We start from the raw sequence: 144,179 nt of genomic DNA, 5'->3' as shown, positions 1-144,179 counted from the left end.
ATAATGAAACGTTACTTAAATAAAGTCACACAAAACGGGAATTCCATGACATATGTTTGTAATTTCTGGATAAAAAAATAGGTCATTGAAAATACATACAATTGAACAATAGTAATGTGTGCTGAAAATAAGTCGCATGTATTTCTTATTTTTTTGTTTGAGCAGGAACTCGGGAATCCAAGGATTATTCTTAGTAAGTCAACTTAACAATGTTCTTTAGTTATCATTTTACATTTTGAACAGTTCGTATTTCATTCGGTATTCCTTATTCCTTGTGATATTTTCACTGAACGTTACACCATTCAAGGTCTTAGTACAAGCCTAAAACAGTTGTATGATATACACCTGGAAGTCATCCAAAATTGAAGTCATCAGTGACGCAAAAAGAATGTCTGAATCAATTCCCTATTTTGACTACGACGTGTTCCCCTTCTTTATACCTCTACTGTGGTGGTTAGTATACTTGGAAATTTGGGTACGAATTATTAACAAATGACATATATTTTAGTTATTCAAAATGTTTTTATGTGCTTCTTTCAAAAAGGCTGAGTGATGCTACTGTTCATCCTCTCATGTTGGGACTCACAGAGACAATATCTTGATTTGTCCGTTTATTTGGCAAACTGCTGGAAATATGATTTCTATAAACTATCTAATTTACATGTTATATATATTCAGGTATTGACAACACCAGTCATACTGCATGTGACTGTAAATGCAGTTGGACGTTCAGAGAAAGATATATTGTGTTCATGTAAGTGGAACATATCATTCATCCATACATGACTTAATGATAAGACATTCTTCTTCAAAATATATTTTTATTGCATGCGTTTTAGTTCTTGACGTTGAGAAAGCATGCAGTTGGCCTCAACTGACAGGCTTTCTGTCAAGCCAGGGATATGAGTTCAGCGTCACATCCCTCTACCACTGCAGTGACTTCGCCAAGGAGCTTGGTCTCAACCTGCCCAACGACATGTGGGCATCATCGTTCGGGAATGATGACCTAATCATGGACAAGGTGATATTCCCCGTGAAAGGTAAATACTACATTCCAGACGAAGGGCAAGATGATTAACCAGCTTGATAGAGTATCACCTTGAGGTTATCTGCATGGTGTCAGTGTTGCTGAAAAAAGTGTAATCGGAGAATCAAGGATATATTACAACATGGTCGTGAGCAAATAACCTCTTTAAGGTCGATCCTAATAACAAATTAACAACTGAAATGCATGGTTCTGAATATGAAGGACCGAAGAGATGTTGCAATATTCAGATTTATATGATTGATAAGTTCTGCAGTGGTAATTAACAGCTTATTGACCGATATATTAGTGAATGTACACACCAAAAGGACTTACTACGTATTCGGTGTCAATTTCGTTGTTTGTCACAGAGGTTAAAAGTACAAAAAAGTAGTAATAGTCCGAATGGTGACAGATGTGAAGCAATCTATTCTAAATTTAAATAATCGGAAACGAATGTCGAATACCAGACTGAGTTCTGAATGTGCAAAGTACAAAAAGTAGAACAAATATGTCCCAACCTATTACTATGTATATCTAACAAAACTTGAAACTTCATCCCTTCTAAAATGTAGTGATGCATAACACAATTGGACCATGCACATACACATACTGTGTAACACCCTTTCCATAAATAAATATGAAGAAGAAGCCACAAGAATTTACAATTGAAATATTATTTCAAGTGAAACAAAATTATCACATGATGGTGTGAAAAAATAAAATCGGCATTGGCCAAACTTGGTTGTGGCTATTGTGATTTTAAGTTGCATCAAGTGCTATTGAATGAAACCAAAAGAATATATTTACACATTTTTCTGAAAATTTACTAACGTAGACAGAAATATCCCAATTCTTCATTACTGCTGAATTGCTGCTGTGTTCCCCACACAGGGTGATGGAACGTCCTAGTGAATAAGGCGTCGGATCGCCACGCCGAAGACCAGGGTTCTATTCCCCACATGGATACAATGTGGGAAGCCCATTTTCCAGCTTCGCCCGTCGTGATATTGCTGGAATACTTATGAATTGTTCACCACACCTTGTTATTAAATGTTACAAAATTTCTTCTGAGCGCAGAGTCCATTCTGAGATTCTTACTACATCATAAGCGTGTGTTTGTGAATCCCTATTAAATAATGATAAGAAAACCAAGAAAACTTTCAATCAATAAACTAACGAAATATTTCAATAGTCTTTAACCAATCATGAATTACCTCATCAACCATCATGTCCATTCCAGACTTATCAACACTTGAGTACAATGAAAAGCTGAAGTGGATATTCGAGGAAGATTTAGCCCTTCATAAAAACGGTCAGCCAGCGGTATGTTTCAAAACTCTCGCAGAGTTTCCGGTTGAGGTAATTATAAGAATCTTCGTTGCAAATTTCTTTGTTATGGTGTCTTACTTTCTCTCCAAGGAACTTCAAAAATATACAAATGTGACATATCAATGGATAATTAACGCTCTCAGTTGTTATTCTGTTCTCTTAATTATTTATTTATTAGAATAACTACCACGAACAAGGGTCTTCACTATCTCAGAACTCAGAACTTTAACAACTGTATTATCGTTTCATGTTATGGGATTTTAGTATATTTTTAAAAGATAATGTGACAGTGGCATGCATTGTAGAACGTGATAAGTTGTCTCACAGCAGGGTAAGGAAGTTACGTAGAACGTATTCGATAGAAATTTGACGAATCACATTGACGTCATGCTTATTCTGGTTTGGCAAAGGACTACAGGTTATCTCCACAACAATATATGTATTGATGTTTATTGCAGTAAACAAAATGTTCATAGTTTATTAGTAATGATCACATTTCAAATCATTTCAGCTGGTGTACTTCGCCCCGGTGAAACAGAGCAAGTCAGAAGCAATTGTAGGCGCATTGCATGGACCTAATAACTTTCACAATGAAGTCACACGCATAGAAAACCTTGATTATTACACAGGAGTGTGCCAAGGAGACTAAAGTGATGTGAAAACTGTTACTGAACAGATGTTTTAAACACTGTTTAGAACACATGTCTACGATGAAGATGCGCAACTAACGCATTGTATTTTACTGAATAAAAATATTCATGTCTTCTGTGTCAGGATGATGCATCAAATTTGGACAAGCATTCAAATAACAAATAGTTTGTTTGAGTTCGTTTCCGTTTGAGCTGGAGCACATGGTGATGACACATGGTGATTTACTTGACCGTGACGCAACAGTACGGGAAATCAGCAAGTGTCATTACCGGATAAGATCCACACCTTCGTATCCTATTCTTGTTGCCAAGTAGCAGTCATGTAACTGTAACAATACTGAGTGTGACAACAAACAACAAACATCTTGTCGTTGTATGATTTATACGTTTCATAATCTTGCATTCACTCACAGACAGTCAACCAATTTAATTACAGATGATATATCACCGTTTGTATGGCCATCATATGATGAGCGATTTGGGTTTAACTCCGCTTTTAAGATTATTCCAGTTACATGTCAGCTGGATTGGGGTTGAAATTCCGACGTGATGCAGGTTATAGGCGTTCAGGAACAGGTGTTCCTTTTGCCCAACACACCACTTCGACCCTTACTTAACCTAGGCGGTCGGTAGAATTGGCCCGTTTCTATCATTGTTTGGTTGGTTGGTTTGTTGTTTAACGCCGCACTCAGCAATATTCCAACTATATGACGGCGGTCTGTAAATAATCGAGTCTGGGCCAATGATTGATATCATGAGCATCAATCCACGCATTTGGGATTGATGACATGCATAAACCAAGTCAGCGAGCCTGACCACCCGATCCCGTTAGTCGCCTTTTACCTTTGTGCAGCAGCTTGTTTTTTACAAATTCAAAGATAAGAAACGGTAATTTATGGTCAATAGTCGTTAGTCGCCTTTTACGACAAGCATAGTCACCTTTTACGGCAAGCATGGGTTGCTGAAGACCTATTGTACCCCGGAATCTTCACGGGTCTCCGTTTCTAACAATCGGCTGGTCACGCCATGCCCTGTGCATGGAATACTTGAATGGAATAATTTCGAAATATATCAAACTATTTCCGATCAAGATATATAATTACTTGACTGTGTTTATTTCAACTTTGCCTAGAGTCCTATGCCAGAAGGTGGTGGCTCATGGGCCAATCTGGTTGTATGGACCGCTGAATTCTGTGTTTTTATTGGAAAATGCCATGGACCGAACCAGCCTGACATTTCTCTTTTAATAACATCAGCTATTCACGTCTATATTTCTGGAGTATAACATTCCTGTAACCCTGATGTCGCAGACTGGTTTCCATTGCAACATCGTCCTTGTTGACACTCGATGGCGGGTGGGGAGCAGAAATGCTGAACAATCTTCTCATATCATGGCTACCAACACACCCACTGGTTCATCGAAAGCTAATAAAAGAAGGCACCTTTCTTCGTCATCTGATGAGGAATTATCTCCAATAATTTTAGAATCTTGGCCACGATTTTTAGTCATTTCAAACATAGATGATAGTCCTTTAAAACTAAACCCGTTTGCGATCTCCAAGGGTATCCAAAGTGCCTGTGGGGAGGTTAAGAACGTCACACGTCACCGTGGTGGATCCTTGTGGAATGTGCACAGAGACAGCAATCCGTCAATCTGTTGGGCCTCCAGCAGTTTGTCAATACACGGGTTCTTGTCTCAGTGCACAAGACACTGAACTCTTGTAGGGGCATCGTTCGAGATCGAGCTCGCTGTCTGTCAGATATGACAGAAGAAGAGATCACAACTGAATTAAAACCTCAAGGTGTCACCGCAGTTAAGCAGTTTACTCGAAAATTATCAAAATCCAAACTTACCTTTTCACTTTTGCTCTCACAGCCAAATTCCATAAAAGCAGGTTACTTTAACATTGGAGTCGAGGTCTATATGTTCCAAATCCACTCCGATGTTACAAGTGTCAAAAATTTGGTCACGGTGCCAAAACTGACACTAACAAGGCAAGGTGCTTGCGTTGCAGTGAAGCTCATGAGAGTTCAGACAGCACAAATGAGATCCGGTGTGCCAACTGCAACGGGGTGCAAATGGAAGTAAGCGTTTGCATTGAGAAATCACGCAGTGTTAACTGTCGCCGACATATTAGTGTCTGAGGTGATCTGTAGATTTGGATGTCCTGAGCAGATTCACACCGATCAGGGGAGAGAGTTCGAGTCCCATTTATTCAAAGAAGTGTGCCATTTGGTAGGGATTGATAAAACAAGAACTACCCCTTATAGATCTCAATCAGACGGGTTAGTTGAACGCTTCAATAGGACCTTAAAACAGATGCTCAGCATTTACCCTGATCAAGAACCCTTAGATTGGGACGACCATCTACCATACTTACTTATGGCGTAAAGAGCCTCCGAGCACAAGAGCACTCACTGCTCACCCAACCTAATGATGTTGGGTCGAGAAGTGAGTCTACCTATAGATCTCATGGTGGGGACCCCGCCTGCAACTGATTGTGACCGTTGCCCCAGTGAATATGTGAAATGGTTGAGGGAGACCACGCAAGGCATATTTCAGTTTGCAAATGACCAGCTAGGTAGAGCCGCTCAATTACAAAAAAGAAACTATGACCACAAGTTGAAGGTTAGATCTTATGAAGGAGGCTCCTTTGTTTGGCGATGGTATACGCCTAAGGCCAATCAGAGGTTAGGGTTAAGATGGGATGGGCCCTATTTGGTAGTAGGCCAGCTGTCCCCTACAACATATCGAATCCAGAGGAGTCAGGGAAACCAGTTATCAACGTCCATGTTGATCAACTAAAACCATTTGTAGGTTCTCCATGTCCCTGGAATTGGTTGAATCAACCAGAGGATGACCCCACTGCTGCGGAGGTCCAAGACCTCACATTTGCGGATATGGAGGGATCCTATTCAGAGGGGGGAGTAAGGACACCAGTCGCTGTGAGAACTCGTGCGGGGGGGAATTTGAAACCGGGGATAAGGTTTAGTCCCAGTTAGATGGGAGGGGGGTGGTATTCAGTGATATGTAAATAGTTCCATTGTTGTTTGATCGTGTTATTTGTTGCTGTTTTGGTGGGGGGTTTTGTTGTTTGTTTTTTTTTTTGGGGGGGGGGGGGGGTCCTGATGGGCAAACTTTACCACTTTATTTTTCACTGGGAATCGATCTGCTTTTCAAGTTCTGCTTTCAGATGGAACTGCAAATAAACGTCAGCTAGGCTGAAATGGCCGATTTTACGGAACAAGAACGGCCTATCTGGCCGGACGAGGGCAAGATTTGTGCCGTGGAGGGGTGTGATACGATACACTTTACGAAATACTTGGCAGATGGTGGACCATTGGGTCCGGGCACACCGCCCAAAGCATAATCTCAGGGAGTGCACCATCTGCCGAAAGGTATTCCAACGCATGCCAGAGGCGGAAAGGCATGCAAAGACCCATTCACTGCCACTATAGTCCAGAGGAGGAACCGCCAGTTCCATGACCCTTGAGACTGCCTACTTCCTCGGAGAGACCCTGTTTCAGGGTCTAGAAGTGTAGAACGGGATCAGGCTGCCCAATCACGATCGGCACAACCCAAACGACGCCTGAGCCTGGCGGCTCAGAAGGTAGAAAACAAGGAGACACTGGCAAACTTCTCAAGTGATTGAGAAATCCATGTATCGCATTATTGTCGCATTTCTTCGCATTTTGTTGATACTGTTTGTGCCTAAATCCTGTTATTTATTTTTAATTTTTATTATTTTTGATATACTCCACGGGTTTTTCTATTTATTTACACTAGATGATTTATTTAGATTTGTTTTGTTTTGTTTTTGTATTTTTGAAGGGGGTCGACCGGGGGTTATTGTGGATAAATATATATATTTAAGAACGTAGTGGGTGGGTTAGTTTAAGGGTGAGTTGAACGGCTGACGTAGTACCTATCTTTGTAGTCCTTGCGTAGAAGCTTATGCCACACGGGCGTAGTGGCTGGGAAGACGTGACGATGCCACGCTTCTTGCATGCTGGGCTAGGCGGAAGGCATGATTGAGAGAGCCGAGATGTAAGGAGCGTGTTCATTGGTTGTGTCCGTTTTCCTGGTCACATGGTCCACGTGTTCGCTTTATAAGCCTACCCTGGGTGGGGAATCGTCAGTCGTCACTCACCAGTATCTGGTAAGCACGGTCGACACCCGCGTCCTGAACCAGGATCATTCATTATTATTTTAGGGCTTTCGTTGAGGTATTAGATTAAAATGTATGGGTGGGGGAAAAAGTAGAGTAGGGATTGAATAGGTTTATTTTATAGACGCTTTACTTTTGGGAGTTCAGTTAGAGGGGTGGTTAAGAGTACAAGTTTAAGTTATAAGGTTGAATAGGTTTAGGTTTACGTAGGTAGGGAAGGGGGAAAATTAAGTAGGGTATAGATAAGAGAAGGATTTTGCCCCTGTTGTTTTTTTTCCTGTTAAATAAACATTAAATCCAACGTCATTCTTTGTGTTTTGTTTAGAATTAGAATTGGTTACCCGGTCAGGAGCCTCCTAGAACGTAGAGACAAAAGAATACTGCACAGGGAGAGGAGAACACAACGCAAAATACCACAGTATAACATCTGACCTTTTTGTCAACTATCTCTATAAGTCTACTGTCACTGGGTGCCTTTTACAGGCTTTAGAGGGCGCCTATTACATATATTTGTCTTCTGTTATTGTTTTCAGTTGCTATTATAAAGAGCCTTCCACCCCTATGGGAAGGTGAACACATTTTCTCATATATGGAGTGTCCTGCTCACTCAACAAAACGTTGCACCTCAAAGAGTTCCATCTTAAACCGGTCATGGTAGAATGGCTACGCGTTCGGTTTCAAATTCAATTTAGCGCGGTTAAATCTACAGGTAACGTAGCTCTACATTGAAAACACAGTAGGTTTATCTCCTAATTCCACCACACAGCTCACACAACAAAAGACGTTCACTCCTGACCCAAGCAATCTTACATAACACCTCTAAAGCTCACAGCTTACATACAGTCCAACCACACTCTTACACATACAATCAAACCAACTTCAGAGAAATATATACACTGTGATCTTTACAGTCATATAATGTCATTCTTCAATTCTGTGCTCGAAACATCTCTTCCCATCTCACAATTATTACCTAAACATCGAAGTTTTCCTTGAATGTGCGCATTTAGATATAATACGTCAGAAGGTAAGGGATGTGTCAGTGGACAGTAACAACAGTCTTTTAGTTTCAACTCAAACCTGTTTCTAAAACAGTGGCATAACTGCATATATGCTTGCCTTTCACCGCAATCCATCGATCCGTCTCGTATAGTAACTGCCCTTTATAATTATAAAAGGGAAACTAATCTAACCCTTGTCTATGAGACGTTTCATTTCTTGCCAGACTGATTGTCCTGTCATAACGTCAGGAAGTGTAGTCAGATGTTAGCACAGCGGACACAGTTCGGGTATATTTCGGCCACACCAACTGTTTTAATTTGTAAAAAGTCCCAACCCGCAGATCCAGCCTCGCTGGCGTGCTCGCTAAATTGTTTCGAAATCTTTTCTCTCCAAAGTTGCTAAAACTTGAAAAATGCCTTAGCTTTGTCACAGTTAAACATTGAGTTTCAGTATATTTGTCTTTTCTTTTGGTAAGGATAGCAATTATCAAAATAGTTTCTCTTAATTCCCGATGTTTAACTCTGACTTCATCGCCGAATGGCAACGGAGACGCCATGTTTGTTTGTAAGCGCTGAAGTTAGTCCCAACTTGATTTTTGATTTTTGCATCTCTAACTGCATATGACCCTAACGGATATCTTTTTATCTGTTTGCTTTTTTCTGCCTAGATAACTACCCATTATAAAAATAAATTATTAACACTTGAAGCATATGTTAGACGAACAGAAATTATTAGGTCACTGAACATCTTAGCTTTCACATTGAAAGAGAATAAACGCCATTCCTAATTCCTGAAAGAGTACTAATTCCTTGTCGATAAATGAGGACTGCAATTGTGACATTTTAGAAAGTGATTTTCCAAATACTTTTGAACATTTCATTATTCGTATGATTTACAAAAATTGGTACGTGACTGGTCCGTTGATGCTAGAAAATGACAATTATGATCCAAATACTAGTTCCTGTGATGAGTTTGCCAATAACATGTAGAACCGCCACGTATCTGGGCGACCACCTAAAACCTCCGCTTGCTGCCTCCTGAGAAACTACTTGGGTGCACTGACGACAATTGATGTGGATAACACATTAATTACAAACGATTACAAGAAAATGAGCTGTCTTACTGACTGTCTGTCTGATTGTAATACCCTTTACAGTGCGTGTAAATAAGAACTGAACGTCAGTTTGGATGGGTTCATTGAAGTGTGAACGATTTAAAAGCGCTGATTAAACTGTATGAACCTCCGAGCTTGCGATCATCATCGTCGACTGCGTTTACAAAGCCGCATACAACGTGTACGCTGGGTACATAATAAGTGAAGACAAGTGGTGTTTTCAGACGAATCTCGGTTTCGAACGCTCCGATCTGATGGACGTATTCGAGTGTACAAACGTCATGGTGAACGTAATGCCAATACCCGTGTCATGGTTGAAGTTCGGTCTTGTGGGGGAATAACAGCAACACAGAAATCACATTTGGGTTTTATTGTCGGGAATCTGAATGCCCCGCGTTACAGAGATGAGATAATCCATTCTGTGGTGCTGTTGTTTCTTCACAAACACGTCCCCAGTATGATCTCACAGGAACACAACGTCAGACCACACGTGGCAACATCCTGTACAGAATAATGTCAATGTTCTACCCTGACCTGCTTGCTCTCCCGATCTTACCCTGATTGAATATGGGACGAGATGGAGCAACGTTTTGGGTCACTTATCCCATGCACCGAATTCATTGCAGAAGTTGCGGAACGCACTTGTTTTTTTCTGGAATTCCATTCTATTGGAGTTTATGCGACGTGAGGTGCATTCATGTTCATATAGGGGCCACACAGCCAGTAGTGATTATAGTGACACCTCTGGTTTTTCATCTTTGCGTGGTCAGTGTGTGTGTGTGTGTGTGTGTGTGTGTGTGTGTGTGTGTGTGTGTGTGTGTGTGTGTGTGTGTGTGTGTGTGTGTGTGTGTGTGTGTGTGTGTGTGTGTGTGTGTGTTTGTGACGTATATGCGAAAGATCCTTCATATTCATGAAATGGTGTGTGCCTAGCAAGTAACAGATGCAGATGTTATCAAACACCTTTATTGGTCACCGTGCGCGATTCGATTCTGACGATAGTTCCATTAGGTCATATATTTCATTTTACAACATTATTAATGGTGATGTGGGGTGATCAGCGTGTATTTTAACTTCATATTTGCATCCTTGACGTGTATATATAAGCACGTAGACTTCCATGCATATATACCTGCCAACAGAAATCATCCAACACTGCCACAGACTGAAAAAGGTAATTTACATTGCTATTTATTGATCAATTATTTCATCTTTTTTTGGTGAATAGAGGCAATAAGCCATGTGTACATGAATAGAGATCGTATATGTATTTAACATTCGAGGATACGAGGATTACTATATTAGTCTCCCAAACCCTACAGAATAAATGACACGATTCAAGAAATTTCATCAAATTAGAGCCTTGCAGATTTGGTTAGTCCTTGAAACTAAGCACTGTTATGGGAACCATCCTTTGCTGTAGATATATATTTTCAAAGAAGATAACATTATTTATGGGAATGAATGTTAGTCTAATCGTATCTGTGATGTAATGGATAGAGTGTCTGCCTGGGGAGCATAAGGCCGGTGGTTCTGTCTTATGGTCGCGTCATGCTACATGACTTTAAAATATGGTACTTAATCTTACCCTGCCTGGCACTCTGCATGAAGGGGAAAAATAAGACTGGCTTGCTCGGATTCAGTGTACCGTGTGGGATATGCATATCTGCATATAAACTCTGCAGCATGGCACCTCAGTGGGGCAGAACAATAAAACCTCATACGTCCGGACTAGCACAAGCAGCATTGTCGCAAAGACCTAACATTTTACGTGTGTATTTTACATTTTGTAGAAATATATGGCTCAGACATTAGAAGTAGATGCAGCCCATACGTTATGTTCCATATTGCTTAAAACATAAGAATGAGAAATTACCCAAATGGTGTTATTTGATATCCAGGTATTTGCATTTCACTGCCACATGAACTCACCAAGGCGTATCTTTTCCCTATGGTTACATTCATTCAAACCCAAAGGGATGAATAACGTTTCGTAATGAAAACCTCCTCAGCTTACAATGCTAGAATATCAAAAGATTTCGACCATTTCAATCTGTTTTGAACCTTGCTTTTTTCGTTCACAAAGCTGAAATATATTGTTTATTTCAAGACACATTGTGAGGCATCATGTTAAATAAACGGATATACTATCATGCACCAAATTGACACCTTCAGTCTTAGCCTAGGAAACTGATTACGATCAATAACTTTTTGTTATGATGCTCAATTTGTCTGTCACAATCTCAGCAGTTTCATGCTCAGTCAGAGGGTGAATTTCTTTTGATATTGATTATTTTAGAATAATATGATGTCGTTTTTACTGTCAATGTTATTTATTAATATAGCATATATATAGCACCACTTCGGAAACCCTTTGGTTAATATTGCGTTTGTGCAATTGGACTCTCCAAAAATTAAGCGCTCATTGCTATTATGGCTTTGGTGTTCTGGCCCCAAATCTCCTGAAAAAGTAATTATTCATTGTCTATAAATGAGGACAACAATTGTGACATTTTAGAAAGTGGTATTCGAAAATATTGTTTGAACATTTCATTATGCGTATCATCTACAAAATTAGCACGTGACTGGTCCGTTGATGCTAGGAAATGACAATTCTGATCAGAACATGAGTTCCTGTGACGAGATTGTGAAAGGGCAATTATCACTTATAATTATTCCAGTTTGCCTCACCGCTTAACTCACGGAATCCTTAGACAGTATATAACAACTTGCTGTAAATAACAATGCTCCTGCTGGTCGCTGGTGTGATCACCATGATGTGTCTCCCCCTGTCCGTTCTTGGCGCTTCCGGTTATAGAGATGCTCTTATATACAAAGTGGAAATCGTCCTTCCGCCCAAGGAGGGAAGGGACGAGACTGCGGACATACAGCAGATTAAGGAGACGGTGAAGCATCTAAATGACATTGATGTTCTCTTTTCATTTAAGGTCTGTACAATTGTGTTACTAACAAGACATGTACACATTCGTTAAAAATGCACAGCACATCATCGATCACCCAGCTCTCATAATTATGTATCCCTTATATAACTAGAAATACCAAGGACAGCACCATCTATATCTACATCTCTGTTAGGAGATCTGCAAACTGACACTAAAAATTAAGTGGTTTTGATAGGACGAATAATTAAAGGGTTGTATAATTTGAATCGAAGAACCCTGTTAACAGATAGGTCCACGGCACTAATTATTAAATCATGAAGATATAATTTACTGGATCATTAAGTTGTGAATAGCCATACATATTGCATATACATGTCTATATGAAATAATGATACGTTACTTAGATAAAGTCGCACAAAACGTGAATTCCATGACATATGTTTGTAATTTCTGGATAAAAAAATAGGTCATTGAAAGTACATACAATTGAACAATAGTAGTATGTGCTGAAAATAAGTCGCATGTATTTCTTTTTTCTTTTGTTTTGAGCAGGAACTCGGGAATCCAAGGATTATTCTTAGTAAGTCAACTTAACAATGTTCTTTAGATATCATTTTACATTTTGAACAGTTCGTATTTCATTCGGTATTCCTTATTCCTTGGGACATTTGCCACTGAACGTTACACCATTCAAGGTCTTAGAACAAGCCTAAAACAGTTGTATGATATACACCTGGAGGACATCCAAAATTGAAGTCATCAGTGACGCAAAAAGAATGTCTGAATTAATTCCCTATTTTGACTAAGATGTGTTCCCCTTCTTTATACCTCTTCTGTGGTGGTTAGTATACTTGGAAATTTGGGTACGAATTATTAACAAATGACATATATTTAAGTTATTCAATATGTTTTTATGTGCTTCTTTCAAAAAGGCTGAGGGATGCTACTGGTCATCCTCTCATGTTGGGACTCACAGAGACAATATCTTGATTTGTCCTTTTATTTGGCAAACTGCTGGAAATATGATTTCCATAAACTACATGTAGTTTACTTACATGTTATATGTATTCGGGTATTGACATGACCAATCATCCTGCATGTGACTGTAAATGCACTTGGACGTTCAGAGAAAGATATATTGTGTTCATGTAAGTGGAACATTTAATTCATCCATACAGGACTTAATGCAAAGACATTCTTCTTCAAAATATATTTTTATTGCATGCGTTTTAGTTCTTGACGTTGAGAAAGCATGCAGTTGGCCTCAACTGACAGGCTTTCTGTCAAGCCAGGGATTTGAGTTCAGCGTCACATCCCTCTACCACTGCAGTGACTTCGCCAAGGAGCTTGGTCTCAACCTGCCCAACGACATGTGGGTATCATCGTACGGGAATGATGACCTTCTCATGGAAAAGCAGATATTTCCTGTGAAAGGTAAATACTACATTCCAGACGAAGCGCCAGAGGGTTATCAAGCGTAATAGAGTATCACCTTGAGGTTATCTGCATGGTGTCAGTGTTGATGCAAATAGTGTAATCGGAGAATCAAGAATATATAACAACATGGTTTTGAGCAAATACACTCCGAATGTTGACAGATGTGAAGCAATCTATTGTAAATGTAAATAATCTCAAACGAAAGTCGGATACCAGTGGTGAATACGCAAGGTACTAAAAGTAAAACAAATATGTCCCAACCTATTCTTTGTATATCTAACAAAACATGAAACTTCATCCCTTCTGAAATGTGGTGATGCATCCATGAATGTTGGATGAAAGGGAAGCTGATACTGGTAACACAATTCGACCACGCACATGCACATACTGTGTAACACCCTTTCGATAAATAAATAAGAAGAAGCCACAAGAATTTATAAATGTAATATCATTTCACGTGAAACAAAACTATTACATGATGGTGTGAAGAAATAAAATCGGCACTGGCCAAGTTTGGTTGTGGCTATTGTGTTTTTAAGTTGAATGGATTGAATGAAAGTAAAATAATATATAAACACATTTTTCTCACATGATAGATACTACGTAGGCATACATATCCTAATCCTTCATTACTGCTGAAGTGCTGTTGTGTTCACCACACGGGGTGGTGGGGTAGTTTGGTGAATAAAGCGTCGGCTCGTCACGCCGAAGACCAGGGTTCGATTCCCCACATGGATACAATGTGGGAAGCGCATTTTCCGGTGTCGGCCATCGTGATATTGCTGGAATATATGCTTAAAGTGGCATAAAACCGTACTCACTCAAATATGAACTGTTCACCACACCTTGTTATTAAATCCATTCTGAGATTCCTACTACATCATAAGCGTGTGTTTATGAATCCCTATCAAATGGTTATAAGAAAACCAAGAAAACTTTCAATCAATAAACGAACGAACTATTTCTATAGTCTTTAACCTATAGTCTCATGAATTACCTCATCAACCATCATGTCCATTCCAGACTTGTCAACACTTGAGTACATAGAAAAGCTGAAGTGGACATTCGAGAAAGATTTAGCCATTATTAAAAACGGTCAGCCAGCGGAATGTTTCAAAACTCTCGCAGAGTTTCCGGTTGAGGTAATTATGATAATCTTCTTTACAAATTTCTTTGTTTTAGTGTCTTACTTTCTCTCTATAGAACTTGTAGCCTTCAGAAATATGCAAATGTGACATATCAATAGATAATTAATGTTGACTCAGTTGTTAATCTGTTGTCTTAATTATTTATTTATTAGAATAACAACCACGAACATGCATCTTTACTATCTCAGAACCCCAATACTTTAACAACGGTATTATCGTTTCATGTTATGGGATTTCAGTATATTTTAAAAAGATTATGTGACAGTGGCATGCATTATAGAACGTGATATGTTGTGTCACAGCAGGGCAAGGCAGTTACATAGAACGTAATCCATAGAAATTGGACGAATCACTGTGACGTCATGCTTATTCTCGGTTGTCTCCACAACAATATATGTATTGATGTTTATCGCAGTAAACAAAATGTTCATTGTTTATTAGTAATGATCATATTTCAAATCATTTCAGCTGGTGTACTTCGGCCCAGCTAGTCAAAGTAAGATGGAAGCAGAAGAAGACCTATTGCACGGACCTAATACCTTTCACAATGAAGTCTCACGCATAGAAAAACTTGATGATTACACAGGAGTGTGCCAAGGAGACTAAACGGATGTGACAACTGTATAACTGAACAGATATTTATACAATATTTAGAACACAGAAATCCTGATGAAGATTCGCAACAAACGCATTGTATTTTACTGACAAACATTCAAATAACAAATAGTTTGAGTTCGTTTCCGTGTGAGCTGGAGCACCTGGAGATGACACATAGTGTCATAGAGCTGTGTCACGTTGATAAGTATTGCACATTTTGGAAATTTCACATGAGGGATTACTTGAATGTATAACATTCGGTTGTAGGCCAAGCACTACATGTACTATTGATGTCTTCTGACCACCACAAAATGCAGCGTCTGATTTTCTTAGTTGCAGCATTACTGCTTACATGTATATCACGGGGATCTGTTCCTTGCACCTTGCAAACCACTACAGGCAGCCAACCACAAGAATGACTTGACAGTGACGCAGCAGGTGGGGAAATCAGCAAGTGTCATTACCGGATAAGATCGACACGTTCGTATCCTATTCTGGTTGCAACCTTTCCGTCATGTAGCTGTAACATTACTGAGTGTAGCCTGAAACAACAAACATCTTGTCGCTGTATGACCAAGACATTTAATAATGTTGCATTCACTCACTGATAGTCAACCAATCGTTGACGAATTTTATTTTAGATAATATATCCCCGATCATATGGCCATCACATGATTGGTGAGTTTGGTATAACGCCATTTTTAACATTATTCCAGTCATATGTCAGCTGGATGTTGGATGGAATCCTGACGTGATGCAGGCTGTAGACGTTTAGACGCAAACGTATTGTGCTGAAAAACCAAGAAACATAATTGGGGCAAACCAGGATTCGAACCAACAATCTTAGCATTCTGTCTTGCCGATGGGCCGCTACTCTGCCCCCCCCCCCCCCCCCCCCCCCCCCCCCACACACACACCACCACTCCACACACACACAAACACACACACACACACACACACACACACACACATACATACTCCACACACACACCTCCCCGATCATATGATGATGACAACTAAAACGTCAACGTTAGAGAATAATAAGGTTATATTATCTGCCAAAACCGAATCCAAACTCAAAATAATGATAGAAATAATATGGAAATGTCTGCCACGCGTTTACCATCAATACTTATGTTCTGTGGTGACTGTATGAAAGAGAATAAACACTAGCTGACAATGATACATCCATGTTTTACAATAACCTCAAAGATTATCTTGATGTGGTAGGATTTGTAAAGATACCTGCAAGTAGGAGGTTTTGGGTCAGTCATGCCACAGAAACTAACAATCATGAAGCCATGTTTTACAAAATTATGAATGTTGACAGTACCCTTGACTTATTTTCACCAACATCTGTACCCGCATACTAAAGGTATATATTGTCTAGTTTGATGAAAAACGTATTTAGAAACGTTTTGAGAAAGTGTCCACTAGAAGAATCAGGTGGTCAGACACCAGAAATACGCTTCACACATTGTACCCATGTCGGGAATCGAACCCGGGATCCAGACATGAATATCTTCAGGCTGCCATGGTGAAGTGGGAGTGAATAAGATATACTAAGAAGTAGTATAGGTAATGGGGGTTCTGGCTCACTTCCACTGGAGCCGGATTCATATACCTATACTGCTACTACAGATGGAATTTTTTATGTCAAAATGATTATGCGATTTAACGATAGTCATGAGATTCAGCTAAATTGGCTCCAGCTCATCAATACCTGGAGTCAATGATATAAATTTTTATAGGTAATGATGGTTCTGGCTCACTTCCACCGGAGCTGGATTTATATTAAACGAAATATCAATATTAATTAATAATGGATAAAATTTACTATAGCCCACGAGGATATTGGAAAGGTGTAGGAGCAATAAAAAAATTAGCCACCGCGGCTAAGGTATCTAAAAATGTGGCCAAGGATTGGTTAAAGAAACAAGCGATGTGGCAAATATATTTACCGGCACCGCGTTATATACCGAGGAAGAAGTTTGATATTTTTACAACTAATGAAGTTCATCAGGCTGACCTCTTGTTTCTTCCCCACGATAAGGTAAAACGCAAAACGTATAAATACGCTTTAACGGTAGTGGATGTGGCTAGTCGATACAAAGAGGCTGAGCCATTAACATCGAAAGAATCAACAGAGGTAGCTAATGCACTGAGTCGCATATATAAACGCGGACCGCTAAAATGGCCTAAGCTATTTCAAGTAGATCCCGGTCGCGAGTTTATGGGATTGGTAACTAAACTGTTAAAAAAGAACGATGTCAAAATCGTCCTTGGTGAAAGAGAGGCCCACCGCAGTCAAGCTATCGTCGAAAGATTTAACCGGACATTAGCGGAACGTTTGTTTGGCTATCAGTATGGGATCGAAATGAAATCCGAACGATTGAGATCAACCGAATGGGTGACACGATTATCAGCCGTTATATCAGCGCTGAATAATGAAGTAACGAGATTAATAGGGAAGAAACCATCCGATGCTATTAAAATGAAATCAGTGACTTCCGAATCTTCAGCACCGAGGAGAGGCAAAGAACGAAAACTTCCGGATAGAGTAAGGGCAAGATATTTATACCAGGCCGGTGAACTCGAAGGAGGCCTACGTCGCGCAACCGATCCCATATGGTCCCTTAAGACGTATAACATTAGTCGATTGGTTACGAAAGAAGGAGAGCCTATTCTTTATTATCTTCAAGATGGACCGGGTAGGGCATTTGTACGAGAAGAGTTGTTCATAGTTCCCGACGGTACGGTATTACCACCATAACCATAAGCATAGGTATTTACACCATCATTATCAATCCATCTCTTTGTATCTAAGGGGGATAATGATGTCTTGTTCATTCTTAATCCATATATCCTATGATTGTAACTTCTTAAAGAGTTCATCTCGTGTTTGAACGTTCTACGGTTGAATAATGATTCTTTATACTGTTCGTGTTTGATATGCTTTTTTACAACATACTTCTTAACACCCTTAGCTTTTCTTATCTCTCCATTATCGGACTTCTTTATAGAATACATCTTAGGTCTTAATCCCACATACTCCGCTATAGGGGTCCCAGCACATTCATCCTTCATCTTACCTAACACCTTTTTATTTACAATGCTGTGCAGTGGATTATCTTTTGGGTAATCGCTCGTGTCGTACATATCTATTTTTTCTGCCATATCTTTATACACATCCTCGGTTTGTATTTCCATCAACAAAGAATCTGTGTCGGTATATAACACCTCGCATCTATCGCCGTATTGCTTCTTAAGTTCGTTGTAATAAAAGTCATACATTAAGTGTTTTGACAAGTCGAGAATACTCATACCGACGTACACCGGTCTGTTGAATTTTATATTACTCTTCTGCATATGCAACGCGGCTAAGTCGTTATCGAATATCTTGCTTCTGTTAAAAGCCGGACTGGCTATAAGTTTCCTGAGTCTTTCTTCCTCATTAGATCTGACTAATTTAACATCAACACGCTTCCTTAGATTCTCCATAGTTTTACCAAATACCGAGTTATTCATGAGCTTATATAGATTCTTTTCGAAATCGCTGGTAGCTATCTTTCTTAAATCTGTGTTCAACCTTATATAGGGCTCCATCCAAGGGCTTTGATCGAACTTTAGAACTCTGTGTATTTTCTTAAGTTTCATACCTAACGATAGATACAACTGGAGATTTCTGTAGTGAACTATATATTTTGTCTTATCCATCAAATTTGGTACGAGTTTTTCTACGTTAGCTAACCTACTATTACCCATCAAGGAGCGTTGATATTCCGACATCCAATCTTTATTAACCATTAATCTTTCGGGAGCTAGCGGATAACTGTTATGATCTTTATGTAACAAACTTGGATATTCCAAGTCAACTTCTAGTATGTACCCTTTATTCACTTCGATATCATTATTATGGATATTATGGATATCATTCACTTCGATATCATTGACCCATTCAAAACCACCCGTGGGTAAAGGTTGACTCATAGCCCATCCGTACAAATTGTTAGCGTCGAGATATAATATGTGCGTGTCGGGTTTACTGGGATCGTATCCTTCCACTAATTTATTATTAGCCTTAGAATACCTTTTAGCTGCCATCGATATACCACCTCTTAATCCTTTCTCAATAAACAAGTGCATATCGTAATCTGTGAGTAGTTTTAGTTCTACGCCGGTCTTCTTCAACAATGCATCCCACGATAGTCCGGGACTGGAATAGTACCATGCGGGGTCCAAGCCATATTGTTTGAAACATGTCTTTCTAAATATCTCGAATATATCGGCGAGTAACAGTACATCGGTTTTTAAGTACAGATCGTGATAATCGCCTAAATTCTTTCAACCTAATTTATCCCACACCGTCAGAGCGTGTTCATAATCGGCATCTGTTATTCTAGATTCTGTTAAGTTACTATAGAATGATTCGAAGCATGGTAATTCAGTTTCTTCGAATCTAGACCAATCATCCATATATTCGTAAGGATATACACCTTTTCTCAGCAACAAATGACGAGTTATCTTATCGGTATATTTATTTGTTATCGCGAAGTCATCGGGATTGTTCGCATTAGCTAAATTGTCCAGGGAAGATAACAGAAACTGTACGGAGTCTATGAATCTAAGCCCATTACTTTGCTTTGTTCTAGATTTCCCATCCTTGTCCCTATAATGTATAGGTTTAGTCAACGAGAACGATATGTATTTTTCCATATTATTAGGAATGCACGTTAAACCGCCGTCGGTCTTCGAGGTAGCTTGCATAATGAGATGTGAATCGTATCCCCTAAGGTTATGAAACACAACGGGGATGGGTATTGTTTGAGAGTTCATTTTTAGTTTCAAGTTACACTCGTTATGAGCGGCTCCCCGATAATTACCCGTGACGTGACAATGATCTCTTACGGAATCCCCATCCAGGGGTTTATTACAAACGTAACAACTCGTTGACTTCTTATGGGCCCTCCAATCATCCCTCGTCATACGCATGGGTTTCTTACACGATAATTTTTCCCTGATTATTCTCTCTTCATTTTGTAGATATTCTAGGAACTTTCCCGCTGCATCGGGTCCTCTGTAAATCACGGGAGTGTTTGTTTTCCCATCATACCTTACAACTATATATCCAAACCCACAAGGAATATGTTCTTGAGTTTTGTACGTAAAACTACTATCAGTATTGCTATGGTTGGTATTTTCTATGGGTTTGATAAGCGCTTCGAAGTCGGCGTAAATTACGTACGGTACTGGCATTTGATTACAATAATGTTCAAATTTTAATATATTTATTCCCTCTTTAGGCATATCGATCCTAATAGCATTCTGTCCAACACCTCTACAGTCTTCTTTATGCGCTTCTAATAGATCTTGTCTGCTGTACCCATGCAGGCATCTTTCACAGAAATATTTCTTTTCTTTATGTTTTGTTTGATCGTATAGTAGCCTGTTTAAACTCTTTATCCACGTATAATGATATTTACCATCTTTTTCGATCAGAAATGAATTGATTCTGGGGATATTTTCCGGAGCGGAGCTTATCCTGTGAACAACAATTCCTTTAGAATGTCCGAAAACATTTATAGCTAAATTATTTTGCTTTTCCACCTTATCAATTTGCGATATTGGTGTAGGTTCGTCTATACCATCGAAGTTGAGTCCATCATTTTGGGGATAGCTAGAAGGTCTATCCGGATTTTTGTCTACGGGGAACAATGCAGATCTTATCATCATTCTTAAACAGTCATCGCATTTATTTTTTACGTTAATTATGGCTTTTTTCTTCTTATAATACGGGGGTAAATCTATATAAGATCCACCTTTCAAAGGCATATAATTCGCTATATCTAAATATAAACTATCGATTTTATCCACACCCCAACCCGAACCTCTATTAGTCCAGCGTTCTAAAGTTTCCTGTATCCTCTGAATTGATGTATCTAATGATGAGTTTATAGTATCGGATTCGGTTATAACTTCTTGATTGCTACAGAAATATGGTTCGGTATATTCGGTGCTATCGTCTGTGTTACTTTTACTCAATGTCATTTTAATCGTCAGCTGGTATTTTATACTATGTAAATCATCTTATTCCTCGTTAATTTTACTCGATATGATGGGCTTAATATCGTTAACATCCATGTTGGAATTAATATCCATCTTCCAACCTCTTAGATATTTACCAACGCCGGCTGATGTGGGTACAAATATTAATTCTTGATGTTGATTATCATTATCATTATTATGTTGATTATCAACATTATCATCATTATCAATATCAACAATATCATTAGGTTGATTATTATCTAGTAAAGCGATCAATTCAGCTCTTCTCATTCGAGAATAACCTCTAAGCCCACCGTTTCTCGCTAGAGCTTTGAGTTCTCTAACAGTCTGGGGTCTGTTGTATTCCAAACCGAGTTAATCCATCAATTCAGCTTTTCTCATACGAGAATATCCACGCAGTCCACTTTGCTTTGCCATAGCTTTTAATTCTCTGACAAAAACCATTGTGGTTGAATGGTATATGCAAAATGAGACAAATGTCTAATTGGTTGTTTTCATATATCTAAATACGTATTCTCCCCAACCTATTCCTCTCATTGATGTAATCTCTCTTCCTAGCATAAATAATCTGGTTCCTGACCCTATCAGCACCGTGTTCCTTACATAAACAATAACGACCTTTAACCCCTATCCCGCATACAGAACACGTATAGTTAATGTTTCCGCGCCGGATGTAATAATTGTGTATTCCGCAGTAAATATCAACACAGCGTCGGTTACATAGAGTAGTCTTTCCCATGAGTGTAAACTTGCAGTTATTCATGGTATATACATCTATCATATCATTTGTCTAAATGCAAATCACAGCTACACTGTGAGATATTGATTATGCTATTTATAGATCATGGTTTATGCATAGCCACAGCTGTCACTCTGACTTATGCATGGTATAGCTGAAAATCAATAGAGAAGTCAATCCAATAATAATAAATGTGACCTCTCGGTTCTTTTGTTCCTCTGACGGTGTATAAAACTGACTCATTGTTGGTCTCGGTATTGGGTCTAGTTTTTTCCCATAAACGAGGAAGTATTCGTGCATGGCAGATTCGACATCCTTAAATGTTTGAATTGAATGTCCTTCCTTAATCAGTTGTTCATGAATAAAGTCTAATCTCTTCATTCTCTGCTGTGTATATTGTAACTGGGCTGCTTGGTATTGTTCTAAAGCTTCGTTATGTCGTTTACGCTCCTCTTCAACTTCTTTAGCGTTTGATTCCCTCATACTGGAAAATAAATAATTACTCCCCGAAAAAGCTAGAGCATTAACAACAGCTCCACCGACCATCATCGCAATTGTTGCCATATTCAAATCTTTATATGAATATAAATATTCAAATGTTTAATTACTTCATTATGTCTTCCGGGATAAGTCCTTGTTTGATGAGCATATCCTTCGTTGCCATAGCTAATCCAATATCCAGAACCATCATTGGTATGTCATATCCATTAAAATCTAGCTTGGGAGGTGTGGCTTTAGTAATCATTTTAGCCATACGGGCATAGCCAATGGCCAAGCCGGTGACCACCGCTGAATGATACGTCGCGTTTACCAACATTTTACCGTCTGTAGCTGGAGTAGTCATGCTTCTTATAGCATTATATGAGGACTAACCTCTAATTGAACTTGTTGTTGCGGCGGGGGTGACGTTTTCTCTTCTCCGGTCTTATAAAAGAACCATACAGCCGCTATACCAGCAACTCCTACTAGTGCCCATGTTTTAATCGGATTAATATTTGAATTATTTATTAATTTTGCTTTGCGCGCCAGCCCTCCCTTTCTTCCTGCAGCTATTTTCAAAGGATTCTTTGTCACTCTGGGTTGTTTTTTTGTTTTCTCATTCACATGTGGTGCATCCTCATTCACTGGTGGTGGTTCCTCATTCACTTGTTGTTGTGTGTTCACAATCTGTGGTTCCTCGTTCACAATCTGTGGTGTCACCTGTTGTGATTGTGTTTCCGCAATCTGTTGTGTCTCCATTTATATTATTAAGTGGGCACGTATGTTTAAATTGACAATACCTAGCCGTTATTAAAGCTGTGGTGAACGGAGCTAAGAACATTCCGAATCTATGATAAAACTCACAGCTCACTGCGCTTATAGCGTGTTCGATGAATGGGTCTTTCTCGAGAGATTCGCATAAATACATGCGATGTTCTGCCGGGATGGGGAGAAACGTACTAGCTACGGCTGTGTATAGTTGTAATATAGAAGACCCTATCGTTTTAGTCATGGTAGCTCCCAGTCTAGACTCGTTACGCGCGTACAGTTTTTTAATTTCTTCGTCTGTCATGTTATCAATTTTTTCGATGGTATAATTTTCTCCCAAATATTGGGAACATTTTCCACCGGCTACCAAAGCGGCGAGTCTTTCTCTATGTTTATCTAAAGATTTATCTAAAGATTTATCAGCATGTTGATCTGCATCAGATTCTTTGAGCATTTGTTCGATGAGTTCGTCGCATTCCATAATGTAATACCTAAGGAGATATTTAAGTCTAACATAATATAATATGACATATCCAATACATCCCGTAATAATGAACTGTTGTGAAAGAATGAGGATTTCGAACCACATTTTATGTAATATTAACCGCTAATGTTCAATTTGCTACATTTTTGCTACATTTTTGCTACATTTTGCTATAATTTTGCTACATTTTGCTGTAATTTTGCTATAATTTGCTAAGCAATTGCATAAGCAGCTGGTTGATCGGTTTTTAATACGAGTTTACAGTGCTTCGTTGCCGCTAACACTTTTCTGACTTTATCTCGTTCACCCTTGGTATAAATGACATCATTTTCGCGTAAACATTCCTCGAATGAATCTCGATCTTTGCAATGAAAAAGCACTACCCATTTGGTCTGCTCTCTGAGATCTTTCAGTACAGAGTTGTATTTTTGAGTAAGTACCCAAACGCTATGTTGAGTATGACGTCCGGAGAATGCTAAATAGGAAAGCATATCTTTCTTTTTTGTGAGTTCTTTACTCGCGCTGCAGTCGTCTATTACGAAAAGGGTCGATTCTCCTTTGTATTTCTCGTGACATACTCGGAGGCAGTCTTGTAAACGATCACCCGGATCGACTCTGTGTACCCCGTCGTCATTCATCACCCAATCTCTCGATAGGTAGGTTTTATTAACGCTTATAGTCGGGCACAGAATAATAATATGATCGAAAACGTCCCGATAATGACTTTCTAAAATATCTAGAATAAAAGCTGTTTTTCCGCAGCCCGTTTGCCCGCATATGATAGCGCAGTGCGGATCTTGAGGTTAAAGATTATCAATAGATTGCTTGCACGAATCTCTCATTCTGTATATTAAGTTGCGCATCCATAATCACGTACAAATATATGTTTAATTTACCAGCCGCTTCCTGAAGCTTCGTTATCTGTATTGTGGCACCCTCGCTAGCATTTTCTATTCTCCTCCCACTGCCGTGTAATTGGTCATCGTCCGTTGTTCGCATGTCGAGCCATAGCGCGTACTTCGTGGTGAGGTATTCACCCATCGATACACTCCCGAGAGACAGATCTTTCACGACCGCGTTAACTTCCGGAGAACGTTTTATAGAAGGAAGTTTTTTAATCTCATCCCACTGGTGATACGCTAGCATTCCTTGGCTATATAGTTGATTAGGAACGCCTTCGATAGTCAATTCTACTTTTGTAATCTTGGGATTGTAAAACTTCTCGGTATTTCTTTTAAACGCATCGGAGGGGTCCTCGAACAACATTAAAATACCCTTCAACGACCTCGTGGGGACGTTTAGATTGATATTCCACATCGTATCTTTTTTGTCCCTCGTGATCTTTCGGTGTCGCAGCACGCGATCGTACAAAATGGCTAAACTTCCCGTATACTGGTTACGAATTTGTCTGGCTAATTCGGGATCCGTTATCATATCGTACTCCAGCGATATATTGTCAATAGAATAGCTAGCATCTTCATTAGCAGATCTGATTACTCTACCGTAGTCATTAAAAGTGAGTTCGTATTCTAACCTATCGCCTAGGGATGCTTGATAAAAGGGCATGTGGGAATCTAGTAATTCAAAGTCTAGGGCGAACATAGAATCTGTTACCTAATGCGTCGGCAACGGCCTTATCTTTTTCGTTGGTATCAACACCATTTTCAGCACCCACGCGCAGTCTCAATGTGTTCTTATTACAAATACCTTGGTACTGTAAGTTTTCCCGCTCTTTATCCGTTCTCCAGAGATCCATGTAACAATAGTATACATCGCTATCGTCGATACTCAAAACCTCATTACCGCTAATTTTAATCGCGATTTTCTTAACGATAGCACGACCTATGTTCTGAACGGGCTCCCTGTTAACGTCTGTAGAAGTCAAACTAATCGTAAATGCTAGTCGGACAGTTCCCGGAACTAACACATCGTGTGCGCCGAGATTAGGAAAGCGAACCAGAAGCGTTTGATTCTGATCGATGGTACTAGGGTTATTAGTTATAGTTACAGACTGACGAATTGCCTTGACCCCTAATGGATCTCGAAGTCTACGTTGTGGGTTTAACTTGCGTCCGTATTGTGAAGACATTGTTTATATTGAAATTATGTACCCTATGTTTAATATAAAAATGACTGATTTTGATATTAATGACTTTGATCTAAGTACCTTTGATGATCCGAATCCAATCGAAGAGGGTACTGATGAAACCAGGTTTAGTAGTCTTAACGATGAACTTTTACAATCGTCCGTCAATGATTATTACGATGCATTAAAAGATGATAAAAATTATGTTATCCCAATAGGCCGTGACTATTCAAAGTTTATGCTAGATAGTAAAGGAATATTACGACTGCGTGACTCTCCGCATATTGATCTTATGCATTATAGTACTCGTAAGCCCCTAGCCTTGTCTACTATAGCTGGTAAACATAGCCGCGAGTTTGTTCGTGATAAATTAGGTTTTGTAGAATACGGACGACTTCCCGCGAAGACTACTAAGGTTCTTCAAACCGTGCGTACTGAACTTGTTAATACAGATAATTTGGAAGAAGCCTCTAACGTGGCCTCGAACGGACTCGGAGAAATCTTAGATACCTATTACGATAATTCCACGGTCAGTGTATCACCATATTCAGAGTTCAGTATTAGGGAATTACGAGGTCTTGACAAGGCAATGCGAACAATGCGGGGAGAACTCATCAATAATATAGCCAAGATATCCGAAATCGACAAGCATATAGCTAAAGAGAAAACAAAACTCGAACAGGCGGGCGATGAGTTCAGTAGACGCCGCGTAGCAGAAAGATTGCGTAACTTAGAAGACGAAAGATCGGCCCGCCTCGAAGCAGCTTCCAGTAATAGAAAGGCACTTCGTTCGCAAATCAGTCGTATTCGAGAAACTATCGATCAAGTCCTCAACGATGACACTACACTGGCCGATAAAATCAAAACATTGTTCAGAGAACAGGGAATAACAATTGCCAGTATTTTAACCGCGTTGGGTTTTATTATATCGACTTTGACTCTCTCGTTAACAGGTGGCAGTACAGGTGGAGGTACACCGCCTAGCGATAAAAATGGTATAAAAGAGTGGATAAAAAAGCATTTAAAAGCATTAGGTTCAGCACTGGGAAAGCTCGCTGAGAAAGCCGCGTCTGCACTTCCCGGTATAATAGGGAGTGTAGTTTCCTGGCTATTGAATTTATTAGCTAAGACCACCACTTGGCTTAGTCAAAACTTGTGGGGGCTGATCGTAGCAATTGCAGGGCTGTTGTACTTGTTCGCTAAGAACTATTTAACCACCAAATCATGAGTAAACCAACTGAGACTCCACCCACTACAAGCGCTGTTTTTTCATCGATATGTTGTTGATTTTTAGCCTCAATATGTGGTGGTACTTGTGCGTGTGCATTAAAAGATGGTTGAGCGATAGTTGGTGTTTGCGGCTTGACTATTCCCTTTTCGCCCGTGATCGTTTGCGTTATTAATTCAACGTTAATATCTGAATTTATACCTGGTTTTTGTTGATCGGTAGCGATAACAATTTTATTATTATAGCCTATCACTTGACCGATCTTAAGTTCCATATTACTCGGAGACATGTATAGTCCCGGCGCATAAACGAAGTCCACTTTGGATTGAGCGTACTGTAATGCATCTTGAAAACGCTTTATAGACGATGGTATGTCAACTGGTGAATTAATGGCGTCCTCCACGTTTGCGACAAACTGTTTTTGTGCATCGAGCGCCGTCCCAGAACCGATAATGGACGTTCGTGTTTGCGATTGTGCTCCGAGAATTGCCCATACATAAGTTCTTATCGATTCATTAAATCTTACAAATCCTGGGTTAGTAAAATTATTTTCCGTTTTATCATTAAGAAATTCATTCAAAAAGCGTTTGTGGTATCGTTCATTTGTATAAATTTTGTAACAATATAAATTAAACCACTCTTAAAACTCATAATATCCCCTCTCCAATCGTTACTCGAAAGTTCCCAGTCTTTATACCAATGATGAGTTTTTAGAAAATAATCATACATTCTTATGTAAAGTTTGCTGGTATGCAACAACTTAAACGCATTAAATGGACCTTTGTTAACTTCTTTGAATAAATCATCGCTTTCTTCTTTGACGGTTATTTCCCCTGTGTAAGGAACACCTAGACCATGGTTTGCTCCTTTAATACGCCAATCTTTACTCGTAGAAATATTAAATTCCTGACAAATACGCTCATACGCGGACCTATTGTACGGATTATTTGTGGAATTCCACGCTCCATCCTGCGGTAATGGAGCACTAATTTCTTTAAGTATACGTCTAATCTGATAGTACACGTGAAATAATAAAACAGACTTATTTAGCATAAATCCTGGGGCATTAACAGATACGCCACATCCCGTTGTGGCACACCATATGGCAAAGTTTAACTGATTCTTCCAAAATTGCATCGGATTGTGAAACCAATCGTGCACCATTTTATCGCTAGTTGCCGTGACCCTGTACTTTTCAAAGATATCGGGGAATTTAACGAAAAATTCAGCACCAGAGGCAGTTACTATAATCGATTGTTTAGTAATGTATCTCGATTTCATATTTAAGTTATGATATAGTATCATTGTATATTTAATATGTATGTTACACTCCCGGGAATAACAAATGGTCAGTCTATTGAACTGCTTCATACTATCGATAACTCGGATGGACAACTCGAAGTAGCTCTATGCGATGTAACGTATTACCCACTGTGGACCAATATAAGTGCTGCGAAAGATAATAATAGGATAGATATAATAGGTGAAAACAATGGTATTGAAAAATTCATTACTATACCTGATGGGTATTACAGCGTATGCTCACTCAATGATGAAATTTTTAAGCCTAATGGAGCTAGTCTAACACAAAATGAGTCGAATGGGACAGTGAAAATCGACTCTGGAGAAAACGCTGTAGTTCTTATCCCATACTTAGAAGTTACACTTGGATTTCATCATAGAATAGGAATTATAAATTCTAACAAACCACGACAGGGAATTAAATTACCTGATTTAGTTCCCTATAAAGAGTTGTTCATCCATCTTGATCAAATAAGCACGACGGATAATATTCAACTAGAAAGTCCTTCAACTCTACTCAGATCTATTCCAGTGAAAAATGAAAAATACAATAGCGGTAGAACGGAATCTTTCTCGTCATTACAATATAAAAAATTGAAGCGTGGTATTATTTCAGACCTCAAAATTTCTATATTAGATGTAAAACACCAACCTGTACATATAGGATACTTAAGCGTAACACTCCATATTATAAATAATGGTTGATTCATCAGGCCCTGGAACAGTAAGACAATGTAATACAATTGCGCTTTCCGATCTCGGAGACACGGAAGGATTCGGTAAACCCGGTACCGATGGTAAGTTATACGCTTTACACTTACACGATAATGTATACAATCGGAAAGAAGTTACATTCACGGGTAATCTAGGAGATATAAGCGATGTTGATGTTAGTAGACTCCTTAAAAACACTTCGTACAATATTACTCGCAACGACGATAATAAATGGACTATGATCGAAGCAAACATCGAGTGGCTACTGAATATCGTCATTACCCCACCTTATGTGATGATGGGTAAGGGACATAATTTAACTAAGATAATAAATAGTGGCATCGTAGTCGCGGCTTATATCCCGTCAAAACGAAAAAGTGTGTTAGTTACCCCCCTGCCAGAAAACCCAGGTCATATGTTATATAGTCGTTCGGCCTTAAAAAATGTTACTTTAAATTTGGTTACTGAATTCGAAGATATTAAACAGAACTTGAGTGCAATACCTAATCTTTCTACACTTATTATTGAAGTCTTGTTCGGAGATGCACCGGAAGATGCCTTTGAAATATTACCAGGTCTATCGATTAAATGGCTAAAGAAACACCAACGTCAACGTTGCAGTATTATTCATATCGGAGCATCGCCTGTTGCAACCCTCGAAGGGGTCCAAATTATTAAAAGTGACAGTATTTCTCTTTCTAAGATATTCTTGCCGTACAATATACATTTGATAAGATTGATGTATAGTCTCAAAACATTTAAGCAAGACCAATTAAAGACTATTATATGATCGTTATATACACTATGAGTTTATATTCGACGCTCGGTGAAGCATTTGAAAAGATGGAAACTGTTGATGGATTTCGATTACATCAAATAAGCGACATAAAACATCGAATAGGGAAGGAGAGGGAGTTGAGACTTGGATTGTATAAAAAGTATCGCAGAGCCGTGAATGCTCTGGACGGAGTTGACACCGTGCTTTTAGTATCTGGCATGGGACTCGGTGTAGCGGGTATCGGTTTACTATCAACTATAATCGCCGCGCCTATCGTGCTTGGCATGGAAATAACCGCTGGAGTCTCGGGACTGGCAGGAATAGCGATAAAATTCATTTCTCGTAGGTTACAAAAGAAAGCATTAAAACACGATAGTATTCGGATACTGGCCGAATGCAAAGTTGAACAGCATTGAGGATCATATTTCGACAGCAATGGCCGATTGTAAGATATCCGAGGATGAGTTTCGTTTAGTGCTGTCGGAGCTCACCAAATACAACGAAATGAAGCAGGAGATTCGATCAAAATCTCATAAGACCAGTGGTATTAGCGAGGATGAGAAAAAAAAGTTCATAGAACAGGGGAGGCAACAAGCGCGTCAATTATTCCGTGCCAAAACCAAAGAACTGGTTGGAGATTAAAAATAGATTGCTCACTATCGTTTGATCACATTTAGACAAATGCTTACATAAATATATAATAATGGAGAAAGCTATTAAATGGAGAGAATTACCACAAGGTTTTTATTATATCAGTGATGTCAAACCAACCAAATACGATTATCAATTGTTTCTTATCAATTTACAAAAAGAGTGTAGTTATATAGTCTGGTCTCCTAGTAAAATGAACGAAGAACTTAATAAAAATGTTGAATATCACTTTATCGATAAAAATAATGAAGAATATTTTTATTACCATTTAGGCTCATCTAAAGCAATGATTGGCCCCAGGTATTGGTGAGCTAGAGCCAATTTAACTTAATCTTATGACTATCGTTAAATCGCATAATCATTTTGACATAAAAAATTCCATCTGTAGTAGCAGTATAGGTATATGAATCCGGCTCCAGTGGAAGTGAGCCAGAACCCCCATTACCTATACTAGTTAAGATGACGAATCTGTGTATGACCCTACATTATAGTTATCCATACAGTGATGGAGACAGGTGACATGCAATACGTGGAAAACACACGGTATAGGAACCATTGTGTTATTAAAAGGTAACATTGTGGAGGATATATAAGTCATAAACACCATCTGTTACAAATTATTCTCATGTGGCACGCCACACATTTCTGTTTTCACTGATCTGTTTCACATTACATAAACTCTCAAACAAAGAGGAAACAGATACGTGGTACAGCTGCCTGTACCCTGAAGATGAAGCCATTATCATCCATCTTTATTTGTCGCATTGCACACGATTCCGATGATCGTCACATTTGTTTATTTGTTTCATTTTACACAAGTTTGATTATTGATATGTCGTCTCCACAGTGATGATTAACTTCATATTTGAATAATAAACATATATAAAAGCACCGGTGGAGCAGGACACACTCACCTTTTTCGCGGTCACCACAACATCTTCACATGCTCATGATAGAGTCGGAATCGTACAATCGACTCTTATGCATGTGGATAGGATTTCATCGCATTTATGGTCATACTTATCCGTAAAGGATCATAATCTTGTTGAATTACAACTTATCAGCACTGGCTTTGATAATGCGACTGATCAAAACCTCGATCTTTGACGAAGTCAAGACATTATTTATTTTATACGAACACGGTTTTATCAGGGAAAATAGTAAATGGGTTCTGTTACAAATATTCATGGTGATTGTGTTAACCTTGGAGTATATTCTTTAAACCTCGCCTAAAAGTGATCGTAGGTGTAATGAATAAATAAATATATTCACGACTGCCCACTTTAATATTGAACACGCTGAATGGCATCATGCTGAATATCGCAATTCGCGTGGATGGCTGACCATATTTACCAAATTACTAATCTTGGTGGGTTTTTTTTGCTTAACGCCGCACTCAGCAATGCTCCAGCAATATGACGGTGATCTGTAAAAAATCGAGCCTGGACCAGACAATCCTGTGATTGATATCATGAGCATCGTTCGAAGCAATTAGGACAAGAGTAGTCTCCTTTTACAACACGTATACGTTGCTGAAGACCCGGATCTTCACGGGTCCTAATCTTTGTGTAATGTAAGAGCAATATCCGTAAATGAAAACACGAAAGGTAAATATGGTTGTCCACAGTCGTGAACGTCTTCTCTTCAGAAACCAATGAAGCTGAAACTGCACGTCCTTTTTCCCACCAATGATTACATCCAAATTCCATTGTCTGTAATCCGAGTTTCGATATCACCACCAATAAATGACAATATCGCAGCCATTTTTGTTCAAAGTGTAATGACAGACTGCGTTGATGCATGTGTAGTCAGTAGTAGGGCTCAACAGACATTCCGTTCTTTTTCTTGCAATATACATTTACTTTTGCACTTTGACCATGCTCCTAATTCTATTAAGATGCACACCTGGCTCTGTACACGTCTTCGCCTCTGAAATTGCCAGTCGGAGCTGAACTTCAGCGTTTGTGCTTCTCGTTCAGATGACGTCATATGTTGTTACAGTGTTAGTTTTGAGTCCTCGGTGTTTGTGCAAAAACTATTAAACAACTGCCTATCCAGGTGAGCTACAATGCATGTCGTAAGAGGCGACTAACGGGATCGGATGTAATCGTATCCCAATTTCGTAGATCGATGCTCATGATGTCTATCACTGGATTGTCTGGTCCAGATTCGATTTATTTTCTTGGACAGGTTTTACCTTTCTCGGGAAATATCGCTCTGTCCATCAAGGTCATAATTCCCGAAAGATGATGCCCACATATCCTCGGTCATGTTGACACCGAGCTCCTGGGCAAAATCACTGACGTGAAAGAGGGATATGACGCGGAACTCATATCCCTTGCTTGATAGAAAGCCTGTCAGCTGAGGCCAACTGCATGCTTTTTAAGCAATTGCTTTTATTACTTTAGTGACACTTGTGCATTTTCCATTTTGATTGAATATATTTTTCCAGACCAAATTGTCCGTTATACCTTCAGCTTGCAAATTGGTAACATACAACAAAGAAAATATGGCTGTGGGTGAAAATGGCAGAGTTTATTAAATGCGAGGTGGTGGCGACACCCAAGGAGGGAGGGGTCCCTAACTGCCTGAGCACCATGGTGATGGGCACATCAGACTGAGGAAAGCTAACTTAAGAGGGTAACCATGCATAAGCAGCTACCTTTTAAACCATTAACCTAGGTGCCCATTACATAACGTAGGGATTGGTCTTATCAGGGTAACCATCAATAAGCCCCAACCCTAACTAGCACATTAAACCAGGGGTTCAAACTGCAAGGGTAACCATAGCAATGAACTCCCCATACTGAATAATACATGCCCAAGAGGGTAACCATACTGGGCCTTATTTGTAATCTAACTAACCTAAAGTCCCTCCCTCCGAGTATGCCGCCTTTACATAACTGTACCGAAATAAAAATGTATATAACGTACAGAAATAAAATCCTGGATACTTTACCACTAGTGAAGAAAACGCGGTCACACATATCTGCATTCACAGTGCTCCTACTTGTCCATCTTGTATATTGCAACAGTCCGCACACAGCTTGAGTTCAAGATTCAGTCACTGGTGCGGTGTAGTTGCCTAGTTGACACCGAATGAATATACACATGATTTCACAGAATCTGTCTAGAACACACCAAGTAGTACAGTTCATTTGTGCCAACTGAGATGTCAAAAGATGGACAGCTGTGGAGCACTGCAACATAAAAGAAAAAAACCGGCGAACAAGTATAATTGATACTAGAAATACCATGTGCAATAATGAAAACATCACATTAACATGTCTAACATTAATAATAAATGAAGAAAGTATGTATTAAAATATTACATCATAATAGTAAATGAGCCAAAGGGAGGGCTGGGTGGGAATTTGAAACGTGTTGCTTGGTCGGCTGTTGGTTCGGAAAGGCCGAAACTACCAAAACTGGCATGCTCGCAGAATTGCGATTGCGCCACTTACATAATTACCTCCCTTTGACCGCAGACTTGATACTGAATGATGGAACAGCAAATAGCTATGTTTGCTGCAAAGCTATAAATGAATTTTATTTTATACATGTATAATAAAATTAATTATACCTTCAGCTTGCAAATTGGTAACATACAACAAAGAAAATATGGCTGTGGGTGAAAATGGCACAGTTTATTAAATGCGAGTTGGTGGCAACACCCAAGGAGGGAGGGGTCCCTAACTGCCTGAGCACCATGGTGATGGGCACATCAGACTGAGGAAAGCTAACTCAAGAGGGTGTACCATGCATTAGCAGCTACCTTTTAAACCATTAACCTAGGTGCCAATTACATAACGTAGGGATTGGTCTTATCAGGGTAACCATCAATAAGCCCCAACCCTAACTAGCACATTAAACCAGGGGTTCAAACTGCAAGGGTAACCATAGCAATGAACTCCTCATACTGAATAATACATGCCCAAGAGGGTAACCATATTGGGCCTTATTTGAAATCTAACTAACCTAAAGTCCCTCCCTCCGAGTATGCCGCCACAGATCGTGTACCTACACGGTCATCGCCACCAAGTTGCACTGGTTAAAGTGCAGCAGAAGGAATAGCCTGACAAAGTGCTTCTTGTAATTCATGAACGAAAATAGAATTGCCAATCTCTGACAGATGAATGTCATCCTCCCTATACAAACCAGAATCTCTAGCCACAATATCATGTCTGACAAAAAGCCCCTTAAGCTTTGTTACTGTCTCAATTGCTTTCCTGTTTACCCGCTTCCTCTTCCTCTCAATTGCCGCAAGTGATTCTGCACCTCTCCATGCTCTCCGAGGAAACATCTCTGACCAAATTAACTGCACATTTGGTAACAAGTCTGTGATTGTGTGCATGTCCTGCTCTATGTCTCTACCAAGATCAATGCTTCTCATAGTGACTAAATCATTGGATCCTAGATGTATTACCAATGTATCTGGTGATTGGAGGTATTGTAATTTTTTCTTAAGCAATGGAAGCAAGCCTGACCAATGCATACCTCTGATGCCAAACCATGTGATATTAGCAGAATCTAACCGCAGGTTCTTTCCAAGGTGTAGTTTGAGTGCCTGTCGGTGTGACCAGTAGACGTAAGAGGATCCAATAATCCATACCTATGAAATAACTTAGATGAGGTTAGAGAAAGCATGCGTATGAAAGATACTATTGACTATTAGTTTATTAAGCCTATTCTTATGTAAGTTCTGTATGCCATTGACTTCCACCTACCCCATTCCTGTATGATTTGGTAGGGGATACCATTCACTGCTGCAGATGTAGCTGCTCCTATTCTAAATGAATGAGATTTGTAGGATGAGCAAGATAGGTTTATGAATGACAGTGCTCTTGTAAGTACTGCCTTAAACTGGTACTTTGAAACTGGTTTGCTATCTATATGGATAAACAGACTGGTGTCAGGGGAAGTTGAAGGCCTTGCTATCAAATACTGATGGAGTGTCACTGCTGGACAATCAAACTTGTCAGGATGTGGAGGTATCCTCAAACAGCACTTGGCTCCAAGCTGATCAGTCTTTGACAGGCGAATACACACAACAAGCTGATCCTTGGTGAGTCGTATGTCAGATAGTAATAATCCCTTAGATTTACCTGGATCAACCTCGGTGCAAACTAATTCGCTGACCCGGAGAAAAGCGTGAAACGCCATAGCTCTTGAAAAGCTTGCTTTCATATACAGATGAACACACATAGTCCAATGCTCTAAGAAGATTTCTCAGGACAGGAAGTGTTATTGGGTGACGTATGTCCTGCCGTGGATTAGAATTCTTCATTCCGGTAAGTATTTTCTTGATAATGAAGTTGTCTGTTGTATCCAACATTGCATTCAGTTTATGCTGCCTACTGATTGCTGCTATATGTTGCAAAGCTGTTGCTGGTGATATCTTATTTAAAGACAGATAACCAATATACTGTACAAGGTGTCCAAAAGGTACTGGCCAGATGTCTCGTAGAAGATGCAAATGACGGAAGTTTTCAAAAGACTTTAAAGACACTTGGTAGGCTCTTATTGTGTTAGTTTCCAAGGACAATTCTAACAGTCTCTTAGCTTCTTGTCCAAAGTCTCCCATAAAGTGGCTGGAATCTCTGTAGGATGTGGGTCTGCATGCGGTGCCATGCGCCTGAAATGCTGCAAATGTATGCGAGATAGAGCGTCGGCAAGCTTGTTATTGCAACCTGGTATAAATGTGGCTTTAATCATCAGATTGAGGTGTAAGCACTTTAAGGTTAACCATCTGACCAAGACCATGACTCCCTTAGATTTTGATGACATCTTATTTAGTATTGCAACTACTGCTTGGTTGTCAGAATTAAAAATCACCTTTTTGTTTGCTGATAAGGCTCCCCATATGCAAAATGACACCAGTATAGGAAAATACTCTAAAAATGTAATGTCCCTCGTTATTCCTGATTTTAACCATTTTATCCATTCCTCCGGCCAGATTCCATATGTCCACTTCCCTCCAAAGTAAGCCCCAAAACCTCTGCCTTCACCGCCGGCACTGTCGGTGAACAACCGTAGTTGATTGTTGCCAATCCAAAATTGCTCTGGAAATATAGCCACTCCATTATGGTCAGACAGGAATGATAACCATGTACACAAATCTTCCTTTATCCCTTTCGTCAGGCGTAACCGGTAATTACCTCTTGATAGCCCACTTATAGAATCTATGAGTCTGCGAATAAAAGGACGACCAATTGGAATGGCTCTGCAAATAAAATTAAGTAGGCCAATGAGTGACTGCATTTTTTTAACTGTTGTTTTTCTGAGAGACAAAAGTTCAGTAATTGTTGATATACAATGGTCAATCTTGTCCTTTGGTATTCTGGCCTGTTGTAGTACTGTGTCAGTTTCTATACCAAGGAATGCTAAGCATGTGCAAGGCCACACCGTCTTCTCTTCTGCCGTTGGTATTCCCAGGGTTTTACAAATGTGTAGGAATGCATCCAAAGCTTTTTTACAGTAATTTGTATTTGTTGGGCCCCCAAACAAAAAATCATCTAGATAATGAAGCATGTTACCACATTGAAGTCTTTGTTCCACCGCCCATTGCAGAAATGTGGCAAATTTTTCAAACAATGCACAACTGATCTTACAACCCATAGGTAGACACTTATCTATGTAAAATTTTCCATCAAAATGTATACCTAAAAGATTAAATTCGCTTTTTGCAATTGGACAGAGACGGAATGCATTCCTAATGTCTGCCTTAGCTAGGAGAGCTCAAGGTCCTAACACTTGGACCATGTTGACGGCATCGTCAAATGAGCTGTATGAAACTGATGACAAATTGTCATTGATGAAATCATTAACTGATGTACCCTGAGGGTGAGATAAATGTTGAATCATTCTGAAGTCACCTGATTCCTTTTTGGGTACTAAGCCTATAGGGGACATTTTCAGGTTTGATATAGGTGGAAAATTAAAAGGCCCATCTATCCGACCCAATGTGATTTCTTTCTGTAGCTTATCTTGCACGATCTAAGGATGGTCATAACAAGAGCGCAAATTTTGACAATAGGCAGACTGTTTGGGTCCTGTATACTGTAGCGTGAAACCAAAGGTGAATCCATCAAGAAGTTCTTTTCGGGCGTTTACATCTGGGTAGCTTGCTAATAATTCAGTGAGAGGTTGCAAATTGATGGGAGTTGGCCCTAATTCTGGCAAAATAACCTCCTGTAGGCTTTTTGCTGCCGGTCCCCCTGGTTCTGACTCTGCAGGCATTTTGCACAACTTGGCAGGGTGAGATTTTCCACAATTGATACATGAATGCATATACTTGCACTGGGTTCTCTTACAATTTCCATCATTGTAGTCGAAACATGGTGGTCTGTTGTAATTGGGTCGCCTTGCAAATGAAGAGCTGGTTGTTGTTGAATATGTTGGTGTTGGTGTTGGCATAGTTGACGGCATGACAAACATAAGCCAGAGCTCACTGTTTATTTCACCCCAGTTAGTGAGCGGAAACTTCGCCATACGTAGGCGAAACTGACGGTCATATGCTTTCCATCCCAATCCCTTAAATCGTGATGCTGCCATACGAATTATGCTGATGTACTTGAGCAACTGCTGGTATTTTGTAAAAAACTTCTCCAGATATATGCTTGCAAAAATTAGAAATTCATCTGTCCAGGCTGAGATTGAATCAATACTCTGTAATCCTCGTTTGATAACCCGAATGGCTCCTTGATCATTAATTCCTAGAGGTGTGGGTCCAGCTGTATCCTCATTTGTAGCAGATCCCTTCAGTAAAATGCACATTTCAACAAATTCATGCCTCCAAATCCTATCTTTGACACACTGCTGTACGGTTATTCCTAGCGTGTCTTGTGCCAGTGTAATGGGTTCTACCCCATCATGTGTGATAGGCTGAATACTCCCCAATGGTTGAATACTGCCGACAGGTTGACCTAATTCAGAAGCGGGTGTAACCAGAATCTGAGAATGCATAGTGGGTGCAGATATATTAGGTCTTTTACCCTGTGTGACGTGTGCTGTAGTGTTTATGCCTACCATGTCTACATTACTATGAAACAAGTCAATTGTAGGAATGTGCTCACCGTGTCTAATGGTCCCACTGTCAGACGTACTTGGTCCAGGAGCCCCGCTGGGGTTTCCCGCCGTTGGCGCCATGCTGTCTGACGGCCCGACGATAGGCCTAATGTCCTCAGACTGTTTGCTGTGTTTTGCCGTTAGGTCTGCCCGTTCCTCCACACGTCGCCTCTTCCTACCCGCTCCCCTAGTCTTCATAGTCTTGGAACGAACTGTTACTGGACTACCACCCCTTTTAGTCTTGCGCGGCATGCTAGAATCTTCTAAATAGTTCTCTCTCAATTTGAAACGTGTTGCTTGGTCGGCTGTTGGTTCGGAAAGGCCGAAACTACCAAAACTGGCATGCTCGCAGAATTGCGATTGCGCCACTTACATAATTACCTCCCTTTGACCGCAGACTCGATACTGAATGATGGAACAGCAAATAGCTATGTTTGCTGCAAAGCTATAAATGAATTTTATTTTATACATGTATAATAAAATTAATTAGTTGTCTTTGCAATTGAAGGGTATATTATTAGTTATGGTGTCTTTAGTTGCCGTATACAATGTCACATTAGGTTAGCAGAAAAATATAGAGCGAGGCGTCAGCCGAGCCCAATATTTTACTGCTAACCTAATATGACACCATAACGAATTTCTTATTCACACTATTTGGTATCTTTGTCGCACATGTCATGTCAAAAATTAAAACACAAAACTGTGTCGAATACCGAATGAGCAAATATGGGAAGGATGACACACAAAGAGTCACATCCCCGAATCTGACCACCTGATTTTTCTATTGGACACAAAAAGAAAATGTTTTTTATCAAACTAGACCTTCTTTATTATGAGGATCAATGTCTTGATGAAAATAAGTCAAGGGTAATGTCTATATTCATGATTTTGTAAAACATGGCTTAATCATTGTCAGTTTCTGATGAGTGGTTATCAGTACTTACAAAATCGCAATTTGCTAAGCCGTGTTGCGGCTCTTGGGCAGGACAGAAAGCTTTGATTGGTGCTTCGAATCCCGGTTTGCCCCGATTATGTTTCTAGGTTTTTCAGCACAATACGTGTGCGTCTGAACGTCTATAACATGCATCACTTCGGGATTTCTATCTGGACTCATGTTAAAAGCGGAGTTAAACCCAAATCGCTCATCATATGAACGGTGATATATTATCTAAAATTAAATCCATCAACGAGTGGTTGACTATCAGTGTGTGAGGTGAGGTGAAATTGGGTTTAACATCACGTCCAAGATTATTGCACTTATATAGCGACGTGCATGCACGTGTGTGCGTGGCTGCTTGAACTGGGCCGGACTGCTGCTGATTTATAGTGCTAGCTCATTGAGATACCATGCCGCAGTTTAACATGAATACCCCATTCAGACACAGTATACTGACTCCGAGCCGACCAGTCCTTGTTTTTGCCCCTTAATGCCGAGCGCCAGACAGGGTAACAACAAGTACCACCTTTTAACGTCTTTTGGACGCGGCCGAGGATCGAAACCCACGGACCTTGCCCTCTCCGGGCGGACGCTCTACCACTAGACCACGAAGGCGGTCTATCAGTGAGTGAATGCAAGATTATTAAATGTATAAGTCATACAGCGACAAGATGTTTGTTGTTTGTTGTTTCACGCCACACTCGGTAATGTTGCAGCTACATGACTGCTATTTGGCAACAGGAATAGGATACGAACGTGTGGATCTTATCCGGTAATGACACTTGATGATTTACCCTCCTGCTGCGTCACTGTCAAGTAGTTCATGTGGTTGGCTGCCTGTTGTGGTTTGCCAGGTGCAAGGAACATATTCTCAGGATATACAAACCCTGTATTTCGTGGTGGTCAGAAGACATCAAAAGTACGTGTAGTGATTGGCCTACAACCGAATGTTATACATTCAAGTAATCCCTCATGTGAAATTTTAACACAGATGACATGAATATTTTTATTCAGTAAAATACAATGCGTTTGCTGCGCATCTTCATCTTACGCATGTGTTCTAAATATTGTTTAAAATATCTGTTCAGTTATACAGTCTGACATCAGTTTAGTCTCCTTGGCACACTCCTGTGTAATAATCAAGGTTTTCAAGGCGCGTGATTTCATTGTGAAAGGTATTAGGTCCATGCAATAGGTCTTGAATTGCTTCAATCTTACTTTGGCTCACCGGGGCGAAGAACACCAGCTGAAATGATTTGAAATATATTTTACTATTATAAACATCAATACATACTTGTATATTGTTGTGGAGAAAACCTGTAGTCCTTTGCCATACGAGGATAAGCATAACGTCACAGTGATTCGTCCCATTTCTATCGATTACGTTCTATGTAACTGCCTTGCCCTGCTGTGATACAACATATCACGTTCTACAATGCACGCCACTGTCACTTTATCTGTTTAAAATATACTAAAATCCCATAACATGAAAAGACAATACAGTTGTTAAAGTATTGACAGTGTGCATGGTACTTATTCTAATAAGTAAATACTTTAGACAACAGAATAACAAATGCGTCAACATTAATTATCCATTGATATGTCACATTTGCATATTTCGGAACGATACAAGTTCTGTAGAGAGAAAGTAAGACACTAAAACAAAGACAGTTGTAACGAAGAAACTTATAATTACCTCAACCGGAAACTCTGCGAGAGTTTTGAAACATACCGCTGGCTGACCGTTTTTAATAATGGCTAAATCTTCCTCGAATGTCCACTTCAGCTTTTCATTGTACTCAAGTGTTGACAAGTCTGGAATGGACATGATGGTTGATGAGGTAATTCATGATTGGTTAAAGACTATAGAAATATTTCGTTCGTTTATTGATTGACATTTTCTTTGGTTTTCTTATCATTATTTGATAGGGATTCACAAACACACGCTTATGATGTAGTAAGAATATCAGAAGGGACTCTGCGTTGAAAAGAAATTTTGTAACATGTAATAACAAGGTGTGGTGAACAGTTCATAAGTGAGTGAGTACGGTTTTATGCCACTTTTAGCATATATCCCCGCAATATCACACTGGAAAATGGGCTTGTATCCATGTGGGGAATTAAACCCTGGTCTTCGGCATGACGAGCCGACGCTTTATTTACCAGGCTACCCCGCCACCCCGTGTGGTGAACACAACAGCACTTCAGCAGTAATGAAGGATTAGGATATTTTTGTCTATGTAAGAAAATCATCATGTAAGAAAAATGTGTTAATATATTCTTTTGGTTTCATTCAATATCAATGATATTTCCTTTATAAATTCGTGTGGCTTCGTATTTATTAATGGAAAGGGTGTTACACAGTATGTGTATGTGCGTGGTCCAATTATATTACAAGTATCATCTTCCCTTGCATCCAACATTCATGGATGCATCACTACATTTAAGAAGGGATGAAGTTTCAGGTTTTGTTCGGTATACATAGTGATAGGTTGGGACATATTTGTTCTACTTTTTGTACCTTGCGTATTCACCACTGGTATCCGACTTTCGTTTGAGATTATTTAACTTTAGAATAGATTGCTTCACATCTGTCACCATTTGGACTTTAACTACTTTGTTGTACATTTAACCTCTTTGACAAACAACGAAATTGACACAGAATACGTAGTAAGTCCTTTTGGTAGGTACATTCACAAATATATCGGTCAATGAATCTGAATATTTCAACATCTCTTCGTTCCTTCATATTCAGGATCAGGCACTTCAGTTTTTAATTTGTTATTAGGATCGACCTTAAAAGTATTTGCCCATGACCATGTTGTTCTATATCCTTGATTCTCCGATTGCACTGTTTCCAGCAACACTGACACCATGTGGATAACCTCAAGGTGATACTCCATTATGCTAGATAATCCTCTGGCGCCTCGTCTGGAATGTAGTATTTACCTTTCACGGGGAATATCTTCTTGTCCATGAGTAGGTCATCATTCCCGAACGATGATGCCCACATGTCGTTGGGCAGGTTGAGACCAAGCTCCTTGGCGAAGTCACTGCAGTGGTAGAGGGATGTGACGCTGAACTCAAATCCCTGGCTTGACAGAAAGCCTGTCAGTTGAGGCCAACTGCATGCTTTCTCAACGTCAAGAACTAAAACGCATGCAATAAAAAATATATTTTGAAGAATATATCATATCATTAAGTCCTGTATGGATGAATTATATGTTCCACTTACATGCAATCAATATATCTTTCTCTGAACGTCCAACTGCATTCACAGTCACATGCAGTATGACTTGTTATTTCAATACCCGACTACATATAACATGTAAGTAAACTACAGTCCGATGAATTGCACTTTTTTAACATAGTTTTGAACTTCCCTTCTGTTATCCCAACTGCACTTGCAGTTCGTAAACGATACTTTTTCAAAGTATATTGTGGTCTACCTCTTTCACATTCTTTTTTAAAAAATTGACGTTGCAAATAATTGACTTCGCGTCGAGTGATGTTCTCATTGTTTCAGGTATAGCAATTATGAGACAAACCATCAGAGTTGGTCTGTCCAATTTATGTCGCTGTGCACATTTTGGTTTTGTTGCAATTATTAGATTTTGAGTTAGTGAGCAAATCATCAGTCTCAGATGGAATCAAACGGACTGTACATGTAGTTTATTGAAATCATATTTCCAGCAGTTTGCCAAATAAAAGGACAAATCAACATATTGTCGCTGTACTTCCCAACATGACAGGATGACCAGTAGCATCCCTCAGCCTTTTTGAAAGAAGCAAATAAAAACATATTGAATTACTAAAATATATGTCATTTGTTAATAATTTGTACCCAAATTTCCAAGTATAATAACTACCACATTAGTATATATATCATAATAAATATTTCCTGAAAGGCAAGGTCATTGTTCACCTGCACAAATAGGGGAACACATCAGAGTCAAATTAAGGAATTGATTCAGACAATATTTTTGCGTCACTGATGACTTCAATTTTGGATGTCTTTCATGTGTATATCATACAACTGTTTTAGGCTTGCACTAAGACCTTGAATGGTGTAACGTTCAGTGACAAATGTCCCAAGGAATAAGGAAAAAAGTTTTTCCTTATGTGTGTTGTGAGGGAATATGTTTGGCAAGATCAAATGTTTGACATAAGTAGTGACCTTCGGTTTTTTTAATGAGATTTCAACATATAAAGCAAATCCTCTGAGTTTTGATAATCCAATGGTATCAACAAACATACTGGCCTTCTATATGGCGTGTATATATATATATATATATATATATATATATATATATATATATATATATATTATGGTCATGTTATTATCGGAATTGTCAGTGGCAACAACTACACACCTTTCAAAATGTAAAATGATAAATAAAGTACATTGTTAAGTTGACTTACCAAGAATAATCCTTGGGTTCCCCAGTTCCTGCTCAAACAAAAAATAAGAAATATATGACACTTATTTTCAGCACATACTGCTAATGTTCAAATTATACAACCCTTTATTAATCGTCCCATCAAAACCACTTAATTTTTAGTGTCGGTTTGCAGATCTCCAGAGATGTAGATATAGATGGTGCTGTCCTTGGTATTTCTAGTTATATAAGGGATACATATTAATGAGAACTGGGTGGTCGATGATGTGCTATTTTTAACGAATGTGTGCATGTCTTGTTAGTAACACAAATGTACAGACCTTAAATGAAAAGAGAACATCAATGTCATTTAGATGTTTCACCGTCTCCTTAATCTGCTGTATGTCCGCAGTCTCGTCCCTTCCCTCTTTGTGGGGAAGGAAGATTTCCACTCTGTATATCAGAGCATCTCTATCATCGGAAGCGCCGAGAACGGACAGGGGGAGACACACCATGGTGATCACACCAGCGACGAATAGGAGCATTGTTATTTACAGCAAGTGGTTCTATACTGTCTCAGGATTCTGTGAAACTGGAATAATTATAAGTGATAATTGGCCTTTCACAATCTCGTCACAGGAACTCATGTTCTGATCAGAATTGTCATTTTCTAGCATCAACGGACCAGTCACGTTCTAATTTTGTAGATGATACGCAGAATGAAATGTTCAAACAATATTTCGAATACCACTTTCTAAAATGTCACAATTGTTGTCCTCTTTTATCAACAATGAATTATTACTCTTCCAGGGGATTTGGGGCCAGAACACCACAGCCATAATAGCAATGAGCGCTTAATTTTTCGAGATTCCATTTGCGCAAAAGCAACATTATCCCAAGGATTTCCTTGTGCAAGTGGTGCTATATAAATAAATAATATTGTAAGCAAAATGACATAATATTATTTTAAAATAATCAATACCAAAAGAGATTCACCCTCTGAATGAACATCAAATTGGTGAGATTGTGACAGACAAATCGAGCAACATAACAAAAAGTTATTGTTTGTAATGAGTGCCCTAGGCTAAGAGTGAAGGTGTTAATTTTGTGCATATGATAGCATATGCGTTTATTTGCCACGATGCCTCACAATGTTTCTTGATTTTAACAACATACTTCAGCTTTGTGAACACAATATATAGCAAGGCTCAAAACTAACCCACAAAGACAACATGTAATGGAATATATTTGCTGTTTCTCGATCACATTCGCTGATGAGTTTGTATATTGTAGTATCAGTAAATGACATCATAATGAGAAAGCTTTTCGTCTTGATTGGAAAACTGATCTCTTGATAGTTTGCATATCTTTCATCATCTTCGTATGTGTGACAATAACAAAATATGAAACATAAACATCAACGCCAACATCAACATCAATCGGAAGAAACAGATAGTGCGTAAAAGGCAAAATAGTGGTACAAATATATGAATATGAATGGGTCACTAGAAATCAGTGTACAAAGTTGGCTTCTGGTATTAAGTACCTGGGATTGTATTTTTGTAACAGACTGAAATGGTCGAAATCCTTTGATAATTTAGCGTTGTAAGCATTTTCACACTAAACTTTTGTGAAATCCCTCTATTGCCTCTATAAGGTCAGAAGATTTTGGGTTTTAATGAATCTAAACATGGGGAATAGGTACGCCTTGGTGATTGCATGTGGTAGTTGAATGCAAATACCTGAGTATCAAATAATACCATATAGGCTAAATGCTGTAAGGTTCTTATTCATATTTGTAAGCAAAATGGTACATAACGTATCAGCTGCATCTACTTCTAACACTGCAAAAAAAAATCCATGTATACAAGCTTGTATATGCTTTGGAATGATGATATTTCCAAAGCATATACAAGATTGGATTGATGTTACATACAAAAATATACAAGTTTGTATATACGACATATACAAAAAAATACAAATTTGTATATATGGTGTATCCAAATTTGTTTCTTTGTATATATTGGTAAAGGGAGATAATTGTTATGTATTTGTGTATAATTATTATATATGTGCAAATTGAAGTGTTTTAAGTTGAGCACTGTGTTTCTTTGTATATGTTGGTAAAGGAGGATAATTGCTATGCATTGTTCTATAATTGTTTTGTATGTGCAATATAGTATCAGCAAGTTACAAAAAACTGATATAGTGGCGTGTAACATCACTGGAATGTTTAATTAGTACTCCACACTGTTAGCGGGAGTACATACTCTCCTTGCAATGATATTGGCGGGTAAGCGATTGAGGCGTCTGTACCTTTCCTGGCGCGGTGCTTGGTATGTGAGTAGACTTTATGGTCAAATGCACAGAGAGGATAAGCTGTCGGGGGTGATTGCATTGGCGGTGACTTCTGTATTGAAAGTGTTGAAATCGATTTGTGCTGAGCTTGGATTCGTTTGATTCGCGATGTGATTTGTAACATGCTCTCGTGCACATGGCAGATTAGCCAACAGAGTGGATTGCACAGAGGATGAAACTATTTTATTATTAATTTAAAGTGTTGAATTTGGTTTGTTCTGAGCTATCGGTTTAATTGTAGGGTATACATTGTTATAATGTCAAATCTCGGAGGAACGCGGAAAATCGCGTTTTTTAAAACGGCAGTCCTTGGAAAAATCCTCAAAATGTTTTTTAAAAATACTCCGAAAATATCGAGTTGCCGGACAACCGTGACGGATTGTCCTGTTTTCGATCAGAGCTTTCAGCATCAAACATGCCTTTATTATTATTCATAACACAATCATGGGATCTTAAGTTTCCGGACATCATACGTTTTCTATCATGAATACTTGCACTATAACGGGGGGGGGGGGGGGGGGGGGGGGGCTCACACAGAAATTGTTAATACTTCGATAATGACTTTTTTTGATAAAGTTGTCTTTTATAAGTGAATGAGATGTTTTACAGTTGTTCATGTGAAAAAACTATGATTGTGTATTCAGCGTCCGAAAACCCATAACACGGGGATATATGTTGATTTAATGTCTAATGTTTTACAAAAGATATGTAAGTACACAGGTAAGCTTTTCTCAATATGTTTCAACATGGGAAAAGGGACATTGCACGTTTGTGGCAGTATTGCTCCCAGGTGGCGGCGGCGTCCACTAATGCCTACATCCCCTAATGCCAAATAAACAATCTGTCTGCCTACAGTCTAAAATAAACAAAGTCATGCACCAGTGATTTTCAGCTACACCTGCTATCAGTGCTACCCATCCTCTAACTGGACAAGTCCACTTTAGTGGAATAATGCCCATAGGCGACAAAAGACAGAAAATTGTATGAAGTCACTTTTTATTTCACATTGCCATAACACTAACAGTAATAATTTATTTCTGCATCATTGCATTAGTTCTTAAAGTATACACCAGCAGATATTTGCTTATTCCAAAGAGTCCATTCTTAGCATGGGTATGTTGTTTTCATTGTGTAGACATTATTCCACACTGCTTTATTTTTTTTGTAGGCAATAGTAACTGTAGGCAAAGTGGACGTAGGCATTAGTGGCTGGAACCCGGGTGGCCGGGTGCGCGGAAGCTATTCCCGAATTTTTAAAAGTACTGATTTAACTCCGAAATTTTAATGCATCCGCCATCTTTGTTTATTTGACTTTTGCCACTGTTACATTTGTTGGTATGAATATTGTCCAAACGGCACAAAATTGCTTAAAATGCAATCAAATTTTTAAAACATTTCTGCGGGCTCAGCCTAATATCGTTAGCAAAGTCAACAAACTACGACCATAAATGTAATGTACAACAGGCGCAAGAAAATTCAAAAGATTTCTTACAAATACAAATGATAAGAAGTCGAATATGAATACTTTTACCTGTATTTTTTAGAACAAGAAATTGACACATTGACGTAATCAGATTAAATTGATATGTTCTTTACTTATGTAAATGCAAATGATAAGAAAAATAATTAACAGTGAGATACTCTGGCTATTGTGCAAAGAATCCAGTCCCAATGAAAGTGAACAGCATGCCGATGTTATACAAAGCAATAATATAATAAATCGCAACTGATAGTTCTTAACAATCAGGCAATCAACATAATGACGGTATCAGTGGGCACATCGTGGTATTTGAAGATAGAAAATGATAACACATGTCAGCAGTCTAGGAAGTTATACACGGCATCTTGACAATGAACAAAAAGAAGAAGAAGAAGAGTAGTTTATTAAAGTGTCACTATTTAAACAACCACACCACACCACGGGATTCCATACTCGGTATTGACCCATGACAGATCCTTCTTCATGTCAGGGAATGGGTTTTTGGATGGTGGTCAACGGACACGTCTTGCCTTAGGGAAAGCTGCTGTACTGTCCAGCTTCTTCATGTATGTCTCATCTGCGAGCCTCTTCGCCATCTGCAGTTCCGTCGACTCGCAGTTCTTTGGTCGTACTGTAAAAAATATTTATGCCGTCTTCGTCATAGTTACTTTCCTCGGAGGGCATCAACTGAGCTATCTTTAATGCGTCCTCGTACCTCTGTTGCTTCTGAACGGGCAGGTTGCGATGGCGTATCCCGAGGACTCGATTACGACTCTTCTGAAGAAAAACAACAACTTTATTTACAATTGCATTTCAAATTTATAATGCATATGCATGTATATCCATGTATATGCTCATGAGCAAAGGATGAAAATATGTGAAAATCAAATTCAAATTTATTCCGATAACCCTTAAACAACGTGCCAGTATTATAGCTTGATGTATTAGAACAACACTATTTGTGAATGCCAGGTGCTACCGGTAGTGTTGGGTATGCTTACCCTTTTTGAAGATTCACTCTTTGTAATTCGACATCAAACGGATTACATCACACTCTAAGTAAACAATCTCATTTAACCCTTAATTAGTTAATTAATCTAGTTAACCTGCAGTATACTGTATCACTAAGTACTGCCTTAACGAGGATTAATCCCTTGTCAGTTGTTGATGAGTGATCAGTTAATGTCTGGAGAAAGGGTTAGCCTTACTCACAATAAATTAACATTTCATTCTGCAACACAAGAGATTATCGATCATTATGCCTTTATAAGAAAGCGAGAAAGATAAAGATTGAATGATACATAACGGGCCGTCCCTGCATTATATAGCCTGCAAGAATCGTCACTGTAAACTAATAGAGGATTAACTTCAATTTTACAGAATATTCAACTGCTAAGTATATGATCAAGGTATACACTCCCTGGGACACAAATATTGTTTACTAGCATTGTATTGTGAGCAGCCGGATGCGTAAATAATATGTAATATATTTCCGTATTATATTTTATAGTACTTGTTGTTTTAATATTGTTAACAACAGAGAGAACGAAGTTTTTTTTGAAAAACCACAACAGCATGCATATGTTCTAGCAAAAGGAAACTTGATAAATATTCATTTTGCTTAATTTCTACTTTGGAAAACTTAGTTGGCGCTCTGAAAGCTTGACGCTGTATAATTTGGCACGCGCATGGTTGGATGCAAACCAAATGTTTAATTTTCGCAAATTAAGACACCAGCGGCGGTATAGGAGCATACATCTAATGTCATTCAATACAGAATAATACATCAAGATGGCAGTTTCAATGTTAAGATTAAGTATTTCTAAAGATATGGAAATTAATAACTTGATAACTTTTTTTAATCTTTGATCTTTTGGGAAAATAATAGTGGAACTGGTTGAGTGACTGACGTATTCTACATTAAAAGTGACAGGTACGTGATTTACATCATTAAAATTTAAAGTGATACAGTGATACAATTATAAGTGAGGGTTGTGATTTATTTAGGAACGAAGTCAGTATTTGGGGATTTAACTTGCGCTTTCCGACATTATGCGTATTTCGCACACGATTAAGAAAAAAATGTAATTCATTTATTTAAACGAAGTACAAATGCATCAATCCTAAATCACCGGATTAAGTACATAGTTTGTTGAATGTTATTTCGTGAATACACAAATTGCATAACACATTCCCTGAGGACAAACCCAAATGGCCCGTCCCTTTGTGACAGGTGTTAATTAGAGAATGTTTTGCCACCACATTATGTCCCGGCACTTTTATGACATGTAATGAACCTAGTCAGTCCCTGGGTCTGTGACAACAACATTGGTCTTATAAAATCAAAGTAACATAAATGTTACGTAATTCGTATTAAAAAATTGACTGAAAAAACATAACATGAATATAATTGCACTTTTGGGGATAATATAATATTGGGAAAATATACTTAAAAGTACATGATTAAAGAATTTCAGAATCAACTGTTTCTTGTATTTATGACCGACTTCACACAAACTGAATAATTAAACATATGTTTATATAGCTATAATTACATGAATGACACCTACATTATCATGAAATAATAATGTTGGTCATGCGTGTTCATTTGTACATTTCGTTGTTATTGGTATCCTGAGGATGTTGTAATTATACACGTGTTCTGATCTTATTTGACGTAGAATACATGAACTGGTTGAGTGACTTTCTTCCATCAGTGTGAAAGGATTTCCCACACATAAACCCTAAATCCTTTGACAAACAGAAAGAAGTCATATAGATATCATATCTAACTGGTACTAAAAGTTCACTATCAATCTCCTCTGATAACAAGCTGTTACATTTAATATCCCCAAGCACCAATACCCAGTATGCTCATGGAGTAATTATCAGAAACCCGAATAATATCCTGTCTACATGGTCACACCCGGTGATTGTTAAGACATTCAGACAATATGGCAGTCTGTATTCATTTCTTATATCCCAAAAGTCCCCACCAAGCTTCCTATATACAAATTGTATTAAATAATACATATATACATTAAAACAGAACAAAAACGATTGGTCAACAGTTTTGTGCGGTCGATGGAAAGGTGTTCAATTACTGAGAAAAGCTATTTAACTGTTTAATACTTAATACGTGTCTTAAAATATGAATTAATTCTGAAGTTATTACATTGTGCAAATTCACCCGAATGTAGGATGTACATGGACTGATTTCAAAATTGCTAAATTGACAAATTGTTTCCCATAAACCACTGAATATAAACTCAATTAACCTTAGAATAGAAAGGCGAATCGTTTCTTAATATATTGTCTTTTAAGCCGATTAGCCGAAGTTTAAATCACTAAAACCGAGTCCGAGGCGATAAAGGATTATGTGACAAAATCTGGTATCATGGCTTGACTGTATATAAGTAACACTGTCCAAGTTTTATAATCCTCTATATCAGATGACTATTCCAATTATTAATGGTATCAGGTAGGAATGACTTGGCATAGCATTCTGTTCTACAACATATAGCCTGTATATTGGTTCGATTTCTATAAATGTAATTACTAACAGCAAAGATGTTTTCCATCTTGTAAAAGGGTGTAATGGCTGTGTTAGTATCTCTATAAATTTTCGCGTGGCCTGTACCCCTTATCGCCCTACAAATAGTCCGTATTGAGTGAGTGAGTTTAAATTTAACATCTCATCGGCATTATTTCAGTGTCCGAAATTAATCTTAGTGTAAACATTCTAGGATCAATTCTTGTTCTTGGTACAATTATCCAAAATATGGGCATTATATGCTTGTTCATAACTTCTAACGATTCATGTGAAAGGAGTTATTTAACTGAGTGAGTGAGTATGGTTCACGGCGGTGGACACCAGAAAGGTATCTAAGACTTCTAAGGCAATTAATCATAGGGCTTTCCTTTTTAACTCTATCGTCAATATCAGAATCTGACTGAAATATTATTCCCAAAGTCATAAATATTAATTCCTTTCATTTTAATATTAGGTTTTGCACTTGGGAAGACTTTAATTTAACGTGAAATAGTTTTCTCTGGATTCAATTTTACTTGCTTTCATCCATTTGGTAATTGTCTCCAAATCGGCATTAATATTTTACGCAGTAGTATTTGGAATAGTCCATTTGGGGAATTGTCTGGACCCCACCGCAAACACAGTAAACAGAAATTCCAATGTGAATAATATGTACAATAGTTTGTTGGCTCGACATGCAAGACTCCATAATTTTAGTTATAATGTAAAAGTCATTGTAATATTAAATTATATTTTTTAAAAATCATTAATGTATTTGACATGGAAGACGAAGCGACACACATTGTATTTTATAATAATGCACAATTTTGAATGCTTTAAACCTGTTGCATTAAACAAATACTGGATTTGATGTTGTTATATAGTGAATCAATATGTGTCTAGTCTTCCAAATGTTCTATTGCTAACACATATAGTGTCAGCGCTCATGATCGCCATATCTATGAATGAATTAAAATATCATCATTAATAAACTCACCTGAGCTCACTGTGGATTCTGAAGACAAATGGCTGTAAGGCACCCTGCACGGCTTCGTTCACGTTCACCCTCAAATGTACGATAGAAATCTGCGATTGTTCGTGGTCAATGTTCGAATGCATTTTTGCGACAAGCGTTCGTTTATTTATTAAAATTCCACTAATTCATAAATCACATTGAGTTGCTCGCCTCTTCTCCAGTTGCTCACACTCTCAACTGATGTAGCTGCCTTGATTAACTGGAGTCTGGATGTAACTCATTACAAACTCTGTTCTAATTATGCTAATCGTGGAAGTGCATTATACTGGATGACAAACTTAGTAATTCTTTCACACTAATGATCCTTGTTTACAATGAACGCATGTCAATTGACTAAACAAACATCCTTAAGTAGAAGTATCACAATGGACGGTGTATACAACTGTTTGTCAAACAATATCAACCAATATTTTATATTTAGAATCACCATTACATGAAATCACAGAAACATATATATTAAATTTTACTTTGAAAAATCCAGAACTAATGTCGTGAACGTAATATAATAGGAATTTATTCCAACAAAGTGTTTCCCATACATATGTTTCCTTGTACAATTTTAAATTAATGGATTTTTTATCTATTATTTTGCAATGATCGTGACAATCGCGAAAAGGCTACTCTCTTGCTATTCCGTTTATTGGTTATTCTAGTTTAGACAGCAATAGCCTCTCGTTATACAAACAGTACTTTTCTAACCCCGATTTAGTTAAGACAGCGTCAGTCTTTCGCTATACAAACATTACTTTTCTAACCCCGATTACGTTAAGACAGCGGCAGCCTTTCGCTATACAAACAGTGCTTTTCTAACCCCGATCTAGTTAAACCAGCGTCAGTCTTTCGCTATACAAACAATGTTTTTTTCTAACCGCGATATAGTTAAACCAGCGTCAGTCTTTCGTTATACAAACAGTGCTTTTTCTAACCGCGATCTAGTTAAGACAGCGGTATAATTTATATTATTGATCTGTTACTAAAATCTGCACAAATGTTTTATTTCTTATGTAAAACGCTGTCAACATAAACAAATACAAATTATTTCATAACACTCCAAATATAGTTGCCATAATGAAAATAGTATTAACGTATTATTGTCACGTCCTTTGGGAGACTAGTATGGTAATCCTCTAATTCCCAAATTTTAAATATATATACGATCTACATTGATGTATAGAGGGCTTATTGCCCCTATGCACCGAAAAAAGAAGAAATAATTGATAGATAAATAACAATGTAAATTACCTTTTCAGTCTGTGGCAGTGTTGGATGATTTCTGTTGGCAGGTATATATGCATGGAAGTCTAAGTGCTTATATATACACATCGAGTATGCAAATATGAAGTTAAAATACACTCTGATCATCTCATAACAACATTAAAAACAGTTGTAAAATTAAATACATGATCTAATGGAACTATCGTCAAAATCGAATCGTGCACGGCGACCAATAAAGGTGATAACATCTCAACCTGTTACTGAAAAGACACTGACACCATTTCATAAATATGAAGGATCTTTCTCAAATAAGTCACTCACACACATTCACTCACGTACATGCGTAGCATATGTTACAGATATTGAAAGACTCGATTCTTTACAATCCGTTGTTGTTTGTTTGTTGTTTAACGCCGCACGATATGACGGCGGTCTGTAAATAATGGAGTCTGGACCGCCGTTGAATGGCAGAGTACTGCTGTGCAGTGATAGTCTACAAAAAACACACACTTTTTCTGTGCAAATCGTGTGACTAGCGGATGCTACCGGATGGGCAGGACATTTTCGCTCTGTTCTCGAACACCTGGTGTCATAACTTATTTTCAGTGACACATTCATATCATGTTCACCGCTAATTTGTTTGGCTTTTACACCCAATAGAATCTGTATTGGCAATTATCAACAGTAATCATAACCGATTATTCACATTGATCACATTCTATATATTCACAGAAAGTATTTGAGACAGATGGAATTATTACCATGTAGATTCTCCAAAACTCAAAGGATTTGCTTGGAGTTTTTGAAATCTCAGAAAAAGAGCAAAGTCCAAACATTTGATCTTGCACACCGCTATACCTCATAACAAACTTAAGAGAACTTTATTCCTTGATCCAAAGGAGATTTACTTAACATGGTAACCGCAGATATAGTTACATATCTATGTACAGAGGTTCAGGACAATTCGTTAAAAAGGAAAGCAAATACCATCTGAAGTTAACCGTGAAAACAATATGTGAAAATGCTGGATATCCTCACGCATATCACCTGTCTGACACTTGGAGGTATAACATTTCACGCATGAATTAGGCATCTCCATGGACACCCAATGTGTTCCCCTTTTTGCTGATCTGTTTCTTTATGCATGTTAATTGGAATATGTGCTCGTATTGGCGTATGAGTCACAGCAAGGTTTTTTTAATCTTATCGTTTAATGTATCGTTCAATAACCACCAAAGAGCCAATTCCGTTCCACCGATCTACCCACCTGAACCAGATATACAAGATAGCACAGCAACAAAAGAAACTGGCGTGTTTTATGATAATATCAAAGTAAATGCATGTCACGAGGCAATGAAGACATTATTGATACGGACGAGCCGGAGACATGATACACAAATGAAAAGTTTTAATTGGAAGCAGCATAACCAGTCGATTCACAATGACGTCGCAAAGATGAAGATCCAGATGTTTCACTGGTCACTACAGGCTGTGGCCCCCATGAGCTTGAATGTTCCTCACATTGTGTGCGTTCCGCACCTTCTGCAATGAATCAGGTGCATGGGATAAGTGTCCAAAACTTTGCTCCATCTCGTGCCATGCTCGATCGGGGTAAGAACGGGAGAGCAAGCAGGTCAGGGTAGAACATTAACATTATTCTGTACATGACTTTGCTGTACAAGCCGTGCCCGATGTGGTCTGACGTTGTGTAGCTGTGAGGTCACACTGAGGCCATGTTGGTGGAGAAACGGCAGCACCACAGAATGGATTATCTCATCTCTGTAACTTTCTAAGAGCTGTGAATTCAATGTACGCCTCAACGTGGTCTAGAGTCAGTGTCAATAATAGGTACACAAACCTATTTCCAGTCTACTCTGGTGTGCGCCAAGGGTGTGTGCTTTCCCCTACACTCTTTTCTGTGTATATCAACGATCTTGTGGATGAAATCAACTGTCTGAATTGTGGGATTAATATAAGTAATTATCAACTAAGTGTTCTGTTGTATGCAGACGACATTGCCTTAATTGCACCCGACGAAAGTTGTCTACAGAAGATGTTAAATTGTGTAAATACCTGGTGTACTAAATGGCGTATGTCTGTTAATTTGAAGAAAACACAAGTTGTCCATTTCCGGTCAAGAGGTTCCAGTATATCAGGTGTTACTTTCACTATCGGTGAAAATGAAGTGTGTTATACTCATGCATATAAATATCTTGGTGTTTGGTTTCATGAACACCTAGATCTTAATTTTACAGCCAAGGAAATAGCCAAGTCTGCTCATCGTGCCTTAGGTGTGATTGTGTGTAAATTCAAAGCCAGTGGAGGAATGGCTTACGGTGTATTTAATAAGTTATATGAAAACCTTGTGCAACCGATTCTCTCATACGGAGCTGCTGTGTGGGGCACCCGTCAGTTCAGTTGTATCAATGCTGTACAAAATCGAGCATGTAGATTCTTTCTCGGAGTGGGCTGTAAGTCACCAAACTTGTCAGTTCGAGGGGATATGGGTTGGACTTCGCCTTATACCAAGCAAAAGTTAGAAATGTTACAACTATGGTATCGTCTACAAAACTGTGACAACATTCGAGTGAGTAGTAAAGTCCATCTATGGTCACGTAATTATCGTAAATCATGGACTAATAAGGTTTTTACACTTATCAAGTCGTGGCAACTACCTATTTTAGATATATTTAATTTAACACCCCCTGACATGGACTACATAAAGACTTGGCTTATATCCAATGATTACCACGACTGGCTACGTCAGCTGTGGAACGATCGAGGGCTTATAAACGGTAACAAACTTAGAACATATAGACGCTTTAAGGGCTCGCTTAACACTGAACCATATGTTCAACTTATAATGGACCGATCTTATCGAAGTACACTCGCCAAAATACGTACAGGAACTTTACCTCTTGAAATAGAGACCGGTAGATTTTCACGACCGACTGTCCCCTTGGAAGAAAGGATATGTAAAATGTGTGACTCTAAAGCAATCGAAGATGAAATCCACTTTCTAACTGAATGTAACTTTTATTCTGATCTAAGATATGATTTATGGAATTATATTGCCTCCTTGGAGCCCTCCTTCCCGACCTTTTCTCTACTGCAACAGACCTGCTATCTAATGAATACTACATGTATAAGTAAATCCCTAGCCTCCCTTGTCTACAGAATGTACAGGCGCCGTAAACTTTATATAAACGGTTAGCTTTTATTTTTAATTACTTTTTATCCCATCCATAATGTTATGCATTGTCTTATATATGCACGTAGGTGTGTAGGCGGGTGTGTTTATGTACGTTAGTACACAGTGCCTCTCATTTATATCATCTGTTGTATTTAATGTATGTTCATACTGTATTCAGTACGACACTTGTATGGTTGTATGTGTATATGTATATGTATATATGGACTGAGGTGTGAATGGATGGATATAGGTATGGTTGTATGTGTATATGTATATGTATATATGGACTGAGGTGTGAATGGATGGATATAGGTATGGTTGTATGTGTGTATGTATATATGGATCGATATGTGTATGGATGAATATAGGTATGGATGTATGGTTGCATATGTGTTAGTATATTTGGATTGAGGTGTGTTTAAACGGACATAGGTATGGATGGACCTGTGTATGTATAATAAGGATTGATTTATGTTTGATGAATATAGGTATGTATATAGGTTGGTATGTTAGTATGTATGCTAGTTATACATGTAGGTTAGTATACACGATTGATGTACAAAGTTGTGTGTATATGGACGCATATGTGTATAAATGTATGACATGTATGAGAATGCCGTGAGTGTTTTGTATGAGATTGCTGCGAGTGTTCTGAATGAGATTGTTGTGAGTGTTCTGTATGAAATTGTTGTGAGTGTTCTGAATGAGATTGCTGTGAGTGTTCTGTATGAAACTGCTGTGAGTGTCCTGTATGAGATTGCTGTGAGCGTCCTGTATGCTTACCTGTTTGTATGCTTACCTGTTTGAATGCTTTGAGCGGGATTTTAATGCGGATGTGTGTGTGGGTGTATCGGTGTGAGTGTGGGTGTAGTAATATACAAAGTTGCAACTAATTTTCCCTTTTTTTTCTTCTTCTTTTTTTAATTTTTATTTTTTTTTATTTTTATTTTTTTTTTTTTTTATTTTTTTTTTTTTTTTATTTTTTTTTTTAAATATTTTAAATGTACCATTATGTAATTAGTGTCTCGTAGGCCAACTGGCCGGGTGCTGTTTTTTAATGAAATGTTTATATGTCCATATATTTAGTACTGCAGCATGTGACACTTTAATAAAACAATTTTCTTCTTTCTTCTTCTTTCTTCTGTAACGCGGGGCATTCAGATTCCCGACAATAAAACCCAACTGTGATTTCTGTGTTGCTGTTATACCCCGACATGACCGATCTTCAACCATGACACGGGTATTGGCATTACGTTCGCCATGACGTCTGTACACTCGGCTACATCCATCAGATCGGAGCAGGCGAAACCGAGATTTGTCTGAAAACACCACCTGTCTTCACTTAATGGCAACCCAGCTTAAACGTTGTTTGCGCCGCTGTAAACGGAGTCGACAATGTTTATTACTTGCTGGTCTCTCGGCGACGATGTCATAACGTCGCAAACGGCGTTGAACTGTCTGTGCTGATATCCTACGGAAACTTGGATAGTGACTAACAGCATTAGGTTGGAACCGTTGAAGTAGGGGGGTGGTTCGCAACCACCTGTCCCATCTGATGGTAGTTACAGGTGATCTACCTCAGGTGGTCGACTCCTTACTTTTGTTGTTGCCAATGTTGCCAAAGGTTCCAGATTCCATTACTGTGACAGTTCAACTGTCGTGCCAAGAGACGTCGAGACCTTTCCGATTCCATTATAACAATAGTTCCATCATAACATATAATATGTACACTATGATGCTACACTCTTAATGGATTGCAGGTATATGTGATAAGTACATGTAAACGCATCTAAATATTCCTGCTATTGTAATGCTGTCATTCAATATTCTTTTTGACATGAATATTTAATTAATGATCAACTTGCATTGTGCTTCCTGTTTTGTACAAATCTACATGTCTACATTTATATACTAGCATATACTTATGTAGTGGATTGATAAATACCACTTTGACACTGGTTATGTCCCAGTTGATGTATGTACATGTACGTGGTTATGAAACACATACAATGTATGGAGGGGCGTCCTGATAAGCGTGGCCACACAGTTAACTCATAACAAAATGAAGTGCATTACATGAACTCCTACAAAACTTATTATTATATACGCATTTGCATTAGACATATATACTTCAATTCCCATGTTATTTAAATTAAAACCAACTATCACACATGGATCTTTCTGTGTGTAACATATACAAAGTGTCATTTTGCTATGTTCATTCAAACAATCTTACACGTACTGTACTGGGTATTACAATCAGACAGACAGTCAGTAAGACAGCTAATTAAATTGTATGAGTTTGTAATTAATGTGTTATGAACATCAATTGTCGTCAGTGCATCGAAGTAGTTTCCTACACCTTGACATAATCATCTTGTTCACTGTTTGTTTGGTCACGTGTGCCAACCAACAATATTTGTTATAACTGACGACTTAGCTACCTGTATCATGTATGCAAATACATCTTTCATGAGTTTCCATATTTTGCCCTGTGCGGTATGATACAAGGGTCAGGTTATTATACTCAGTCGCTGATATCACATGACATGTTTCACACATTGTCTATGAAAAATTGAGTGAATATTGGGGACACGAAATCAACTTATAAATGCATTGCCACTTTTGATGTCCACACACACAAAAACATATATATATATATTGAGCTAACACTTTTACCAGTGGGCTACCCGACCTCCCTGATATGTAATAACAGTGTAACTGCTGAGATATGGTTTCATCATGTAATTACCATACAATTCCCAAGTAGTTATAATATATACATCGGTGTTACCTACTTTATATATGGAGAATAAACCCCACAGTATATAGTCGTTGTTTGGTAGAATTGTATGCAATTTCAAACAACTCAGTAATAACATAAATGTTGGCTGTACCACATACATCGCGTAGGTGGAAAAATATGAAATATATATCCTTGGCTGTCATCGAATTTTAAAAACCATTGTTCGCATCTCTCACTTATTGAACGTACTGTGTGTTATGTGTTGCCTTCACTGTATGAACAGTTATGATACAGATCCATACATGGACATTAGATCTCCATAAGTTAGTGTTGATAAATCCTGTAGTCAGCAATATTTCAGCCATGCCACGACAGCATGTAAATAACCGAGTGTGGGCAAGGAAACCAGTCAATTAAAGAGTGAGAAACTATCCATGACAATTTGGTGCGAAGACACAAGCTTAGTCAGGTCACTGAGGCTGACTACATGATTCATTTAAGTCAACAAACATGGGATACTGGAAACACATTATCTCAAACGAAAGTTATGTTTTTATAACAACAATCCACCAATCCATCCATCCATCCATCCATCCATCCATCCAGCCAGCCAGCCAGCCAGCCACCCATCCATCCATACATACATACATACATACATACATACATACATACATACATACATACATACATACATACATACATACATACATACATACATTAGTCAGTTTTGTTTATGATTTTGTCTGTGTGAATATCCCATGATACTGATAGATCATATGTTCTGAAACATCCCTGGCTGTCCAGTTTTGTCAATGGCTTCATCTCTCTCGAAAATCACTTTCAACATTTTGTTGAACTTCTGTGTTGTAAAATATGTTAAGTGTTATTATGTACTGAAGTATTGTCAAAATTGTACATACTAATTATTAAATTATCATGAATGGTTTAGTTACATAGACTCAAATTCTTACCAATGGGGTAATGGGTAAAATCATCTGTGAATTTATTCATCATAAATCATCTATTAACAAAATGTCAACAGAAGACAACCTTGCCTGTCTTCATGTCTTTATATCATTTGTGACGGGTGTTACCGGTAAGGCTTGGAAAGCGTGCCCTTTTCGCGAACACAAATGTGTCATCACTGATATTCAGCGATCGATTCATATATTTTTCCTCGTTGTTTTGCCTTTGTCGGCGAATTATCGAGACTTGTTCTCTGGCATTTACGTTTTATATATACACTGTTACGAGTCGATTACGGAATTAAAACAAGATGTCAACACAGAAATCTGTACGTAAAGGATTTTTATACAATCAACACATGTATTGCAAAATTCACAAGGTTTACAAATTAATACAAATTACTGCACAGCTATTACAATGGCAGGACACAATGGGGTGGTCAGCAATGACAGTGGTCAGTATACAAAACTACGGTGGTGATAGCGAAAGAGAGTGACAATAGTATATTCACCCAGCGGCGACAGCAGTCTAGCCTTGTCATCACCCTTGGGTGATGAGTGATCTTCCCAAGAAAGCTGGTCGTGATGTAATGAAATGTTTGAGTGAGATACGAGATGCACGCTCTTGTCCTCTTATATACAGTCAAACCCACTGAAAATTTCAACACAATGTCATCACAACATTGAATATTCCACATGTGTCTAGAACACCCAATCACAGTCTCCGGTATTTCAGAAGTTTACAGATGACACTAGCATATAAATGTAGTAACTTCCTCAAAAATGCAGCTTTCATTAAATAGTACAACATTCCTGACTAATCACTGCCCAAACACAATGCAATGAGCGTCTTCCGAATCTCAACAGAAATATTGTTACACAGTTACAATCATTGTTCAACAATAAAATATACTGCCAAAAACAGCACAACGAAAAGTGTTAAGCACCCCCCCGTGTATTTAACAATGACTGGTCCTACGAGACACAAATCATCAAAAGCGGGAAAACTTGCCAGGTGCCCGAACGAAAGCTTCCGGCTCATCTCTCCAGTAAGTCGTCTGATCTGTTGAATGTCCAACTGCAGCCATTCCCGATAAAGAGCTGCCTCCAGAGTCTGTACCAGTGGGTCCAGTGCCTGTACTCAACGCCCCAAGATGTCCACAATATGCTCCAGCGGGTTCAGGTCAGGACTCATGGTAAGCCACTGCAATGTAGCCACAGCGTCATTCTGGAGAAAAGCTGTTACTTCCCGGGAACGATCTGGTTCTAGCATTGACATCTATGTTCACCGTTCGGTAAGTGAGCGGGTGGTTGTCGAAATGTGGCACAACTGGTTGCAGGACTTTTCGGATGTATGATCACCATTGACGTTTCCTTGGATGGTAACAAGATCCAGTTTACAATCGTGTTTACAGGAAACCCTAAACCATCACCGAACTTCCACCATACTGGGTCGTAGGTCTTTTGTTCCTGGGTTCTATTTTTATGCTTCCAAACCCTCAATCGGCCATCCGTGACATGGAGCAGGAACCTGCTCTCATCGGACAAATGGACTCTTCACCAAGTCCTCAGATTACATGCTCTCCGGGTCAAACACTATGCTAAACGAATTCTACGATGATGATGGACAAGAAAAGGATGCTTGATTGCCCTTCTGGAATTCATTCCCACTGATTTCAGTCGATTCATTACTGATCTGGTTGACATCCGTCTATTTGGTAACCACTGGCGCTTCAGAACAGATGTTGCAAATGGTTGACGACGTACAAGCTAAAGCAGGGTCATGTCCTCACGCACCGACGTCATGCAAGGTCTTCCTGACTGAGGGAGATCCTTACAGCATTGGTTCGCCAAAGGTCATGTACCAGTCTGCCGAGTACGATATAATGATACCCAAGTTGAAGTCATTATACATTTGTTGACCATGCCCCTCGAAAGCATACCAATAATACGCCACCTTTGTGCCTTCCTGTCATGTACACAGATAAGGCTTCAACAATTAGTCAAAGACGTTAAACACTCACAATTGCGGTAAACAGATACTGCATTTTGAAAATGCATGGGTGGCAAGTCGTGCTGCGATGTGACGTCACAGTTACACTTGTACTGTCCTCTCATTCGACGGAACACCATTCGTGACATAATATTTTTCATCACAAAATTTACAGTTGCTGTGAATGGGTACTTTACAGTATTAATTATTTCGAGCGGTGCTAAACTTATTTTCGTGTATATATTTAAAAGAATGAATTTTGTTTTACCAAGGTTAACTTTTAATTGCCAATTATTACAACATTGCCCTGATTTATTCATATACTACTGTAAGTTTACATCTTATTCTGAAATGGGGAATGACGTTATTGCAAATAAAAATTATACATCATTGCTTGTGAACCATTCCTGCGGCTGGGCTGCCATCAGGCTGCAATAAAAGCGATCGAGATCTGCTAAAAGCTGTCCGTTGTACATGGGCAAGTGTTTATGAATCACTATCAAATAGTGATGGACGCGATACTACTACTGGGTTTGGTTACCTTTCACAGGAACCGGCTTCAGCATGAGAAGTTCTTCATTCCCAAAAGATGATGGCCACATGTCAATGAGCATGCTGACACCGAGCTCCTGGCTGAAGTCAGGTAGCGGAATGTGACGCTGAACTCAGATCCTTTGCTTGACATAAAACCTGTCAACTGGAGCCATGTGCAAATTTTCCCAACGTCAAGAACTGAAGCCTGTACGTTCACAAACTATACAAATGTCCCCTCATCAAGTTTAGTGTAGATGAATTAAATGTCCTATGTACAAGGAAGGCAATGGTACACTCTTTTCGAAAATGCCTGATCCCACTGCTATTATCATGTCTGAAAATCTTTCGTATTTTCCTATGAGCGTATGACACCTATAACTAACAAGTTTACGTGTCTCACATTCACGGGTAAATCAAGATGATGCATTCATGTGTCATACCATGTCATAGGGTGACCAATAGCTTTCATGCTCTTCTCGTGTATTTTCAAAGAAGCAAACATAACATTTTTGTTGGCAAAAGATAAAAAAGAATTATGATAAAAGCTTAAATAGATATGCAAGTATATAATTTAGTATTATAAACCGCCATATCATCACAGCAGTTATGGTATATATTTTAAATTTATTTCAATTTATACCTTAAGGGCAACGATAAATAAAGTGCACAGTTGAGAGGTCTTTCTAAGAATAATCTTTATAATTTATTTTATTATTTATATTGTTTATACATATACATCCTACTAGCACAAGAAATAATTACAATACATGTACAATTTTCACAGCAGTCACAGTAACGTGATCTATGTTCACTGCAGTGAAAATAAACCTTCGCCGGGACTACCGGTAATGCAGTTACCGGCACATGCGCCTGTCATATGCGGCAGAAGCGGGGCTTCGGAAAGTTAGGTACATTTACATGTTGACAATGAAATGGTTTTTACATCTAGTTGAAGATTTACTGGATAACAGTTCTTATCATGTGATATCTGTTTGAAACAATTTATCAGTTATGCTTCAAATGAATTGATGAGCGATCGCGCTTTTTGGTTTCATTCGTCGCCATGTTTGTCTAGAATTTGATATTTTAGTGATCTATAAGTTAGATAAAATACCTCAAACAGAAAATGTCCACTCATTAATTCAGAAGGTATGAAATAAAATATCAACAATATGTAAATTACAATGAATAATTTAATTATTTTATCATAAATTTTGTTATATGAATATAATTAGCACTTATCTGGTGTGTGTGCAGGGAGCTGTGTCTGAAAAGTCAGTGTGTGTACATTTTGCGAATCACTATATGGGAGATGCATCAAATTTCACTAGACACATGGAATATATCCTCATTATAATACACAGTTGAGCGAACGTATGGTGTGTATTATGAACTCTGTTTTTAACATTTTGCAAACCTTAAACGAAAACAGAGTTTTGATGTCTCCACAGTCTCGTCCTTGCCCTCCTCAGGGGGACATGGAGATGTCAAGTCTGTTCAGGTGGGCGTCTCTATCAGCAGCAGCATCAAAAATCCATAGGCGTAGGCAAGACAAATGGATGAAAGAAGAGCCGAACAGGATCATTTTTGCGTTAAGTCTTTACGCACTTCTCATTACAGGTCGAAATGTCCTACAGTTGTCACTCTTGTATTTTCATATGGCAGCTTGGATACACATCTCTGTGTTGAAGTAAGATTTCATATTTGATATGAAAATTTCATATACCCATAAACACAAACATCACAGCCGATAAATTAGATAGTGTATGAAACATGTTGCTCTCATAATCAGCGAGATATTGTCATGCGTGTGTTGACAGGCTGATTAATGATAGCAGTAAAATTTAACCATTTACAGTCACCCATTTTTACATGAGCTACTAATATCCATAATTGACCTGAATGCATTTTAAATTTCCAAAAGTAAGTACGTATTGCCTGATGCTGCACAGCCGTACTCCTGTCATGCGATCTCAGCCTGTAAACATTCTTTGGTTAACATTCCTTCAAGGAACCGAATCGCCTGAAATGTTTAAACAACATTGTTTTGATAACCGTATTTAAAAGGATATTCAAGAAGGCTGCGCTTAACTGTGAGCCCACTGTGAGAGTCGGTCATACGTGATACACCTGAAAAAAGTTCCCCGAGCCATTCGCACTGCACCTCGCACTTTTAACGACCCGGGCTAAGAAATGCATGTCCTGGGGCTAGTTTACAACTCATACAGGACCAATTTGAGCACATTTATCAATCACCTGAATAATCCTTGCCCATGTTGATTGGCTTATTATGAGCAAAACAGATCACGATAAGAGAAATCTCATATCTGTTCGGTTCTTTGAATGAAAAGCTACCTAATCACACGTTCGTACAATGAACAGAATACCATTAAGCTTTCTGCATAAAACATATTTCAGCATTCAAAAACGGGAATACATAGTATAAATCAAAATGGGGAAATCCAACTGACACAATTTTTCTTACCCAAGCTTCAAATTTGGAAATGCCATCCACATGTACTACTGATGTCTTCTGTACAAAGCAGGATGTGATGCTTAGTTGCTGTATTATCGCTATACCATCATCATAAGCATCATTTGGTGAAGACAACCATATATACAAAACGTCATCGCTGGAGAAAAGTCAGCCTCGATTATCTGCAGAAAAAAACAGATTCCAGTGAGTTTTGAAAGGCAAAAGGTGATAATAATGTAATGGATGGATCAGTGATAGTCAGTGATGACACCAGGTGTTCTCGAATAGGTGAAGCATGACCTGCTCTATCGGTAGCATATAGCGACGTTTTGATGTAGGTTCTTACACCTTGACTACGACCAAATAATGTGAGGTACATCATATGTTGTGACAAGCAGCAGATAACAGTAGCAACAGCTCATGAGTAGTGCACACATGATTCTAGAAAGCGTGATGTACAGCGAGAGTAACAAATAGTCCACAGGTAATGAAGCAAGATGTACAGTAAGGATTAACCCTTTGAAACAAGCTGTTTGGATACTAATTAAAATGAGTCTTTTGCTTGAATATATCTTCATAGGCAGACAGGGTGTAATACCTTTGATCTCTGTTGTTCAATTTGTGACATTGGATTTCTATGTCTTGAGAGATTATTCTTTTTGTCAAGTCCTGGTGCTTGGCCTAGAGGGTTTGGACTTTGGGGAACAGAATTTGATGCCTATGGAAGGTTTGCTATTGACAAGCTTAACTGCAAGTAAAAGTGAGCATTTGCGTGATATTTCAATTCTGTGTACATGCACTAAATTCCCAAAGCAACTGGAAAATGTTGACGCTCGTGATGTGTATCACTGGACTGTCTGGTCCAGATTCGACTATTTACAGACAGCCATTATATAGCTGGAATATTGCTGAGTGCTGCGTTAAACCACAAACAAACAAACAAACAAATTTAGCTTGCTATCATTTTTAATTTCCATGCATAAATCCATCTGCATATCTGTGCATAACTACATCCATCGATTCTCAAAAAGGTATTCCATATTCATGTCATATGTGTCCTTATGTAGTTTCATCATATTCGTATGGTGATGATATTCTTCCTTACGATTGGTAATTGAACCAAAACACAAAGAGTTGTTAATAGCTCGATGTAAGAAGAATGCTGAAAAAATGCAAGTTATTATTATAGAGATTGTTTTTATACAGTCGAAGTAAGGATAAGATTTATGAATGAATAACTTCTTTATTACAAGAACTTCTAAATACCTATCAAAGAAATTTAATCAGTCTATTAGGGCATGAAATCAAGTACTAAACTCATGATTTTGTTGGTGAGTTCTACCTGTATACCAGGACATGCTTACCCTTTTGGCGATTTTCATCGGTTTTCAATGATCCCTTAATTCATGTTCACCAGTAATTTACCTGTTGGAGACAATGAAATCTGTTTGAGCGGGTAATGGAGGATGAATTTATCTGGCGTTGATGTTTTATATTAACAGTTTAGTAATCATCAGTATGTATATAAATAGATGTAAATATACACGCCCACTGTGATTATATGTCAGTTATAGTAATGCTTACTGTTTAATTTTGACCCGGGGTAGAATAGGTCTTCAGCAACCCATGCTTGCCGTAAAAGGCGACTAACGAGATCGGGTGGTAAGGCTCGCTGACTTGGTTGATGCATGTCATCGTATCCCAATTTCGTGGATCGATGCTCATGATATTAATCATCGGATTGTCTGGTCCAGACTCGATTATTTTACAGACCGCCGTCATATAGCTGGAATATTGCTGAGTGCGACGTTAAACAACAAACAAACAAAATACTGTTTAATTTTGATTTTTAAGGAATTGACCATAAATTACCGTTTCTTATCTTGGAATTTGTGAAAAAACAAGTTGCTGCACAAAGGGAAATAAAATACTTCTTATTTCCTTCTTCGAAAATGCACAAAATAAGGGATTGCATTACTGGTGATCCCCAAATCATGTTGGGATTCATGACAACAACATCCACGTTGAGAGATGGAGATTATGTAGAGTTTATCACGCTTGTGTGTTTGGGGATGGTAAATAACCTCTTTGTCATATATTGTCATTCTTCAATTCTGTGCTCGACAAATCTCTTCCCATCTCTTACAAACATGACCTGAACATCGCAAGTTTTCCTTGAATGTTACGTCAGAAGGTAAGTGATGTGTCAGTCGGACAGTGACAATAGTCTCTATAGTTCCAACTCAAACTTGTTTCTAAAACAGTGGCGTAACTGCATATATGCTTGCCTTTCACGGCAATCCATCGGTCCGACCCGTTGAGTGAGTGTCCTTTGTAAAAGGGAAGTTAATCTAACCCTTGTCTATGAGACGTTACATTTCTTGCCAGACTGATTGTCCTATCATAACGTTAGAAAGTGCAGTCAGATGTTCACACAACGACAAAACGAAAAAAGAAACAGTTCGGATATATTTCGGCCACACCAACTGTTTTAATTTGGGAAAAAGGTTCAAAGCCGCAGAGGTCTACAAGCGCAGATATGGAAACTGAACTGAATATGAATTGAATATGATCATCATATTGATGAAATGGCGTGTGCCTTTCAAGTAACAGATGGAGGTGTTATCAAACACCTTTATTGGTCACCGTGCACGATTCGATTCCGACGGTAGTTCCATTAGGTCATATATTTCATTTTTACAACATTATTAATGGTGATGTTGGGTGATAAGCGTGAATTTTAACTTCATATTTGCATCCTTGACGTGTATATATAAACACGTAGACTTCCATGAATATATACCTGCCAACAGAAATCATCCAACACTGCCACAGACTGAAAAAGGTAATTGACATTGCTATTTAGAAATCAATTATTTCATCTTTTTTCGGTGCATAGAGGCAATAGGCCATCTATACATGAATAGAGATTGTATATCATATGTATTTAACATTCGAGGATACGAGGATTACTATATTAGTCTCCCAAACCCTAGAGAATAAATGACAAGATTCAAGAAATTTCATCAGATTTGCAGATTTGGTTGGTCCCTGAAACTAAGCACTGTTATGGCAACCATCCTTTTCTCTGGATATATATTTTCAGATATGATAACATTATTTCTGGGAATGAATGTTAGTCTAATCGTATCTGTCATGTAATGGATAGAGTGTCTGCCTTGGGAGCATAAGGTGGTTCTGTCTTATGGCCGCGTCATGCCACATGACTTTAAAATATGGTACTTATTTTTACCCTGCCTGGCGCTCTGCATGAAGGGGAAAAATAAGACTGGCTGCTAATTCAGTGTACCGTGTGGGATATGCATATATGCATATAAAATCTGCAGGATGGTTTCAGTGGGAAAGAACAATTAAAACCTCATACGTCCGGACTAGAACAAGCAGCATTGTCGCAAAGACCTAACATTTTACGTGTATATTTTACATTTTTAGGAATATATGGCTCAGACATTAGAAGTAGATACAGCCGATACGTTATGTTCCATAATGCTTAAAACATATGAATTAGAAATTACCCAAATGGTATTATTTGATATGCAGGTATTTGCATTTAACTGCCACATGAACTCACCAAGGCGTACCTATTCCCTATGTTTACATTCATTAAAACCCAAAGGTTTTTGACCATATAGAAGCAAAAGAGAGATTTCACACAAAAAATTATTGTAAAAATGGATAATGGGAATGAATAACGTTTCGTAATGAAAACCTTCTCTGCTTACAATGCTAGAATATCAGAAGATTTCGACCATTTCAATCTGTTTTTAACCTTGCTTTTTTCGTTCACAAAGCTGAAATATGTTGTTTATATCAAGACACATTGTGAGGCATCATGTTAAATAAACGGATATACTATCATGCACCAAATTTACACCTTCACTCTTAGCCTAGGAAATTACAATCAATAACATTTTGTTATGATGCTCGATATGTCTGTCACGATCTCAGCAGTTTGATGCTCATTCAGAGGGTGAATTTCTTTTGATATTGATTATTTTAGAATAATATGATGTCGTTTTTACTTTCAATGGATTTTATTTATATAGCATATGCACTATTGCCTAGAAGTTCATTCCCCTAACACGCGTTGAGAACGCGTGTAACACGCATGTGACACGGGTGCTCAACGGGTTGCACACGGGTTGAGCACCCGTTGGACACGGGTGTGCAACGGGTGTGCAGCGCGTGTGCAACCCGTTGCACACGCGTGGGTCACTCGTTACACACGCGTGTGCCACGCGTGTAACACGGGACCGGGTTCCAGTTGAAGCTGACAAATTTATCAAATGAATAGTGAGATAAAACCAAACAGTAACATGTGAAATTTGAGTTAATGAGCGGCCATTGAGCTGTGTTCACCAGACCATAAATACAAGGTCGGCCCGTCTTAATTAGTGTTCGGTTGCTAGACTTTTATGGCATGAACCATTCCACTAGGGTCCAGTCTAGCCATTGTGGCTAGCCGACAGTATAACAGTATTGAATTTAGATGCGAGTTTATTGCTAGGGGAACCCCCGTGTTGACACGATTTTCGCGGGTTGGTAAATGTTCGCCATTAATAAAATGATTGTTTGTGGATTGCGAACATATTCATTTTGCCCACATGAGTCATTCCACTTGATTGCAAATATAACGTTTTTCGTTCGCCAAATTTATTTAACAGTACAATTATGATATAGCCGTCACCACTACTAATGTCTCATTATTTCACGTAGGAATATGTCCCATTTCCCCACACCCCACTTTCTGTTTTGTATTTTGAAAGAATAAATAAAAGAAAGTTTTGTGTGGGACACTTTTATACTAATTATAAGAGGATGTTGGAAATGAATATGAACAGCCATGCTGTCTGACTGTTGACAGAATTTGAGATCTTCACAATCACCGGGTGTGACCGTGTAGAATCTAGATTTTTACATTTGCCCAATGACCATAGTGAGTATTGCTGGGGATACCAAACGTAACTGTTTATGATTAGAGGTTGTGAGTACCTATACCACGTAGATAGGATATCTTTAGGATTTTAATCCTTCTTTGAGAGGCATTTAGAAGTTGGAGTACTACGTTAGGATAACTTACTTACTTGCTTACTTACTTTGGAGATTTAACGTGCGCTTTCCGACTGATGCGTATTTCGCACACGGGCCCGGCCAGGCCATTTAATGTGTTTCCGAAAGGGGCGAAAGTGGTGTGTGCAACCCAAGAGGGGGATTTAGGGGTTGCTTATATAGAATTTGGGAATTTTGAGATTTGGAATAGATGCCGATGGGGTTGGGGAGGAGAACTAAGGGAGCTGGGTATGGTGGATGTTTGTTTGTTTATGTGATTTTGATTTGGTAGATTATAGTGTTTTTAGATGCGTTTTATTAGTTCCGTTTTGATTAAGAATACGCCTAAGGCCTTGAAGTTTTCTAGTTTATTTTGTGGGTTTAGTATTGCTTCTAGAGTGAGAGCCTTGTTTAGATTGAGGGTGGTTTGTAATGCGGTTCGATGTTTTAGGTAGTGTGGTGCAGTGGATGAGTGCGTGTTCTGGGGTTTCTGGTTGTTTGCAGTGTGGGCAGTTGCCTGTAGTGTGTTTTTTTAATTTTTTTAGGTGGTTATTTAGGTTGGTGTGTCCTGTTTGGAGTTTAGTGATTACTCTGTCGATTTTTTTTGATGGATGGAGAATTTTTTATCTGGTTAGTGGTTTGCTGAGTACTTTTTTGATTTGGCTATTTGAGTTTAGATATAGATTATGTCATTTTTTGGTGATTTTTTGCTTGTTTACACTTTTAATTTCTGATTTTGTGATGGGTAAGTTTAAGCTTATTTCTGAGATTTTGAGGGATAGTTGAGCTGCCTTATCGGCGTTTTCATTACCGTATATTCCTACGTGGGCTGGTATCCACAAGAAGGTTATTTGTTTGCCTGCCTTAGTTAGGTCGTTGGAGCTTTTAAGTATTTGATTTATTAATTTAGGTCGGTTTTGGGCATTTTTGTTATGGAGGGCTTGCAGTCCACTTAGAGAGTCGGTAAGTATTAGGATTTTTTGTGGTTTTTGGATTTTTGATTATGGAGGGCTGAGGCCATGCTCATTAGTTCTGCCGTGAATATTGATTGGTTGTTTGGGAGTCGAAAGGATTGTGTGGTTTTAGTTGGTTGTGTGGTATGGACTCCGAAACCTGTGTGTTTGGAGGTCGGATCTGAAGATCAGTCCGTGTAAATGTGACACCAATTTGGCCAATTTTCGTGTATGTATGCTAGTGTGGTGGTTTTAGCTATGTTTGGGTCGGTTTGTTTATTTATTTGGCTAGCTAGTGTTGTGTCTATTTTGGGTATTTTAAGTTTAGGGGTGAAGATATTTGATTGTTTGCAGTTTTGTTTAAGATTTTTAATTTGGTGTTCATTTAGGTAGTTTGTTATTCTTTGGGATATTGGAGTAAGAAAGGGGTGTTTACGAGCTACAGCTTGGTTTTGGGGGCTGATATTTTGGTTTATTAAGTTTTAGATGAGAGGGGTTAGGATAAGATTTGTGGGTGACTTTAATCCTTTCTTTCTCTGTGGGTAATCCTTTCACGTTGATTGGAGGAAGTCACTCAACCAGGTCATGACAGGTCGTGAGTTTACTCACCAACCACTGTGAGCGTGTTTGGCATGACATCTTTTCTTGTATAAACATAGTAACGATGCTCACTCACTGTTAATCTGCTGCAGTTTGCTGGCAAAGTGGGGATAAACCTCAGTGTCAAAGACGATCAAACTTAGTTCGAATCCTTGTTTATCTGTGACATCTCCCAACTGGTGACATTTTCATAAACTTGGCAAGTGATGATGAATTTTAATATTAATATTATTATAGTTTATGAAATTGTTAATAAAACTTTAATAAAATTGTGCTTCACTCTCACGAAAAATACATTGTCTGTGAGTAAATTTATATTTTTATGTCACGTTACATCGGCATTTTTCAGTGATATTGCGAAGAAATAATTACCAGATTTGGGGACTACATGAAACATGGCTGGTTTTACATTTCTGATACAGGTGCTTGACTGACTGAGTAGTTCATGATCAATTAGATATTTTTAAATCAGTCAAGTTTGCAACAATAGATGAATAAGTTGATACATTTGGACCGCAGTTACCGATTAACAACTTAAGACATAGAGACAGGGAGGGAGGAGATATATAACCAAACCTATGGTCCTGTTGAGACAGTTGACAGTTAGAACGTTGAATTAAATGACAGTAAATAATTTGAACATTCTCCAGTAATATCATAAAATACATCATAACTCATAACGGTCCGAGAGTGTCAAGCGTGGGAAGGCACGGCGTCGGCTGGCGAGCGTGTGTGGCTAGAAGTCTAGCGGCGGTATCCTTGTACAAGTACAGACGGGGTCGTCCGTTTCGCTTTGAACAACCACCCCACCCTGACTGTAGGAGTTATATAATCGGTGCGCAAATAACTGTGTCAAGTCCACTGCCGGGCTGGTGCGGTGTCAGTGTCAGCGATGAACATGAATGCTCAAATTATAGACCTGTAGCACTCACAAGTTGCTTAGCCAAAATATTTGAAAAGTGTATATTCAATTCTCTGATAACAGCAAATATAACCTTAGAAATAGATTCAACATACAAACAATCAAACACAGACCTATGCTTAAGGGGCACTGATCTAACGCAATTCCCCGGGACTGGTTGTTGCCTTTGTTATTGTTTTTTCCCAGTGAGTACCCGGATGTATAGCAGAAATCTAGTCTAGTTCGCGACCTCTGCTGCACCATTTGTAAGCGCATTAGTCACTTTTATGGGTGGTAATAAGGGTGTATGGTCACATTGATCACAGTTTTCGAGATAATAAGGACATGTAGGTACCTTTGTGGGTACTTGCTTGGTAATTTTGCGATTTTCGTTTACACTATTTTGACTTGCAACACAAAGTAAATATTTCACCTGAGCATTGCTTTTTTTATAGTGTGTATATTTTTTTACTGTCAAAATGTGTAACATTTTCAAATTTATTAAACGCCTAAATATTCAGTTATTTTACAAAGGGACTGAAAAACATTTCCATCTGTATTATTATGATAACGAATTCCAAACATTTTGATGTTTAATGTCATCACCAAGAGATTGAAAATGTAACGTTGTAAAGTACATTTCTATGTTGTTTGGCTTCTAATCCTACATAATAATCTGTTGTGATGTTTGTAGGCCCTTTTGATCGTCTTAATCAATCTAAAAAAAATTTAGTCAAAATGACAGAAATATTTACACATTTTATAAATTGCCTGAGAGAATCACATTTTACAAATTGACGGTTATATATATACGCTTACAAAGGAAAAGACCTGTGAAAACAATGTCTTTTGCGCATTGAAGAATTTCCCAACCAAGACGTAGAGAAACAAGGACGAATCGGTTCAATGCTACAGCAAATGAAGAAAAACAAAATGCAAATACCATAATTACAACCTACCATATTTATGTGTATAAATTTTAGCCAGCTTCCTTGTTCGAGGAATGTATCCGTGAATATCCACACAAAGGAACAATATCCCACTCGTCTGCAGCTGTACAAAGAAACTTATCCGATGTCACGTGTCTCTGTAACAATCAAATATTTTAAAAGATATATATCGTTTCGGGATATTATAACCAGTGTTCGTTCCTCAACTGATCACTTGGATTGTTTCAGGTGTTTCACACAGGTGTCAAGTCTCAAGGGTCGGCTGAGAAAACCCACGTGACAACTATTTTCATAACGTCCACGGTTCCTAAAAAATCCATTGAGTGATAGATAACATTGAGCAATCAATCAACGTATTATCAGTTAACCCTTTGAACAAAGTAATTTGTTTTTACATCGGCACTTCACGCCATGATATAAGTGTATTCCCTTTGTTTTAGTAAACCTACACATGTAAACACTCACTTTTGACATATCCACTGTGCAAGATAACAGTGATTAATCAATCAACGTATTTTCTCTTAATCCTTTGATGACTAGGAACGATCCGTTGATTTACAAAAAAAATGTAATTCAACTGATCGTTCACCTCTTGCTGGGCTGCCACGTGCATATTACATAACACACATTTCACCTCACTTCAAACCTGGATTTAGATTGAATAATTACCCCCAGACACAATAAATGCCAAATGGGAACCTTTGTCAGGTAATCTAAGTGGTGCTACCACTAACTGTACCTGTAATACATTCATTAACTGATCATCAAGTGAATGACGACAAATACACAAGTGTAGGGTTATACGAGAAAACGTGGATGACAACAAGGGAGTAGTAATCGTATTATCGACGCAATCCGAAATCCCAAAATGCTTTCACTGCATGGATACTTTTTTTAGTATTAATTTATAACCATCTGGGGTATTTCTAAATGACGACATCCGATGAGCTCCGCCGTTCTTTTTGTCTGTTTGTTTAGGCTGAAGACATTTATTTAATTAACATGCGCCCTTTGTCGAAATCTTTATAGATCACAGTTAACCAATCAGTGTTTATGCAAAAATGCGTAAAATAAATCTTGCCTCCAGCCTCCAAGTTTATTTAGCTGTCCTTGCAGACGGTAGCCCAGTCTCTGGTCACGCTCAGTTGCGTTGCGTATCATCCGGGTACTCACGGGGGAAAAAACAATAACAAAGGCAACAACCAGTCCGGGGAATTGCGTTAGATCAGTGCCCCTTTACTCATTTCTTCTGGATATGATCAACCTGCGGAACCCTCTATCCGATGAAGTAACTAATGCTCGCTCATTAAAAGAAATCAAATCCTTAATTAATCGTTCTGATGCAATTATTAATAATTTTGACTTCAAATATGTTCATAGATCATGCCAAATTGTCCTCTGTCGCCTTAGGCTCGGCTGCAGTGACTTAAACGTTGATAAGTTTAGACGACATGTATCAGACATACCAGACTGCACTTGTGGATATCACCTTGAAGATGCAATTCACTTTTTCTATACCTGTCCAAAAATACGATAATATCAGAAACACTGTGTATTTCTACACACATGGGTATGGTCTAAAAATGATATTACATTGCAGTAGTTAAGCAGTTCTACAAACATGACTCTTCTTAAATCAGTTCACGACATCATTGTCAAAACCAAAAGGTTTGAGTAGCTTAAGTTTATGCATGTAGTAAAGGAAAACTGCATTACCTTATTTCACAGACACCACTTGCTTCAGTGTATTGGCTTTGTGTATTTCATTTGTGCATTTTGTATGTTTATGTTCAGCACTCTCTTATATATATCCAGCTGTTGTTAAGTTGTTACCTGGAGAAGTATTTACATAAGCAAGTTTTGCTTGTTTACCGATCCAAATTTCTTTTGAAATAAAAATACGTTTAAGCCAACACAGCTAACCCTAAAACACATGATTGTAAACTATTCAAAAAGGGGCACAAATCTCTGGCTTCTTCCCGGGTGTCGGACTCAAACTCAAACTCATTTATTCTTAGAAAAACATGACATACAATTATCTACAATTTTTATTATGTACAATTTAACAAAAATAATAAAAATAGGATACGTGGATACTAATACAATTTACCAATTGTATTGTACACATTGTTAGAATAGATCTCTTACACTGTTAGTGGTCATAATTTTCTTAAATGTTTGGAAACTTAAGATATTGCTTATTTAAGAGTTCATATCGCCGTTGGTGAAAAGCTTCACATCGGCATAAATAATGCAATTCATCTCCCACAGCTATAGAATCACAGAGTGGACACTGGCTATCTTCCCTGGGAATGTTCAGCCATCGACCAGTTTCAACTGGTAATCCTTGGTTAGAAGTTCTGACTTTTAGTATTGGGAGAAATATTGATTTTGAAAGCAGTAGATATTTCTCAAATGAAGGTTGATTCTTCAGGTAATACGACCTCTGGATTTCCGCTTGGGCTTACTAGCTGCCGCGAGTCAATTTGCTCGTTAACGCAACCGAGCGTGACAAGAGACTGAGCTACCAGTCTGCAAGGACAGCTAAATAAACTTACGCATTTTTGAAAACTGATTGGTTACCCGTGATCTATGAAGATTTCGACAAAGGGCGCATGGTAATTAATTTCTTCAGCCTAAACAAACAGACAAATAAAGGCGAAAGCTCATCGGATGTCGTTATTTGGAAATACCCCTGATGGTTACAGTTTAATAATAAAAAAAGTATCCCTGAGTGAAAGCATTTGCGGATTTCGGATTGCGTGGATGATACAATTACTACTCCCTTGTTGTCATCCACATTTTCTGGTATAACCCTACACTTGTGTATTTGTCGTAATTCACTTGCTGCTCAGTTAATGAATTTATAACATGTATACTTAGTTGTAGCACCACTCAGATTACCCGATGAAGGTTCCAATTTGGTCTTTCTTGTACCTGGGGTAATTATTCAATCTAAATCCAGGTTTGAAGTGAGATGGAATGTGAGTTATGTAATATGCACGTGGCAGCCCAGCAAGAGATGTATGATCAGTTGCTTTACTTTTTTTGTAAATCAACGGATCATTCCCAGACATCAAAGGATCAACAGGAAATACGTTGATTGATTAATTACTGTTATCTTGCACAGTGGATATGTCAAAAGTAAGTGTTTACATGTGAAGGTAGGTTTACTAAACCTAGGGAACACACTCATATCCTGGCGTGAAGTACAGATGTAAAAACAACATACTTTGTTCAAAGGGTAACCGATAATACACTGACTGGTTGTTTCATTGTTATCAAACTCAATGGATGTTTTTAAGAACCGTGGACATTATAAATATAGTTGTCACGTGGGCTTTCTCAGCTGACTTGGCACCTATGTGAAACAACTGAAACCATCTAAGTGATCAGTTAAGAAACGAACACGGGTTATAATATCCGATACATTTAAATAACGTTTAAAAACGATATATTTAAATAATTTAATATATTTCATATATATTCCAAATATTGTTTCCAAATAATTATTATTAAAGTATTTGATTCTCACAAAGACATTTGACATCGAATAAGTATTTTTGTACAGCTGTGTTACGACGTAAATTGTAATAAAAAGGTAAATTGTAATACTTGCAGCAAATTGTAATAATTTTGACGTAAATTGTAATAACAACGTAAATTGTAATGATATTTGACGTAAATTGTAATACGCAAATTGTAATAAAAATTGACGTAAATTGTAATAATCTCTACTTGCGGTAAAATGTAATAAATTCTTACGTAAATTGTAATAACCTTACTACCGTAGTGTCCAAGACGCCAATTGAGTAGAAATGATCTTTGTCAGTTGAGCTTGCGTTTCACATGTACAATTCGAAAAATTCTGTGTATGATGACAAACGTACAAAACTGTTAAGTTAGGGATGGTTGGTATAGGCTTTATCGTACAATCGTCATTAAAGGGTGGTGTCAACATCGATAAATTTAAATGACTGAAAGATCCATCCCCAGGTTCAAAATGATGGGTTACACAACCGTATATTCGACAAATAACTTAATTGTGACATATTGTTCCATACTCTTATAAGGCTATTCAAGATGTTTTTTGCATGACTTGCTTCAACAGTACGTTCACCAGTTCGACACGACTGAACGAGTGATGACGAAGGGTACAAACACAGGCTGGTCAACCAGTGTGTCGATTTGCAGTGGAAACGCTATACGAGTTGATAAGGAGTACATGATCCTTTTCTTGAAACAAACGAGGGAATTTAATCATATTTATACAATTCATTTTATTTTGACGAAGAATTCAAATACAACAAATGAGTTGACAGATCCCGTGCATACACAAATAACATCCGGTATCTTCGGATAACTCTTGTACAGTTTCAAAGAGTAGACGAATTATTATAAATTTCTTGCAATCAATTGCTGAAATATATCTGCTTGTATCCAAATAGAAAGGAATTGAAAATTTATAATGAAAATATGTTTGTCACTAAAGTAAATTTTCTCTTTGACCTTGAAACGTACTTGAAGATCATTAAACTCGACAATCGTTGGTGGATTGCGCCAAGAAACCTTGATACGAATTATATACGTAAAATAATCCCCTGAAAACATAACCTCCTCTGAAGATTAAGAGGATTAAAGTAATTTGGGCTAACATCAAGCACTGTAATACCATACTCTCTTAAAATTCCAATGAAATGACTGGTGACTTACCAAAAAGTCAAATTATATAACTAGTTCTAATTGCCTACCCTTATCACTTTTTTTTTTCTGAAATTGAGTTAAAACTTCTAAATTTGAGACTGCAATATATGTCTTCAGAGGGTATTTCATACACTATGTAACAACTGTTTAACCCCATTTCAAATTTGGTTTCATGCTGAATCGCTCTTTTCAATTACTGCTAACACACTTTAAATGCAAGGAAAGCATCCCAAACATATATTTTTATATATAAATACATTGTGTTGATAACCACGTACTTAACCTAAAGAAAAAACACTCAAATGAGTTTATATATACTCTTCAAAAAAAGAAACTTGACACTGACTTTCAAAATGTAATATAATGCGATTGTTTCAAAATAGGACACAGAAACCATAATTGAAACACTGTTTGAAGATCAATGTACACAATGTTCAAAACATTAATCGTGTCACCTAGACAGACACACGTACACGATACAGTTAATGTCACATGGGTACAGAAAATGTCAGTATCGGTTGTGCCCACCACGTGCATCAATCAAGTTGTCAATAACACGCTGTTGGATGTGCTGCCATTCATGCTGAAGTGCATCAAAAAGCGCGGGAAGTGTTTGGGGCGGTGGATTCCTTCTGCGAACGCGTCGATCCAACTCGTCCCACAGATGCTCAATCGAGGACAAATCTGGTGACCGGGCTGGTCAAGGTAATGTCTGGATGTTGTTGTGCTGTAAGATGTCCTGACAAACACGTGCAATATGCGGTCGAGCGTTGTCCTGCTGGAACTGTCCGCCATGAACGTTGACGTGAGGAAGAACGTAAGGCTGTAGGATCAAGTCTCTGTAACGCACACCTGTCAATGCACCTGCCACATGCACGAGAGGCGTCCTACCACCGTGATGAATTCCGGCCTATACCATGACACTCCCGCCGCCAAATGGGACAACCTGCTGCACACAGTTGGGGGCGTAACGTTCACCCCGACGTCTGTAGACACGTGCGCGCCCATCAGCACGAGTGAGTAGGAAACGGGACTCGTCAGTAAACAGTACATTTCTCCACCTTGCACGTGCCCGTCTAACCCTCTGTTGGCACCAAAGCAGACGGTCCGCCAGATGACCTGGGGTCAATACATGACGTCGAACAGGTCTTCATGCAAAAAGTCCAGCCTCCCTCAGTCTGTTGCGTACCGTTTGATCTGATATTCTGCGTACCCCAGGGATCTGTGTGGTTGTAGACGTGGCTGTGGTAGTGCGGTCTCGGAGGTGTCACAGCCGGATGTATCGATCTTGTGCTTGGGTTGTCACCCTTGGTCTTCCTGACCTTGGTCTGTCGTCAACTCTGTTAGTGTTGTTGTATCGGGTCCACAGTGCAGAGATTGTCTGTCTGGATACGCCAAAGTGCCTGGCCACTTCTTGCTGAGTTGCTCCAGCTTGTAATCTCCGAATGGCGTTGTTCCGTTGAGCTGCATTCAGCCTTGGCATTCTGTCACCGCCTCTACTGCTGTTATAAGGACTGTATGAACAGCCGTTGATGTGGATTTTTATACCCATTCAGCAGGGGGGCCTACATGCCTAAATGCAGGATCCTGTGCTGCTCGTTTTTACAGGCGGTTGCGTTTGGATGAAGCTGTAAAATTGATCCCCAAACGCTACGTATATGTGCTTTGCATGTGTTTTCGCGAATTATAGACACATCATCTTTCTGTTTGACTTATTTGGTTCTCATTTAATGTAATTATTTTAGATATTTGGCAAAAAGTGGTTTTACATCTATGTCAAGTTTCTGTTTTTGAAGAGTATATATACAACAATGTTCGACATATCAAGTTTCAAAAAGTTCTCTCACCCCACACTAAGTCATATTTAATGACGATTGTACGATAAATGCTGTACCCAACTTCCCTAAACAGTTTTGTACCTTTGTATATATATATATATAATCCAACTGTTCGGAGTACAGTTAAACATTATATATATCGAGCTATATTCGTACCGAAAAATTATATATATCGAGCTATATTCGTACCGAAAAATTATATGTATAATTTTTCGGTACGAATATAGCTCCAGATACTTTCGTCATGCAGTGAGAAAACATGCATGTTTGACACACACAGTTATTTAATTTGTGAACAGTAATCCTTATACAACTATTGATATGTAAAGGGACCTTGAAAAGTAATGATACCAATGACATAGAGCTCACATTTACTGTCATTACATACACACCTACATACGCGCACATACATACATACATACATACATACATACATACATACATACATACATACATACATACATACATACATACATATGTGTTTGTGTGTGTGTGTATGTGTGAATGTATGTGTGTGTATGTGCGTGTGTGTGCGTGTGCGTGCGTGCGTGCGTGCGTGCGTGTGTGTGTGTGTGTATGTTTGTGTTTGTGTGTCTATGCCGATGAGGCCCAAGTATCGCAACAACAGTATGATTTGGTTTCTTAGATAGTTACTCGTCTTTTCATCAGAATTTTAACAAACATTTAAGTATGTTGTAATTTCATTACAGTACCTGTTGTTTGTTGGAATTACTTTAATCCTCTTAGGAGGAGGTTATGCTTTCAGGGGATTATTGTCCGTCTCAAATTAGTGATAAAAAATGAAAAACGTATTCTCTACGAAGAATATACTTATGTCTTCGTTGGACATACTTTTATCTACGTAGAAGATACGTTTATCTAATGTATTTGCTACATTCTAATTCGTATATCTACAGGTTTGTGTTTCTATTTTATCTTTTAAAATATCTTACTTTGTTCATTTGTTACATTTTGTATAACCTTTAATTGCTCATATCAGCATTTTTGTGGGACCTCTCACAAAGTAGTGTCACTCATCTTTCACTTGGAACTATATGTAGAAGTGCAGTCATAGATATGATACCAATGACATATAGAGGTCGTATTTACTGGCACACACACACACACACACACACACACACACACACACGCACGCACGCACGCACGCACGCACGCACGCACGCACGCACGCACGCACGCACACACATACATACATACATACATACATACATACATACATACATGTGTATACTGATGAGGGCATAGTGTCGGAGATAAATATAATTTGATTTCTTAGATAGTCACTATTCTTTTCATTGGAATGTTAAGAAGGTATGCTATAATTTCAATATTTTATTACAGTGCTTGATGTTAGCTGGAATTATTTTAATCCTCTTAAACCCCCAGAGAAGATTATCCTCTGAGTTAATTTTTGTCCGTATATATGTCACAAATTAGTGATAACTTATGAAAAACGTAATTATCTGTTTCGACAATTATGTACCGCATTATACGTGAGGTACCAAATTTGGTATAAAGGTTGCTTGGCGCAATCCACCAACGATTGCCGAGTTTAATGATCTTAGAATACTCTTCGTATAAGGTCAAAGAGAATATTTACGTTAGTGACAAAACCCTTTTTATTATAGATTTCTCACCCTTTCAATTTTGATCAAAACAGATATATTTCAGCAATAATTGAATGCAACAAATTCATTATACATTCTGATGCTCTTTGAAACTCAACAAGACATGCCCGAAGATACAGGATATTATTTGTGTATGCTTTGAATTATGATTTCGTGCCGTGATCATGATTGATTCTTTTTTTGTTGTTGGGGCAAGGAGTTATTATCCCAGCAAAAGTTGTCAGTAAGTTGTTATTAGTTCTTCATGACATATGAAAGGAATCCAGACAGTTAGATTTATTCATTTATTTCAATAAATATACATCTTCCTATGAAAGGAAATATTTTATGTTATATTAATGATCCATATGTTAATCATACATTGCTACAAATATTGCATAAGTTAACATGGTTTGCATTTATTAATTATTATTTCTTTATCTGTGAGAAGTTCACAGAGATCGAGAATACACAATATCTAATAGTATATGCAATGTAGGTAAAGAATATCCACGCCCCTCTTTTGATATAAATAAAAACATTGTATATAATGTAATGTATTAAGTATTATCCTTTCCCTTGCATGGGAAATCTATGCTGCATTTGCTGACGACTGATTTTTTTCCTTTGACATTGCACAGGAGATCTGTCACTCATTTGATGTATTTGAATTCTTCACCAAATATAATGTATAAATACGATTGAATTGTCTTGTTTGTTTCAAGGAAACGGTCATGTGCTCCTTATCAAATTAAGTAAACCTCCAATGCAAATCGACATAATTTCAGGGTCCGGTTGCACAGAGTTCTCTTCGGTAACTCGTAACTCAATGTTACTGCAATGGACTCCTAGCTAAGCTACTATTAGATGATAAATCAATTAACCTATTTGTCGAATAGACGTACCTAATGTAATCCATCATTTTTAACCCGAGGATGGATCTTTCAGTCATAAATTTCGATGTGAAGAGTTGCTAGAGTATTATTCTAACAATACAGACATGACGCAAGCTGCACGTAAAATAATTGATAAAGGTAGTCCTTGCGGTTTCACATACCTACATGTACATCGCCCAGGACATTGTCATTATTTGCTTTACACCCTTTCGAGCAACGTTAAAAAAATTGAAACTTGAATAATAATAAATTGATATTATGTATATGAACATGTACAAATCAGCTTGCACACAGACTACTGCAGAATGACATGTCATCCATGTGCTAGTTTAGTTCAGTTTAAACATATTTTATTCACAGAACCAAAATGAGAATTGTATTGGGGACTAGTTCTTGCAACTTAGTAAACCCCTCTCCGCATAAAATATGTACAAATATACAGTTGCAAAATAAATAAATGTGCTTCAGTCAGTAAAAGTCAGACTTTCCACATTTACACATCAATATATTTGTGTAAGTTTGTTACGTTATAATTATTCCATTGTGTATATTACTACCTACTTTACCAATTGAAATATGATTCCATTAGGTTAAATATGAACAATTATGATGAAAATCGTCAATAGGATATATTGCAATTAAGTACAAAACACACAGAGTATTTCTCAAATAAATAAGAAAACTAAGTTCATTCTAGTAATTAATCCTCTTCTGGACAACCATAGAAATGAAATTCCAATGCGTTTATATATACATATAATTATACAACAATGTACGATAACGACCTCAATCCTCCCCCACACCCAAACTTTAAAGACGATTGTGCGATTAACCCTGTACCAACCCTGACAAGGATAGGTTCTATTCATTTAACGCCTTTGACACTAAACTTATAAGGTTATTACAATTTACGTAAAAAGTTATTACATTTTACCGCAAGTTGAGATTATTACAATTTACGTCAATTTTTATTACAATTTGCGTGTTACAATTTACGTCAAAATTATAACAATTTGCTGCAAGTATTACAATTTACCTTTTTATAACAATTTACGTCGTAACAAGCTGCATACGCAATGGATATGGTTCCTTTATGTTGATATTCTCGGATACATTATAACTTTGGTAAGTTGTAATAATGATATTTGCATTTTGTTTTTATTCATTCGCTGCAGCTTTGAACAGAATCATTCTTGTTCCTTTCCGTTTGGTTGGGAAGTTTTTCGATGCGCGATAGACGTTGTTTTCACAAGTATTTTCTTTTGTAAGCGTTTATATGTTACAGTCAATGTGTAAAATATGATTCACTCAGGCAATTTATTTAATATCTAAATATTTCAATCATTTTACAAATTGACTGAATAATCTGTCCATTTATTTAACCGACTGACTAAAAATGATAAAGACGATCAGAAGAGCTTAAACACATCACAATATATTAATTATGCTAAGAAAAGAAGCCAAACAATACAGAACTGTACTTGGTGATGATATTAAACATATACAAATATTTGGAATTCGTTATCATACTAATAAAGATGGACATATTTTTCAGTTAATTTGTAAAATAACTGAATATTTAGGCGTTTAATAAATTTCCTTAGTGAAATCTGTTTACATTTTGAGTGTAAACATATACACACGGTAAAATAAGCAATGTTCAGATGAAATATTTACTTTGTGTTGCAAGTCAAAATAATGTAAACGAAGATCGCACAATTACCAAGCAAGTGACTTATCAAAACTTCATCACCATTACCGATGCTCCCAACAAATATGCCTACATTTCAAAAACTGTATTTCATTTTTGTTGATCAATGTGAACATACGTCCTACTATCAATAAAAATGCGCTTACGAATGGCGAGCACAGGTCGCGAACAAGTCTAGATTTCTGCTATATCATCCGGGTACTCACTGGGAAAATACAGTAATGCACAGGCAACAACTTCTCCCGCGGAATTGCTTTAGATCAGTGCTCCTTTGTACGTTGAAATACTATATATTGTGAATGCCAAAATGATGTATCAAGGATCAAGTAGAATATACATTGACAGTAGCGCTGGGAGTTTATTCAACAGACCCGTGAAAATAACACTGCTGTATCTTATTATTTATTTTAGATGACGCAGTCAAAGCTCACTTCTCCTGGCGGCCATTATCGAACGGCCAGCTAAAACACAACCCCGCGCTTACGTCTACAGGTCTCCTGTAGTACGGTAATTAGTATTCTCTCCCTCAAGCGTATCCTCAATGATATAACCCACCCTGATTAATTACATGCTGCTCTTTTCCAGCCTCACGGCTATGGAGCTGAGATAAAGAGTCCAAGTCATCATAAAGTAATTAGGGTCCAATAAAAACAATGCGCCGCCAAACTTCATACATATTATCACTGAAAGTCGTACTACAGACGGTTAATGTCAAATCACAATAAAAGCATTTCAATGGCAATAACATGTTCCAGGACCATGTATTCTCTTAACACCATCGAATTTAGAAGAAGAAATGGTCGTATAAAACAAGACAGATCTATTTAATCACAACAGTATTCATGTTATTCCCACAAAATCACATAAAGAAAGGAGACATTAGCAAATACATGTGTATTATCATTTTTCGTCAGGATAGCAAATTTTTCTCTCCTTGTTTCCACCTCCAGGTTCAGTTTAACACGGGTCCTCCTTTGGTCAAAAGTTTGTTCCCCCTCTAATGAGTGTGTCACGCGTTGCACACGAGTGGCGAACGGGGTGCACACCCGTGGCGGACGGGTTCCACACGAGTGACCAACCCGATGCACACTGGTTGCGTAACGCGTTGCCCATGCGTGTAAGGGGAACGAACTTCTAGGCAGTAGTGTATATAGCACCACTTGCATTAAGACACCACATCTCTTAATAAAATACAACAATGGGCTGACAAATGGGGCTTCTCCCTTAACTCAGAAAAAACAACAGGAATAGTATTCAAACATAAAAACATGAAACCCGCCTCCCCAATCCTCCAGCTAAACAACAAAACAATCAAATTTCAAAAACAAACCAAATTCTTAGGACTTATTTTCGATGAACATCTCACCTGGGATGCTCACATCCAAATACTAACAACTAAATGCAGTAAAGACCTAAACACCCTAAGATGCCTAACTGGCTCAAACTGGGGAGCCTCCAAAGATACCCTCCTCTCACTCTACATATCACTAATTAGATCAAAACTAGACTACGGCTGCGCCATATACAACACCCTAAACAACTCTCTATCTAAAAAAACTTGACTCAATACAATATCAGGCTCTCAAACTAATTACACGCACCCAACATGGCACCTCCTACACTTCACTTCAGGCCTTAACAGGTGAAATGCCACTAAGTCTACGCAGGGAACAGCTAAGCTTAAATTTCTGGGCCGCATCCCAATCAAACCCTCTAATCCAAAACTTAATAAACCAAGATATCAGCCCCAAAAACCAAGCTCTAGCTCGTAAACACCCCTTACTTACTCCAATATCCCAAAGAATAACCAACTACCTAAATGAACACCAAATTAAAAATCTTAAACAAAACTGCAAACAATCAAATATCTTCACCCCTAAACTTAAAATACCCAAAATAGACATAACACTAGCCAGCCAAATAAATAAACAAACCGACCCAAACATAGCTAAAACCACCACACTAACATACAAACACGAAAATTGGCCAAATTGGTGTCACATTTACACGGACGGATCTTCAGATCCGACCTCCAAACACACAGGTTTCGGAGTCCATACCACACAACCAACTAAAACCACACAATCTTTCCGACTCCCAAACAACCAATCAATATTCACGGCAGAACTAATGGGCATGGCCTCAGCCCTCCATAGTCAAGAATCCAAAAACCACAATAAAATCCTAATACTTACCGACTCCCTAAGTGGACTGCAAGCTCTCCATAACAAAAATACCAAAAACCGACCTAAACTAATAACTCTAATACTTAAAAGCTCCAACGACCTAACTAAGGCAGGCAAACAAATAACCTTCTTGTGGATACCAGCCCACGTAGGAATATACGGTAATGAAAACGCCGATAAGGCAGCTCAACTATCCCTCAAAATCCCAGAAATAAGCTTAAACTTACCCATCACAAAATCAGAAATTAAAAGTGTAAATAAGCAAAAAATCACCAAAAAATAGCATAACCTATATCTAAACTCAAATAGCCAAATCAAAAAAGTACTCAGCAAACCACTAACCAAACCAAAAATTCACCATCCATCAAAAAAAATCGACAGAGTAATCACTAAACTCCAAACAGGACACACCAACCTAAATAACCACCTAAAAAATTTAAAAAAACATACTACAGGTAACTGCCCACACTGCAAACAACTAGAAACCCCAGAACACGCACTCATCTACTACACACACTACCTAAAACATCGAACCGCATTACAAACCACCCTCAATCTAAACAAGGCTCTCACTCTAGAAGCAATACTAAACCCACAAAATAAACTGGAAAACTTCAAGGCCTTAGGCGTATTCTTAATCAAAACGGAACTAATAAAACGCATCTAAAAACACTAGAATCCACCAAATCAAAATTACATAAACACACAAACATCCACCATACCCAGCTCCCTTAGTTCTCCTCCCCAACCCCATCGGCATCTATTCCAAATCTCAAAATTCCCAAATTCTATATAAGCAACCCCTAAATCCCCCTCTTGGGATGCACACACCACTTTCGCCCCTTTCGGAAACACATTAAATGGCCTGGCCGGGCCCGTGTGCGAAATACGCATCAGTCGGAAAGCGCACGTTAAATCTCCAAAGTAAGTAAGTAAGTAAGACACCCGTGGGATAATATTGCGTTTGTGCCAATGGACTCTCCAAAAATTAAGCGCTCATTGCTATTATGGCTGTGTTGTTCTGGCCCCAAATCTCCTGAAAAAGTAATTATTCATTGTCAATAAATGAGGACAACAATTGTGACATTTAAGAAAGTGGTAATCGAAATATTGCTTGAACGTTTCATTATGCGTATTATCTACAAAATTAGCACGTGACAGGTCCGTTGATGCTAGGAAATGACAATTCTGATCAGAACATGAGTTCCTGTGACGAGATTGTGAAAGGGCAATTATCACTTATAATTATTCCAGTTTGCTATTAATATAGCATATATATAGCATCACTTGCATTAAGAAACCCTTGGAATAATAGTGCGTTTGTGCAATTGGACTCTCAATTATCACTTCTAATTATTCCAGTTTGCCTCACCGCTTAACTCACGGAATCCTGAGACAGTATATAACGACTTCCTGCAATTAACAATGCTCCTGTTGGTCGCTGGTGTGATCACCATGGTGTGTCTCCCCCTGTCCGTTCTTGGCGCTTCCGATGATAGAGATGCTCTTATATACAAAGTGGAAATCTTCCTTCCCCCCAAAGAGGGAAGAGACGAGACTGCGGACATACAGCAGATTAAGGAGACGGTGAAACATCTAAATGACATTGATGTTCTCTTTTCATTTAAGGTCTGTACAATTGTGTTACTAACAAGACATGTACACATTCGTTAAAAATGCATAGCACATAGGCGATCACCAAGTTCTTATAATTATGTATCCCTTATATAACAATACATACCAAGGACAGCATATCTACATCTCTGTTAGGAGATCTGCAAACTGACACTCAAAATTAACTGGTTTTGATAGGACGAATAATTATAGGGTTGTATAATTTGAATCGAAGAACCCTGTTAACAGATAGGTCCACGGCACTAATTATTAAATCATGAATATATAATTTACTGGATCATTCAGATGTGCATAGCCATACATATTGCATACACATATGTCTATATGAAATAATGAAATGTTACTTAAATAAAGTCGCACAAAACGGGAATTCCATGACATATGTTTGTAATTTCTGGATAAAAAAATAGGTCATTGAAAATACATACAATTGAACAATAGTAGTATGTGCTGAAAATAAGTCGCATGTATTTCTTATTTTTTTGTTTGAGCAGGAACTCGGGAATCCAAGGATTATTCTTAGTAAGTCAACTTTCCAATGTTCTTTAGTTATCATTTTACATTTTAAACGGTTCGTATTTCATTCGGTATTCCTTATTCCTTGGGACATTTGCCACTGAACGTTACACCATTCAAGGTCTTAGTACAAGCCTAAAACAGTTGTATGATATACACCTGGAAGTCATCCAAAATTGAAGTCATCAGTGACGCAAAAACAATTTCTGAATCAATTCCCTATTTTGACTACGATGTGTTCCCCTTCTTTATACCTCTTCTGTGGTGGTTAGTATACTTGGAAATTTGGGTACGAATTATTAACAAATGACATATATTTAAGTTATTCAATATGTTTATATGTGCTTCTTTCAAAAAGGCTGAGGGATGCTACTGGTCATCCTCTCATGTTGGGACTCACAGAGACAATATCTTGATTTGTCCTTTTATTTGGCAAACTGCTGGAAATATGATTTCCATAAACTACATGTAGTTTACTTACATGTTATATGTATTCGGGTATTGACATGACCAATCATCCTGCATGTGACTGTAAATGCATTTGGACGTTCAGAGAAAGATATATTGTTTGCATGTAAGTGGAACATTTAATTCATCCATACATGACTTAATGCAAAGACATTCTTCTTCAAAATATATTTTTATTGCATACGTTTTAGTTCTTGACGTTGAGAAAGCATGCAGTTGGCCTCAACTGACAGGCTTTCTGTCAAGCCAGGGATTTGAGTTCAGCGTCACATCCCTCTACCACTGCAGTGACTTCGCCAAGGAGCTTGGTCTCAACCTGCCCAACGACATGTGGGTATCATCGTTCGGGAATGATGACCTTCTCATGGAAAAGCAGATATTTCCTGTGAAAGGTAAATACTACATTCCAGACGAAGCGCCAGAGGATTATCAAGCGTAATAGAGTATCACCTTGAGGTTATCCGCATGGTGTCAGTGTTGCTGCAAATAGTGTAATCGGAGAATCAAGAATATATAACAACATGGTCTTGAGCAAATACACTCCGAATGTTGACAGATGTGAAGCAATCTATTGTAAATGTAAATAATCTCAAACGAAAGTCGGATACCAGTGGTCAATATGCAAGGTACTAAAAGTAGAACAAATATGTCCCAACCTATTCTATGTATATCTAACAAAACATGAAACTTCATCCCTTCTAAAATGTGGTGACGCATCCATGAATGTTGGATGAAAGGGAAGCTGAATTTATAAATGAAATATCATTTCACGTGAAACAAAACTATTACATGATGGTGTAAAGAAATAAAATCAGCATTGGCCAAGTTTGGTTGTGGCTATTGTGTTTATAAGTTGAATGGATTGAATGAAAGTAAAAGAATATATAAACACATTTTTCTCACATGATAGATACTACGTAGGCATAAATATCCTAATCCTTCATTACTGCTGAAGTGCTGTTGTGTTCACCACACGGGGTGGTGGGGTAGTTTGGTGAATAAAGCGTTAGCTCGTCACGCCGAAGACCAGGGTTCGATTCCCCTCATGGATACAATGTGGGAAGCGCATTTTCCGGTGTCGGCCTTCGTGATATTGCTGGAATATATGCTTAAAGTGGCATAAAACCGTACTCACTCAAATATGAACTGTTCACCACACCTTGTTATTAAATCCATTCTGAGATTCTTACTACATCATAAGCGTGTGTTTATGAATCCCTATCAAATGGTGATAAGAAAACCAAGAAAACGTTCAATCAATAAACGAACGAACTATTTCTATAGTCTTTAACCTATAGTCTCATGAATTACCTCATCAACCACCATGTCCATTCCAGACTTGTCAACACTTGAGTACATAGAAAAGCTGAAGTGGACATTCGAGAAAGATTTAGCCATTATTAAAAACGGTCAGCCAGCGGAATGTTTCAAAACTCTCGCAGAGTTTCCGGTTGAGGTAATTATGATAATCTTCATTACAAATTTCTTTGTTTTAGTGTCTTACTTTCTCTCTATAGAACTTGTAGCCTTCAGAAATATGCAAATGTGACATATCAATAGATAATTAATGTTGACTCAGTTGTTAATCTGTTGTCTTAATTATTTATTTATTAGAATTACAACCACGAAAATGCATCTTCACTATCTCAGAACCCCAATACTTTAACAACTGTATTATCGTTTCATGTTATGGGATTTTAGTATATTTTAAAAAGATTATGTGACAGTGGCATGCATTATAGAACGTGATATGTTGTGTCACAGCAGGGCAAGGCAGATACATAGAACGTAATCGATAGAAATTGGACGAATCACTGTGACGTCATGCTTATTCTCGGTTGTCTCCACAACAATATATGTATTGATGTTTATCGCAGTAAACAAAATGTTCATTGTTTATTAGCAATGATCATATTTCAAATCATTTCAGCTGGTGTACTTCGGCCCAGCTAGTCAAAGTAAGATGGAAGCAGAAGAAGACCTATTGCATGGACCTAATACCTTTCACAATGAAGTCTCACGCATAGAAAAACTTGATGATTACACAGGAGTGTGCCAAGGAGACTAAACGGATGTGACAACTGTATAACTGAACAGATATTTAAACAATATTTAGAACACAGAAATCTTGATGAAGATGCGCAACAAACGCATTGTATTTTACTGACAAACATTCAAATAACAAATAGTTTGAGTTCGTTTCCGTGTGAGCTGGAGCACCTGGTGACGACACATAGTGTCATAGAGCTGTGTCACGTTGATAAGTATTGCAGTTTGAAATTTCACATGAGGGATTACTTGAATGTATAACATTCGGTTGTAGGCCAATCACTACATGTACTATTGATGTCTTCTGACCACCACAAAATGCAGCGTCTGATTTTCTTAGTTGCAGCATTACTGCTTACATGTATATCACGGGGATCTGTTCCTTGCACCTGGCAAACCACTACAGGCAGCCAACCACAAGAATGACTTGACAGTGACGCAGCAGGTGGGGAAATCAGCAAGTGTCATTACCAGATAAGATCGACACGTTCGTATCCTATTCTATGTAACTGTCACATTACTGAGTGTGGCGTGAAACAACAAACATCTTGTCGCTGTATGACCGAGACATTTAATAATGTTGCATTCACTCACTGATAGTAAACCAATCGTTGACGAATTTTATTTTAGATAATATATCCCCGATCATTTGGCCATCACATGATTAGTTAGTTTGGTTTAACGCCATTTTTAACATTATTCCAGTCATATGTCAGCTGGATGTTGGATGGAATCCTGACGTGATGCAGGCTGTAGACGTTTAGACGCAAACGGATTGTGCTGAAAAACCTAGAAACATAATTGGGGCAAACCAAGTTTCGAATCACAGCATAGGAAATTGCGATCTGTAGACGACTCCCCCCTAACACACACACACCTCCCATCATATAATGATGACAAATAAATTGTCAATGTTGTAGAATAATAAGTTCATATTATTTGCCAAAACCGAATCCAAAGTTAAAATAATCAATCAATACTTAGGCCTTGAATGTTGTTACCTTGATCAAACAACTTATATTCTGTGGTGACTGTATGAGAGTCAGTAACTGACAATGATACATTCATGTTTCAAAATATCCTCAAAGATTATCTTGATGTGGTAGGATTTGTAACGATAACTGCAAGTAGTAAGTTTTGTGTCAGTAGTGATCATGATAACCATGTCTCAGAAACTGACAATGATGAAGCCATGTTTAACAAAATCATGAATGTTGACATAACCTTTGACTTATTTTCACTAGAATCTGGATCCTCATACTAAAGAAAGTGTATAAATATTGTCTAGTTTGATGAAAAAAGTATTTATTCTTTTTGTGTCAGGTGGTCAGATTCGGGAATGTGACTCTTTCTGTGTCATCCTTCCTATACTTGCTCATTCTTTATTTCACTAGTTTACCTGGTCCTGACATATCTACAGGCTGACATGGTGTAGTGGCAGTGAATAAGATATACTAAGATGACGACTCTATGTATGGCCCTGCATTATAGTTATCCATACAGTGATGGAGACAGGTGGCAGGCAATACGTAGAAAACACACGGTAGAGGAATCATTGTGTAAATAAAAGGTAAAATTGCGGAGGATATATATGTCATAAACACCATCTGTTACCAATTATTCTCATGTGGCACGCCGAACATTTCTGTTTTCACTGATCTGTTTCACATAGCATAAATTCTCAAAAAAAGAGGAAACGGATACGTGGTACCCTGTACCCTGAAGATGAAGCCATTATCATCCATCTTTATTTGTCGCATTGCACACGATTCTGATGATAGTCACATTTGTTTATTTATTTCATTTTACACCAGTTTGATTATGGATATGTCTAGCATTTATTACTTTTGCGTCTCTTGTACATTTTCCATTTCTATTAAATATATACTTCCAGACCAAATTGTCTTTAAGTTGTCTTTGCACTTTAAGTGTATATATATATATATATATGTGTGTGTCAGTCTACACCAGTATTAACTACCTGTGACATTTAACCACATTGTAAAGGGAGTCTGCCCCACCTACCAAGAATCATATGAAAGTTCCTTGTCCCCCTTCTTTTTCCATTTTCTTATAAAGCTCTTTAATAAATATGATAAACCTCTGTCAACTTAAGATGCAGCCCTGGCGGGTACCAACAGAACACTTAAAACAAGAAGATGAAAGTCCACATTTGGTTCTAACACGGGCTGTTTAATGAGAACACATTGAGGCAATAATGTTTTAAAACTTGCCAGAAATCCCAGCCTTAGGTAATGAATGTTGGAAAAAACAATAAAGAGGCAATAAAATGTCCCCCTTTTCTTTCAACAATACTTCTAGACAACAACCTGTAAAGCGAACCTGTGATCTGCAGTGGGGTAATTTGCTCTGATGCCAGCATGAGCCACACTAATTATATTATTATTTTCACACCAAATTTGAAGCCTTTTATTCAAAATGGAAGTAAATATTTTGCAGAGAGTGTCAGTCAGTGATATACCTCTATAATTGTTTGTATCGTTCTTACTGCCAGATTAAAATAAAGGGCATATGATATTTTTTTACCCCAGCTGTTTGGGAAGTGTCCACTGTTAAGAAAGTTATTGAACAATTGTAAGCAGCTTGATAATTATATGCTGGGCATTTTTGAATAAATCTGCAGCGAGTCCATCAGGTCCTTGAGTTTTATTGTTTGGTAAGTGTGTGATGCTGGAGCAGATTGACAAAGTGCGTTACCCACTGTTCATCTGGGATAGTGTCAGAAATTCCTTGTGAAGCTCTGTTTTCTTTAAGAATTTTCAAGATCACATTGGGATCATTTCTTGCATCTATTAGTTTGTCTTTCTGTTTGCCTAAATATATCTGTTTCTTTTGAATGAAGGATCTTCTGAAAAGTGATCTTAATTACATAAATATTGAAATATCTGTGTTATTCTATGTGTGAGTGCAGTATAGTGACACATCTGTGTTATTGTCTCTGTGTTCATTATCCCACCAGGGTGGTTGAGTATTATTTCTCTGTTCAAAACACCACAGTATAATTTTCTTTGTGTTCTGCAGCTTGATGAAGCATTTGCTAAGAAGGCTATGGTTTCATCTATGTTGTTGTATATCATATTAACCAAAGTGGAATGTAAGTTACTGACGAAATTGCTAAAGTTAGTGATGAAGCAGTTATTCGAGTCTTTATTCCATGAAACCTTTTTCCATGCTTGTGTTTCTTGTTTGTATCTGTTCCTTACGTTTGAAGTGCATGTGGGCAGTTGGAATATGGGTATAGTATTGGACTTTGCTTTGCTATGTCAATGTCAAGTGAACAGTTTAAAGAGAAATGACAGGACGTGTCTAATGTACCAACCCCACAATATGGTATGTGTGGACAAAGTGATGATGAGGCATCCATATCGTCTACAGAACTACCCCCATTGTGAGTGATACATGTATACATGTAAATTCACCTGCTGTGTCATTGAACATTCTGCCATTTAATGTAGGAATATGAAAGCAGTGATACAAGTCAACTAATTCAACGCCATAGTTATTGTACACTGAATTATCTTTAGAACATCTTGGCAAATCAAACTGATCACTTGGATAATCATCGGAGTCATTTATGAAGTCAGCTGGTTATGATTATCAGCTGGTATATGGTCTAGAAAGTCCTTGATTCTCGCATTTAGGTCACCACCTAAGATATGTTTAGTTTGGTGGTCAGATGTGATAGCAAACAAATACTGTTCAAATGTTGAAATACCGTCATAATCAATATCTTTATATATTGGAGAGATTTAAGGGAATAGGTAAGGGAATATCAAGATAGACACGATCGATAGATGTTTGCTCTCCTTTCCTTTGAACCACCAACATATTTTACAATACCTTCCGAATGGAAAGACGCTTATACCTGGACAATAAGCTATCATTCATATGGAGGCCTTAACGGCGATCCGGATGAAAAGGGAAATATTATGAAATGTTAGTGAATGGCGCCGCGATTCGCTTTGCAGAGTTGCGCCCCTTGGGCATGCCAGAAACCTATGATAGTGGGTTCGAATCCCGGTTCGCCACGATTATGTTTCTAGGTTTGTCAGTATTACACCCATGCTCAAGGGTTTCACCGAAGTGGTAAACGTCTGAGACCTGCATCACTTCGGGCTTTCCTCCCACATTAAGCAGACACGCTGCGTTATAACTGGAATACTGTTAAAAGCGGTGTTAAACCCAACTCACTCACTCATTCGTTGTGTTTCACATAGCCAAAGAGACAAATACATCGGGAGGTTGTCCAGAGAAAAATGTTTTTTACCAAATGATTTAAGAAATAAATAACCCTTAGCAAAACAAGTGAGTTTGGTTTTACGCCATTTTGAACAGTATTTCAATTATATCAGCTTGGCGTGGGAGGAAAGCCTGAAGTGATGCAGACATTTGGGCCCTGGCACTCCTAGGGGAGGCATCTCTACACAGCGAAAGGCCAACGTAATAAATATCGAGTGAGACAGAGGTTTACTCGTTTGAAAAGTATTTTGTCTTAACACTACTTATCAGCTGGAAGGTCACCACGCTGTTATTTTACGTATGACGTTTGTGTAAGAAAGACACAGGATGCAACTCGAATAAATTGTTAAGGGTAACAGTATTCCATTGTGACGTGTTTAATAGGGCAACGTGCTACTTCGTCTTCCAGCCTTTTGGTGTGACGCAAGGACTATCTTCAAAGTGGAAAGAATGCCTAAAATGAACTTCATTGTATTTCAGGCCGCATATAACGGCATGTAAATTAGACCATGATTAATGTGATGAATAGAACATAACGGCACGTACATGTACATATATACATACATATAGGTTATAGGACTTATAGGTTTTCGTTATAATTGAACAGAAAAAAGTAAGCTTACTAAAGACGCTGGCTTTTCTGCTGTTGAACAGATTACAAAATTTGTGTTTTTTAATGTGAGACAGACAACATAATATTCATTCTCTATTTTATCGAGGTAACATTGATTGTTTTTCCTTTCTATGGGTTGGGGACAGTTCCATCGTCCAACCCCCCAAAAAGGGGCGATGATTTAACGTTCTAAAAAGTAATAAATTTATCCATCTATTTCTAGGTAAAAGTTTCAGTTTCAACTCCGTTTCAAATTCCTTCCACTTTGTACCCTTTGAAGATGCATAAATGTCAGACATCCCTGACTGAAAAATATGATCATCTCTTCTTTTACTTTACTATATATTTTACCAAATATACAAACAAAACTCATCCAGCAAACAACAATTGTAGCCATGGAACTAAACATAGACTCTACACATGATATATCTATTAATGTTATGTATATTTACATGATCGTGGTATAATAGTGTGAACATAATACAAGAAAGTTTCAACGTGTGGAAACCAAATATTATAGGTAGGGTGAGATCATAAACCTTTATACTTTAATACTTATACTTTAGTAAATACTTTATTACCACGCTGGTCCACGCATCGCACACAACGATGGTGCATGTACCCGTCCGTTTTTTGTCTTGCTAGATTTAAAAGGTACCATGGCTTTGTAAAGATATATTTCGTGGCGGTTGGCTCTGTATATGGCTTTTGAATTAATTTTCTCTTAATGTTTACATTCCATAAGTATATACGGTTTCGTATGCTTGTTGTTTAACGCCGCACTCAGCAATATTCCAGCTATATGAGGGCGGTCTGTATATAATCGAGTGCGTAAAGCTCATGTTAAATATTCAACTTAGTTGGTCAGGTAATTTGTTTGGGATTGCTTCTAAAGTCTGTTTGGAAGATCAGTATTTTTGTGAAACTTAGCAATTGCTGAGAAGATGACTGTTGTGTTTCAAGGTTGTAGTACTAATGTGATGTTGTTTATGCAGTGTTGTATATAAATTAGATTTGCCACTATTGATTCTATTTATTATCTTATCTGAAAAGACCGAATTTGTAAAATGTGGCATTTTGTGATTGGCTTAGTGAAAAGGGACTTTATCCATATGGATTTACAATTTTGATTTAGAATTTGGAAATTTTGCTTTTTAATATATTTCATTTGGTTTGATTTTTACTAGTAGTGAAGTTTATGGAAGGGGTGGGTGTGTGGTTGCTGTTTTGGCTGCCAGATCCGCGAGGGTTTGACCCATGCTACTGAAACAAACCCTATATACCCAGGTAAAATAGTTGAACCATTAGATTAAAACTGGAGTACAGACTGGAGAACAGACCTGACTCTAGCAAAATGAAATAAAACATTAACAATTAATTCAATTTTAGTCATAACATTTCGCAAATTACATTCGTGCTAAAACTCCAGCTTGGCAAGAAGTATGCATACCATGGTCTCTGTTGTAATCCTATGTACTCCAGTTAGGACTGGTCCATTCCCAAGTAGGTGTTGTCTTAATCAATCCCCTCCTGGCCTCCTCCCAGGCTGTGTAACAACTGGGAATATAGAGGTGTGTGACAAATGGGACGTGCAACTAATAGGAGATAACCAACCCACAGGCAAATTGTTGAGTACAATGGGTTTCAATTTCAATTTGTTTCCACCGTTGTCTCTTATGTTTATGTTGCTTAATCTTATTGCTCATGTCAGTGTTCCCAAATCTACAATGGTGAAAGAGAAGCAATGGAATACTTCTGGAATACTATGGTTTGCATACACTGTTGAAACATCGTGATATCAAGTGACAAGTGTAGGAAATAAGGCGAATGAGAGGATTATTGCTTGCAATAGGCTTTTTGTTAATTTGACATTCAGTTATTGCCGAGTGTAGTGGTTATGGTTGTTATGTTGTGTGGAGTGTGGAGTGTGGAGAGTGGTATGTGGTGTGTGGTGTGTGGTGTTTGGTATGTGGTGTGTGGTGTGTGGAGAGTGGTGTGTGGCGTTTGGTGTGTGGAGCGTGGAGATTGGTGTGTAGTGTGTGGTGTGTGGAGAGTGGTGTTTGGTATGTGGTGTGTGGAGTGTGGTGTGTGGTGTGTGGAGAGCGGTGTGTGGCGTTTGGTGTGTGGTGTGTGGAGTGTGGAGAGTGGTGTTTGGTATGTGGTTTTTGGAGTGTGGTGTGTAGTGTGTGGTGTGTGGAGAGTGGTGTGTGGCGTTTGGTATGTATTGTGTGGAGTGTGGAGAGTGGTGTTTAGTGTGTGGAGTGTAGTGTGTGGTGTGTGGAGAGTGGTGTGTGGCGTTTGGTGTGTGGAGCGTGGTGTGTGGAGCGTGGAGATTGGTGTGTGGTGTGTGGTGTGTGGAGTGTGGTGTGTGGTGTGTGGAGAGTGGTGTGTGGCGTTTGGTGTGTGGAGCGTGGAGATTGGTGTGTGGAGAGTGGTGTGTGGCGTTTGGTGTATGGTGTGTGGAGGGTGGAGAGTGATGTTTGGTATGTGGTGTGTGGAGTGTGGTGTGTGGTGTGTGGAGAGTGGTGTGTGGCGTTTGGTGTGTGGTGTGTGGAGTGTGGAGAGTGGTGTTTGGTATGTGGTGTGTGGTGTGTAGTGTGTGGTGTGTGGAGATTGGTGTGTGGTGTGTGGAGAGTCGTGTGTGGAGTGTGGAGTGGTGTTGAATGTGGTGTGTGGTGTTTGGTATGTGGTGTGTGGAGTGTGATGTGTGGTGTGTGGTGTTTGCTGTGTGGTGTGTGGTGTGCCATCTGAAGTTAACCGTGAAAACTATGTAAAAATGCTGGACATCCTCACGCATATCACCTGTCTGACACTTGGAGGTATGACATTTCACGCATGAATTAGGCATCTCCATGGACGCCAAATGTGTTCCCCTTTTTGCTGATCTGTTTCTTTATGCATGTTAATTGGAACATGTGCTCGTATTGGTAGAGTCAAAACAAGGTAATTTAATCTTATCGTTTAATGTATCGTTCAATAACCACCAAAGAGCCAATTCCTTTCCACCGATCTACCCACCTGAACCAGATATACAAGATAGCACAGCAACAAAAGGAACTGGCGTGTTTTATGATAATATCAAAATAACTGCATGTCACGAGGCAATGAAGAAATTATTGATTCGGACGAGCATGAGACATGATACTCAAATGAAAAGCGGTCGGGTAGGCTCGAGGTTAAGCGTTCGCTCGTCACGCCGAAGACCCGGGTTCGATTCCAAACATGGGTACATGAAGCCCATTTCTGGTGTCCCTGATGTTGCTGGAACATTGCTAAAAGCGGCGTAACACCTCACTCACTCACTCACTCACGTTAAGGGGAAGCAGCCGAACTGGTTGATTCACAATGACGTCGCAAAGATGATGAACCAGAGGTGTCACTATAATCACTTCTGGCTGTGGCCCCTATGAGCTTGAATGCACCTTACGTCGCATAAACTCCCGTTGAATGGAATTCCAGAACACCACAAGTGTGTTCCGCAACTTCTACAATGAATCCGGGGCATGGGATAAGTGTCCAAAAACGTTGTCCATCTCGTCCCATGCTCGATCGGGGTAAGATATGCAGAGCAAGCAGGTTAGGGTAGAATATTAACATTATTATGTACAGGATTTTGCTGTCGTGCCAGATGTGGTCTGACGTTGTGTTGCTGTCAGATCACACTGGGGCCATGTTGGTGAAGAAACAACAGCACCACAGAATGGATTATCTCATCTCTGTAACGCGGGGCATTGAGATTCCCGACAATAAAACCCAACTCTGATTTCTGTGTTGCTGTTATTACCCAACAGGACCGATCTTCAACCATGACGCGGGTATCACTATCAAATAGTGATGGACGTGATCCTACTGCTGTGAGGGTTTGGGTACCTTTCACAGGAACCGGCGTCAGCATGAGAAGTTCTTCATTCCAAAAAGAAGATGGCGAAATGTCAATGGGCATGCTGACACCGAGCTCCTGGGCGAAGTCACGGAACAGGTAGCGGGATGTGACACTGAACTCATATCCTTTGCTCGACATAAAACGCGTCAACTGGAGCCTGGTGCAACCTTTCCCAACGTCAAGAACTGAAGTCTGTTCATCTGTAAACTATACAAATGTCCCCTAGTCAAGTTAAGTGTAGATGAATTAAATGTCCTACGTACAAGGCAATGGTACACTCTTTTCGAAAGTACCTGATCCCACTGGTATTATCACTCCTGAAAACTTAGATGTATCACACAAATCTTTCGTCTTTTCCAATGGGCGTATGACACCTATAATTAACAAGTTTACAAGTCTCACATCAACGGGTAAATCAAGATGATGCATTCATGTGTCATCCTATATCATAGGGTGAGCAACAGCTTCAGTCACTTCTCGTGTATTTTCAAAGCAACATAACATTTTTAGTTCCATGTTGGCAAAAGATAAGAAAGAATTATGATAAAAGTTTGAATAGATATGCAAGGTTATCTTTTAGCATTACAAACCGCAATATCATCACAGCAGAAATTTATTTCAATTTGTACCTTAATGTCAACGATAAATAAAGCGCCGAGTTGAGGGGTCTTTCCAAGAATAATCTTTATATTTATATTGTTTAAACATATACATCCTACTGGCACAAGAAATAATTAAGATACAATGCAATTGCTGAATTCTAAGCTAATTCTAAGTTTGGATGAAACATTTATTTTTGCATTTTGCCTGATTTAAACAGGAATTTTCACGAAACCCTCAAAACAGTTCATGTAGTTCTTGTGTTGTTACTCATTTCTAAAGATAGTCTTATAGGCATGCAATAAGGATGTGGATATTGATACGCGCACATCCTTTCTATCCAGTGAACATATCCATTCTATGGCATAAATACACTCAACCCATTTGCTATTAGATAGCGTCCTTTTGGGACCGCTTCGAGAGACACCACTCTAAAACAAGCCGTCCAATCAAACTACATTCATCATTCGAGACACATTGGTAGAAAAAGATGTATGTAGTAGCGATGTTCATAATGTAATAGAGATATTTTTATATACCTAAGTGTGAAAGACTGAGAATTCACGAGTTTCAAAACTGATATTTTCACAGTAAACGTGATTTGTTCACTGCAGTGAAAATGACCCTTTGTCGGAACTACATGTAACGCAGTTACCAACACATGCGCCTGTCACATGCGGCAGAAGCGAGGCTGCGGAACAGGTACATGTTCGTGTTAACAGTGAAATGGTTTTTAGCATCTAGTTTTTAGATTTAATGGATAACAGTTCTTGTCATGTGATAAATAACATGCGCACTTACCGGGTTTGTGTGCAGGAAGCTGTGTCTGAAAAGGTCATTGTGTGTAGATTTTGCGTAACATTTGATATTTTCCTTTTCACATCACGATATGGGAGATGCATCAAATTCCACTAGACACGTGGAATTTATCCTCATTATAATACACAGATGAGCCATTATAATACACAGATGAGCAAACGCATTGTGTGTATTATGAACTCCTCTGTCTTTAACATTTGGAAAACCTTAAACGACAACAGAGCTTTGGTGTCTCCACAGACTCGTCCTTGCCCTCCTCAGGGGGACATGGCGATGTCACCTCTGTTCAGGTGGGCGTCTCTATCATCAGCAGCACCAAGAATCAATAGGCATAGGCAAGACAAATGGATGAAAGCAGAGCCGAACAGGATCATTTTTGCGTTAAGTCGTTACGCAGTTCACATTACAGGTCGAAATGTCCTACAGTTGTCACTCTTGTGTTTTCATATGGCAGCTTGGATACACATCTCTGTGTTGATGTAAGATTTCATATTTGATATGAAAATTGCATATACCCATAAACACGTACATCATAGCCGATAAATTAGATAGTGTATGAAACATGTTGCTCTCATAATCAGCGAGATATTGTCATGCGTGTGTTGACAGGCTGATTAATGATAGCAGTAAAATTTAACCATTTACAGTCACCCATTTTTACATGAGCTACTAATATCCATAATTGACCTGAATGCATTTTAAATTTCCAAAAGTAAGTACGTATTGCCTGATGCTGCACAGCCGTACTCCTGTCATGCGATCTCAGCCTGTAAACATTCTTTGGTTAACATTCCTTCAAGGAACCGTAGCGCCTAAAATGTTTAAACAACCTTGTTTTGATAACCGTATTTAAAAAGATATTCAAGAAGGCTACGCTTAACTGTGAGACCACTGTGAGAGTCGGCCCTACGTGATACACCTGAAAAATATTCCCCGAGCCATTCGCACTACACCTCGCACTTTTAACGACTCGGGCTAAGAAATGCATGTCCTGGGGCTAGTTTACACCTCAAACAGGACCAATTTGAGCACATTTATCAATCACCTGAATAATCCTTGCCCATGTTGATTGGCTTATTATGAGCAAAACAGATCACAATAAGAGTAATCTCATATCTGTTCGTTTCATTGAATGAAAAGCTACCTAATCACACGTCCGTACAATGAACAGAATACCATTAAGCTTTCTGCATAAAACATTTCAGCGTTCAAAAACGGGAATACATGGTACAAGTCAAAACGGAGAAATCCAACCGACATCATTTTTTTTACCCAAACTTCAAATTTGGAAATGCCATCCACATTTACTACTGATGTCTTCTGTACAAAGCAGGATTTGATGCCCTAGTTGCAGCATTATCGCTATACCATCATCATAAGCATCATTTGGTGATGACAACCATATATACAAAACGTCATCGCTGGAGAATAGTCAGCCTCGATTATCTGCAGAAAAAAAACAGATTCCAGTGAGTGTGAAAGGCAAAAGGTGATGATAATGTTATAAATGGAACAGTGATAATCAGTGATGACACCAGGTGTTCTCGAATAGTTGAAGCATGACCTGCTTTACCGGTAGCATACAGGTTCTACTACACTAAATCAGAACTGGTTGTGACAGTGCGGTTTTCGTAGGGAGCCTTCAGTACAGATCAAGAGACATATGCAGGCTGTGATTGGATGATATTGTGTAAGATTTTTATGTCTTTTAAATGCACATCCATCCAGTAATTAAAACTGCCCATATTTTTCAATATTTGGTGCTGACTTTTTGAACAAGATGACTTGTGCTTTATGTGAGCACAGATATTTTCAAGCAGGTGATATTTGGTGCGGAACTGGGGTTGGTGTGTTCAGCTTCCTGTACTCGGAAAAGGAGCTGGGTAAACTAGCCAAAATTTGTGTTTTTATTGCAGCTTTAAGGCCAGACTGTGCACATATGTAAATGTTATAACGTTACTATAGAAGTCTATGGGAAAACATTTGGTTGTGTGTAACCTGTAGGGTAAGTGCATATTTCAGCATTTCCTAATTTATATGTTTTTCTGTATATCTATTGCCATGGAGACCTTTTGGGATAATTGTAGAGGCAAATTTGAACGCAAAATGGGTGAAGCGAGTGGGAAATGGGGTTGTAAGGAATGGTTGGGCTGCCGTGATAAGCAGGGCTATGGTCGTTGCTTCTTTTTGTGGCCGTCAAAGGCGCGGACAGAGGAGAGAGCTCACAGAATAGCCCTCTGCATTGTGCATAAATGCCTTCCAGATGGTTTTAGCAACACTGACAACTTTGGCAACAAAGTTGAAGTGAGCCATCTCTGTCATAACGCCTCTTGTGTGAATGTTGAGCATTTGAAAGTAGAGTCCCATGAAATTAACATGGAGAGACTTCACTGTCGACAACAGGGCTTGTGCACCAAAAGTCATAAACCCTACTGTTTGGTGTAAGTTATGTATCTGATCATTATATCTTTCTGTTTGGGGCAATTTTTAAGATGGATTATCCTATTTTGGGTGTAAATTTCTCAAATATGCATTTCTTTTCAATAACATGTCTTTCGAATAATGAACTTTTCTACAATGATGGAGTTTGAATAGTTCTAACTTTTTCCTTGCACGGCGGTCCTTACTTTTCTGTGATTTCTTGTATGTTTTAGCTTTAAGTACTTTATTATGACTTTTGCTTATCTCATCATCTATTTTTCCTTTTGCAGTGACAGCACAGCCAAGCCCTAATCGAAGATTGCGAATTGACTTTACCGGACTCTGGCAGTTGACGCTATGAACAGCACTGTGAGCTCTACCTTGGAAGTTACGAGCAAAGGTGGTATCGCGAGGTAATGACCGGCGCAATGCCTTGTTTGTTGCCTCACACTTTTGACTATTGAGGTTGAATTGCGTCTTTTCGATCATGTTCGGCCCGAGACGAAAATCAGTGCATTTTCTCAAATTTTGAAAGTTAGTTTCATTGTTTCCAATTTTGAAGTTTTTATCTAAATATTTACTTTGCAATAACCAATTTTTCTTCTCCCCCTTGCAAACAAATGACTGCCTTCTACATTTTCTGTGATCACCCATGTAACAGTTTGCAATAGCATCAGAAGTACATGAAAGAGATGTCTTCAACTTTGTCAGGTTACCTGCATGACTTGAGTAAGCAGCTGAGAACTCAGCTGCACATCTGGATGCACAGTCTAAAGAAAATGTATTTGCCAAACTTTGTTTGTCTTTTTTGGTTCTAGCAGGCATCATATCCACAACAAATTTAGAATTTTTAATAAACTTTCTATGGCTGGCCGAGAGATGCCGTGTATCGAGAAAAGTTTGTGGGGAAACATCCATATCACCTGCTTCATACATTTCAGAGAGAGCTGTGTGAGCTGCACTGTCAGCATCTGTTGTCAAAAATTCTACCTCAATTTGATCTTTCTTTAAGTCCCTGAAACACTCTGCAGCTAACTGTTTTTCATTACCAATTGATTCTGACATGTGCAAATCAGATGTGCAGTCTGGGTTGTTGACACAAGAAATGTTGTCAACTAAACTGTGCTTTGAACAGAGCTTTGATTTTGTGTTTAAAGCCAAAATTTGATGATCACTAGTTTGGTTCTCAGTGGCCACATAGGTTACCTGAGTGGCTGGCTGAAAAGGGGTTTTCCCAACACCTGAACAAAGTGGATTGTTGTACATTGCATCAGTTGATAAACTAATGTTATTTAAATTTGTTCCCCTGTATTTATTTATTTCCCTTATTTCCACCCTCCTGGCTCTCATATCCTTTGTGTTCTGAGATTTTATATTATCACAAACTCTGTTCGCAGCTTTCTGCATCCCTGAATGGGATGGTGGAGGTATATCGGCACTCATGCACAGGACACGGAAACTCTCACTTCCAATGGGACATTTTGAGAGGCCTATCTGAAGTCCAGTATTGGCAGTGGAAGATCAACGTCCCCTTCTCATTCCACTACCCTCTACCTCCTTGTACAGTTTATGGTACTCTGACAGGTATGTACAGTCAGTGCATTTAAGTCTCTCTATCCAGTTAAGTCCCCACTGCTGTTCATTGTCTATGTCCATGACAATGTCCCCCTTACACATAGGCGAAGTCTTGGCGTGCTGGCGGAATGCCTCATTGTACAGTTTGTCAGTCTCTCCAACATGCAACAGGTGGTAAACATCAGCAGCAGTCCTGCAGATTAAAGAAAACCCATTGACTACTTTGAAAACTTCTAAATAAGCCTTTTAAGTATGTGATAGTGTTCGACATTTCTGAATTATCTCCCCTGGCAGATCAAATGCATATTCTATTTCTATCCCCCTCAAGCCCTTAATTAGGGTGTAACAACACTGTTTTTTATATGGTATTGAACAAACCACTCATATATGTATGAGAATTTGATCCCTTGCTGTACCTAATAACTGAAAACTGTCCATTATATTAAACTTTTATTAAGTGATCTCGTTAAAGGACAAATACTTGAACTTGGTAAGTTTATCCACCCATATCATTTAGCAGTGAGCATCTTGTATTCCCTACAAGTATTTCAAAGTCTAGGCCAAAGGAATAAATAGTTTAAAGTGTTATTACCTTTCACTTTTTGTTTTCAGGGAACTCTTATCCTCCTCAGGGGTGTTTTCCTTCCTTGGCCTTAACAGACGGTACGGTTCACTTGTCAGTGTTTGAACTTGCTGGACACCAGCCACCCCTACACTGCACACTTTCTTGTGGAGCTCAGTTGTCAACCTGACAGTTTTTGGCACTTTAAAGTTGCTTTGCTTTTCACTGGTGAATTTTTTGCCTGAATTCCAAGCTTTATGTCCCATTCTAAAAGATGTTATCGAATTCCTTCGATGTCTCCCCATGTTTCAAGAGTAGGTTCAAGATGTTGACACTATGAATTTTTCTTTGGAATGAAAGCATCAACATTGGTTCTTGACCTCCCATAGTTAAAATACCAAATATGGACCTGTCATTTATATATTGGCCTATGTAAACAAGGCAGGGGTACCAGTTCCAGCAAGCTCACTGAGTCCAGCTTCTTTTATGACTTAAGCTTATTAGTGTCACAACCAAATTCCATGTTATGTACCAGACTTTGCTATCCTCAGTTGTTATCAGCAAAGGTCAGCAAACAACTCACCATTAATAAATTAAAAATATGAAAGCCTAATTTGCTTTGAATTTCCAAGTATTGTCTATCATACGGGGTCGAAAAGATACTTTTGGGGGGATATGTTCGAAGCAGCGTCTGGCAACCATGGAATTGACCTGTGAACCCATCCTTGTGTGAAACAAGAATAAACAATAAAGGCCTGTGTACTGTCATAGAAAGTTCTTTATTAAAACAGAAGTTCATTTTGTAATCAGTTGACAAAATCTAAATAATTTAACCCTCACAGCTCTTTTGGTACATCAGATATGTGTATATGGGTGTCATATAGACCTGTCAGATAGGAAAAAGTATTGAACTTGAAACAATTTCCATTTGTTTCCAAGAAGCTACATCTATTTACAATGAATACATCACAAATTTGACAAGTGCAGTTTTAGACAGTTGTGTCTACAGGTTCTACTACACTAAATCAGAACTGGTTGTGACAGTGCGGTTTTCGTAGGGAGCCTTCAGTACAGATCAAGAGACATATGCAGGCTGTGATTGGATGATATTGTGTAAGATTTTTATGTCTTTTAAATGCACATCCATCCAGTAATTAAAACTGCCCATATTTTTCAATATTTGGTGCTGACTTTTTGAACAAGATGACTTGTGCTTTATGTGAGCACAGATATTTTCAAGCAGGTGATATTTGGTGCGGAACTGGGGTTGGTGTGTTCAGCTTCCTGTACTCGGAAAAGGAGCTGGGTAAACTAGCCAAAATTTGTGTTTTTATTGCAGCTTTAAGGCCAGACTGTGCACATATGTAAATGTTATAACGTTACTATAGAAGTCTATGGGAAAACATTTGGTTGTGTGTAACCTGTAGGGTAAGTGCATATTTCAGCATTTCCTAATTTATATGTTTTTCTGTATATCTATTGCCATGGAGACCTTTTGGGATAATTGTAGAGGCAAATTTGAACGCAAAATGGGTGAAGCGAGTGGGAAATGGGGTTGTAAGGAATGGTTGGGCTGCCGTGATAAGCAGGGCTATGGTCGTTGCTTCTTTTTGTGGCCGTCAAAGGCGCGGACAGAGGAGAGAGCTCACAGAATAGCCCTCTGCATTGTGCATAAATGCCTTCCAGATGGTTTTAGCAACACTGACAACTTTGGCAACAAAGTTGAAGTGAGCCATCTCTGTCATAACGCCTCTTGTGTGAATGTTGAGCATTTGAAAGTAGAGTCCCATGAAATTAACATGGAGAGACTTCACTGTCGACAACAGGGCTTGTGCACCAAAAGTCATAAACCCTACTGTTTGGTGTAAGTTATGTATCTGATCATTATATCTTTCTGTTTGGGGCAATTTTTAAGATGGATTATCCTATTTTGGGTGTAAATTTCTCAAATATGCATTTCTTTTCAATAACATGTCTTTCGAATAATGAACTTTTCTACAATGATGGAGTTTGAATAGTTCTAACTTTTTCCTTGCACGGCGGTCCTTACTTTTCTGTGATTTCTTGTATGTTTTAGCTTTAAGTACTTTATTATGACTTTTGCTTATCTCATCATCTATTTTTCCTTTTGCAGTGACAGCACAGCCAAGCCCTAATCGAAGATTGCGAATTGACTTTACCGGACTCTGGCAGTTGACGCTATGAACAGCACTGTGAGCTCTACCTTGGAAGTTACGAGCAAAGGTGGTATCGCGAGGTAATGACCGGCGCAATGCCTTGTTTGTTGCCTCACACTTTTGACTATTGAGGTTGAATTGCGTCTTTTCGATCATGTTCGGCCCGAGACGAAAATCAGTGCATTTTCTCAAATTTTGAAAGTTAGTTTCATTGTTTCCAATTTTGAAGTTTTTATCTAAATATTTACTTTGCAATAACCAATTTTTCTTCTCCCCCTTGCAAACAAATGACTGCCTTCTACATTTTCTGTGATCACCCATGTAACAGTTTGCAATAGCATCAGAAGTACATGAAAGAGATGTCTTCAACTTTGTCAGGTTACCTGCATGACTTGAGTAAGCAGCTGAGAACTCAGCTGCACATCTGGATGCACAGTCTAAAGAAAATGTATTTGCCAAACTTTGTTTGTCTTTTTTGGTTCTAGCAGGCATCATATCCACAACAAATTTAGAATTTTTAATAAACTTTCTATGGCTGGCCGAGAGATGCCGTGTATCGAGAAAAGTTTGTGGGGAAACATCCATATCACCTGCTTCATACATTTCAGAGAGAGCTGTGTGAGCTGCACTGTCAGCATCTGTTGTCAAAAATTCTACCTCAATTTGATCTTTCTTTAAGTCCCTGAAACACTCTGCAGCTAACTGTTTTTCATTACCAATTGATTCTGACATGTGCAAATCAGATGTGCAGTCTGGGTTGTTGACACAAGAAATGTTGTCAACTAAACTGTGCTTTGAACAGAGCTTTGATTTTGTGTTTAAAGCCAAAATTTGATGATCACTAGTTTGGTTCTCAGTGGCCACATAGGTTACCTGAGTGGCTGGCTGAAAAGGGGTTTTCCCAACACCTGAACAAAGTGGATTGTTGTACATTGCATCAGTTGATAAACTAATGTTATTTAAATTTGTTCCCCTGTATTTATTTATTTCCCTTATTTCCACCCTCCTGGCTCTCATATCCTTTGTGTTCTGAGATTTTATATTATCACAAACTCTGTTCGCAGCTTTCTGCATCCCTGAATGGGATGGTGGAGGTATATCGGCACTCATGCACAGGACACGGAAACTCTCACTTCCAATGGGACATTTTGAGAGGCCTATCTGAAGTCCAGTATTGGCAGTGGAAGATCAACGTCCCCTTCTCATTCCACTACCCTCTACCTCCTTGTACAGTTTATGGTACTCTGACAGGTATGTACAGTCAGTGCATTTAAGTCTCTCTATCCAGTTAAGTCCCCACTGCTGTTCATTGTCTATGTCCATGACAATGTCCCCCTTACACATAGGCGAAGTCTTGGCGTGCTGGCGGAATGCCTCATTGTACAGTTTGTCAGTCTCTCCAACATGCAACAGGTGGTAAACATCAGCAGCAGTCCTGCAGATTAAAGAAAACCCATTGACTACTTTGAAAACTTCTAAATAAGCCTTTTAAGTATGTGATAGTGTTCGACATTTCTGAATTATCTCCCCTGGCAGATCAAATGCATATTCTATTTCTATCCCCCTCAAGCCCTTAATTAGGGTGTAACAACACTGTTTTTTATATGGTATTGAACAAACCACTCATATATGTATGAGAATTTGATCCCTTGCTGTACCTAATAACTGAAAACTGTCCATTATATTAAACTTTTATTAAGTGATCTCGTTAAAGGACAAATACTTGAACTTGGTAAGTTTATCCACCCATATCATTTAGCAGTGAGCATCTTGTATTCCCTACAAGTATTTCAAAGTCTAGGCCAAAGGAATAAATAGTTTAAAGTGTTATTACCTTTCACTTTTTGTTTTCAGGGAACTCTTATCCTCCTCAGGGGTGTTTTCCTTCCTTGGCCTTAACAGACGGTACGGTTCACTTGTCAGTGTTTGAACTTGCTGGACACCAGCCACCCCTACACTGCACACTTTCTTGTGGAGCTCAGTTGTCAACCTGACAGTTTTTGGCACTTTAAAGTTGCTTTGCTTTTCACTGGTGAATTTTTTGCCTGAATTCCAAGCTTTATGTCCCATTCTAAAAGATGTTATCGAATTCCTTCGATGTCTCCCCATGTTTCAAGAGTAGGTTCAAGATGTTGACACTATGAATTTTTCTTTGGAATGAAAGCATCAACATTGGTTCTTGACCTCCCATAGTTAAAATACCAAATATGGACCTGTCATTTATATATTGGCCTATGTAAACAAGGCAGGGGTACCAGTTCCAGCAAGCTCACTGAGTCCAGCTTCTTTTATGACTTAAGCTTATTAGTGTCACAACCAAATTCCATGTTATGTACCAGACTTTGCTATCCTCAGTTGTTATCAGCAAAGGTCAGCAAACAACTCACCATTAATAAATTAAAAATATGAAAGCCTAATTTGCTTTGAATTTCCAAGTATTGTCTATCATACGGGGTCGAAAAGATACTTTTGGGGGGATATGTTCGAAGCAGCGTCTGGCAACCATGGAATTGACCTGTGAACCCATCCTTGTGTGAAACAAGAATAAACAATAAAGGCCTGTGTACTGTCATAGAAAGTTCTTTATTAAAACAGAAGTTCATTTTGTAATCAGTTGACAAAATCTAAATAATTTAACCCTCACAGCTCTTTTGGTACATCAGATATGTGTATATGGGTGTCATATAGACCTGTCAGATAGGAAAAAGTATTGAACTTGAAACAATTTCCATTTGTTTCCAAGAAGCTACATCTATTTACAATGAATACATCACAAATTTGACAAGTGCAGTTTTAGACAGTTGTGTCTACAGGTTCTACTACACTAAATCAGAACTGGTTGTGACAGTGCGGTTTTCGTAGGGAGCCTTCAGTACAGATCAAGAGACATATGCAGGCTGTGATTGGATGATATTGTGTAAGATTTTTATGTCTTTTAAATGCACATCCATCCAGTAATTAAAACTGCCCATATTTTTCAATATTTGGTGCTGACTTTTTGAACAAGATGACTTGTGCTTTATGTGAGCACAGATATTTTCAAGCAGGTGATATTTGGTGCGGAACTGGGGTTGGTGTGTTCAGCTTCCTGTACTCGGAAAAGGAGCTGGGTAAACTAGCCAAAATTTGTGTTTTTATTGCAGCTTTAAGGCCAGACTGTGCACATATGTAAATGTTATAACGTTACTATAGAAGTCTATGGGAAAACATTTGGTTGTGTGTAACCTGTAGGGTAAGTGCATATTTCAGCATTTCCTAATTTATATGTTTTTCTGTATATCTATTGCCATGGAGACCTTTTGGGATAATTGTAGAGGCAAATTTGAACGCAAAATGGGTGAAGCGAGTGGGAAATGGGGTTGTAAGGAATGGTTGGGCTGCCGTGATAAGCAGGGCTATGGTCGTTGCTTCTTTTTGTGGCCGTCAAAGGCGCGGACAGAGGAGAGAGCTCACAGAATAGCCCTCTGCATTGTGCATAAATGCCTTCCAGATGGTTTTAGCAACACTGACAACTTTGGCAACAAAGTTGAAGTGAGCCATCTCTGTCATAACGCCTCTTGTGTGAATGTTGAGCATTTGAAAGTAGAGTCCCATGAAATTAACATGGAGAGACTTCACTGTCGACAACAGGGCTTGTGCACCAAAAGTCATAAACCCTACTGTTTGGTGTAAGTTATGTATCTGATCATTATATCTTTCTGTTTGGGGCAATTTTTAAGATGGATTATCCTATTTTGGGTGTAAATTTCTCAAATATGCATTTCTTTTCAATAACATGTCTTTCGAATAATGAACTTTTCTACAATGATGGAGTTTGAATAGTTCTAACTTTTTCCTTGCACGGCGGTCCTTACTTTTCTGTGATTTCTTGTATGTTTTAGCTTTAAGTACTTTATTATGACTTTTGCTTATCTCATCATCTATTTTTCCTTTTGCAGTGACAGCACAGCCAAGCCCTAATCGAAGATTGCGAATTGACTTTACCGGACTCTGGCAGTTGACGCTATGAACAGCACTGTGAGCTCTACCTTGGAAGTTACGAGCAAAGGTGGTATCGCGAGGTAATGACCGGCGCAATGCCTTGTTTGTTGCCTCACACTTTTGACTATTGAGGTTGAATTGCGTCTTTTCGATCATGTTCGGCCCGAGACGAAAATCAGTGCATTTTCTCAAATTTTGAAAGTTAGTTTCATTGTTTCCAATTTTGAAGTTTTTATCTAAATATTTACTTTGCAATAACCAATTTTTCTTCTCCCCCTTGCAAACAAATGACTGCCTTCTACATTTTCTGTGATCACCCATGTAACAGTTTGCAATAGCATCAGAAGTACATGAAAGAGATGTCTTCAACTTTGTCAGGTTACCTGCATGACTTGAGTAAGCAGCTGAGAACTCAGCTGCACATCTGGATGCACAGTCTAAAGAAAATGTATTTGCCAAACTTTGTTTGTCTTTTTTGGTTCTAGCAGGCATCATATCCACAACAAATTTAGAATTTTTAATAAACTTTCTATGGCTGGCCGAGAGATGCCGTGTATCGAGAAAAGTTTGTGGGGAAACATCCATATCACCTGCTTCATACATTTCAGAGAGAGCTGTGTGAGCTGCACTGTCAGCATCTGTTGTCAAAAATTCTACCTCAATTTGATCTTTCTTTAAGTCCCTGAAACACTCTGCAGCTAACTGTTTTTCATTACCAATTGATTCTGACATGTGCAAATCAGATGTGCAGTCTGGGTTGTTGACACAAGAAATGTTGTCAACTAAACTGTGCTTTGAACAGAGCTTTGATTTTGTGTTTAAAGCCAAAATTTGATGATCACTAGTTTGGTTCTCAGTGGCCACATAGGTTACCTGAGTGGCTGGCTGAAAAGGGGTTTTCCCAACACCTGAACAAAGTGGATTGTTGTACATTGCATCAGTTGATAAACTAATGTTATTTAAATTTGTTCCCCTGTATTTATTTATTTCCCTTATTTCCACCCTCCTGGCTCTCATATCCTTTGTGTTCTGAGATTTTATATTATCACAAACTCTGTTCGCAGCTTTCTGCATCCCTGAATGGGATGGTGGAGGTATATCGGCACTCATGCACAGGACACGGAAACTCTCACTTCCAATGGGACATTTTGAGAGGCCTATCTGAAGTCCAGTATTGGCAGTGGAAGATCGACGTCCCCTTCTCATTCCACTACCCTCTACCTCCTTGTACAGTTTATGGTACTCTGACAGGTATGTACAGTCAGTGCATTTAAGTCTCTCTATCCAGTTAAGTCCCCACTGCTGTTCATTGTCTATGTCCATGACAATGTCCCCCTTACACATAGGCGAAGTCTTGGCGTGCTGGCGGAATGCCTCATTGTACAGTTTGTCAGTCTCTCCAACATGCAACAGGTGGTAAACATCAGCAGCAGTCCTGCAGATTAAAGAAAACCCATTGACTACTTTGAAAACTTCTAAATAAGCCTTTTAAGTATGTGATAGTGTTCGACATTTCTGAATTATCTCCCCTGGCAGATCAAATGCATATTCTATTTCTATCCCCCTCAAGCCCTTAATTAGGGTGTAACAACACTGTTTTTTATATGGTATTGAACAAACCACTCATATATGTATGAGAATTTGATCCCTTGCTGTACCTAATAACTGAAAACTGTCCATTATATTAAACTTTTATTAAGTGATCTCGTTAAAGGACAAATACTTGAACTTGGTAAGTTTATCCACCCATATCATTTAGCAGTGAGCATCTTGTATTCCCTACAAGTATTTCAAAGTCTAGGCCAAAGGAATAAATAGTTTAAAGTGTTATTACCTTTCACTTTTTGTTTTCAGGGAACTCTTATCCTCCTCAGGGGTGTTTTCCTTCCTTGGCCTTAACAGACGGTACGGTTCACTTGTCAGTGTTTGAACTTGCTGGACACCAGCCACCCCTACACTGCACACTTTCTTGTGGAGCTCAGTTGTCAACCTGACAGTTTTTGGCACTTTAAAGTTGCTTTGCTTTTCACTGGTGAATTTTTTGCCTGAATTCCAAGCTTTATGTCCCATTCTAAAAGATGTTATCGAATTCCTTCGATGTCTCCCCATGTTTCAAGAGTAGGTTCAAGATGTTGACACTATGAATTTTTCTTTGGAATGAAAGCATCAACATTGGTTCTTGACCTCCCATAGTTAAAATACCAAATATGGACCTGTCATTTATATATTGGCCTATGTAAACAAGGCAGGGGTACCAGTTCCAGCAAGCTCACTGAGTCCAGCTTCTTTTATGACTTAAGCTTATTAGTGTCACAACCAAATTCCATGTTATGTACCAGACTTTGCTATCCTCAGTTGTTATCAGCAAAGGTCAGCAAACAACTCACCATTAATAAATTAAAAATATGAAAGCCTAATTTGCTTTGAATTTCCAAGTATTGTCTATCATACGGGGTCGAAAAGATACTTTTGGGGGGATATGTTCGAAGCAGCGTCTGGCAACCATGGAATTGACCTGTGAACCCATCCTTGTGTGAAACAAGAATAAACAATAAAGGCCTGTGTACTGTCATAGAAAGTTCTTTATTAAAACAGAAGTTCATTTTGTAATCAGTTGACAAAATCTAAATAATTTAACCCTCACAGCTCTTTTGGTACATCAGATATGTGTATATGGGTGTCATATAGACCTGTCAGATAGGAAAAAGTATTGAACTTGAAACAATTTCCATTTGTTTCCAAGAAGCTACATCTATTTACAATGAATACATCACAAATTTGACAAGTGCAGTTTTAGACAGTTGTGTCTACAGGTTCTACTACACTAAATCAGAACTGGTTGTGACAGTGCGGTTTTCGTAGGGAGCCTTCAGTACAGATCAAGAGACATATGCAGGCTGTGATTGGATGATATTGTGTAAGATTTTTATGTCTTTTAAATGCACATCCATCCAGTAATTAAAACTGCCCATATTTTTCAATATTTGGTGCTGACTTTTTGAACAAGATGACTTGTGCTTTATGTGAGCACAGATATTTTCAAGCAGGTGATATTTGGTGCGGAACTGGGGTTGGTGTGTTCAGCTTCCTGTACTCGGAAAAGGAGCTGGGTAAACTAGCCAAAATTTGTGTTTTTATTGCAGCTTTAAGGCCAGACTGTGCACATATGTAAATGTTATAACGTTACTATAGAAGTCTATGGGAAAACATTTGGTTGTGTGTAACCTGTAGGGTAAGTGCATATTTCAGCATTTCCTAATTTATATGTTTTTCTGTATATCTATTGCCATGGAGACCTTTTGGGATAATTGTAGAGGCAAATTTGAACGCAAAATGGGTGAAGCGAGTGGGAAATGGGGTTGTAAGGAATGGTTGGGCTGCCGTGATAAGCAGGGCTATGGTCGTTGCTTCTTTTTGTGGCCGTCAAAGGCGCGGACAGAGGAGAGAGCTCACAGAATAGCCCTCTGCATTGTGCATAAATGCCTTCCAGATGGTTTTAGCAACACTGACAACTTTGGCAACAAAGTTGAAGTGAGCCATCTCTGTCATAACGCCTCTTGTGTGAATGTTGAGCATTTGAAAGTAGAGTCCCATGAAATTAACATGGAGAGACTTCACTGTCGACAACAGGGCTTGTGCACCAAAAGTCATAAACCCTACTGTTTGGTGTAAGTTATGTATCTGATCATTATATCTTTCTGTTTGGGGCAATTTTTAAGATGGATTATCCTATTTTGGGTGTAAATTTCTCAAATATGCATTTCTTTTCAATAACATGTCTTTCGAATAATGAACTTTTCTACAATGATGGAGTTTGAATAGTTCTAACTTTTTCCTTGCACGGCGGTCCTTACTTTTCTGTGATTTCTTGTATGTTTTAGCTTTAAGTACTTTATTATGACTTTTGCTTATCTCATCATCTATTTTTCCTTTTGCAGTGACAGCACAGCCAAGCCCTAATCGAAGATTGCGAATTGACTTTACCGGACTCTGGCAGTTGACGCTATGAACAGCACTGTGAGCTCTACCTTGGAAGTTACGAGCAAAGGTGGTATCGCGAGGTAATGACCGGCGCAATGCCTTGTTTGTTGCCTCACACTTTTGACTATTGAGGTTGAATTGCGTCTTTTCGATCATGTTCGGCCCGAGACGAAAATCAGTGCATTTTCTCAAATTTTGAAAGTTAGTTTCATTGTTTCCAATTTTGAAGTTTTTATCTAAATATTTACTTTGCAATAACCAATTTTTCTTCTCCCCCTTGCAAACAAATGACTGCCTTCTACATTTTCTGTGATCACCCATGTAACAGTTTGCAATAGCATCAGAAGTACATGAAAGAGATGTCTTCAACTTTGTCAGGTTACCTGCATGACTTGAGTAAGCAGCTGAGAACTCAGCTGCACATCTGGATGCACAGTCTAAAGAAAATGTATTTGCCAAACTTTGTTTGTCTTTTTTGGTTCTAGCAGGCATCATATCCACAACAAATTTAGAATTTTTAATAAACTTTCTATGGCTGGCCGAGAGATGCCGTGTATCGAGAAAAGTTTGTGGGGAAACATCCATATCACCTGCTTCATACATTTCAGAGAGAGCTTTGTGAGCTGCACTGTCAGCATCTGTTGTCAAAAATTCTACCTCAATTTGATCTTTCTTTAAGTCCCTGAAACACTCTGCAGCTAACTGTTTTTCATTACCAATTGATTCTGACATGTGCAAATCAGATGTGCAGTCTGGGTTGTTGACACAAGAAATGTTGTCAACTAAACTGTGCTTTGAACAGAGCTTTGATTTTGTGTTTAAAGCCAAAATTTGATGATCACTAGTTTGGTTCTCAGTGGCCACATAGGTTACCTGAGTGGCTGGCTGAAAAGGGGTTTTCCCAACACCTGAACAAAGTGGATTGTTGTACATTGCATCAGTTGATAAACTAATGTTATTTAAATTTGTTCCCCTGTATTTATTTATTTCCCTTATTTCCACCCTCCTGGCTCTCATATCCTTTGTGTTCTGAGATTTTATATTATCACAAACTCTGTTCGCAGCTTTCTGCATCCCTGAATGGGATGGTGGAGGTATATCGGCACTCATGCACAGGACACGGAAACTCTCACTTCCAATGGGACATTTTGAGAGGCCTATCTGAAGTCCAGTATTGGCAGTGGAAGATCGACGTCCCCTTCTCATTCCACTACCCTCTACCTCCTTGTACAGTTTATGGTACTCTGACAGGTATGTACAGTCAGTGCATTTAAGTCTCTCTATCCAGTTAAGTCCCCACTGCTGTTCATTGTCTATGTCCATGACAATGTCCCCCTTACACATAGGCGAAGTCTTGGCGTGCTGGCGGAATGCCTCATTGTACAGTTTGTCAGTCTCTCCAACATGCAACAGGTGGTAAACATCAGCAGCAGTCCTGCAGATTAAAGAAAACCCATTGACTACTTTGAAAACTTCTAAATAAGCCTTTTAAGTATGTGATAGTGTTCGACATTTCTGAATTATCTCCCCTGGCAGATCAAATGCATATTCTATTTCTATCCCCCTCAAGCCCTTAATTAGGGTGTAACAACACTGTTTTTTATATGGTATTGAACAAACCACTCATATATGTATGAGAATTTGATCCCTTGCTGTACCTAATAACTGAAAACTGTCCATTATATTAAACTTTTATTAAGTGATCTCGTTAAAGGACAAATACTTGAACTTGGTAAGTTTATCCACCCATATCATTTAGCAGTGAGCATCTTGTATTCCCTACAAGTATTTCAAAGTCTAGGCCAAAGGAATAAATAGTTTAAAGTGTTATTACCTTTCACTTTTTGTTTTCAGGGAACTCTTATCCTCCTCAGGGGTGTTTTCCTTCCTTGGCCTTAACAGACGGTACGGTTCACTTGTCAGTGTTTGAACTTGCTGGACACCAGCCACCCCTACACTGCACACTTTCTTGTGGAGCTCAGTTGTCAACCTGACAGTTTTTGGCACTTTAAAGTTGCTTTGCTTTTCACTGGTGAATTTTTTGCCTGAATTCCAAGCTTTATGTCCCATTCTAAAAGATGTTATCGAATTCCTTCGATGTCTCCCCATGTTTCAAGAGTAGGTTCAAGATGTTGACACTATGAATTTTTCTTTGGAATGAAAGCATCAACATTGGTTCTTGACCTCCCATAGTTAAAATACCAAATATGGACCTGTCATTTATATATTGGCCTATGTAAACAAGGCAGGGGTACCAGTTCCAGCAAGCTCACTGAGTCCAGCTTCTTTTATGACTTAAGCTTATTAGTGTCACAACCAAATTCCATGTTATGTACCAGACTTTGCTATCCTCAGTTGTTATCAGCAAAGGTCAGCAAACAACTCACCATTAATAAATTAAAAATATGAAAGCCTAATTTGCTTTGAATTTCCAAGTATTGTCTATCATACGGGGTCGAAAAGATACTTTTGGGGGGATATGTTCGAAGCAGCGTCTGGCAACCATGGAATTGACCTGTGAACCCATCCTTGTGTGAAACAAGAATAAACAATAAAGGCCTGTGTACTGTCATAGAAAGTTCTTTATTAAAACAGAAGTTCATTTTGTAATCAGTTGACAAAATCTAAATAATTTAACCCTCACAGCTCTTTTGGTACATCAGATATGTGTATATGGGTGTCATATAGACCTGTCAGATAGGAAAAAGTATTGAACTTGAAACAATTTCCATTTGTTTCCAAGAAGCTACATCTATTTACAATGAATACATCACAAATTTGACAAGTGCAGTTTTAGACAGTTGTGTCTACAGGTTCTACTACACTAAATCAGAACTGGTTGTGACAGTGCGGTTTTCGTAGGGAGCCTTCAGTACAGATCAAGAGACATATGCAGGCTGTGATTGGATGATATTGTGTAAGATTTTTATGTCTTTTAAATGCACATCCATCCAGTAATTAAAACTGCCCATATTTTTCAATATTTGGTGCTGACTTTTTGAACAAGATGACTTGTGCTTTATGTGAGCACAGATATTTTCAAGCAGGTGATATTTGGTGCGGAACTGGGGTTGGTGTGTTCAGCTTCCTGTACTCGGAAAAGGAGCTGGGTAAACTAGCCAAAATTTGTGTTTTTATTGCAGCTTTAAGGCCAGACTGTGCACATATGTAAATGTTATGGCTGTTGAATGCCTAGTTGTTTTTTAAAAAGCTATAACGTTACTATAGAAGTCTATGGGAAAACATTTGGTTGTGTGTAACCTGTAGGGTAAGTGCATATTTCAGCATTTCCTAATTTATATGTTTTTCTGTATATCTATTGCCATGGAGACCTTTTGGGATAATTGTAGAGGCAAATTTGAACGCAAAATGGGTGAAGCGAGTGGGAAATGGGGTTGTAAGGAATGGTTGGGCTGCCGTGATAAGCAGGGCTATGGTCGTTGCTTCTTTTTGTGGCCGTCAAAGGCGCGGACAGAGGAGAGAGCTCACAGAATAGCCCTCTGCATTGTGCATAAATGCCTTCCAGATGGTTTTAGCAACACTGACAACTTTGGCAACAAAGTTGAAGTGAGCCATCTCTGTCATAACGCCTCTTGTGTGAATGTTGAGCATTTGAAAGTAGAGTCCCATGAAATTAACATGGAGAGACTTCACTGTCGACAACAGGGCTTGTGCACCAAAAGTCATAAACCCTACTGTTTGGTGTAAGTTATGTATCTGATCATTATATCTTTCTGTTTGGGGCAATTTTTAAGATGGATTATCCTATTTTGGGTGTAAATTTCTCAAATATGCATTTCTTTTCAATAACATGTCTTTCGAATAATGAACTTTTCTACAATGATGGAGTTTGAATAGTTCTAACTTTTTCCTTGCACGGCGGTCCTTACTTTTCTGTGATTTCTTGTATGTTTTAGCTTTAAGTACTTTATTATGACTTTTGCTTATCTCATCATCTATTTTTCCTTTTGCAGTGACAGCACAGCCAAGCCCTAATCGAAGATTGCGAATTGACTTTACCGGACTCTGGCAGTTGACGCTATGAACAGCACTGTGAGCTCTACCTTGGAAGTTACGAGCAAAGGTGGTATCGCGAGGTAATGACCGGCGCAATGCCTTGTTTGTTGCCTCACACTTTTGACTATTGAGGTTGAATTGCGTCTTTTCGATCATGTTCGGCCCGAGACGAAAATCAGTGCATTTTCTCAAATTTTGAAAGTTAGTTTCATTGTTTCCAATTTTGAAGTTTTCATCTAAATATTTACTTTGCAATAACCAATTTTTCTTCTCCCCCTTGCAAACAAATGACTGCCTTCTACATTTTCTGTGATCACCCATGTAACAGTTTGCAATAGCATCAGAAGTACATGAAAGAGATGTCTTCAACTTTGTCAGGTTACCTGCATGACTTGAGTAAGCAGCTGAGAACTCAGCTGCACATCTGGATGCACAGTCTAAAGAAAATGTATTTGCCAAACTTTGTTTGTCTTTTTTGGTTCTAGCAGGCATCATATCCACAACAAATTTAGAATTTTTAATAAACTTTCTATGGCTGGCCGAGAGATGCCGTGTATCGAGAAAAGTTTGTGGGGAAACATCCATATCACCTGCTTCATACATTTCAGAGAGAGCTGTGTGAGCTGCACTGTCAGCATCTGTTGTCAAAAATTCTACCTCAATTTGATCTTTCTTTAAGTCCCTGAAACACTCTGCAGCTAACTGTTTTTCATTACCAATTGATTCTGACATGTGCAAATCAGATGTGCAGTCTGGGTTGTTGACACAAGAAATGTTGTCAACTAAACTGTGCTTTGAACAGAGCTTTGATTTTGTGTTTAAAGCCAAAATTTGATGATCACTAGTTTGGTTCTCAGTGGCCACATAGGTTACCTGAGTGGCTGGCTGAAAAGGGGTTTTCCCAACACCTGAACAAAGTGGATTGTTGTACATTGCATCAGTTGATAAACTAATGTTATTTAAATTTGTTCCCCTGTATTTATTTATTTCCCTTATTTCCACCCTCCTGGCTCTCATATCCTTTGTGTTCTGAGATTTTATATTATCACAAACTCTGTTCGCAGCTTTCTGCATCCCTGAATGGGATGGTGGAGGTATATCGGCACTCATGCACAGGACACGGAAACTCTCACTTCCAATGGGACATTTTGAGAGGCCTATCTGAAGTCCAGTATTGGCAGTGGAAGATCGACGTCCCCTTCTCATTCCACTACCCTCTACCTCCTTGTACAGTTTATGGTACTCTGACAGGTATGTACAGTCAGTGCATTTAAGTCTCTCTATCCAGTTAAGTCCCCACTGCTGTTCATTGTCTATGTCCATGACAATGTCCCCCTTACACATAGGCGAAGTCTTGGCGTGCTGGCGGAATGCCTCATTGTACAGTTTGTCAGTCTCTCCAACATGCAACAGGTGGTAAACATCAGCAGCAGTCCTGCAGATTAAAGAAAACCCATTGACTACTTTGAAAACTTCTAAATAAGCCTTTTAAGTATGTGATAGTGTTCGACATTTCTGAATTATCTCCCCTGGCAGATCAAATGCATATTCTATTTCTATCCCCCTCAAGCCCTTAATTAGGGTGTAACAACACTGTTTTTTATATGGTATTGAACAAACCACTCATATATGTATGAGAATTTGATCCCTTGCTGTACCTAATAACTGAAAACTATCCATTATATTAAACTTTTATTAAGTGATCTCGTTAAAGGACAAATACTTGAACTTGGTAAGTTTATCCACCCATATCATTTAGCAGTGAGCATCTTGTATTCCCTACAAGTATTTCAAAGTCTAGGCCAAAGGAATAAATAGTTTAAAGTGTTATTACCTTTCACTTTTTGTTTTCAGGGAACTCTTATCCTCCTCAGGGGTGTTTTCCTTCCTTGGCCTTAACAGACGGTACGGTTCACTTGTCAGTGTTTGAACTTGCTGGACACCAGCCACCCCTACACTGCACACTTTCTTGTGGAGCTCAGTTGTCAACCTGACAGTTTTTGGCACTTTAAAGTTGCTTTGCTTTTCACTGGTGAATTTTTTGCCTGAATTCCAAGCTTTATGTCCCATTCTAAAAGATGTTATCGAATTCCTTCGATGTCTCCCCATGTTTCAAGAGTAGGTTCAAGATGTTGACACTATGAATTTTTCTTTGGAATGAAAGCATCAACATTGGTTCTTGACCTCCCATAGTTAAAATACCAAATATGGACCTGTCATTTATATATTGGCCTATGTAAACAAGGCAGGGGTACCAGTTCCAGCAAGCTCACTGAGTCCAGCTTCTTTTATGACTTAAGCTTATTAGTGTCACAACCAAATTCCATGTTATGTACCAGACTTTGCTATCCTCAGTTGTTATCAGCAAAGGTCAGCAAACAACTCACCATTAATAAATTAAAAATATGAAAGCCTAATTTGCTTTGAATTTCCAAGTATTGTCTATCAAACGGGGTCGAAAAGATACTTTTGGGGGGATATGTTCGAAGCAGCGTCTGGCAACCATGGAATTGACCTGTGAACCCATCCTTGTGTGAAACAAGAATAAACAATAAAGGCCTGTGTACTGTCATAGAAAGTTCTTTATTAAAACAGAAGTTCATTTTGTAATCAGTTGACAAAATCTAAATAATTTAACCCTCACAGCTCTTTTGGTACATCAGATATGTGTATATGGGTGTCATATAGACCTGTCAGATAGGAAAAAGTATTGAACTTGAAACAATTTCCATTTGTTTCCAAGAAGCTACATCTATTTACAATGAATACATCACAAATTTGACAAGTGCAGTTTTAGACAGTTGTGTCTACAGGTTCTACTACACTAAATCAGAACTGGTTGTGACAGTGCGGTTTTCGTAGGGAGCCTTCAGTACAGATCAAGAGACATATGCAGGCTGTGATTGGATGATATTGTGTAAGATTTTTATGTCTTTTAAATGCACATCCATCCAGTAATTAAAACTGCCCATATTTTTCAATATTTGGTGCTGACTTTTTGAACAAGATGACTTGTGCTTTATGTGAGCACAGATATTTTCAAGCAGGTGATATTTGGTGCGGAACTGGGGTTGGTGTGTTCAGCTTCCTGTACTCGGAAAAGGAGCTGGGTAAACTAGCCAAAATTTGTGTTTTTATTGCAGCTTTAAGGCCAGACTGTGCACATATGTAAATGTTATGGCTGTTGAATGCCTAGTTGTTTTTTAAAAAGCTATAACGTTACTATAGAAGTCTATGGGAAAACATTTGGTTGTGTGTAACCTATAGCGACGTTTTGATGTAGGTTCTTACACCTTGACTACGACAAAATAATGTCAGGTACATGATATGTTGTGACAAGCAGCATATAACAGTAGCAACAGCTCATGAGTAACAAGTAGTGCACACATGATTCTAGAAAGCGTCATGTACAGTGAGAGTAACAAATAGTCCACAGGTAATGAAGCAAGATGTACAGTAAGGATTAACCCTTTGAAACAAGCTGATTGGATACTAATTAAAAAGAGTCTTTTGCTTGAATATATCTTCATAGGCAGACAGGGTGTAATACCCTTGATCTCTGTTGTTCAATTTGTGACATTTGATTTCTATGGCTTGAGTGATTATTCTTTTTGTTAAAACCTGGTGCTTGGCCAAGAGGGTTTGGACTTTGGGGAACTGAATTTGATGACTAGGGAACGTTCGCTATTGACAAGCTTAACTGCAAGTAAAAATGAGCATTTGCGTGATATTTCAATTCTGTACATGCACTTAATTCCCAAAGCAACTGGAAAATGTTGACGCTCGTGATGTTTATCACTGGATTGTCTGGTCAAGATTCGACTATTTACAGACCGCCATTATATAGCTGGAATATTGCTGACTGCTGTGTTAAACCACAAACAAACAAACAAATTTAGCTTGCTATCAATTTTTAATTTCCATCCATAAATTCATGTTCACCAGTAATTTACCTGTTGGAGACAATGAAATCTGTTTGAGCGGGTAATGGAGGATGAATTTATCTGGCGTTGATGTTTTATATTAACAGTTTAGTAATCATCAGTATGTATATAAATAGATGTAAATATACACGCCCACTGTGATTATATGTCAGTTATAGTAATGCTTACTGTTTAATTTTGACCCGGGGTAGAATAGGTCTTCAGCAACCCATGCTTGCCGTAAAAGGCGACTAACGAAATCGGGTGGTAAGGCTCGCTGACTTGGTTGATGCATGTCATCGTATCCCAATTTCGTGGATCGATGCTCATGATATTAATCATCGGATTGTCTGGTCCAGACTCGATTATTTTACAGACCGCCGTCATATAGCTGGAATATTGCTGAGTGCGACGTTAAACAACAAACAAACAAAATACTGTTTAATTTTGATTTTTAAGGAATTGACCATAAATTACCGTTTCTTATCTTGGAATTTGTGAAAAAACAAGTTGCTGCACAAAGGTAAATAAAATCCTTCTTATTTCCTTCTTCGAAAATGCACAAAATAAGGGATTGCATTACTGGTGATCCCCAAATCATGTTGGGATTCATGACAACAACATCCACGTTGAGAGAAGGAGATTATGTAGAGTTTATCACGCTTGTGTGTTTGGGGATGGTAAATAACCTCTTTGTCATATATTGTCATTTTTCAATTCTGTGCTCGATAAATCTCTTCCCATCTCTTACAAACATGACCTGAACATCGCAAGTTTTCTTTGAATGTTACGTCAGAAGGTAAGTGATGTGTCAGTCGGACAGTGACAATAGTCTATATAGTTCCAACTCAAACCTGTTTCTGAAACAGTGGCGTAACTGCATATATGCTTGCCTTTCACGGCAATCCATCGGTCCGACCCGTTGAGTGAGTGTCCTTTGTAAAAGGGAAGTTAATCTAACCCTTGTCTATGAGACGTTACATTTCTTGCCAGACTGATTGTCCTGTCATAACGTTAGAAAGTGCAGTCAGATGTTCACACAACGACAAAACGAAAAAAGAAACAGTTCGGATATATTTCGGCCACACCAACTGTTTTAATTTGGGAAAAAGGTTCAAAGCCGCAGAGGTCTACAAGCGCAGATATGGAAACTGAACTGAATATGAATTGAATATGATCATCATATTGATGAAATGGCGTGTGCCTTTCAAGTAACAGATGGAGGTGTTATCAAACACCTTTATTGGTCACCGTGCACGATTCGATTCCGACGGTAGTTCCATTAGGTGATATATTTCATTTTACAACATTATTAATGGTGATGTGGGTGATGAGCGTGTATTTTAACTTCATATTTGCATCCTTGACGTGTATATATAAGCACGTAGACTTCCATGCATATATACCTGCCAACAGAAATCATCCAACACTGCCACAGACTGAAAAAGGTAATTGACATTGCTATTTAGCTATCAATTATTTCTTCTTTTTTCGGTGCATAGAGGCAATAAGCCATCTATACATGAATAGAGATTGTATATGTATTTAACATTCGAGGATACGAGGATTACTATATTAGTCTCCCAAACCCTAGAGAATAAATGACAATATTCCAGAAATTTCATCAGATTTGCAGATTTGGTTAGTCCCTGAAACTAAGCACTGTTATGGCAACCATCCTTTTCTCTAGATATATATTTTCAGATATGATAACATTATTTCTGGGAATGAATGTTAGTCTAATCGTATCTGTGATGTAATGGATAGAATGTCTGCCTGGGGTGCATAAGGCCGGTGGTTCTGTCTTATGGCCGCGTCATGCCACATGACTTTAAAATATGGTACTTATTCTTACCCTGCCTGGCGCTCTGCATGAAGGGAAAAAATAAGACTGGCTTGCTCGGATTCAGTGTACCGTGTGGGATATGCATATATGCATATAAAATCTGCAGCATGGCATCTCAGTGGGACAGAACAATCAAAACCTCATACGTCCGGACTAGCACAAGCAACATTGTCGCAAAGACCTAACAGTTTACGTGTGTATTTTACATTTTTAGGAATATGTGGCTCAGACATTACAAGTAGATGCAGCCGATACGTTATGTTCCATATTGCTTTAAACATATGAATGAGAAATTACCCAAATGGTATTATTTGATATCCAGGTATTTGCATTTAACTGCCACATGAACTCACCAAGGCGTACCTGTTCCCTATGTTTACATTCATTAAAACCCAAAGGTTTTTGACCATATAGAAGCAAAAGAGAGATATCACAAAAAATATATTGTAAAAATGGACAATGGGAATGAATAACGTTTCGTAATGAAAACCTCCTCAGCTTACAATGCTAAAATATCAAAAGATTTCGACCATTTCAATCTGTTTTGAACCTTGCATTATTTCGTTCACAAAGCTGAAATATGTTGTTTATATCAAGACACATTGTGAGGCATCATGTTAAATAAAAGCATATACTATCGTGCACCAAATTTACACCTTCAATCTTAGCCTAGGAAACTGATTACAATAAATAACTTTTGTTATGATGCTCGATTTGTCTGTCACAATCTCAGCAGTTGCTCATTCAGAGGGTGAATTTCTTTTGATATTGATTATTTTAGAATAATATGATGTCGTTTTTACTGTCAATGTTATTTATTAATATAGCATATAAATAGCACCACTTGCATTAAGACACCCTTGGGATAATATTGCGTTTGTGCCAATGGACTCTCCAAACATTAAGCGCTCATTGCTATTATGGCTGTGGTGTTCTGGCCCCAAATCTCCTGAAAAAGTAATTATTCACTCTCGATAAATGAGGACAACAATTGTGACATTTTAGAAAGTGGTATTCGAAATATTGCTTGAACGTTTCATTATGCGTATTATCTACAAAATTAGCATGTGACTGGTCCGTTGATGCTAGAAAATGACAATTCTGATCAGAACATGAGTTCCTGTGACGAGATTGTGAAAGGCCAATTATCACTTCTAATTATTCCAGTTTGCCTTCCGGAATCCTGAGACAGTATATAACGACTTGCTGTAATTAACAATGCTCCTGTTGGTCGCTGGTTTGATCACCATGGTGTGTCTCCCCCTGTCCGTTCTCGGCGCTTCCGATGATAGAGATGCTCTTATATACAAAGTGGAAATCTTCCTTCACCCAAAAGAGGGAAGAGACGAGACTGTGGACATACAGCAGATTAAGGAGACGGTGGAACATCTAAATGACATTGATGTTCTCTTTTCATTTAAGGTCTGTTCAATTGTGTTACTAACAAGACATGCACACATTCGTTAAAAATGCATAGCACATAGGCGATCACCAAGTTCTTATAATTATGTATCCCTTATATAACAATACATACCAAGGACAGCATATCTACATCTCTGGAGATCTGCAAAATGACACTCAAAATTAAGTGGTTTTGATAGGGTTAAAGGGTTGTATAATTTGAATCGAAGAGTCCACGGCACTAATTATTAAATCATGAAGATATAATTTACTGGATCATTCAGATGTGCATAGCCATACATATTGCATACACATATGTCTATATGAAATAATGAAACGTTACTTAAATAAAGTCGCACAAAACGGGAATTCCATGACATATGTTTGTAATTTCTGGATAAAAAAATAGGTCATTGAAAATACATACAATTGAACAATAGTAATGTGTGCTGAAAATAAGTCGCATGTATTTCTTATTTTTTTGTTTGAGCAGGAACTCGGGAATCCAAGGATTATTCTTAGTAAGTCAACTTAACAATGTTCTTTAGTTATCATTTTACATTTTGAACGGTTCGTATTTCATTCGGTATTCCTTATTCCTTGTGATATTTTCACTGAACGTTACACCATTCAAGGTCTTAGTACAAGCCTAAAACAGTTGTATGATATACACCTGGAAGTCATCCAAAATTGAAGTCATCAGTGACGCAAAAACAATGTCTGAATCAATTCCCTATTTTGACTACGACGTGTTCCCCTTCTTTATACCTCTACTGTGGTGGTTAGTATACTTGGAAATTTGGGTACGAATTATTAACAAATGACTTATATTTTAGTTATTCAAAATGTTTTTATGTGCTTCTTTCAAAAAGGCTGAGTGATGCTACTGTTCATCCTCTCATGTTGGGACTCACAGAGACAATATCTTGATTTGTCCGTTTATTTGGCAAACTGCTGGAAATATGATTTCTATAAACTATCTAACTTACATGTTATATATATTCAGGTATTGACAACACCAGTCATACTGCATGTGACTGTAAATGCAGTTGGACGTTCAGAGAAAGATATATTGTGTTCATGTAAGTGGAACATATCATTCATCCATACATGACTTAATGATAAGACATTCTTCTTCAAAATATATTTTTATTGCATGCGTTTTAGTTCTTGACGTTGAGAAAGCATGCAGTTGGCCTCAACTGACAGGCTTTCTGTCAAGCCAGGGATATGAGTTCAGCGTCACATCCCTCTACCACTGCGGTGACTTCGCCAAGGAGCTTGGTCTCAACCTGCCCAACGACATGTGGGCATCATCGTTCGGGAATGATGACCTAATCATGGACAAGGTGATATTCCCCGTGAAAGGTAAATACTACATTCCAGATGAAGTGCAAGATGATTAACCAGCTTGATAGAGTATCACCTTGAGGTTATCTGCATGGTGTCAGTGTTGCTGAAAAAAGTGTAATCGGAGAATCAAGGATATATTACAACATGGTCGTGAGCAAATAACCTCTTTAAGGTCGATCCTAATAACAAATTAACAACTGAAATGCATGATTCTTAATATGAAGGACCGAAAAGATGTTGCAATATTCACATTTATATGATTGATAAGTTCTGCATTGGTAATTAACAGCTTATTGACCGATATATTAGTGAATGTACACACCAAAAGGACTTACTACGTATTCGGTGTCAATTTCGTTGTTTATCACAGAGGTTAAAAGTACAAAAAAGTAGTAATAGTCCGAATGGTGACAGATGTGAAGCAATCTATTCTAAATTTAAATAATCTGAAACGAATGTCGAATACCAGACTGAGTGCTGAATGCGCAAAGTACAAAAAGTAGAACAAATATGTCCCAACCTATTACTATGTATATCTAACAAAACTTGAAACTTCATCCCTTCTAAAATGTAGTGATGCATAACACAATTGGACCATGCACATACACATACTGTGTAACACCCTTTCCATAAATAAATAAGAAGAAGAAGCCACAAGAATTTACAATTGAAATATTATTTCAAGTGAAACAAAATTATCACATGATGGTGTGAAAAAATAAAATCGGCATTGGCCAAACTTGGTTGTGGCTATTGTGATTTTAAGTTGCATCAAGTGCTATTGAATGAAACCAAAAGAATATATTTACACATTTTTCTGAAAATTTACTAACGTAGACAGAAATATCCCAATTCTTCATTACTGCTGAATTTCTGCTGTGTTCCCCACACAGGGTGATGGAACGTCCTAGTGAATAAGGCGTCGGATCGCCACGCCGAAGACCAGGGTTCTATTCCCCACATGGATACAATGTGGGAAGCCCATTTTCCAGCTTCGCCCGTCGTGATATTGCTGGAATACTTATGAATTGTTCACCACACCTTGTTATTAAATGTTACAAAATTTCTTCTGAGCGCAGAGTCCATTCTGAGATTCTTACTACATCATAAGCATGTGTTTGTGAATCCCTATTAAATAATGATAAGAAAACCAAGAAAACTTTCAATCAATAAACTGACGAAATATTTCAATAGTCTTTAACCAATCATGAATTACCTCATCAACCATCATGTCCATTCCAGACTTATCAACACTTGAGTACAATGAAAAGCTGAAGTGGATATTCGAGGAAGATTTAGCCATTCATAAAAACGGTCAGCCAGGGGTATGTTTCAAAACTCTCGCAGAGTTTCCGGTTGAGGTAATTATAAGAATCTTCGTTGCAAATTTCTTTGTTATGGTGTCTTACTTTCTCTCCAAGGAACTTCAAAAATATACAAATGTGACATATCAATGGATAATTAACGCTCTCAGGTGTTATTCTGTTCTCTTAATTATTTATTTATTAGAATAACTACCACGAACAAGGGTCTTCACTATCTCAGAACTCAGAACTTTAACAACTGTATTATCGTTTCATGTTATGGGATTTTAGTATATTTTTAAAAGATAATGTGACAGTGGCATGCATTGTAGAACGTGATAAGTTGTCTCACACCAGGGTAAGGAAGTTACATAGAACGTATTCGATAGAAATTTGACGAATCACATTGACGTCATGCTTATTCTGGTTTGGCAAAGGACTACAGGTTATCTCCACAACAATATATGTATTGATGTTTATTGCAGTAAACAAAATGTTCATAGTTTATTAGTAATGATCACATTTCAAATCATTTCAGCTGGTGTACTTCGCCCCGGTGAAACAGAGCAAGTCAGAAGCAATTGTAGGCGCATTGCATGGACCTAATAACTTTCACAATGAAGTCACACGCATAGAAAACCTTGATTATTACACAGGAGTGTGCCAAGGAGACTAAAGTGATGTGAAAACTGTAACTGAACAGATGTTTTAAACACTGTTTAGAACACATGCCTACGATGAAGATGCGCAACTAACGCATTGTATTTTACTGAATAAAAATATTCATGTCTTCTGTGTCAGGATGATGCATCAAATTTGGACAAGCATTCAAATAACAAATAGTTAGTTTGAGTTCGTTTCCGTTTGAGCTGGAGCACATGGTGATGACACATGGTGATTTACTTGACCGTGACGCAACAGTACGGGAAATCAGCAAGTGTCATTACCGGATAAGATCCACACCTTCGTATCCTATTCTTGTTGCCAAGTAGCAGTCATGTAGCTGTAACATTACTGAGTGTGACAACAAACAACAAACATCTTGTCGTTGTATGATTTATACGTTTCATAATCTTGCATTCACTCACAGACAGTCAACCAATCGTTGACGAATTTAATTACAGATGATATATCACCGTTTGTATGGCCATCATATGATGAGCGATTTGGGTTTAACTCCGCTTTTAAGATTATTCCAGTTACATGTCAGCTGGATTGGGGTTGAAATTCCGACGTGATGCAGGTTATAGGCGTTCAGGAACAGGTGTTCCTTTTGCCCAACACACCACTTCGACCCTTACTTAACCTAGGCGGTCGGTAGAATTGGCCCGTTTCTATCATTGTTTGGTTGGTTGGTTTGTTGTTTAACGCCGCACTCAGCAATATTCCAACTATATGACGGCGGTCTGTAAATAATCGAGTCTGGGCCAATGATTGATATCATGAGCATCAATCCACGCATTTGGGATTGATGACATGCATAAACCAAGTCAGCGAGCCTGACCACCCGATCCCGTTAGTCGCCTTTTACCTTTGTGCAGCAGCTTCTTTTTTACAAATTCAAAGATAAGAAACGGTAATTTATGGTCAATAGTCGTTAGTCGCCTTTTACGACAAGCATAGTCACCTTTTACGGCAAGCATGGGTTGCTGAAGACCTATTGTACCCCGGAATCTTCACGGGTCTCCGTTTCTAACAATCGGCTGGTCACGCCATGCCCTGTGCATGGAATACTTGAATGGAATAATTTCGAAATATATCAAACCATTTCCGATCAAGATATATAATTACTTGACTGTGTTTATTTCAACTTTGCCTAGAGTCCTATGCCAGAAGGTGGTGGCTCATGGGCCAATCTGGTTGTATGGACCGCTGAATTCTGTGTTTTTATTGGAAAATGCCATGGACCGAACCAGCCTGACATTTCTCTTTTAATAACATCAGCTATTCACGTCTATATTTCTGGAGTATAACATTCCTGTAACCCTGATGTCGCAGACTGGTTTCCATTGCAACATCGTCCTTGTTGACACTCGATGGCGGGTGGGGAGCAGAAATGCTGAACAATCTTCTCATATCATGGCTACCAACACACCCACTGGTTCATCGAAAGCTAATAAAAGAAGGCACCTTTCTTCGTCATCTGATGAGGAATTATCTCCAATAATTTTAGAATCTTGGCCACGATTTTTAGTCATTTCAAACATAGATGATAGTCCTTTAAAACTAAACCCGTTTGCGATCTCCAAGGGTATCCAAAGTGCCTGTGGGGAGGTTAAGAACGTCACACGTCACCGTGGTGGATCCTTGTGGAATGTGCACAGAGACAGCAATCCGTCAATCTGTTGGGCCTCCAGCAGTTTGTCAATACACGGGTTCTTGTCTCAGTGCACAAGACACTGAACTCTTGTAGGGGCATCGTTCGAGATCGAGCTCGCTGTCTGTCAGATATGACAGAAGAAGAGATCACAACTGAATTAAAACCTCAAGGTGTCACCGCAGTTAAGCAGTTTACTCGAAAATTATCAAAATCCAAACTTACCTTTTCACTTTTGCTCTCACAGCCAAATTCCATAAAAGCAGGTTACTTTAACATTGGAGTCGAGGTCTATGTTCCAAATCCACTCCGATGTTACAAGTGTCAAAAATTTGGTCACGGTGCCAAAACTGACACTAACAAGGCAAGGTGCTTGCGTTGCAGTGAAGCTCATGAGAGTTCAGACTGCACAAATGAGATCCGGTGTGCCAACTGCAACGGGGTGCAAATGGAAGTAAGCGTTTGCATTGAGAAATCACGCAGTGTTAACTGTCGCCGACATATTAGTGTCTGAGGTGATCTGTAGATTTGGATGTCCTGAGCAGATTCACACCGATCAGGGGAGAGAGTTCGAGTCCCATTTATTCAAAGAAGTGTGCCATTTGTTAGGGATTGATAAAACAAGAACTACCCCTTATAGATCTCAATCAGACGGGTTAGTTGAACGCTTCAATAGGACCTTAAAACAGATGCTCAGCATTTACCCTGATCAAGAACCCTTAGATTGGGACGACCATCTACCATACTTACTTATGGCGTAAAGAGCCTCCGAGCACAAGAGCACTCACTGCTCACCCAACCTAATGATGTTGGGTCGAGAAGTGAGTCTACCTATAGATCTCATGGTGGGGACCCCACCTGCAACTGATTGTGACCGTTGCCCCAGTGAATATGTGAAATGGTTGAGGGAGACCACGCAAGGCATATTTCAGTTTGCAAATGACCAGCTAGGTAGAGCCGCTCAATTACAAAAAAGAAACTATGACCACAAGTTGAAGGTTAGATCTTATGAAGGAGGCTCCTTTGTTTGGCGATGGTATCCGCCTAAGGCCAATCAGAGGTTAGGGTTAAGATGGGATGGGCCCTATTTGGTAGTAGGCCAGCTGTCCCCTACAACATATCGAATCCAGAGGAGTCAGGGAAACCAGTTATCAACGTCCATGTTGATCAACTAAAACCATTTGTAGGTTCTCCATGTCCCTGGAATTGGTTGAATCAACCAGAGGATGACCCCACTGCTGCGGAGGTCCAAGACCTCACATTTGCGGATATGGAGGGATCCTATTCAGAGGGGGGAGTAAGGACACCAGTCGCTGTGAGAACTCGTGCGGGGGGGAATTTGAAACCGGGGATAAGGTTTAGTCCCAGTTAGATGGGAGGGGGTGGTATTCAGTGATATGTAAATAGTTCCATTGTTGTTTGATCGTGTTATTTGTTGCTGTTTTGGTGGGGTTTTTTTTTTTTTTTGGGGGGGGGGGGGGGGGGGGGGGTGTCCTGATGGGCAAACTTTACCACTTTATTTTTCACTGGGAATCGATCTGCTTTTCAAGTTCTGCTTTCAGATGGAACTGCAAATAAACGTCAGCTAGGCTGAAATGGCCGATTTTACGGAACAAGAACGGCCTATCTGGCTGGACGAGGGCAAGATTTGTGCCGTGGAGGGGTGTGATACGATACACTTTACGAAATACTTGGCAGATGGTGGACCATTGGGTCCGGGCACACCGCCCAAAGCATAATCTCAGGGAGTGCACCATCTGCCGAAAGGTATTCCAACGCATGCCAGAGGCGGAAAGGCATGCAAAGACCCATTCACTGCCACTATAGTCCAGAGGAGGAACCGCCAGTTCCATGACCCTTGAGACTGCCTACTTCCTCGGAGAGACCCTGTTTCAGGGTCTAGAAGTGTAGAACGGGATCAGGCTGCCCAATCACGATCGGCACAACCCAAACGACGCCTGAGCCTGGCGGCTCAGAAGGTAGAAAACAAGGAGACACTGGCAAACTTCTCAAGTGATTGAGAAATCCATGTATCGCATTATTGTCGCATTTCTTCGCATTTTGTTGATACTGTTTGTGCCTAAATCCTGTTATTTATTTTTAATTTTTATTATTTTTGATATACTCCACGGGTTTTTCTATTTATTTACACTAGATGATTTATTTAGATTTGTTTTGTTTTGTTTTTGTATTTTTGAAGGGGGTCGACCGGGGGTTATTGTGGATAAATATATATATTTAAGAACGTAGTGGGTGGGTTAGTTTAAGGGTGAGTTGAACGGCTGACGTAGTACCTATCTTTGTAGTCCTTGCGTAGAAGCTTATGCCACACGGGCGTAGTGGCTGGGAAGACGTGACGATGCCACGCTTCTTGCATGCTGGGCTAGGCGGAAGGCATGATTGAGAGAGCCGAGATGTAAGGAGCGTGTTCATTGGTTGTGTCCGTTTTCCTGGTCACATGGTCCACGTGTTCGCTTTATAAGCCTACCCTGGGTGGGGAATCGTCAGTCGTCACTCACCAGTATCTGGTAAGCACGGTCGACACCCGCGTCCTGAACCAGGATCATTCATTATTTTTTTAGGGCTTTCGTTGAGGTATTAGATTAAAATGTATGGGTGGGGCGAAAAAGTAGAGTAGGGATTGAATAGGTTTATTTTATAGACGCTTTACTTTTGGGAGTTCAGTTAGAGGGGTGGTTAAGAGTACAAGTTTAAGTTATAAGGTTGAATAGGTTTAGGTTTAGGTTTACGTAGGTAGGGAAGGGGGAAAATTAAGTAGGGTATAGATAAGAGAAGGATTTTGCCCCTGTTGTTTTTTTTCCTGTTAAATAAACATTAAATCCAACGTCATTCTTTGTGTTTTGTTTAGAATTAGAATTGGTTACCCGGTCAGGAGCCTCCTAGAACGTAGAGACAAAAGAATACTGCACAGGGAGAGGAGAACACAACGCAAAATACCACAGTATAACATCTGACCTTTTTGTCAACTATCTCTATAAGTCTACTGTCACTGGGTGCCTTTTACAGGCTTTAGAGGGCGCCTATTACATATATTTGTCTTCTGTTATTGTTTTCAGTTGCTATTATAAAGAGCCTTCCACCCCTATGGGAAGGTGAACACATTTTCTCATATATGGAGTGTCCTGCTCACTCAACGAAACGTTGCACCTCAAAGAGTTCCATCTTAAACCGGTCATGGTAGAATGGCTACGCGTTCGGTTTCAAATTCAATTTAGCGCGGTTAAATCTACAGGTAACGTAGCTCTACATTGAAAACACAGTAGGTTTATCTCCTAATTCCACCACACAGCTCACACAACAAAAGACGTTCACTCCTGACCCAAGCAATCTTACATAACACCTCTAAAGCTCACAGCTTACATACAGTCCAACCACACTCTTACACATACAATCAAACCAACTTCAGAGAAATATATACACTGTGATCTTTACAGTCATATAATGTCATTCTTCAATTCTGTGCTCGAAACATCTCTTCCCATCTCACAATTATTACCTAAACATCGAAGTTTTCCTTGAATGTGCGCATTTAGATATAATACGTCAGAAGGTAAGGGATGTGTCAGTGGACAGTAACAACAGTCTTTTATTTTCAACTCAAACCTGTTTCTAAAACAGTGGCATAACTGCATATATGCTTGCCTTTCACCGCAATCCATCGATCAGTCTCGTAGAGTAACTGCCCTTTATAATTATAAAAGGGAAACTAATCTAACCCTTGTCTATGAGACGTTTCATTTCTTGCCAGACTGATTGTCCTGTCATAACGTCAGGAAGTGTAGTCAGATGTAAGCACAGCGGACACAGTTCGGATATATTTCGGCCACACCAACTGTTTTAATTTGTAAAAAGTCCCAACCCGCAGATCTAGCCTCGCTGGCGTGCTCGCTAAATTGTTTCGAAATCTTTTCTCTCCAAAGTTGCTAAAACTTGAAAAATGCCTTAGCTTTGTCACAGTTAAACATTGAGTTTCAGTATATTTGTCTTTTCTTTTGGTAAGGATAGCAATTATCAAAATAGTTTCTCTTAATTCCCGATGTTTAACTCTGACTTCATCGCCGAATGGCAACGGAGACGCCATGTTTGTTTGTAAGCGCTGAAGTTAGTCCCAACTTGATTTTTGATTTTTGCATCTCTAACTGCATATGACCCTAACGGATATCTTTTTATCTGTTTGCTTTGTTCTGCCTAGATAACTACCCATTATAAAAATAAATTATTAACACTTGAAGCATATGTTAGACGAACAGAAATTATTAGGTCACTGAATATCTTAGCTTTCACATTGAAAGAGAATAAACGCCATTCCTAATTCCTGAAAGAGTACTAATACTAATGAGGACTGCAATTGTGACATTTTAGAAAGTGATTTTCCAAATACTTTTGAACATTTCATTATTCGTATGATTTACAAAAATTGGTACGTGACTGGTCCGTTGATGCTAGAAAATGACAATTATGATCCAAATACGAGTTCCTGTGATGAGATTGTCAATAACATGTAGAACCGCCACGTATCTGGGCGACCACCTAAAACCTCCGCTTGCTGCCTCCTGAGAAACTACTTGGGTGCACTGACGACAATTGATGTGGATAACACATTAATTTCAAACGATTACAAGAAAATGAGCTGTCTTACTGACTGTCTGTCTGATTGTAATACCCTTTACAGTGCGTGTAAATAAGAACTGAACGTCAGTTTGGATGGGTTCATTGAAGTGTGAACGATTTAAAAGCGCTGGTTAAACTGTTTGAAGCTCCGAGCTTGCGATCATCATCGTCGACTGCGTTTACAGTGCCGCATACAAAGTGTACGCTTGGTACATAATAAGTGAAGACAAGTGGTGTTTTCAGACGAATCTCCGAACGCTCCGATCTGATGGACGTATTCGAGTGTACAAACGTCATGGTGAACGTAATGCCAATTCCCGTGTCATGGTTGAAGTTCGGTCTTGTGGGGGAATAACAGCAACACAGAAATCACATTTGGGTTTTATTGTCGGGTATCTGAATGCCCCGGGTTACAGAGATGAGATAATCCATTCAGTGGTGCTGTTGTTTCTTCACCAACACGTCCCCAGGATGATCTCACAGGAACACAACGTCAGACCGCACGTGGCAGCATCCTGTACAGAATAATGTCAATGTTCTACCCTGACCTGCTTGCTCTCCCGATCTTACCCTGATTGAATATGGGACGAGATGGAGCAACGTTTTGGGGCACTTACCCCATGCACCGAATTCATTGCAGAAGTTGCGGAACGCACTTGTTTATGCGACGTGAGGTGCATTCATGTTCATATAGGGGCCACACAGCCAGTAGTGATTATAGTGACACCTCTGGTTTTTCATCTTTGCGACGACATTGTGTGTGTGTGTGTGTGTGTGTGTGTGTGTGTGTGTGTGTGTGTGTGTGTGTGTGTGTGTGTGTGTGTGTGTGTGTGTGTGTGTGTGTGTGTGTGTGTGTGTGTGTGTGTGTGTGTGTTATGTGTGTGTGTGTATGATTGTGACGTATATGCGAAAGATCCTTCATATTGATGAAATGGCGTGTGCCTAGCAAGTAACAGATGCAGATGTTGTAACACCTTTATTGGTCACCGTGCACGATTCGATTCCGACGGTAGTTCCATTAGGTCATATATTTCATTTTACAACATTATTAATGGTGATGTGGGGTGATCAGCGTGTATTTTAACTTCATATTTGCATCCTTGACGTGTATATATAAGCACGTAGGCTTCCATGAATATATACCTGCCAACAGAAATCATCCAACACTGCCACAGACTGAAAAAGGTAATTTACATTGCTATTTATTTATCAATTGTTTCATCTATTTTTGGTGAATAGAGGCAATAAGCCATGTGTACATGAATAGAGATCATATATGTATTTAACATTCGAGGATACGAGGATTACTATATTAGTCTCCCAAACCCTACAGAATAAATGACACGATTCAAGAAATTTCATCAAATTAGAGCCTTGCAGATTTGGTTAGTCCCTGAAACTAAGCACTGTTATGGGAACCATCCTTTGCTGTAGATATATATTTTCAAAGAAGATAACATTATCTGTTAGTCTAATCGTATCTGTGATGTAATGGATAGAGTGTCTGCCTGGGGAGCATAAGGCCGGTGGTTCTGTCTTATCGCCGCGTCATGCCACATGACTTTAAAATATGGTACTTATTCTTACCCTGCCTGGCGCTCTGCATGAAGGGGAAAAATAAGACTGGCTTGCTCGGATTCAGTGTACCGTGTGGGATATGCATATATGCATATAAAATCTGCAGCATGGTATCTCAGTGGGACAGAACAATAAAAACCTCATACGTCCGGACTATCACAAGCAGCATTGTCGCAAAGACCTAACATTTTCCGTGTGTATTTTACATTTTTAGAAATATATAGCTCAGACATTAGAAGCAGATGCAGCCGATACGTTATGTTCCATATTGCTTAAAACATATAAATGACAAATTACCCAAATGGTATTATTTGATATCCAGGTATTTGCATTTAACTGCCACATGAACTCACCAAGGCGTACCTATTCCCTATGTTTACATTCATTAAAACCCAAAGGTTCCTGACCATATAGAAGCAAAGGAGAGATTTCACAAAGAATATATTGTAAAATTGGACCATTGGAATGAATAACGTTTCGTAATGAAAACCCCCTCAGCTTACAATGCTAGAATATCAAAAGATATCGACCATTTCAATCTGTTTTGAACCTTGCTTTTTTCGTTCACAAAGCTAAAATATATTGTTTATTTCAAGACACATTGTGAGGCATCATGTTAAATAAACGGATATACTATCATGCACCAAATTGACACCTTCAATCTTAGCCTAGGAAACTGATTACGATCAATAACTTGTTGTTATGATGCTCGATTTGTCTGTCACAATCTTAGCAATTCGATGCTCAGTCAGAGGGTGAATTTCTTTTGATATTGATTATTTTAGAATAATATGATGTCGTTTTTACTGTCAATGTTATTATTAATATAGCATATATATAGCACCACTTGGGAAACCCCTGGGATAATATTGCGTTTGTGCAATTAAGCGCTCATTGCTATTATGACTTTGGTGTTCTGGCCCCAAATCTCCTGAAAAAGTTATTATTCATTATCTATAAATGAGGACAACAATTGTGACATTTTAGAAAGTGGTATTCGAAAATATTGTTTGAACATTTCATTATGCGTATCATCTACAACATTAGCACGTGACTGGTCCGTTGATGCTAGAAAATGACAATTCTGATCAGAACATGAGTTCCTGTGACGAGATTGTGAAAGGCCAATTATCACTTATAATTATTCCAGTTTCACAGAATCCTGAGACAGTATAGAACCACTTGCTGTAAATAACAATGCTCCTATTCGTCGCTGGTGTGATCACCATGGTGTGTCTCCCCCTGTCCGTTCTCGGCGCTTCCGATGATAGAGATGCTTTTATATACAAAGTGGAAATCGTCCTTCGCCCAAGGAGGGAAGAGACGAGACTGCGGACATACAGCAGATTAAGGAGACGGTGGAACATCTAAATGACATTGATGTTCTCTTTTCATTTAAGGTCTGTACAATTGTGTTACTAACAAGACATGTACACATTCGTTAAAAATGCACAGCACATCATCGATCACCCAGCTATCATAATTATGTATCCCTTATATAACCAGAAATACCAAGGACAGCACCATCTATATCTGCAAACTGACACTAAAAATTAAGTGGTTTTGATAGACGAATAATTAAAGGGTTGTATAATTTGAATCGAAGAACCCTGTTAACAAATAGGTCCACGGCACTAATTATTAAATCATGAAGATATAATTTACTGGATCATTCAGATGTGAATAGCCATACATATTGCATAGACATGTCTATATGAAATAATGATACGTTACTTAGATAAAGTCGCACAAAACGTGAGTTCCATGACATATGTTTGTAATTTCTGGATAAAAAAATAGGTCATTGAAAGTACCTACAATTGAACAATAGTAGTATGTGCTGAAAATAAGTCGCATGTATTTCTTTTTTCTTTTGTTTTGAGCAGGAACTCGGGAATCCAAGGATTTTTCTTAGTAAGTCAACTTAACAATGTTCTTTAGATATCATTTTACATTTTGAACAGTTCGTATTTCATTCGGTATTCCTTATTCCTTGGGGCATTTGCCACTGAACGTTACACCATTCAAGGTCTTAGTACAAGCCTAAAACAGTTGTATGATATACACCTGGAAGTCATCCAAAATTGAAGTCATCAGTGACGCAAACACAATGTCTGAATCAATTCCCTATTTTGACTACGATGTGTTCCCCTTCTTTATACCTCTTCTGTGGTGGTTAGTATACTTGGAAATTTGGGTACGAATTATTAACAAATGACATATATTTAAGTTATTCAATATGTTTTTATGTGCTTCTTTCAAAAAGGCTGAGGGATGCTACTGGTCATCCTCTCATGTTGGGACTCACAGAGACAATATCTTGATTTGTCCTTTTATTTGGCAAACTGCTGGAAATATGATTTCCATAAACTACATGTAGTTTTTTTACATGTTATATGTATTCGGGTATTGACATGACCAATCATCCTGCATGTGACTGTAAATGCATTTGGACGTTCAGAGAAAGATATTTTGTTTGCATGTAAGTGGAACATTTAATTCATCCATACATGACTTAATGCAAAGACATTCTTCTTCAAAATATATTTTTATTGCATGCGTTTTAGTTCTTGACGTTGAGAAAGCATGCAGTTGGCCTCAAATGACAGGCTTTCTGTCAAGCCGGGGGTATGAGTTCAGCGTCACATCCCTCTACCACTGCAATGACTTCGCCAAGGAGCTGGGTTTAAACCTGCCCAACGACATGTGGGCATCATCGTTCAGGAATGATGATCTTCTCATGGAAAAGCAGATATTTCCTGTGAGTGGTAAATACTATATACCAGACGAAGCGCCAGAGGATAATCAAGCGTAATAGAGTATCACCTTGAGGTTATCCGTATGGTGTCAGTGTTGCTGCAAATAGTGTAATCGGAGAATCAAGAATATATAACAACATGGTCTTGAGCAAATGCACTCCGAATGTTGACAGATGTGAAGCAATCTATTGTAAATGTAAATAATCTCAAACGAAAGTCGGATACCAGTGGTGAATACGCAAGGTACTAAAAGTAGAACAAATATGTCCCAACCTATTCTATGTATATCTAACAAAACATGAAACTTCAACCTTTCTGAAATGTAGTGACGCATCCATGAATGTTGGATGCAAGGGAAGCTGATACTGGTAACACAATTGGACCACGCACATACACATACTGTGTAACACCCTTTCCATAAATAAATAAGAAGAAGCCATAAGAATTTATAAATGAAATATCATTTCACGTGAAACAAAACTATTACATGATGGTGTGAAGAAATAAAATCGGCATTGGCCAAGTTTGGTTGTGGCTATTGTGTTTTTAAGTTAAATGGATTGAATGAAAGTAAACGAATATATAAACACATTTTTCTCACATGATAGATACTACGTAGGCATAAATATCCTAATCCTTCATTACTGCTGAAGTGCTGTTGTGTTCACCACACGGGGTGGTGGGGTAGTTTGGTGAATAAAGCGTCGGCTCGTCACGCCGAAGACCAGGGTTCGATTCCCCACATGGATACCAAGTGGGAAGCGAATTTTCCGGTGCCGGCCATCTTGATTTTGCTGGAATATATGCTTAAAGTGGCATAAAACCGTACTCACTCAAATATGAACTGTTCACCACACCTTGTTATTAAATCTATTCTGAGATTCTTACTACATTATAAGCGTGTGTTTATGAATCCCTATCAAATGGTGATAAGAAAACCAAGAAAACTTTCAATCAATAAACGAACGAACTATTTCTATAGTCTTTAACCTATAGTCTCATGAGTTACCTCACCAACCACCATGTCCATTCCAGACTTGTCAACACTTGAGTACATAGAAAAGCTGAAGTGGACATTCGAGAAAGATTTAGCCATTATTAAAAACGGTCAGCCAGTGGAATGTTTCAAAACTCTCGCAGAGTTTCCAGTTGAGGTAATTATGATAATCTTCGTTACAAATTTCTTTGTTTTAGTGTCTTACTTTCTCTCTAAAGAACTTGTAGCCTTCAGAAATATGCAAATGTGACATATCAATAGATAATTAATGTTGACTCAGTTGTTAATCTGTTGTCTTAATTATTTATTTATTAGAATAACAACCACGAAAATGCATCTTCACTATCTCAGAACCCCAATACTTTAACAACTGTATTATCGTTTCATGTTATGGGATTTTAGTATATTTTAAAAAGATTATGTGACAGTGGCATGCATTATAGAACGTGATATGTTGTGTCACAGCAGGGCAAGGCAGTTACATAGAACGTAATCCATAGAAATTGGACGAATCACTGTGGCGTCATGCTTATTCTCGGTTGTCTCCACAACAATATATGTATTGATGTTTATCGCAGTAAACAAAATGTCATTGTTTATTAGTAATGATCATATTTCAAATCATTTCAGCTGGTGTACTTCGGCCCAGCTAGTCAAAGTAAGATGGAAGCAGAAGAAGACCTATTGCATGGACCTAATACCTTTCACAATGAAGTCTCACGCATAGAAAAACTTGATGATTACACAGGAGTGTGCCAAGGAGACTAAACGGATGTGACAACTGTATAACTTAACAGATATATACAATATTTAGAACACAGAAATCCTGATGAAGATGCGCAACAAACGCATTGTATTTTACTGACAAACATTCAAATAACAAATAGTTTGAGTTCGTTACCGTGTGAGCTGGAGCACCTAGTGATGACACATAGTGTCATAGAGCTGTGTCACGTTGATAAGTATTTCACAATTTGAAATTTCACATTACTTGAATGTATAACATTCGGTTGTAGGCCAATCACTACATGTACTATTGATGTCTTCTGACCACCACAAAATGCAGCGTCTGATTTTCTTAGTTGCAGCATTACTGCTTACATGTATATCAAGGGGATCTGTTCCTTGCACCTGGCAAACCACTACAGGCAGCCAACCACAAGAATGACTTGACAGTGACGCAGCAGGTGGGGAAATCAGCAAGTGTCATTACCAGATAAGATCGACACGTTCGTACCCTTTTCTGGTTGCAACCTTTCCGTCATGTAACATTACTGAGTGTGGCGTGAAACAACAAACATCTTGTCGCTGTATGACCGAGACATTTAATAATGTTGCATTCACTCACTGATAGTCAACCAATCGTTGACGAATTTTATTTTAGATAATATATCCCCGATCATTTGGCCATCACATGATTAGTGAGTTTGGTTTAACGCCATTTTTAACATTATTCCAGTCATATGTCAGCTGGATTTTGGATGGAATCCTGACG

The 144,179-nt window shown here is 38.5% G+C and overlaps 5 protein-coding genes and 5 long non-coding RNA genes across 12 annotated transcripts in view; 9 read left to right on the top strand and 1 right to left on the bottom strand.

Moving 5' to 3' along the window:
• LOC124145433 overlaps window positions 1-3,119 on the top strand; it is a 5,374-nt gene extending 2,255 nt beyond the window's left edge. Inside the window, exons 3-6 of the mRNA XM_046515195.2 lie at window positions 166-193; window positions 840-1,040; window positions 2,268-2,386; window positions 2,868-3,119. Coding sequence (XP_046371151.2) covers window positions 166-193; window positions 840-1,040; window positions 2,268-2,386; window positions 2,868-3,005 — 486 coding nt within the window. The 3' untranslated portion in view covers window positions 3,006-3,119. The remainder of the gene's footprint in view (window positions 1-165; window positions 194-839; window positions 1,041-2,267; window positions 2,387-2,867) is intronic.
• An 8,913-nt stretch (window positions 3,120-12,032) lies between these two features.
• Window positions 12,033-15,449, top strand: LOC125377582. Its single transcript, XM_048391548.1, has 5 exons — window positions 12,033-12,236; window positions 12,744-12,771; window positions 13,425-13,625; window positions 14,652-14,770; window positions 15,245-15,449. Exons 1-5 carry the CDS (start codon window positions 12,033-12,035, stop codon window positions 15,380-15,382), a joined length of 690 nt encoding a protein of 229 aa, XP_048247505.1. The 3' UTR covers window positions 15,383-15,449.
• A 25,216-nt stretch (window positions 15,450-40,665) lies between these two features.
• LOC124126779 lies at window positions 40,666-53,758 on the bottom strand. Of its 2 annotated transcripts, none has more exons than XM_046490301.2 (6): window positions 53,701-53,758; window positions 44,394-44,644; window positions 44,096-44,123; window positions 42,623-42,823; window positions 41,370-41,488; window positions 40,666-40,919 (listed from the first exon to the last, which is right to left on the bottom strand). In XM_046490301.2, the coding sequence occupies exons 2-6, from the start codon at window positions 44,595-44,597 to the stop codon at window positions 40,782-40,784; spliced, it is 690 nt and encodes a 229-aa protein (XP_046346257.1). In that variant the 5' UTR covers window positions 44,598-44,644; window positions 53,701-53,758; the 3' UTR covers window positions 40,666-40,781. The 2 variants fall into 2 exon arrangements, with proteins under 2 accessions (XP_046346257.1, XP_046346258.1); XM_046490302.2 differs by having other exon boundaries at window positions 44,394-44,636; window positions 53,701-53,737.
• Window positions 53,759-68,378: 14,620 nt separating this feature from the next.
• Window positions 68,379-91,901, top strand: LOC125374818. The gene is made up of 6 exons (XM_048386481.1): window positions 68,379-68,425; window positions 88,380-88,646; window positions 89,147-89,174; window positions 89,828-90,028; window positions 90,974-91,092; window positions 91,567-91,901. The coding sequence occupies exons 2-6, from the start codon at window positions 88,443-88,445 to the stop codon at window positions 91,702-91,704; spliced, it is 690 nt and encodes a 229-aa protein (XP_048242438.1). The 5' UTR covers window positions 68,379-68,425; window positions 88,380-88,442; the 3' UTR covers window positions 91,705-91,901.
• Window positions 91,902-103,809: 11,908 nt separating this feature from the next.
• On the top strand, window positions 103,810-105,741 carry LOC125377793. The gene is made up of 3 exons (XR_007219818.1): window positions 103,810-103,865; window positions 104,572-104,694; window positions 105,679-105,741. It is a non-coding gene; the product is annotated as an uncharacterized LOC125377793 (long non-coding RNA).
• Window positions 105,742-107,790: 2,049 nt separating this feature from the next.
• Window positions 107,791-109,722, top strand: LOC125377788. The gene is made up of 3 exons (XR_007219813.1): window positions 107,791-107,846; window positions 108,553-108,675; window positions 109,660-109,722. It is a non-coding gene; the product is annotated as an uncharacterized LOC125377788 (long non-coding RNA).
• A 2,049-nt stretch (window positions 109,723-111,771) lies between these two features.
• Window positions 111,772-113,703, top strand: LOC125374813. Its single transcript, XR_007218779.1, has 3 exons — window positions 111,772-111,827; window positions 112,534-112,656; window positions 113,641-113,703. It is a non-coding gene; the product is annotated as an uncharacterized LOC125374813 (long non-coding RNA).
• Window positions 113,704-115,752: 2,049 nt separating this feature from the next.
• LOC125374808 lies at window positions 115,753-117,684 on the top strand. The gene is made up of 3 exons (XR_007218778.1): window positions 115,753-115,808; window positions 116,515-116,637; window positions 117,622-117,684. It is a non-coding gene; the product is annotated as an uncharacterized LOC125374808 (long non-coding RNA).
• Window positions 117,685-119,766: 2,082 nt separating this feature from the next.
• On the top strand, window positions 119,767-121,701 carry LOC125374805. Its single transcript, XR_007218777.1, has 3 exons — window positions 119,767-119,825; window positions 120,532-120,654; window positions 121,639-121,701. It is a non-coding gene; the product is annotated as an uncharacterized LOC125374805 (long non-coding RNA).
• Window positions 121,702-125,822: 4,121 nt separating this feature from the next.
• LOC124145444 lies at window positions 125,823-143,462 on the top strand. 2 transcript variants are annotated; one of them, XM_048386453.1, is made up of 6 exons: window positions 125,823-125,945; window positions 127,511-127,765; window positions 128,238-128,265; window positions 128,912-129,112; window positions 130,340-130,458; window positions 143,315-143,462. In XM_048386453.1, the coding sequence occupies exons 2-6, from the start codon at window positions 127,562-127,564 to the stop codon at window positions 143,450-143,452; spliced, it is 690 nt and encodes a 229-aa protein (XP_048242410.1). In that variant the 5' UTR covers window positions 125,823-125,945; window positions 127,511-127,561; the 3' UTR covers window positions 143,453-143,462. The 2 variants fall into 2 exon arrangements, with proteins under 2 accessions (XP_048242410.1, XP_046371163.2); XM_046515207.2 differs by lacking the exon at window positions 143,315-143,462 and adding an exon at window positions 130,940-131,196.
• Window positions 143,463-144,179: the final 717 nt, after the last annotated feature.

Source organism: Haliotis rufescens, unplaced genomic scaffold (genome assembly GCF_023055435.1).
Source record: "Haliotis rufescens isolate VD_foot unplaced genomic scaffold, xgHalRufe1.0.p SCAF_10, whole genome shotgun sequence".
Classification (NCBI taxonomy): Eukaryota; Metazoa; Mollusca; class Gastropoda; order Lepetellida; family Haliotidae; genus Haliotis; species Haliotis rufescens.
This window is presented reverse-complemented; position numbering and strand designations above follow the sequence as displayed.

Coding starts and splice junctions, on each gene's coding strand:
- LOC124126779 (XM_046490301.2), bottom strand. CDS start 44,597: ATGCTCCTATTCGTCGCTGGTGTGATCACCATGGTGTGTCTCCCCCTG. Junction 42,824..44,095: donor GAACCCAAGGATTATTCTTG/GTAAGTCAACTT, acceptor CATGCGTTTTAG/TTCTTGACGTTGAGAAAGCA. Junction 41,489..42,622: donor GAAGATATTCCCCGTGAAAG/GTAAATACTACA, acceptor TGTCCATTCCAG/ACTTGTCAACACTTGAGTAC.
- LOC124145444 (XM_048386453.1), top strand. CDS start 127,562: ATGCTCCTGTTGGTCGCTGGTTTGATCACCATGGTGTGTCTCCCCCTG. Junction 129,113..130,339: donor GGTGATATTCCCCGTGAAAG/GTAAATACTACA, acceptor TGTCCATTCCAG/ACTTATCAACACTTGAGTAC. Junction 130,459..143,314: donor TCGCAGAGTTTCCGGTTGAG/GTAATTATAAGA, acceptor AAATCATTTCAG/CTGGTGTACTTCGGCCCAGC.
- LOC125377582 (XM_048391548.1), top strand. CDS start 12,033: ATGCTCCTGCTGGTCGCTGGTGTGATCACCATGATGTGTCTCCCCCTG. Junction 12,237..12,743: donor ATGTTCTCTTTTCATTTAAG/GTCTGTACAATT, acceptor TGTTTTGAGCAG/GAACTCGGGAATCCAAGGAT. Junction 13,626..14,651: donor GCAGATATTTCCTGTGAAAG/GTAAATACTACA, acceptor TGTCCATTCCAG/ACTTGTCAACACTTGAGTAC.
- LOC125374818 (XM_048386481.1), top strand. CDS start 88,443: ATGCTCCTGTTGGTCGCTGGTGTGATCACCATGGTGTGTCTCCCCCTG. Junction 88,647..89,146: donor ATGTTCTCTTTTCATTTAAG/GTCTGTACAATT, acceptor TTGTTTGAGCAG/GAACTCGGGAATCCAAGGAT. Junction 90,029..90,973: donor GCAGATATTTCCTGTGAAAG/GTAAATACTACA, acceptor TGTCCATTCCAG/ACTTGTCAACACTTGAGTAC.